Below are 144,179 nucleotides of genomic sequence, written 5' to 3' on the forward strand. Positions count from 1 at the left end.
ACATTATCTATTTAATGATTTATACATGTTTATGAATATATTAATATATTGATAACATAGCTGTACATGTATTACTTTAAGCCGTATGTATTACGGCTTTGTATAGTTGTGATATTATAATCTTGGGAACCAATAAAAAGAGGTATATGGATGATAGCATCAACAGTCAGTCCCATTCAAAGATGGGAGATCAAGACCATCTTTACCATGTAAAAGCAGATGTAGCCCTTCAGAAGTTGAAACGGTTCATTGTTAGGGCCAAAACAAGGCCAACTTGCCACAGTTATACAGTGAGTGTGTGATACGGGCTCCAGAGCTACTCGACTAAGGGCAGATGTTATGTGTCAGTGGTGTGCACGATGTAAAATCTGATAATTTTACCTTCCACTGCTTTGTCATGAGTAAACCAAGTAAATGATGTAAACAAATATACTTTCATCAGATATACCCATCTAAATCATAGACAAAAGGATCCATAAATACCTAGCGGTGAAAACCCCTGATTTATTCAAAACGTCATCATTTCACAGAATGTCATGGTGGGTTTCAGTATCAGTAACAACAGAGCATCAAATTTTACCACAAGAGAAAATGTGGTTCTGCTGGTTTGTGTACTCCCCTCTATAGATGACCCTAGGAGCTCTATTAGTAGAAGTCAAGGAGCTGTCGATTTAACATTATTTGTATTCTTTTGGTCTTTTATATTTAATGTGGTGGAGAGGCTTGGGGTGACGTTTTCAGACATACATTATGTTTCTCTGAAATAGGGACATAACAGTTTGATTTGGTCAACACATTTGTTTGTTTTTTTGCCTTCTGACATGTTGAGTGGACCGTATGGATTATTTTCATACTTGCAATAAGAGTGTGTAGTGAGCTAATGGCATAATGAAAGCAAAACGTTGACACTCATGCAAGAACAGCATTTATTAGTATCGACATTTCCTCATAGGATTCGGACTACCATTACCTTAACTGATGTTAATCAGAACAAAGCCAGTTATATTTACTGTTTCAGGTCGTCATTGATGTACAGAGGAGACGGTTTCCCCATCGGTCATTCAGATGTTCCAGCAATCTCTGCATATGATGGAGAACACCAGTTTCCAGAACGACCTTAAGACTTTCCTTCGTGACTATGACGATCGTCACGCCCTACAGGTTCTGCCCGCCATCTTGTGTCTTGCCGTTCTGATGTTGCTAGGCTTCTTGGGGAACTCGCTTGTCTGTTACGTGTACATTGCAAAGTTCAACCAAGCCCCACCAATAGATATATAATAGCCCTGGTAATTTGACCTCATCAACTGTGGCATATGCATACCTCATGAAATAGCTGACATGAGATATAGATACACATTAGCACGATACGGCTTGTGCAAGATCATGCGAGTAATCATGGCATTTGTATCGTATGCTTCCGGATCCATTCTCCTAGCTGTAGCAGTGGACAGGTACAGGAAAATTTGCCGACCTTTTCAAAGACAGGCAACATGGTTAGATGCTAAAGTCACAATCGCTGTGTGTTCAGTCATGTCTTTGATTGTCGCCTTACCGGTTGCTATTATCTACGGTGTAAGAACAGTGACCACAAACAACATCCACATCAATGGTTCAGATTGTTCGATATCAGACGACTACAGAGGGACGCCATATCCAAGCATCTATAATGGTGCTCAGTTCTTCATTTTCGTGGCTGCTACACTATGCCTTCTTGTCCTCTACAGCCTGATATGGAGGCAGGTTGCTAGACGTAGGACATTCTTCAACAAGAACAGAACCAGGCAGAACCCAGAGCAGCAGTTACACAAATCTATTGTGTCCTTTACTGTCCAGTCTCATGCTCCTGAAAACACGTGTGCAGCGTCAGAATCGAGCCCACCAACTGACGAACACCTTCGTCAAGGAGAGTCTGAAACAGATGAAGGAATGAGTTCCTCGAAAGGTACCTCAACCGCCTTGGACCCACCAGAAGATGTCCATGTTGCTAGCACGCTAAGTACACATTCATCGTCAGGAAACAACAAGAGGTCACACAAGACACTGTTTATGTTGTTTCTGATCACCCTTGTATTTGTACTGAGCTTTCTTCCTCATCTGTGTTTAATGGTGGCCCAAACAGCCTCTAAAGAAACGTTTGCAGGCATTCAAGGAGCTGGGGCAGTGCTGTACAGTTTGTTCCTGAGGTCGTATTTCATCAATGGTGTCGTCAATCCGATCATATACGGCTTTTGTAATCTGTATTTCCGACGGGAAGTTAGACTCCTGTGGAGAAAGGTTACATGTGATGCCACAGGTACGGTATCTGAGGGCTCGTCACGCTAAAGATCCGGGTTCCATTCAACTCATGGGTATACTGTGTGAAGCCCATTTCGGGGGTCTTCCGCAGTGATATTACTAGAATATTACTAAAAGCATCGTAAAAACATACCCACTCTTAGTATCCGAAGATGCGGAATATGTGATTGTCGCAGTACACTGATTGTACATTAGAAAAATATAGTTGTTACCGTTTCTTGAATATCTATCCAAACCAATATCATAACAGAACCTCATGGGTTATGGAGACCAATGGATCTGTTGCCGAGACTGCTGAAAAGGTCATTTGACCTCAGGATACACTATCTACTGGAGATGCTCCATGTTACAATACGTACTGCCAGTGAATCAGAATTTTCTCTCCTACAACCTGCATTTTTGATCTTGAAACTCTAACTGATGTACAAACTGCCTCAATCTCATTTGCAAACAAGCTTGTGACACATTTCAGCCTTTTGGTATGTTGTTGTAAGTCTAACTCTTACACATGCTGAATGCAAGCAAGTCAATTTCTTTTTCATGTGAGTGAAAAACTTTATATAATGGAACTTAATTAAGGACCCCCATGTTTTAGAACAGAGATATGAACAGAAAAGTGTCAGATTGTTCATGCTTCTAGGACTGTAATGCCTGATTGTTTGGTGGAAGATTGGATAATGACTACAGACAAACCTGCAAAATGTAGGCAATGTGTTAATATGTAGGTCCTGTACGTAAGAAATGTCAACGCAGTTAAACGTTGTTTTGTGGAAAAGCCGATCATAGAAAACAAACTATCCTGGGATGACACGTGATGAGATAGTGTCGGATCCCACGATCTGTATAGGACCCTTGAAGTCTACTGAGGTCTTTGACATCAGAATATCGTGTATCCGTCACGTGCCTGGAAGTCAGCCTCCACAACAGGTTGAATTATTACTCAGCACATGGTAATGCTCTCAAACGACCATCCGTAACATGAAGCTGGAACTTTCTTTCACCTGACGAGTGACTTCGTATCCAGATCCGAAGATTCCAGCGCCGTCGAGCACAACATCCTCCTAGACGTTGCCTTTGATGTTCATGAGTCAGAGTTGGACGTCTGATGATCCTTGGGGACCTCAAAGCAAGAACCTTGAGACAATTACGCACTGTCTTGGTTGATTTGTTTGTTTGCCATTTTACGCCGCACTCAGCAATATTCCAGCTTTATAGCTGCGGTCTGTAAATAATCGAATCTGGACCAGACAATCCAGTGATCAACAGTATTGGCATCGATCTACGTTATTGGGATACAATGACATGTGTGGACCAAGTCAGCGAACCTGACCACCAGATCCCGTTAGTCGCCTCTCACCACAAGCATGGTTTGCTGAAGACCAATTCTAACCCGGATCATCACTGGTCAGTCCCAATGAAAGTCTTCTCCTCGCCATATTTACATGTATGAATGGCACAGATAGCATATATAATTTTATACGCTCAGGCAGAGATACTACTTTTCATGATATCACATGAATGTGGGCTGCGTTTTGGCAACACTTTCAAACTGAAATCTCGTGTTTCATTATCTGAAATGTGCTACTACCAATGGTATCGTTGACACATCATCATCAACGACAGCTACATCACTATGATGAAATATATTAGGGAGTGTTTAATTTAGTTCCATGCGAATGTCGCCACTTTGGCGTTCAAAACAACTTCTATTCGTTCGCCACCCATTTTTACTAACCTGTTTTGAAGTAGGCGAATTTTTTTCCTAGACCTACAATGTTTTCCATTGAAAAATAAAAGGAAAGTATACGGAGTTAGTTCTTTTTAAAATTTGAAACTGCATGAATTTTAATATATTTGAGATACTTCTAGACATTCGTAATCCTTTTTAGAACACATAAACTACCCTGACCAAAATCTTCCCCTATTTTTGGAAAACATGCAACTAAAAGTGACAGATAATTTGCCACGTAAATTAAGTGCAGACGTATACGAACTCAAGACAAATTTGAAACTACTTGGCCCCACACGAAATCTATTTGTCACAGGTTTGCATATTTTGAATACTGTTGGTAAGAAGTTGATTTGTTTGATAGGTTCTAGTACATAATAGTGTTCCGTATATTTAGCTCTACTGTGTTGCCTTTTTTACTTGTAAATCTAGTTCTCTTAATAAAATTTGTTGATTTGCCACTGATCTTTTATGGTCCTTTACTTATTTCACAAGTACGTTCTATACGTACCGAATTCTAGGTTAGCATACTCCTTTCAACTTGGGATTCAAAAATTCATTCAACTAACAACAATATCGTTTTAGTGTGGCATTTGTATCGCTTTCTTTGTTGTTGGTAAGTTTTAACTTTCAACAGCATTTTAGTTGACATGCCGGCTTCATGTGAGACGTGTCACCCGCTGTAGCTTAGTGGACAGAGCGTCTTCCTGGAGAGGGCAAGGTCGGTGGTCCGATCCCCGACGTGTTCTCGCAATGACGTCAAAAGATGGTATTCTATGGAATCGTAGAAGGGACATTGCCGCGTTGTCGAATTGTCGCACTTTGGTTAATTTTGCCTCTTTTTGCTTGTTTTTGTAAGGACGGCAATGCGGCAACGCGACAAATGTCCTTTCTGGCATTCCATAGTATTCTGCTACCATGCCCGTCGCGGTGTAGATTGGGGGATAAGAAGGAACTGGTCAGCTCGAAGCTAGTACACTGTGTCTAAGTAGGGTATCCATTTTAAACTACGGCTGTGTCACACTACGCTTTAACAACATGGCTGCCCCATCACCCCAGCATGTGTAGCGGAATCGAGAACTAAGATCTGATTTAAACAAGATAGTTCTCTTGTGTTTCTCTGGCTCCAGGAAGCCAGTTTGTTTCATAATAAAGATTTCATTTTGCCTTATGCTTCGTGTATTGTATTTAATTAATCCTGGTTTAATCTAGCTAACCCCGGATGAAGATGAAATGTGGTTACCTCGGTTGATGAAGGTATGTCACGAAGAACATATCTCAGCACAGAAGTTTTCCACTGAAAATCAGTTAACAACGAACCATATGCCTCTTAAATTCACAATCTGATCTTAGCCAAGCGCTGGTGAATACATATATGTTCACTATTAAAGATGTTTCTTCTGTCTGTCTGTCTGTCTGTCTGTTTGTCTGTCCGTCCGTCTGTCTGTCTGTCTGTCTGTCTGTCTGTCTGTCTGTCTAATGTGTTAGTTTAAGTGAGTGTGTGTGAGTGATGGTGTTACTTTGTACCTGTTAGAGAGTATTTGTGTTTTGCGTGTTAGTTTGGTGTTAGTGTGTGTGTGTGAGAGAGAGAGAGAGTGAGAGAGAGATCGGGTGGGAGGGGCGGGGCTGTGATAAATTCACCCTCTGTTCAGCCCACTGAAGTGCAAGCTGTACATTTCAAGCATATCCATACAGTTTGAGGCATACAGTTTGAGTATGATTTTACGCCGCTTTTTGCAATATTCCAGCAATATTTTGGCGAGGGACACAAGAAATAGGATTCACACATTGTACCCATGTTGGGAATCGATCCCGGGTCTTCGGCGTGACAAGCGAACGCTTTAACCACTAGGCTACCCCACCGCCCCTGACAAGTTTCGAAGTCATGACTTACGACGAACTTTGACATGTATATGGTCGCGCGCAGCCACTGTCATAACAAACCTGCGTGTTCAGCATGCTAGCCCAGACTGTTCATTGTGGGGGAATATTCGATTTCCCGTTGACTTACACAATACTCATTTGCATGTTTTGTTCAAGGCCGCAACTTCTTCCGCTTGCCAACAGCTAGACATTTTCACGGCAGACCGATAACTCAAGGTGAGTAAAGAGGTATATTAATTCGTTTCCGTATAAAGTGATGCTCTCATGCATCACAAATGAGATATACGATATCCCACAATAAACCTTCCTTGACTCATCACCGACTTTTTGATCTGTCTACAAGTTATATAGCTCTGAAAAATATGACAGACACTTTGAGCCCAGGCTAAGTGGAAAAACTACTGAAATTTGACGTCAAGCTGGAGATTATTTTATGAGCAATAATCAACACATGATTACAGCGACAAAACCATTCCAGAATCGTGAGACATGAGTCCGACTGAGTGCAACTACGACAGTATAATAACCACTGATGGGTATAAGGAATTACATGGGATGTCATTTTCGTCACAGATTTGGAAATGTCCCTCACAAGTCTACCCCAAAACGTTTTGAAAAATAACTATAGCATTAATGTTTGTAACCCTGATTGGACCTACACATTGTGAAACATGGACACAACTTAAAACTGCAGCCGTTGTAACACTGAGCGACATAATGGGGATCATGGTTGACCAGAAACTTGAGGTCTAAACGATAGAATACATGCAGCGGTTTAGTGGACTCTTTTATTTCTACGTCAGGTGGGTAAATCTGTGAAACGGAATTCATAGTTACGTATTAGGAAACTGATCAGAAGAAGATGCCTACGTCTTGATTAAATGTCCTGTCGTCAAATTTCATTGGTATGTTATCTGTAAGGAAGTACATAGTATCAAACAAGGAAGTAAGGAAATTAATGTATTCATACAAGGTTTTCATTCAAAAGCATCTTGGATCTGGAATAAAGTTTATACCGCGTACACTCCTATTCCAGGCATTTCAGTATGAGGAACACTAATATTTAGAATACACTATTCATAAACCCCGATTCGTATACATGAGGAAGTCGATCAGCAGCGAAGGAAGCACATCCAGTGTCTTTTAATGAATACACTGGGTAAAGTCAAAAAAGAAAATGAAGACAGATTGTGACCACAGCTGTTAAGATGGACTGAACTGACACCCTGCAAAGTCATCAAACGGTAAATATGAAAACACATATTTCCACATTCAGCAAAAAGCCAGTAAACATAATACACGATTGTAATCTCGTAATTGTGAACTTTTCTCATTCAGCAATAAGCCAGTAAACATAATACATGATTGTAATCTCGTGAATGTGAACTTTCCCCATTCAGCAAAAAGGCAGTAAACATAATACATGTAAACTCATAAATGTGGACTTCCCCATTCAGCAATAAGCCAGTAAACATAATACATGTAATTTCTCGTAATTGTGAACTTTCCCCATTCAGCAATAAGCCAGTAGACATAATACATGATTGTAATCTCGTGAATGTGAACTTTTCCCATTCACCAATAAGCCAGTAAACATAATACATGTAATCTCGTAAATGTGAACTTTCCCATTCAGCAATAAGCCAGTAAACATAATACATGTAATTTCGTAATTGTGAACTTTCCCCATTCAGCAATAAGCCAGTAGACATAATACATGATTGTAATCTCGTGAATGTGAACTTTTCCCATTCACCAATAAGCCAGTAAACATAATACATGTAATCTCGTAAATGTGAACTTTCCCCATTCAGCAAAAAGGCAGTAAACATAATACATGACTGTAATCTCGTGAATGTGAACTTTCCCCATTCAGCAAAAAGGCAGTAAACATAATACATGTAAACTCATAAATGTGGACTTCCCCATTCAGCAATAAGTCAGTAAACATAATACATGTAATTTTTGTAATTGTGAACTTTTCTCATTCATCAATAAGCCAGTAAACATTATACATGATTGTAATCTCGTGAATGTGAACTTTCGCCATTCAGCAATAAGCCAGTAAACATAATACATGATTGTAATCTCGTGAATGTGAACTTTCCCCATTCAGCAATAAGTCAGTAAACATAATACAAGTAATTTCTTAATTGTGAACTTTCCCCATTTATCAATAAGCCTGTAAACATAATACATGTAATCTCGTAAATGTGAACGTTCCCCATTCAGCAATATGCCAGTAAACATAATACATGTAATTTCTTAAATGTGAACTTTCCCCATTCATCAATAAGCCAGTAAACATAATACATGTAATTTCTTAAATGTGAACTTTCCCCATTCATCAATAAGTCAGTAAACATAATACATGTAATCTCTTAAATGTGAACTTTCGCCATTCAGCAATAAGCCAATAAACATAATACATGTAATCTCTTAAATGTGAACTTTCCCCATTCATCAATAAGCCAGTAAACATAATACATGTAATTTCTTAAATGTGAACTTTCCCCATTCATCAATAAGCCAGTAAACATAATACATGTAATTTCTTAAATGTGAACTTTCCCCATTCATCAATAAACCAGTAAACATAATACATGTAATTTCTTAAATGTGAACTTTCCCCATTCATCAATAAGCCAATAAACATAATACATGTAATCTCTTAAATGTGAACTTTCCCCATTCAGCAATAACAGGGCAAACAGTAAGAAAAGACTGATTTTAGAGAAATAATACGTTTTAAAATGATATTTGCTTAACACAAAATAAAACAAAATACACCCCAAACATTTGTAAGGCTCCATTTAGAACAAGTATCAAGCCAATGAAATACCATGGCTACATCATTATGACAACTTTCAGCTGAGTACTTTTGAAAGTCAGCTGAAATTATTGCTATGCAAGTAGCTTTAATCAAACAACTTCATGTCCCCTGCTACTGAAAAATGAAGGAGAAAGCGTCCATATTTTCAGAAACACCAACCATTGTAATGTTTCAGTGGGGAATATCAAATGGTGTCATCATCATTTACTTTCTAAGATACATATAGGAGTGACCTCTTCAGCAAGCAGGCAGCACAATACACACTTCCTATGTGGGAGTCTATATTGTATTGAAATGCAGGAAGACAGCTGACCAGCAGTTCAACTGTGTTATTCAGCCTTTTCTTCATGGCAGCACCAACTGATCTATGTACTCTGTTCACTACACTGAATAGAACCAAGGAAGCCATCAATTCCCTAAATCAACAACAGATAAAGCTTTGTTCATGAAAAATGTAGGCCATATAATGTATATGACAACAGTTTGCATAGTAGATATACATGGACAGCTTTCTAACGACATTAACATCCGTTGATGCCAAAAGCATATTTATCTCGCATAGGGTATGATATAAATGTAGTAGGTATGTACTTCTCACACAGTGTTTATACCGAACACAAACCATCAAAACCTGATACTCATCTTCGATATAGCTTTCATTACACACAGTGCACACCCTTTTATCTACAGGAGTATTAACATATCTGCCTGTTTCTATTTTGAGTCCATGAGAACTGCAACGAAATTGCGCCATGGTCATGAGGAATTTTACAACTGTTAATTGTTTGAGATATAAGTCAGTTCCGAAGGTACCTTTAAAGAAAGTATAATTTCTAGTTTTAGAACTGCTGAAAAGGAATGCCAGTCTTGTTCAAACGAACATTTTAATCTTGCCATAAGTTCAGCGATAAAGGATTCTTTACTACTTTTTGTTTGCGACTCCCATACCTTGCCAAATCCAAGTCGAATCAATAAGTACATCAATTTGGAAACCCAATTATTTTTACCATTATTAGCTGCTTGTAAAAGCATGTTATAACACTTCTTTGGATATCTTACATTAGGCATAAAAAAATAACCTAATCCAAATTTTATGGGACGTTTAAATGCAAACATATACAAAGGGTACCTGCCACATTCACCCAGTACTGTGTAAGTTGGTGTCGATGTCTTCACTCAAAGGACGCGTTTACTCGCAAACATATGAATGGTTCCTATATTTGTTACGCTATTTAACCCCCACACCTCAGACCCATAGAGTAAAATAGGCATAATTTTAGTGTCAAATTTCCTGAAAAATAATTCAGACGGAATTGGTTTAAATCTATGTAATGTCCTTAATATACCTAACAGAAATTTTCTAGCCTGAGCAGTTGCACTTTTGGTATGTTTATCCCACGACAATGTTTTAGTAAAAGTAATAAACAAATATTTATAGAATGGCACGCACTCGAGACATTTCTCTCCAGAATGCAATTTTTCCCTTCTCGAGAGAATACCCCCATTCTTGAAAACAACCACTTTAGTCTTTTCCAAATTAACTGTTAACTGATAATTATTGCAATATGATTCAATAATGTCTATTATTTTCTGGAGACCAATGACTGTGTCAGATTTCAAAATGAAATCGTCGGCAAACAATAATATGAACAGTTCAATCATCTCTGGATGAAGCTGGATACCGGGTTTACATGTGGATTCAATTTCCTGTGCTAATAAATTAATAAAGATAGAGAACAGATAAGGGCTGAGGACGCAACCCTGTCGTACACCCAAACCACAGTCAAACATATCCGAATACATATTATTATACTCAACACATGGACGTACTCGATTGTATATAGCTTGTGCTCCGTTTAACATTTTTGGAGAAACCCCCTGTCCTTATCAACACCATCCATAATTTCGACCTATTGACTAGATCAAAAGCAGAATTAGGTATGAGAACCAGAATATAGAAGCCAAAATAATGACACTCCTGTATGCAACCAACCGTGGGGAACTACTCCCTCTGCTTGCCAGTTTCACTGCTGCTGATGAAGACCGACAGACTTGGTGGAAGCATTTCAAAATAAGGACTTTGTTGCAAAGGTGTCTCGCTTAAAGCTCAATACTGTCGTGATGGACTTTACTGTACAGACAACCAACAACAAGATACTGAAGGGTGCGGGAGGGAGAATTGGCTTGACACGTAGAGGTTCAGGTCTTGTACGATGATGTCTGGTTTGTCCCATGACTGCACATTACTCCACAAGGTTCCAAAGTGTTATATGTCATGCTGGCCTGACAGACACTAACAACACTTCCCAATACCATGCAGAAGGAAAAGCCGCGCAGAAGGTGATATACAGCTTTGAAATAGATGTCACGGATGTTTGATAGAGCCTACATTGGGCCGTTTAATCCATCCAGAACTGGAGAACTGGAAAACAGTCCCTTTGATTTAGAAAGGTATACTGTCATGCTCCTCACTGTTGCAATATGATGTCTATATAATTATGCAAACGAACATGTAGGGTTACATTGGAGTTCCAATTGCTTCTGGAGTCAACGTTTAGAGTTGTATAAGACATGTACACTGTATATAAACTGGTATAGTTTTGTTTTGGGTTTTTTTTACACATAAATACAACATTCACTCACACATTCATACTATAGATGAATTAACCAGAAATAAACTAACTTACATTGTCAATGTTTACTCCTGAAAAGATTTCAAATTTGTTCTATTTGCTATGGTATTCTTCAAACTTTGCTTTGGTATAAAATCTTTTTTTTCTATTTTACGGTAATATTTCAATTCTTTTTTAAATACGGGTAAATGTGGAATTCGATTTGAAAGTTTACATTTATAGATATGAAATTTAGCTAGTAAAATTATCAAGTCAAATTGAGCATCACTGTGGAAGGATTCTGAAATAACACATAATACTAGATCACAATGGAATAAATTTCTGGTAGCATGTGAACATTTGTTTGTTTTAAACAATATTTATTCATTATTTAATGAACGGATTGGTAAACAGGCTATAAGCCTATATATACACCTCTCCGAATACAATGCGATAAGAAACATTTTACATACATTCATCGTTACAGACAAGAGAACACACCATTTGAAGAGTAAAAGACTTAATGAAAAAGACAGTAGTAAAATTAATCAGTTAGGTAAAAATCGTTTTGTTAAGGTAAAATAGTCATGTACAGATTTTACAATATATGAGTAACTTCCACATAATACAGATTGAATATTATAACCATTTATGTAATAGAAACACTTCGATAGAATTGTAGTAAAATTTGGACAGATAAATAGAAAATGAATGGCATCTTCATAATGATGGCCACAAGAGCAAGTAGACGTATTTTGAAGAAAACGGTCAAATTTATGTGCATTTAAGTCACTAACTTGTTTCACTCCATCACAGAGGATGGTAAAAAAAGATTTTTTATTTTTCCTTACGACATAATGGTACTTGGGAGTATATTACTAGATCTAGATTCATATGTGGATACAGAGGATATATATATGAATTGGAATTAGATCTGATAAATACTTTGGAGTTTTATTATGGAACATGTTATGAAATACCCACATTTGGTGATTTTTGCGACGTTCCCTTAATGGTGAAAAAACCAGTTTCATGATAGATTTTGGAATGGCTGACTCCTCTAACAGATCCACATATCGTTCTTAAAGCATATAAGTGAAGTTTTTCTAACAATAACTCTTGAGTTTGTGTACAGTTGTTCCAAATATAATCACAATAGTCATAAAGTGGTAAAACAAATGAACTATACAGGGTTTGAGAGGTTTCCCTCTATAGGCAGTATTTCAGACTTCTTAAACAATTGATCATAGGACTAACTTTAGAAATAATATCATCTATATGTGTATTCCAGTGGCCATTGCTTTGTAAAGTCAGCCCTAGATGTTTATGAGTGTCAACAGACTTTATCGGTATGTCATTCATTATAAGATCTGGCACTGGTGTTACTGTTTTCTTTCTAGTAAAATGATAGATTCAGTTTTATTGGGATTAAAGTCTACTTTCCATGTCTGGGCCCATTTAGCTATTATTTCTAAATCATCATTTAACATATTGGAAGATAAAATAGGGTCATCTATTATCACACATAAGGATGTATCATCGGCAAATAATTTAATATTACACTGTATATCTTCAACAATATCATTGATATAAACCAAAAAGAGTAAAGGTCCGAGGACAGAACCCTGAGGGACGCCAGCTTCAATTGATTTAACATTTGATTTATACCCACTTATTACTGTAAACTGTTTTCTATTATTTAGATAATATATACAAAATGGAAAATCCTCATCCACTGATATCCAAAAAACATAATTTGGTTTGGTACTCCACATGAACATAGAATGATAAATTATATCATCATTGCTGCGAAGAGACATATTCATATATGAAGTATTAAAATTATGCTTCCAAATCTAACGTCATATATAAAAACTCTAAAAGAAATATTCTTTGTGGAAAATCATATATCAACAATTTAATAATAAAATAAATAATTTCAATCACAAATGGAGCCTTCTCTTCCCAGTACTTAATGATTCTCAACTGTATCGAGTTGTAGCTGACATTATCTAAACATTATCTATTTAATGATTTATACATGTATATGAATATATTAATATATAGATAACATAGCTGTACATAATGTAGCTGTATTACTTTAAGCCGTATGTATCACGGCTTTGTATAGTTGTGATATTATAATCTTGGGAACCAATAAAAAGAGGTTTGGATGATAGCATCAACAGTCAGTCCCATTCAAAGATGGCTGAAGATCAAGACCATCTTTAACATGTAAAAACAGATGTAGCTCTTCAGAAGTTGAAACGGTTCATTGTTAGGGCCAAAACAAAGCCAACTTGTCACAGTACTACAATGAGTGTATGATACGGGCTCCAGAGCTACTCGACTAAGGGCAGATGCTATGTGTCAGTGGTGTGCACGATGTAAAATCTGATAATTTTATCTTCCACTACTTTGTCATGAGTAAACCAAGTAAATGATGTAAACAAATATACTTTCATCAGATATACCCATCTAAATCATAGACAAAAGGGTCCATAAATACCTAGCGGTGAAAACCCCTGATTTATTCAAAACATCATCATTTCACAGAATGTCATGGTGGGTTTTCAGTGTCAGTAACAACAGAGCATCAAATTTTACCACAAGAGAAAATGTGGTTCTGCTGGTTTGTGTACTCCCTCTTTGATGACCCTAGGTGCTCCATTAGTAGAAGTCAAGGAGCTGGCGATTTAACATTATTTGTATTCTTTTGGTCTTTTGCATTTAACGTGGTGGAGGGGCTTGGGGTGACGTTTTCAGACATACATTATGTGTCTCTGAAATAGGGTCATAACAGTTTGATTTGGTCAACACATTTGTTTGTTTTTTTGCCTTCTGACATGTTGAGTGGACCGTATGGATTATTTTCATACTTGCAATAAGAGTGTGTAGTGGGAACATTTCTTTCTGAAATGCCTTCATTCGATTTGAAGAAAGGGTTGAGGGTTACCGTCCCAGTGGTAAGGTCTCCAGTATTTGGTTGGGTCCCCACGTAAATGCTGACTCTGAGCTAATGGCATAATGAAAGCAAAACGTTGACACTCATGCAAGAACAGCCTTTATTGGTATCAACATTTCCTCAGAGGATTCGGACTGCCATTACCTTAACTGATGTTAATCAGAACAAAGCCAGTTCTATTTACTGTTTCAGGTCGCCATTGATGTCCAGAGACGACGAACACTTTTCCCATCGGTCATTCAGACGTTCCAGCAATCTCTGCATATGATGGAGAACACCAGTTTCCAGAACGACCTTAAGACTTTCCTTCGTGAATACAACGATCGTTACGCCCTTCAGGTTCTGCCCGCCATCTTGTGTCTTGCTGTTCTGATGGTGCTAGGCTTCTTGGGGAACTCGTTTGTCTGTTACGTGTACATTGCAAAGTTCAAACCAAGCCCCACCAATAGATATATAATAGCCCTGGCAATATTTGACCTTATCAACTGTGGCATATGCATACCTCATGAAATAGCTGACATGAGATATAGCTACACATTAGCACGATACGGCTTGTGCAAGATCATGCGAGTAATCATGGCATTTGTATCGTATGCGTCTGGGTCCATTCTCCTAGCTGTAGCAGTGGACAGGTACAGGAAAATTTGCCGACCTTTTCAAAGACAGGCAACATGGTTAGATGCTAAAGTCACAATCGCTGTGTGTTCAGTCATGTCTTCGATTGTCGCCTTACCGGTTGCTATTTTCTACGGTGTAAGAACAGTGACCACAAACAACATCCACATCAACGGTTCAGATTGTTCGATATCAGACGACTACAGAGGGACGCCATATCCAAGCATCTATAATGGTGCTCAGTTCTTCATTTTCGTGGCTGCTACACTATGCCTTCTTGTCCTCTACAGCCTAATATGGAGGCAGGTTGCTAGACGTAGGACATTCTTCAACAAGAACAGAACCAGGCAGAACCCAGAGCAGCAGTTACACACATCTATCGTGTCCTTTACTGTCCAGTCTCATGCTCCTGAAAGCACGTGTGCAGCGTCAGAATCGAGCCCACCAACTGAACACCTTCGTCAAGGAGAGTCTGAAACAGATGAAGGAATGGGTTCCTCGAAAGGTACCTCTACCGGCTCGGACCCACCAGAAGATGTCCATGTTGCTAGCACGCTAAGTACACATTCATCGTCAGGAAATAACAAGAGGGTCACACAAGACACTGTTTATGTTGTTTCTGATCACCCTTGTATTTGTACTAAGCTTTCTTCCTCATCTGTGTTTAATGGCGTCCCAAACAGCCTCTAAGGAAACGTTTGCAGGCATTCAAGGAGCTGGGGCAGTGATGTACAGTTTGTTCCTGAGGTCGCATTTCATTAATAGTGTCGTCAATCCGATCATATACGGCTTTTGTAATCTGTATTTCCGACGGGGAAGTTAGACTCCTGTGGAGAAAATTTACATGTTATGCCACAGGTGCAATTTCTAGATCTTAGGCCTCATCACTTTGAACATCCGGGTTCGATTCCTATCATGGGTTTACTGTATGAAGCCCATTTCTGGGGTTTTCCGCTGTGAATTACTAGAATATTGCTAAAAGGGGCGTAAAACATACTCACTTACAGTATCCGGGGATGCAGAATATTTTTTTGTGTCGCAGTACACTGAATGTACATTAGAAAAATATAACTAGTTAGTGTTTCTTGAATATCTTTTCAAGCCAATATCATAACAGAATATCATGGGTATTGGAGACCAATGGATCTGTTGCCGAGACTGCTGAAAAGGTCAAGCAGCCGCACATACACATACACACGCATGCACGTCGTCATATGAGCGAGATATTATCAAGCACGACGTAAAACCCAATTTCACCTCACCTCACATGTACATATCTGGCTTCCGGCAAATCTAATCGTCACCTAATTAGCTGTACATCACTCTACTGTATTCACATCCCTTTATCCTCACTATTTGTGTCACTGGCGTTACCTTATCTCAAATATCATTGTTGTTTTAACTGCTTTTACACCAGTCCGCTGTGATTGATTGTATATACATGTATATATGTCATGGGTATATATCATCAATCCTATCCCGAAGTCATCATGTGCTGATAAATATGACCCTTTATCATCAAGAGGTATCTCCTTGACAAATTCAATCTATAAACTGTACTGTTCGGTGCTGAATACAAGACTGTACAAGTATACAGAAACCAGGGACTGTATAGCTGAGGAGCAGAACGGTTTCAGGAGGGGCAGGTCCACAGTAGAACATGTATCATCACTCACATCCATAGTGGAAACTCGGAAATCTTTAAAGAAATCGACGTTTTTAGCATTCATAGATTTTAGAAAGGCTTATGATAATATTGATAGGTCTATATTGTGGAGAAAACTGTCTTTGAATCTTTGGAAAGATGTATGAAGCTATTATCTCCCTTTACAAGAGTGTGAAGAGTTGTGTCAGAATAAATGGAAATATGACTGAATGGTTTAACGTCAAGTGTGGGCTTCAACAAGGATGCCTTCTCTCCCCTCTGCTATTCAACGTCTACGTCAATGATTTGATAACTACCATAAAGAGTTTCAATATGTGGAGTTTATTGACGAAACACTGACTGTGCCAGCTTATGCAGACGATCTGGTCCTGTTAGCTGAAGATGAAGCGGACCTAAAAGTACTTTTAGACATTTTACACAACTGGTGTGAGAACAATTTCATGACTGTAAACTCGCATAAATCAAAAGTTCTACACTGTAGACCTGTAAATATGCCAAGAACGACTTGTGTCTTTCAGTGTGGTCCTACGTCACTAGAGCTAACGGACAGTTACTGTTATTTAGGCCTATTGATAACAGAACACTTAGACTACGCAAGGATGGCCAAGCTTGTAGCTAGTTCGGCAGGTCGAGCGCTGGGTCTACTTATTTCTAAATTCAAGTCCATGGGCGGTATGCACTACACCACATACAGGAAACTCTTTGACGCCATGGTCTGGTCGATTGTTGACTACGGAGCAGCGATTTGGGGGGACTCAACAGACTATACAAAACAGAGCTATGAAATTCTATATGGAAGTGCGGAAATCTACCCCCAACGCTGCAGTGACAGGCGACATGGGATGGACACCTACACCAGTGAAACTCTGGGGCTCTCTCATGAGAATTAACACTAGACTTACTTGCTTAAACCCAGACAGACTAACTTATAAGATTTTTAACTGGACAAAACAGTAGCTTCAAGAAAAGAAAACAAACTGGATAAAGCGCTTACACCTACAACTGTCATCACTAGACTTGACTGATTTGACAGAAGTTGATAATGGATTACGGAGGAAGGAAATTGTGCACACAGTCCAGGAAGCAGTACACGAAAAATGTTTTAATGAATGGAAAAAGAAAATAGATTGTCCGACTGGTCGAGATGACAAGGGAGGTAATAAACTTCGACTATACAGAGCCTTTAAGATAGACTATGGAGCAGAGCATTATGCCACAGGTGTGTTTTAATTGTTTGAATGTTGTTGAAGATGAAATACAAGTACTTTTATTTTGTCCTTTATATCAGTCTATCACAAACTGTTTGCTGGATAAGTGCCAATTTCTAGACAGTAACTTTATAAATTTTATAGATGTGGAAAAGTGTTTGTTTATAATGTCTAGTCCTTTTTTAAGTACATTAACAGCCAAGACCTGCTTTGATGATTTAAAGGAACGAAGCCGCCAACTTTACCATTAGTCTGTTAACATATGTAAATTGTATTATATCATATATCATTATATTTATATTCTGTATAATTTTATGTGTAAATAGTCTCTCATAATCCTTTTAAGGATGGCTCATCTTATGTTTCTATTTTATATTGTTTTAATATCTGTAAATGAGGTGAGACTTATAATAAACAATCTGTCTGTCTTCCTGTAAATCTGGTATATATAATTTGTTTTCTACATCTGTCTTTAATCACCTGAAGAAGGGACAAGAAGCAGCCCAGAAACGTCGTGATATATACAATAAAGAAGATGTTGCCGTTATATACTCATCTTATATAATTTGTGTTATATTTGAGATATTTGACCTATTTCCAGACATTCGTTATCAGTTTATAAAACACATAAATTACCATGACCAAAATCTTCCCCTGTTTTTAGAAAATATGCAACTATTAGTGATAGATAATTTGACACGTAAATTAACTGCGGACTCATACGAATTCAAGACAAATTTGGAACTATACTTCGCCCGACACGAAATCTACCTGTCACGGGTTTGCGGGAAGTTGCGTATTTCGAGTACTGTTGGTAAAAACGTTGATTTGTGTAATAGGTTGCCTTTTCTGCTTGTAAATCTAGTTCTCTTAATAATATAATTTGTTGATTTGCCATTTATCTTGTATGGTCCTTTACCTTTTTCACTAGTAAGTTCTACACGTACCGAATTCTGGGTTGGCATTGTTATTTCAGCTTGGGATTCAAAAAATCATTCAACTAACAACAATATCGTTTTATTGTGGCATTTGTATCGCTTTCTTTGTTGTTGGCAAGTTTTAACTTTCAACAGCATTTTAGTTGACATGCCGGCTTCATGTGAGACGTGTCACCCGCTGTAGCTTAGTGGACAGAGCGTCTTCCTGGAGAGGGCAAGGTCGGTGGTCCGATCCCCGACGTGTTCTCGCAATGACGTCAAAAGATGGTATTCTATGGAATCGTAGAAGGGACATTGCCGCGTTGTCGAATTGTCGCACTTTGGTTAGTTTACCTCTTTTTGCTTGTTTTTGTAAGGACAATGCGGCAACGCGACAAATGTCCCTTCTGGTATTCCATAGCATTCTGCTACCATGCCCGTCGCGGTAGGGTATCCATATTAAACTACGGCTATGTTGTCATAGTAGGCTTGCACCATATAACCAGTGAGTGAATGAGTGAGTATAGTTTTACGCCGCTCCTAGCAAGAGAGAGAGAGGGGGAGAGAGAGAGAGAGAGAGAGAGAGAGAGAGAGAGAGAGAGAGAGAGAGAGAGAGAGAGAGAGAGAGAGAGAGAGAGAGAGAGAGAGAGAGAGAGATTCACACAGCATGGGAGCCCAGATTGTTTATTGCGGAGGATTATTAGATTTCCTGTTGATATATTGTGTTCAAGGCTACAACTTCTTCTGCTTGCTTTTAGATTCTACCGAGACAAAGAATCGTGACAAGGTGTATTGTCACTAACCACATTGTTATATTTATTTCCCCTTTAAACCGCCCTGGGCTTAGGCGTGAGTGAGTGAGTTAGTGAGCTTGGAAGTGTTTCAGCATTAATTACATCAGGTATCGAGGAAACCCCAAACTTGCGTATGCTTTTCTGTTGCCTTCCACTTGGAGAACCCACATCCAGGGATATTCTGGGATATAATCCATCTATCATAGAATCCTGGCACAGCTAAGGTACGCAATTCCTACTGCGATGTTTTGGTGCATCGGGTTAGTGGACCAGTCGCGCAGCTCATAGACATAACCCAACATCCATTAATTTCTCATTAATCTTATCAAAGGTGAATTCACATTACAAAATATCATCATTTTTGCCACATAATCCACTCCGATAGATAACTTATTCATGCATAAGTTCCTTGATTACAAATCTACAAAATCCAGATAAAATACAAAAACATAATATCACAGCAGAGGGTATACCAGTCGAATTGACGTATAGCTACAAAATGCCCCAACAAATTTGGTCAAATTGCCCTAGGGGATATTCAAAATGTTCCAATTTATTTAAAATGTTAAAATATGTAACATAAATGCATAGTGTTTGTTTTGTCAACTTTGATATTATATTCTTCATATAAAAGTTATAACATGCAAAATAATTGGCATTACAATGTTTTCTATTCAGGAAAATTCCTTTAACTCTTATGAGTTTAGTAATGGAATATTAATCAGAATATTACATCCTAATAACTTTTATATGAAGAATATAATATCAAAGTTGACAAAATAAACTATATGCATTTATGGCATATATTATAAGCATTTTAAATAAATTGGTACATTTGGAATACCCCATGGGACAATCTGACAAACATTCTTGGGCAACTCGACCAAATTTGCATTTTGTAGCTAGCCTCAGCACATACGCGATGTACATGGTGCAGTGAGTGAGTGAGTTTAGTTTAACGCCGCTTTTAGCAATATTCCAGCAATATCACGGTTTAAACATAATTTTATTCATAAAAAATGAATTGGGGTTGGTGAACAAGCTTTACAGCTTATATCAACACCGCTCCCATACAACATATATTACAAAATTAAGTGAAGCATGTGTCGTCATCGATAGTGACTATCATATAAATAATATGTGTGCACATTACATCAAATACAAGTCCCACTATCATACACCACGGCGGGGGGCACCAGAAATGGGCTGCATGGTGAAGAAATATGAATACAAGTTGACCCCCACCTAGTCCCCATCCCAACCCAACCAGTTGGAACCCCGACCTTGGTGGCATACATATAAACTAAACAAACCTTTAATATTCATGGACAGTGAAAGATGTAACTATTTCACCCTTTCATAAAATTGCATATAGACAGATTAAATACAACAGCTTGTCTTTGATCTTGTGAGGAGAATGTATACATACTAGTTTTTCTGTAATATAAATCTTCTAGATATCGTTGTCTATGACTAAAGTATTTAGGGCAAATATGGAGAACATGAAATTCATCATACAAATCGTTTACGAAAATGACAAACTCTTTTATCTAAATTCCCTAGGTTTGGACTAAGCCACAGCAAACCTGATCAACAAACCAATACCGAAATCAGGTTTCATTATAAACGCGTTCCTAATTTGTAACAACCGAACGCGTCATCGATCACGCGACGTCTACGCCGAGTACCTACTCGGCGCCTATACCATTCGTGATTTGGCAGCAGAGAATATGGCAAGCCTTTCCGCAAGCCTTCAGTATCCACTTGACATATTCTATGAGTGGGCGATGGACTGCTGTTTTCGCTACCAAAGGTGGACATACCCGATATTGAGTCTGTGACTTCGGTTCCTCGGCCTAGATTTTCGAAGCTCTCTTAGCGCTAAGATAGTCGTAAGTGCCATACATTAACATTAACTTACGACTATCTTAGCGCTAAGAGAGCTTTGAAAATCTAAGCCTAGACCCTCATTTGGACTGGTAACGTCAGTGTTATGGACATTATAAACACTATTTGTTCTTATCCTCCTATTAACGTTTACTTTTAATTTATTAAACTTTTGATTATAATATTTCAAATTTAGAAGGACTTTAAACAATGCGCAGTTTCTTTTTGTGGCCACTCTCCATCCAGACCTTGCACCGAAGTCCCTATAGTTTCAGTGCCTGCTCCTACATCTAGACAGTAGCTCGGCAATGACATGGTGTCAATAGCTCAACAGCAAACGCTAACCTGCGTTATTTCCGAGATTTCATATCTCTGATCACCAGATTTAGAAAACTGCGCAGTTTCGTAGTAATTAACCCATTGGCTGCCATATTAAAACAATGTATACAACCACTGTATTTTGCTGGGGATTTACACCCTGACGAGAGGCACACATGGCCAGTGGGCGAAAGCAAGAATACAAACTTGTTTAAAGACTGTAACCAGATGTTAAAGCAATCACACAGGCGATTTAAATGTGACAGCCAAGGGGTTAAGCACACAGGCGATACGGATGTGGTTGTCAAGTGTTAAGCCAAAATGACTGCGGGTTTGAACTGGGCTATTCGCTGCGTGTTTTGTTTTCTACTGCTCTTTGTTACAGAATCAGTCTGCAAAGATCACCGACAGGTAGGAACCGAAGCGTGTATGGCATTTCTTGTAAAAATACCAAATACCACAGAGTTACCATTTCATCAACACTGGTAGGTGTCGCTTTTAAAATAGAGATCCGGCTTGAACTCGACTTCGCCATAATACTTGTGATAGTCTACAAACCAGATCATCCGGCTCGCTATTGTAGACTATTAATTTATGTACGTCCATTCTCTCTGAGGGGGAAGAGTGAAAATACTTGTTTACCATGATAGGCATGTACTTGTCTACCCGTGACCCGTGAAGATCAGGGGTAGAACAGGTCGTCAGCAAACCATGCTTGCCACAAAAGGCGACTATGCTTGTCGTAAGAGGCGACTAACGGGATCGGGTGGTCAGGCTCGCTGACTTGGTTGACACATGTCATCGGTTCCCAATTGCGCAGATCGATGCTCATGCTGTTGATCACTGGATTGTCTGGTCCAGACTCGAATTTCTTACTCGTTTGTTTATGAATTACAACAAACACTGCCATCTTGTTCATACACAACGATCGATCGTAAGTAACTTACAGACGGTCATAAGCAACTTACGGAAGTAATTGTAACTTACAACTATTGTAACAATTGCTTTGAGGAACGGTTGAGTGATTGTAAGTTAAAGTTTCCATTGGATTGTAATGATTTACAACTATTGTAGTAATACAATCGCTTTGAGGAACGGGGCCCAGAGCTTAAATACGGGAAATCCCGGTATCCGGGGTAGGGATGACAGAGTACCAGATACACATGAACAACAGTCCCGATCAACCAGGAAATGTGAGATGTGACTTCCTTATTGGGTAATCCCAACAAGGTCGTAAAGAAGTAAATAAGACGGGTTATCGTGATTAGTCGTCTGGATTTACATATCTATCATATGTCATGAGTTAGTGAGGGTGGGAGGGAGGGGAGGTTTTGGTGTGTGTTTTTTTTTGTTGCAATATCATATACCAGCATTATCATGGTGTGGTCTTTTTCTTACTTCGTGACAGGCGTAATATAAACAGAATTACTCTACATTTATAGTTATTAATTACTTGAGTGAGTGAGTTTAGTTTTACGCCGCACTCAGTAATATTCTATTAATGACTTGTAAATGGGGATGTTTTGTTCCCCAGTCGCATTCTGTAGACTATATTCTGTGACGCTGAAAGTTATTACACTATCAAAAACGTTATCTGAAGGCTTGGTCGACAAACAGTAAACGCCCACAGGATCAATAAGAGAGTATAATTCTTGAAATTGTTTCGAACATTTGGCCAAACTGGAAATAGATCCAACTAACCCAGAAAAAGACTGTATGTTCTCAAATTTGCAAGCAAGACAATTGATTCCTTGAACTTTTATTTATTTTTCAAATAAACATTCGATTCCTCAAATGTCCCACAATATTTCAAATTTGATAACCATTTTCCAGTACGAACACCATTTCATCCAGGTCGTTGAATTGAGTGAGCGAGTGGAGTGAGTGAGAGAGAGAGAGTGAGTCAGTGAATGAGTTTAGTTTTACGCCGCACCCTGCAATATTCCAGCTATATGGCGGCGGTCTGAGCATCAATCTACTCTATTGGGATGCGATGACATGTGTCAACCAAGTCAGCGAGCATGATCATCCGATCCCGTTAGTCGCTTCTAACGACAAGCATGGGTTACTGAAGATCATTTCTAACCCGGATCTTCACGGGTTGAATTGTAGGAACGTGTTGCAAGATGTGGATTTGGCAGATTTCAATCACATGTACATTTCACAACTTGGATATGTCAAGGCTAATGATACTGCTACAAACCGGTCGTATAAACACACGTCCCTTCACCATAATTGACCATGACAACCGCCGTCAGTTGGTTTTGAATATCGACCAAAATATAGTGAACTGCTTCCTAACATAGGATCACATTTAAAATCATTATGGATGCCGTCCATGCGGGAATTTGTGTTGAAATGGAACAGAAACCTGTTGACTGTCTGTCCGAATGGGACCTAGTCATTGGTAAGATGCACAAACTGAAAGAAGACAAAACAGAACGGTCTGAACGGCAATAACTGGAGTTCCAGGCTTCATCCACTACCTGGTCTGACGTCACAGTTGTTAGTTATTCCCACTAACAAGTCCGAGAGTATGATAGCCATTATACATGTATATATGGAATCCTGAAAGGGACATGTTGCTATGTCGCATTGTCGCGCTTTGGTTAAGTTTGGCACATTTTACTTGTTTTTGTGAGGGTGACAATGCGACAATGCCCCTTCTATGCTTCCATATCTGTGTGAGCATCACCTACTATAACAGCATGTTTTAAAGAACATCGTGTCATGTCAAATACTGGAAAACACAAGGCCCGTACTATAACTGTAGAAGAAATGTGCCTATACCATGCGGCAGTACTATCAACGTTTGGTTTGTCTTTAATCTGAAGATATATCAACTCACCTTTTGTACTGGATTCAAAAGCTCCAAATTCCTGTCTCAAAGAATAAACTAACTTTAATGTACACATGGAAAACAAGTAGAATTATCCCCAAGTGGATTCTCAGAACGTTGTGCTTGACTTTTTTTACAATAACAGAAAAGAAACAGTTTCAAATCTGTCAAAAATGATTTTTCAACTTTATACCCCACTAATCTAATGACAAACGTTAGAAAAAACTTAACACCTCGATCCATGTTTTTTTGTTACAAAACGTGGTGACGATAGACATGTTTATATGTTTTTAGATGTTAGCCCAAATTGTCGAAAATGAAAACAAACGCTATCTGAAGCTTAACCAGTAAATAATCCTGAGCTTCCTCACTCAAAACATCTATGTAACATTTTGGGATAAGACATTTTGCAGTAGGCCTCCCATGGCACCACTCGTGCTCTGTCTTGTTAATCTGTTTCGCGAACACCTGGTGTTACCACTGACTTTCAGTGATCCGTTCATATAATTTTCACAGCTATTCTTCTCTTTACTGAAAAGGAATGTTTTCTGAGGATAGTCAAGACGTTCTGTATTTCATGCATATGGATCAGAATCTCTGCTCGGATTGGCAAAGTAGAGTAGCAGTGACCCCATACACGTTCACCCCAGCACAGTTTCACACCAGACTGTTTCACCGGGATTGTTTCACCCTATACAGTTTCACACCATTTATTGTGTGTTTCACCCCACCAAATAACTATTATTATTATCAACTATAAAACTGTTTCAATATTTTATAACCCCGACGCAGTGTTGTCGGTATTTTGCTACGGCGACGTAAAACCTAAACCATTCGCTCACTCTGGTTTTATTTTCTCAGGCAACACCCGCGGGACATGGTCAGTGTGTGATGTATGGCATGTGTGGGGTGAACCCAAACACTGGGAAGCCCGTTCCCTGTGCATACACCGGACCCTCCAAACCCCTCACTGACCCCACTGCAAGGCGTGTTTTGGAAGAATGGTGTCCGGACTTTTCTCATGGTCAGTATTCGTCTTGTATTTTAATTTGACGTGATGTGTCTTTGTTAATCTGTTTTTCACAACGTACCCCTTTTCCTAGTCGTTATTTGTCAAACAATCTTTCCTGTATTTCAGACACAAACACGTGCTGTGACGCTCATCAGCTGTCTTGGCTCCAGTCCATGCTGACAGTGCCGGATCAGATCCTGGTAACCTGTCCAGCATGCAACTACAACTTCAGGAACGTCTTCTGCAACATGGTGTGTAGTCCCAAACAGAGCGACTTTGTCGCCGTCACCAGTACTTCCTCCCAGTCGGTCACGGCCATAAAATACGACGTCACTACGACCTTCGTCGACGGCATGTACAAATCGTGCAAGGACGTCACTATGCCATCTTCCGGTGGTAATGCCCTTGGTCTTTTGTGTGGTTGGCCCGCAGATGAATGCTCCCCAAAAAGGCTGCTTTATTATCTCGGCAACGTACGAAATGGTCAATCAGCTTTCTCGATCAAGTTCGATGTAACTGACTCTCCAGACGCGTTGCCGGGCGGAGTAACTTTGTACCCTATGAACGCAACAACTATTCCATGTTCCTCCCCTGTGGGCAAAAGAAGCAGATGTTCCTGTCGTGACTGCGGGGCTGTTCCATGTCCCACCACAACCGTGGCCCCGATTCCAGCGTATCCCTGTACAAAGAGCCAAAAGGGTGGTATTCAAAAAGCGTAAGTTTCGTCGATAAAGATTAAATGCCATTATTAATAGAGCCTCGGGGAGACAGCAAGCGTGACAGGGAGAGGGGTAGAACAAGAGGGTACGGGGAGACGAGAACGAGAGAGGCGTAGGGCAAAATTGGGTAGGGAGAGAAAGGGTGAGAAGGGAAGGACAAGACTGGACGTTGAGAGGGGAAGGACAAGACTGGGCGGGGAGAGGGGAAGGACAAGACTGGGCGGGGAGAGGGGAAGGACAATACTGGACGGGGAGAGGGAAGGACAAGACTGGACGGGGAGAGGGAAGGACAAGACTGGACGGGGAGAGGAAGAAGACAAGACTGGGCAAGACCGGGGGAGGGAAGGACAAGACTGGACAGGGAGAGGGAAGGACAAGACTGGACAGGGGAGAGGGGAATGATAAGACTGGACGTTGTCCGTATGTCGTCATGTCTGTCATATCCATAGCTTATTGTCCATGTGTCGTCGTGTCTGTCATATCCATAGCTTATTGTCCATGTGTCGATATGTCTGTCATATCCATTGTTTATTGTACATGTGTCGTCATGTCTGTCATATCCATTGCTTATTGTCCATGTGTCGTCATGTCTGTCATATCAAGAGTGTATTGTCCGTAGGTCGTCGTGTCTGTCAATTCCATAGCTTACTGTCCATGTGTCGTCATGTCTGTCATATCCATAGCTTATTTTCCACTTCTCGTCATGTCTTTCATATCCATAGCTTATTGTCCACGTGTTGTCATGTTTGTCCATTATGATTGTCAAAGTTTGGTGTGTCATTCACGGTCCTGTTCATTTTACAGATACTCGATTTGCAGACTAAAATACAAACTTGGAGTTTCACCGTGGCCTCCATCAGTGTTACCCTGGACAACATATGTCTACATGACAACGTCACCAAACACTGTACTGTCCCTAGCGTCCTACAATACTTTCAAAACAGCAACCGAAACGTGGACAAGAAAGTGATGGACAGTTCTGGATTTTTCATTATGGCTGACTACCTGCATCACCTCCTCATATGCTTCAGGTTAATATCAGCTTGAACTGATTGAACTGATTGAACTGAATTGATTGAATGCTTGGTTTGGTAAGTTGCCGGGTGGGCGTCATAATGATTGTATATCATCCATTCATCAATCCATCCTTTCTTCCGTTCGTCCGTTCGTTCGGGCGCCTGCCCGTCCGTCCATCCATCCATCCATCCGTGGGTAGAATGTAATGGTATTAGTTCATGAAGAAAGATGCGTAACTTTACTATACTAAATCCAATTCACCCGTATCGTTCCAGGAACCCGCAGACAACCTTGGACCTTCCTCTGAACCTGTCATGTGTGTCGGACTATGGTGGAGTGGTCGAACCCTCGCAGATATTTTGTGGATATGACGGTAGGTGGAGAGTGACTATATCCTTCTTGTCTTTTAGAGACTATACACACGGTTTGACTGGTAACTAAAGGAATCAGATAAGTAGCTTGGTGGATTGAAAACCACACAGGAGCGTACATTTTATGCATATAGATTGAACATTATCCACAGAGTAATCTACAGTTTTTGTTGTTTTGTTTTGTTTGTAATGTTTTTTTCGCTTTGTTTTTGTTTTTTGTTGTTTTGATTTTTGGGGTTTTTTTTGTTTTTCTTTTTCTTTTTTTGTTTCTTTGTTGTTGTTTTTGTTGTTTTTGTTTTGTTTTTGTTTTGTTTTGTTTTGTTTTGTTTTTGTTTTGTTTGGGGTGGGGTGGGGTTGTTTTGTTGGGTTTTGGATTTTGGGTTTTTGGGTTGTTGTTTTTTTTTTGGGGGGTGTGTTCTTAAGTAGGTCTTGATTACCATTTCATTAAAATGTAATGTTCAGAATATACAGGGTTCACTATTCACAACCTTCCAGTCCTCATGTCACGACCTATTTCTATAGGTAAAATAGACGTCATGTGTCACGTTTACACAGCAACATTACAACATGAAGTAACGTAACTTTTATGCAAATGTGAGTTGTCTCAGCGAAATGTGTCGATGTCCACAGATGCGTCTGTACCCAAAATATACAGTTAAAGTCAACAATATTTATAATCGAGTTATGTATAATAAATAAACGTGAATAAAAACCTGGTCTCACTCTGTTCAACTAAGGCGTTTGAGGAAAACATTATTCCAACAAATTATGGAGTTGGAAGAAAGCCAAAAGACACGCGGGTCATTGGAGTTACCAAATTTCAAGTAGCACGTAACTGGCACAGATTAACCAAGGATAATAGTCAAACTGATACGGAACTCGAACCAATGACCCGGAAACTATATCTTTGCACAGCGAACTGCGAATTCAAGTACTACTATAAATAGATTGATACATTTTCCCTTATCAGCCAGTATTTCCTGATCTTTCAGGCAGCAACTATCAGAACTCCACCCAGCTGGTGATGACGTTCGTGATAAAGGACCCCCGGGCGTCTCCTGCTGCTACTGTGTGGGTGAACGGAATTCGAAGGTTCATCCAGACGTGGCAAAACGCCAACAAGGAAGTGAAGATCACCACCTTCTCTGAACCCCCTAATTAGGTAATGCTTGAACATCCTGCTGTCCTTCTTTACTTTAAGTCGCTGCGGAGGTGAGGGCGGGTGGGTATTTTTTGTTTGTTAAAAAACGCGACATTTTCCAATTTTATTCTATGATTTTCCTTTCGTTTAAGAATGTACTTTTCAAAATTTCGATTATTTTCTTGCTACTCGATTGTATTCTCGTTATTAAAGTTTATTTTAAAAACTCGAAATTTAGATTATTTTCTCTTCACATATAGTATGACCAGAAATTATTGAGAATTTTAGGAATATGTTTAATTGGATTTCTAGTATAAACAACCTTGACCAGCTATCAAGTGCTTGGTTTCATTTAAGAGAGACAGCTCCGTTAATCCTTTTTCATTAGTTTTTGTGAAGAGTTATCCCCCTTTGTTTACTTGCTTATAACAATTATTATAACAGTATATACAGTATATAAGTATACTGAGTCAAAAAAGAAACTTCACATTCTTTCTTCAGGGCACTATAAAAGAACAAGAGATGGTAAGATGGTTAAATTGTTATTATTTCATTGCTGAGATCTGTGTGATGTACTCGATACACTGACAGTGCCATAATCAGTTCCATTAGGCTACACCGCCGTTCCAAAACATGGGTATACAGAATGTCAAGTCACAAGAATAAAAATGCGAAATTTCTCAGTTCATTATCGTGTATGGCCGCCCCGCTCTTTCACCACTGCCAAACACCGTCTCCTCATCGACTGCCTGATGCTTGTGAACACGTGGTTGGGGATTCTGCGCCATTGCTCTTGCAAGGCAGCGCCAAGTTCCTGCAAATTCTGAGGTTGGTTCCTAAGACCACGAAGCCTTCTCCCAAGTGCATCCCAAACGTGCTCTATTGGATTAAGGTCAGGGGACCTCGATGGCCAGTCCATGACGTTGATTCCAGCGTTTTGAAGGAAATTTCGTGTCAACATCGCGGTATGCGGCCGAGCATTATCATGCTGGAACTGTAGACCGGGCCATGAGCCGCCATGAAAGGAACGAGTTCAGGGGTGAGCACCTGGTCGCGGTAAGCAGCAGCTGTGAGGTTTCCACGGATGACCAGAAGTCGGGAACGGTTGTTCCCACAGAAAGCACCCCACACTGTGCAACTTCCGCCAACGAATCTGTCGACTTCCTGTACACAACATTGTGCATACCGTTCACGACGTCGTCTCCAGACTCTATGCCTGCCGTCCGCGAATCTGAGGGTAAACCCGGATTCATCGCTAAAGACGACTCGATTCCAGTCTCTCTGGGTCCATCGGAGGTGACGTTGGGCCCACAGCAGACGTTGACGTTGATGACGTCGAGAATGGAGATTGGCAGCCCGCAACCGATTTCGAATGGTCTGTGAGGACAGTCGACCTCTAAACATCTCAGCCCTGGTTCGTGTAGCCGGCAGAAATGTGTCACGTAGGTGACATAGGACGATTTGACGGTCTTCTGCTCTTGACGTCACACGTGGACGACCCGACCTTGGGCAATCAGAAGTGGTGCCAGTTTGTTGTAGACGACCTCGCAAGTCATACACAGTACGACGGCTGCATCCCATTGCTCTTGCGACGTCAATAACTGATCTTCCCGCTTGCAACATGCCAACGGCACGTTCACGTTGCACATTTGACAATCGTGGCATTTCAAGTACCGTTAGAACTGTGGTTTAAAAGTGTTTTTTCCATTCTTGAGGCCAATGCAAACACGTGCATATGAAGAAAACTTCGATGCAAAGATCACGTGATCGACTGCACGTGCAAAACCTGATTTGGCACTTACGTCATTTGCACGACGAATGGATGGGTTTGAGTGGGCTTTACTAACGTTTTTGTAGAGTCGAAAGATAGGGATCCAATTTCGGATACATAGATGTATCATCAGAGAAAAATTATTCATTATTTTTCAAATTACATTTTGTGAAGTTTCTTTTTTGACTCAGTATATTATAACAAGGACATCAGATCAGCTAAAGTGATTTCAAGTAGAACAGGCATCCCTTTGTCCACTGTTTATCGTGTTTTGAAAAATATTGCAAATGGATATGGCATTGAGCACCAGGGAGGCGCAGGTAGGCCCAGAAAATTGACTGTCGGCGACAGGAGGCGGCTTAGTATTCTTGTTTCTAAACACAAACGAAGGAGTTTAGAAAACCTAAGGCTGGATATGATTGATAGTGGAACTGTGGCTGTCTGTAAGGAGACAATTAGAACTGAGCTGCATGCAATGGGTTGGCAGAAAAGTCGAGGAATTCCATCACCGATCATGAAACCTGAACAAAAGGAGCGAAAGTTGAACTGGTGCTTACAGCATAGAAATTTTAACTGGGACAATGTGATTTTCTCAGATGAAAGTTCTGTGTGGCTGTTTCCTAATACACTGAAATTCTGGACCAAACAAACTGAAAAACCTTTGTATCAGCGCCCAAAGTACAGTCCGAAATTTAACGTGTGGGGGTGGCATATCTGTGTTAGGGGCAACGCCCCCTCTGTGTATTTGAAGGGAATATGAACAGTGAGCGGTACACAGATATTCTCGAGGGACATTTACTTCCATCTGCTTACGTGTTCTATGGAAATCTTTGGATTTTCCAGCAGGACAACGACCCAAAACATCGTTCAAAGCATTCACAGGCCTGGTTTCGGACCCAAAATATGACATTATTAGATTGGCAAAACTATAGCCCTGACTTAAATCCAATAGAAAATGTTTGGGTGGTCCGATATTGGGACAGCATGGACCACGACTTCCTAACTTCTTTCATCAGTAGTATGCCCCGCCGCATTGAAGCCTGCGTTGCTGCCCATGGTGACTTGACAAAATACTAACTGTTCACCTGTCTTTGAATCTGGAGTTATGTTCTGCTAATATTCACATTTAATACGTGAGTAATGAGTGAAAAAATTAAAAATTACAATCTTTAAATTCTCAATAATTTCTGGTTGTATTGTATTTTATTGCAATTTAACTACTTTCTAGAACTCTCCTTGTTACCTCGATTATTTTGCCATTTGTCCAAGTATATAATAACATTTATATTTTAAAAATAGATTGAAATCTATTCAATAATGAAACAATAATGAAAGTAACGAGAAAAATACTCGAAGTTTGGATGAAAATATTGAATATTTGAAATGACTCGCAAGTTATGCTAATAAAACGACATCACTATGCTTTCATGGGTAAGCTTATTTTAGATAACGTTAAGCAAACCGGAACCTTTCTACCAGGATAAGAAATATGTGCATCATATCGATGTGGCCACAAGTCAGAAACATGCAGATTGCATCAAACACATTGAAACAGCATCCTTTTTCAGGATTTTAGAAGGAATCTCCACCCATAACACAATGACTAAAATGCACACAGTACAGAATGACACGCAGCTGCTAGGTTGTTCGGGAAACGCTAACTCCGTCTCCTGTTACCAACTGTTTAATAAAACAAGAATAGGTCAGCAACATATCATGCTTGTCTGACTGTGGACATTTCCATCTAGAATAGGTACTCAGTATATCATGCTTGACGTTCTGTGGACATTTGTATCTAGAAAAGGTCACCAGCATATCATTCTTGTCTCACTGTGGACATTTGTATCTAGAATAGGTCCTCGGTATATCATTCTTTTCTCACTGTGGACATTTGTATCTAGAACAGGTCACCGGTATATCTTGCTTGACTCAGTGCGGACATTTGTATCTAGAATAGGTCACCAGTATATCATGCTTGTCTCACTGTGGATATTTGTATCTAGAATAGGTCCTCAGTATATCATGCTTAACTCTTTGTAGACATTTGTATCTAGAATAGGTGAACAGCATATGATGTTTGACTCAGTGTAGACATTTGTAGCTAAAATAGGTCCTCAGTATATCAGTCTTGACTTTCTGTGGGCATTTGTATCTGGAATAGGCCAACAGTATATCATGCTTGTCTCACTGTGAATATTTGTATCTAGAATAGGTCCTCAGTATATCATGCTTAACTCTTTGTAGATATTTGTATCTAGAATAGGTGAACAGCATATGATGTTTGACTCAGTGTAGACATTTGTATCTAGAATAGGTCCTCAGTATATCAGTCTTGACTTTCTGGGGGCATTGGAATAGGCCAACAGTATATCATGCTTGTCCCCCGCCCGTCATTATCTTATGTGTATTTATTCTTTTATATTTCAGTGGAACAGAAAATGATCAGTGTGTATATATATTAGGAAAGTTGCCTCTTCTCAAATGACTGGATTTCAAAGGCAGTGATACTCCAGGTACTCTGTATTTTGCATCCATCTGTTTTTGGTCTGATTCAACATGCATTCCATATCTTCTTGTTAATACTTCTTAACTAAAACTACGGTGCCGTTTTATTCTATTCCCTTCTCATGTCGCTATATGGTTGTGTTCCTTCACTTTCACTGACCGGTGGATATTATATCACAGTCAGTGAGTATGGTCGGACGCACCTGTTAACAGCAATTCAGTGATCATTCAGACTTGATATTGGAGGAAAGCCCGGAGTGAGTTAGTGAGTGGGCGAGTGAGGTTTTACGCCGCTTTTAGCAATATTTCAGCAATATCACGGCGGGGGACACCAGAAATTGGCTTCACACGTTGTACCCATGTGGGGAATAGAGCCTGGGTCTTCAGCGTGAAGAGCAAACGCTTTGACCACTAGGCTATCCTATCCCTCCCCAAAGAAAATCCCTAAGTATTGCAGGTCTAAGACGAGTACAACTTTGGTGAAATCAGCCACGATTGTGGTGCTGACAACCCTTTAAACGTCATGATGGCAACTTTGGTATTCGAACCCACGATGATCTGTTTCTGTCATGAGAAAAGACGAATATGAAATTTCGTTTTGGGCACGTCCTGAAATTACAACTTGTGCACCCAATGTGCATTTTAGATGTACTAGTGGTCAAGCTATACATCAATTTTACTTGTCTTATAGCTAAAATACATGGAATTATCATGAAACGGCCCTCCCATTATCAGAAATTTGCGGGCCGCTGCAAATAATATTGGACCGCTCAACCTTAACGACGGGCCACTATCAGTTCTGTTGTCAAGTGACGTCATAGTGGGTGCGTGGGCTTACGGTTCATTCGACATTAATTGGCTTTCGACTGGCAGATATTCTGGGTCAAACAAGTCAAAGCAACCCGAATTCCCCCTTTAAATAGCGGTAATATTGGCTTTCTTGTTGGTGCTAACCTTAACAATTGCACTATTAAGGCTGTTGATGGACCAAAACAGAACACTGACATAGTTTGGCATGTTGTAGGCTATGGTATTGTCAAAGTCCAAGGTCGAATATCGTCACTTTCTGTTGTGACGTCACTTAAATTGTTCGATGACGTAATTGAATTCGGGCAGTCAACTCCGTCAGAAGTTGATTTGGGTAAGCTTACAGTCAAATTTCTTCATTGTTTCCTTTTTCTTTTCAACACAAATTCTATGTATTTTAGCAATAATAACGGTAATGCTGCTATTTTTGAGGGCATTATCATTTGCAGAAGCCCTCGGTCTTTTTCAACTGCCCTCCTTCGTCGGGCAGTTAATGGAAGATCTCGGGGCTTCTGCATATGATAATGCCCTCAAAAATAGCATTACCCTTATATTAACAACATGTCCGAACTCGTGGCTTCACATAGCGAAACATGACTGCAAACAGTAGTACCTATTATGTCGTTTCCCATTTATCAAACCATGACTGGGTTACTCAGTCTATTTCCAGACATATTACAGATAGCAGACTTGGGTCAGGTAACGACTGCAGCTGATTGTTCTCAGGACACAGATGAACGCAATGTCGGCTTAAGATACACTAAATATTCAGATATTAATGTATGATATGGCCTTCTGTCGAGTAGATGTTCTTCAGTTACTTTTATGCCGATTTGAATAATATTCCAGTGAATGCGGGATCCAAGTGGGATTCGAACTCGAAATTTCGAAACGCTTCAACCGCTTCCACCATGCAGTAAGCAGACCGTGGAGTTGATGGGGTAGTCTATGCTGGCTAGAACGTGTCGTTGTCCACTACATCGTTGATCCGAGGTGGTTTTCCGATAATGTTTCGCGGTCTTAGTATCCCTTCATCTTAAAATGGATGGAATATGAAAACTCAATTCCGCACAACCAAATCTTCTATGATGTGACATACAGTGAAATGTGGTTCATATGTAACACGTATGTGTGTGGCGGCTGGTAGTAGCATGGATAGAAATGACATCAACTGCCCTTGTTTTATCCTCTTAATTAAGTACCATATTTTAAAGTCTTTTTGGTATGCCGTGGCCAGAACATCGAACCCTTGCCCTTTCTGACCCCCGGGCAGTCAGATCTACTGGACAACGGGTGTGTTGTGAAATGAAAAGATGTACACTGTGCAACACCTGCTTGTGTTTGACTGAGAACTCATATATATAGTTACATGTCAACGTGATAAGGTGGTCAAGGGCAGAGAGATAAGATATGATCATTTAGGAACAATATTTTAATCATAAACTCGAACGACTTAACTGCGATTAGCGATTCGGAACGTTTGTGTGTATCAGGGAGCGGTAATCAACATTGTCGTTTGTGGGCATAACGTTTTGTAGGAAGTTACGATCACCTTTGCGCTACGATCGCTGCGTAAAATGGGGTCCTGATTAGGAGACGGGAACCGAATGTGAACACTCATCGTTGAAATCCTGTCCTATCATACGGTAGACTTCACCTTACTAGTCATATGTTGTAATGAGTTGGATACCACCTTACATTCACAATAACAACAGAGTACTACAATGTTGGCATAGGCATTGTATAAGCTTGAAATATAAACTTCTAATACAAAATGGCGTATATACGCACGCTCACACACACACAAAGACACACACGTGCACACACACACACACGTGCACAATGATTAAAGCGACAAACCATTCCAGCATCATCAGACATGAGACCGACTGACTACATGTCTTGTCTTCAATTTTCAGTAAGATGCTATCTGCGAGAAAGTACATCATATCACTTGTTTGCTTAAGTTTCGGGCGATATCTGAAATGTAATCACCGCGTTTAGTGTCAAATGCTCATAGGATTTGTGAATAACGTTTTCCACCGAATTTGTCAAAACCAGTTACAATATCAACTGCTATCAACTATAGTACTTTAGTTTGTAATATCGAGTCACATATCACACAAGGAAGTAGGGAAATGTATGTATTCAACCAAGGTTTTCATTCAAAAGCATCTTGGATCTGGAATAAAGTTTTATGCCACTTTCACTATAAGTCCAGGCATTTCAGTATGAGGAACGCCAAGACTAAGAATACAATATTTATAAATCCCGATTCCTTTGCATGAGGAAGTCGACCAACAGGGAAGGAAACACACCCAGTGTCTGTTATATAATGATATGATAGAAGTTCAAAACCCATTTCATTGTCAATACTTCTCCATTTTGAAGTACACTCTAATAGACTAGTAGTCATCCATCTGTAATGGTTGAACGTAGTTCAGGAAAATATCCTGCACCTTCTAATAAGTACGGAATACATTGGGGAAATGAAGAGAGAATGTGTGCCCAGATGTAACGATGGACTGAACTGACAACTGCAAAGACATCAAAAACGGTGAATATGAACTGTCCTCATTCAGCAATAACCCAGTAAACATAACTAATGTAATCTCGTAAATATGAACTTTCCTCATTCAGCAATAACCCAGTAAACATAACAAATGTAATCTCGTAAATATGAACTTTCCTCATTCAGCAATAACCCAGTAAACATAACTAATGTAATCTCGTAAATATGAACTTTCCTCATTCAGCAATAACCCAGTAAACATAACTAATGTAATCTCGTAAATATGAACTTTCCTCATTCAGCAATGAGCCAGTAAATATAACCTTGTAAATATGAACTTTCCTCATTCAGCAATGAGCCAGTAAATATATTCTTGTAAATATGAACTTTCCTCATTTAGCAATAAGCCAGTAAATATAATCTTGTAAACATGAACTTTACACATTCAGCAATGAGCCAGTAAATATAACCTTGTAAATATGAACTTTCCTCATTCAGCAATGAGCCAGTAAATATAATCTTGTAAACATAAACTTTCCATATTCAGCAATGAGAAAGTAAATATAACCTTGTAAACATGAACTTTCCTCATTCAGCAATAGGCTAGTAAATATAGGGGCGGTGGGGTAGTCTAGTGGTTAAAGCGTTGGCTCGTCACGCCGAAGACCCGGGTTCGAATCCCCACATGGGTACAACGTGTGAAGCCCATTTCTGGTGTCCCCCGCAGTGATGTTGCTGGAATATTGCTAAAAGCGGCGTAAAATGAGCCAGTAAAAATAATCTTGTAAATTTGAACTTTCCTCAATCACCAATGAGTAAGTATATATAACCTTGTAAATATGAACTTTCCTCATTCAGCAATAGGGCAGCTACTATGAAATTCTGTAAATATGAACTTTCCTTATTCTGCAATGAGTCAGTAAATATAATCTTGTGAATATGAACTTTCCTCATTCAGCAATGAGCCATTAAATATAACCTTTTAAACTTGAACTGTCCTCATTCAGCAATATGCAAGTAAACCAATTGCAAACCTTCTAAATATGAACTTCCTCATTCAGCAATAAGCAAGTAAATATAATCTTGTGAATATCAAGTTTCTTAATTTAGCAATGAGCCAATAAATATAATCTTGTGACTATGAACTTTCCTCAATCAACAATAAGCCAGTAAATATAATCTTGTAAATATGAACTTTCCTTATTCAGCAACAGGCCAGTAAATATAATGTCCTGAGTATGAACTTCCTCATTTAGCAATAAGCCAGTAAATATAATCTTGTAAACATGAACTTTCCTCATTCAGCTATAGGCCAGTAAATATATTCTTCTAAATATGAACTTTCCTCATTCAACAATGAGCCAGTAAATACAATCTTGCAAATATGAACTTTCCTCATTCAATAATTATCCAGTAAATATAATCTTGTCAATATGAACTTTCCTCTATCGGCAATGAGCCAGTAAATATAACCTTGTAAACAGGAACTTTCCTCTTTCAGCAATAGGGCAGCAACTATATAATTGTGTAAGTATTAACTTTCCGTATTCAGCAATGAACCAGTAAATACAACCTTGTGAACATGAACTTTCCTCATTCAGCAATGAGCCATTAAATATAATCTTTTAAACATGAACTTTCCTCATTCAGTAATAGGCCAGTAAATAAAATGTTCTAAATATGAACTTCCTCATGCAACAATAAGCCAGTAAATATAATCCTGTGAATATGAACTTTTGTAATTTAGCAATAGGCCAGCAAATATAATCTTGTAAATATGAACTTTCCTAATTCAGCAATAGGCCATCAAATATAATCTTGTAAACATGAACTTTCCTCATTTAGGAATAAGCCAGTAAATGCAATATTGTAAATATGATCTTTCCTCATTCAACAGTGAGTAAGTAAATGTCAACCTGTAAATATGATCTTTCCTCATTCAGCAATGAGCAATTAAGTATAATCTTGTAAATATGAACTTTCCTCATTCAGCAATGAGCCAGTAAATATAATCTTGCAAATATAATCTTTCCTCAATCAGCAATGAGTCAATAAATATAATCTTGTAAATATGAACTTTGCTCAATCAGCAATGAGCCGCCAGCAAATATAATCTTGTAAATATAAACTTTCCTCATTCAGCAATAGGCTAGTAAATATAATATTGTAAAGATGAACTTTCTTCAATCAGCAATATGCCAGTGAACATAATCTTGTAAATATGATCTTTCCTAATTCAGCAATAGGTAAATGAATATAATCTTGTGAATATGAAGTTTCCTCATTCAGCAATAGGCTAGTTAATATAATCTTGTAAATATGAACTTTCCTCAATCAGCAATAAGCCAGTAAACATAATCTTGTAAATATTATCTTTCCTCATTCAGCAATAGGCCAGTAAATATAATCTTCTAAATATGAACTTTCCTCAATCAGCAATGAGCGAGTAAATATAATCTTGTAAATATGAACTTTCCTCATTCAGCAATGAGCCAGGTGGTTATAAAACGGCAATTTAGTTCACCACTTTCTACAATGGCATTCAGTTTAGCATTCAATGGTTATAAGTTTAGAGTGAAATCAAGAAGAAATCATCGAGTTTTGAGTCGAGGGAGGAGAGAGACTGATGTGGAACCACTTCAGCTACAGTGAAGTGACGTTTCTTCAGTGACGACTTGCTGGCATACTTGCATTACTAAAACAGACTATAGCCTTAATCCACATTGTCCTAAGGATTAGTACGGTTCACTGATTTTAATCCCTAACAGAACACCTCGGTTGAGAGTTATCGTTCCAGTGGTAAGGCCCAGTATTTGGTTGGGTCCCCACGTAAATGCTGACTCTGAGTTAATGGCATAATGGTAAATGCTGACTCTGAGTTAATGGCATAATGGTAAATGCTGACTCTGAGTTAATGCCATAATGGTAAATGCTGACTCTGAGCTAATGGCATAATGGTAGATGCTGACTCTGAGCTAATGGCATAATGGTAGATGCTGAGTCTGAGCTAATGGCATAATGGTAAATGCTGACTCTGAGCTAATGGCATAATGGTAGATGCTGACTCTGAGCTAATGGCATAATGGTAAATGCTGACTCTGAGCTAATGGCATAATGGTAGATGCTGACTCTGAGCTAATGGCATAATGGTAAATGCTGACTCTGAGTTAATGCCATAGTGGTAAATGCTGACTCTGAGCTAATGGCATAATGGTAGATGCTGACTCTGAGATAATGCCATAATGGTAAATGCTGACTCTAAGCTAATGGCATAATGGTAAATGCTGACTCTGAGCTAATGGCATAATGAAAGCACGCTGACCACCATGCAAGAACAGTCAACATTTCTTACTAAGGATTCAGAGGGTCATGACCTAAATAGATGTTAATCAGAACAAAGCTAATTGTATTTACTGTTTCAGGTCATCATTGATGTCCAGAGGAGACGAACAGTTTTCCCATCGGTCATTCAGATGTTCCAGCAATCTCTGCACATGATGGAGAACGCCAGTTTCCAGAACGACCTTAAGACTTTCCATCGTGACTACGACGATCGTCACGCCCTCCAGGTTCTGCCCGTCATCTTGTGTCTTGCTGTTCTGATGGTGCTAGGCTTGTTGGGGAACTCGCTTGTCTGTTACGTGTACATTGCAAAGTTCAAACCAAGCCCCACCAATAGATATATAATAGCCCTGGCAATATTTGACCTTATCAACTGTGGCATATGCATACCTCATGAAATAGCTGACATGAGATATATATACACATTAGCACGATACGGCTTGTGCAAGGTCATGCTAGTAATCATGGAATTTGTATCGTATGCGTCTGGGTCCATTCTCCTAGCTGTAGCAGTGGACAGGTACAGGAGAATTTGCCGACCTTTTCAAAGACAGGCAACATGGTTAGATGCTAAAGTCACAATCGCTGTGTGTTCAGTCATGTCTTTGATTGTCGCCTTACCGGCTGCTATTATCTACGGTGTAAAGACAGTGACCACAAACAACATCCACATCAACGGTTCAGATTGTTCGATATCAGACGACTACAGAGGGACGCCATATCCAAGCATCTATAATGGTGCTCAGTTCTTCATTTTCGTGGCTGCTACACTATGCCTTCTTGTCCTCTACAGCCTAATATGGAGGCAGGCTGCTAGACGTAGGACATTCTTCAACAAGAACAGAACCAGGTAGAACCCAGAGCAGCAGTTACACACATCTATCGTGTCCTTTACTGTCCAGTCTCATGCTCCTGAAAACACGTGTGCAGCGTCAGAATCGAGCCCACCAACTGACGAACACCTTCGTCAAGGAGAGTCTGAAACAGATGAAGGAATGTGTTCCTCGAAAAGTACCTCTACTGCCTTGGAACCACCAGAAGATGTCCATGTTGCTAGCACGCTAAGTACACATTCATCGTCAAGAAACAACAAGAGGTCACACAAGACACTGTTTATGTTGTTTCTGATCACCCTTGTATTTGTACTGAGCTTTCTTCCTCATCTGTGTTTAATGGCGGCCACAACAGCCTCTAAGGAAACGTTTGCAGGCATTCAAGGAGCTGGGGCAGTGCTGTACAGTTTGTTCCTGAGGTCGTATTTCATCAATAGTGTCTCCAATCCGATCATATACGGCTTTGTAATCTGTATTTCAGACGGGAAGTTAGACTCCTGTGGAGAAAAGTTACATGTTATGCCACAGGTGCGGTATCTGAGGGCTCGTCACGCTAAAGATCCGGCTTCCATTCAACTCATGGGTATACTGTGTGAAGCCCATTTCGGGGGTCTTCCGCAGTGATATTACTAGAATATTACTAAAAGCATCGTAAAAACATACCCCCCTCTTAGTATCCGAAGATGCGGAATATGTGATTGTCGCAGTACACAGAATGTACATTAGAAAAATATAGTTGTTACCGTTTCTTGAATATCTTTTCAAACCAATATCATAACAGAACATCGTTGGTATTGGAGACCAATGGATCTGTTGCCGAGACTGTTGAAAAGGTCATTTGACCTCAGGATACACTATCTACTGGAGATGCTCCATATTACAATACGTGCTGCCAGTGAAACAGTTTGCTTTTCTCTCCTACAACCTGCATTTTTTATCTTGAAACTAACTGATGTGCAACTGAGAAGTGTCAGAACTTTCATACTTCTAGGACAATAATGCCTGATTGTTTGATGGAAGGTTGGATAATTGACTACAGACAAACCTGCAAAATGTAGGCAATGTGTTAATATGTAGGCCCTGTACGTAAGAAAAGTCAACGCAGTTGATTTTATGGAAAAGCCGATCATAGAAAACAAACTATCCTGGGATGACACGTGATGAGAAAGTGTCGGATCTCGCGGTCTGTATAGGCCCCTTGAAGTCTACTGAGGTCTTTGACATCAGAATATCGTGTATCCGCCACGTGCCTGGATGTCAGCCTCCACAACAGGGCAAATATTCCTCAGCACATGGTAATGCTCTCAAGCGACCATCCAATGACCTTGAATGACGTTCTAGCTGCATCTATACCCACTATCTGCGGTCTCATTCGAATGATTTGCTTGTTTGTTTGTTGTTTAACGTCGCACTCAGCAATATTCCAGCTATATAGCTGCAATCTGTAAATAATCGAGTCTGGACCAGAAAATCCAGTACTCAACAGCATAGGCATCAATCTATGCTATTGGGATACGATGTGTGAACCAAGTCAGCGAGCCTGACCACCAGATCCCTTTAGTCGCCTCTTACGACAAACATGGGTTGCTGAAGATCAATTATTCTAACCCGGATCATCACTGGTCAGTCCCAATGAAAGTCTTCTTCTGGCCATATTAACGTGTATGAATGACACAGAGGGCATATTTGATTTTATTCGCCCAGGCAGAGATATCAATGATATCAATGGGTAGCATGCTTGGTTTAAACATATTTATTCATTTAGTCATGATGGGATTAGTAAACAAGCATAAAAACATGCTTATATCAATGCCGCTCCCTAACAATGATACAATAGTATTAACAATAATGATAGTGACGTACACATGAGCTGGGTGCAAAACTTACTGTGAATCTACAAGGAACAATATTGACAATATAATGTGTTACAATTTGCAAACATACGTTGAAGGCAAATAAACTAGAAGCTGTTGTGATCTCAGTATAGCAGCAAGGCACGGCATGTACAATAAAACTAGGCTAGGTAAATTGCGAGAATCTCTGGGAAGATATGATATACTTATGTACCGGTTTTAGTAGTTCCAGATTTACCTGTTCTGATGAGCCCGAATGACCAAATAAGATTGATGGCAAGTTAAATCCTCTACTAGAGAAGTATGCATTTGATCTCATGTCGTTAAATATGGGACAGATGAGGAAGAAATGAAGCGCATCTTCGGTGTGATGCCCATAGTTACATTCAGGACTATCAGATATATATCTGGAAAACTTATCTCCATTTAGATCGCTACACCCAAGCCGAAGTCGGGAGTGGATTATCTGGCAAGATCTTGAACCATGGGAAAGATTAAAGTAGATTTCACTGGTGTTGTGTTCTTTTAGTTTGTTTTTGAATTCCCCAAGAGTATTGGCGTTTACGATATCTGGAGGGAGAGCGTTCGAGATGTTTACCGTGTCAGGGATAAATGAATTGGAGTACAAACTAGTTGGACAGAAGGTCCGAACAAACCCAAACATTCACACGAACGCACCACTTCAAAAGAGCTGGATAGCCGTGCGTGAACCACGTGCAGAATTGCGCAATAGCTTGCGACAGTGTACATTTGTCACTGAACTAGGCAGTTCGTTTTTGGTTTTCGATAGAGCAGCCACGCTGTCGGCGACTGTCTCTTTTTGTGCCAAATCAGGGCATAATAGAAAGAAGTCAAATAAGGACTTTCAATTGGACCATATGATGGTTTCGGTGGTCACATAAGGACCGTGTCGTGTTATGTCAAATTAGGACATATTGCTGTATATAGTGCCGTTGAAATATTTCGTTGGTTCATGTTTCTATAAGTAAACTTACAGTGAACTTTGAAAATTGTTGAGTTATTTTTAAGTCTTCCACTGCTGCGTAGCAAATGGTAGCAGAGCGTGGTTGTTGCGATACCATTCTTTGCTTTATCACACATAAGTGTGATTTCATTAGACATTGTGTTTTCAATGCTTAAGTTGCAGACATATCTCTACCTGAGTCTGATGGTATTTCAAACGTTGACAAACAGGATTATGAAACTAAAGTAAACAATCTTAAGCGGCAAAAAATGATAGTTAAGTCAGCTTTCACTAAGTCGAAAAATGCTTTGGAGAAGTTAATTGAACAAGAAGAGATTCCATCAAGAATGGAAGTTCGGGAAGCTATAGACAAATTAAGCAATTGCCAGCTTAAGGCTTTGGAAGTTATCGTGAACCTGTCAGAAATGTTGGAAACTGTTGGTGATAAACAAAAAATGTCTAAGGTCACTGAAGAAGGTGAACTGTTAGAAGAAATAGGTACTAAAGCTCAAGATGATGCACAAGATTATCTCAGGAATAGGACAAACAATACTACTTATCAAAAGTTAGTCACAGGTGAGTCAGGCATTCATGAACAAAACAATGAACCAGTTCACATGGTGAGGGACCACTCAGATAGTTATGATCATAGGGCACCTACACTTTCACATAGTTATGACATTGGTAAAGACATGTGGAAGCAGTTGAAACGAGTGTCCATACCTGTCTTTACTGGAGATGCCAAGTCATATGAAGCCTGGAAGGCTGCATTTATAGCATGTATAGACAAAGCACCTGCCACACCAGAATATAAATTGCTTCAGTTGCGCCAATATGTAAGTGATGATGCAATGAAGGTTATTCAAGACTTGGGTCATAGCGCTACAGCATATGGGGTAGCACTTGAAAGGTTGGAACGTAAATTTGGTGGCAAGAGACGTCATATTGCTCTCCAAATGGAAGAAATATCATCGTTCAGGCCAGTGCGACCTGGCAATGCAAAAGACTTTGAACAGTTTGCTGATATGTTGGATGTAGTTGTTGTAGACATGAGGGATTCTGACAGGTTTGAGGAGTTAGGTAATGGGTCTATGTATGTTCAACTCCTGAAGAAAATGACGGCATCCATGATTAGTCAGTACCAAAGATGGATTTTTGAAGCTCAACGACAGGAATCAGTTGAAGCGTTACGTGAATGGGTTTTCATGGAAGCAGAATTCCAGATTATTGCTTCGGAAACAATCCATGGGGTATCTGCTAAAGGAAAGACAACAATCCATAAATGTCCTAACAAGTTAGGGTCTTTCTTTGGCAATAAGCAGACTGAAAGAGACCACAGATGTCAGCTGTGTCATATGGACAACCATGACATTGTGACATGTAGAAAATTCAAAGCAATGACGGTTCAGAAGAGATGGGAAACTATCAAGCAGTTAAAGCTTTGCTTCCGTTGTTTTGGTTTCAATCACTTTGGAAAAACATGCAGACGCAATATCAAATGTGGTATTGACAACTGCCCTGCTTTGCATAATAAGTAACTCCATTCAAATAGAAATAACAGTATCCATGGCGTACCTTATGGCAACAAGGACAATAGACAGCAAGCACAGCAACTTGAGACAAGTAACAGTTATGAAGGTCAAGTTTCAAAGGTCACTACAATGTCGTCCACAAAACCTGATAAGTCTACACTTCTTTCACTTCGGACGGTACCTGTTGTTCTTAAAAACGGCCCAAACAGAATTGTTGTAAATGCATTGTTAGACGACGCAAGTACACAAACGTACATTAATGAAGATGTATCCTCACAATTGGGCTTAGTCGGTCAAGTACAAAATGTCTCTTTCAATGTTCTTAATGGACAAAGTAAGAAATTTCAGACCATGGCTGTTCACTTCGGTCTTGAAAGCATGGATGGGTCAGTTGATCGGACAATGTCTGCTTTAACTACCACTCGGGTCACCGGTCAAATGCAAGTTGTTGACTGGCAAAAGCATTCCAAGCGATGGTCGCATTTGCAGCATATTCAGTTCTCTAAGGTAAAAGCCCCTCACATTGTAGATTTACTGATAGGTATGGATTATCTTGAATTACATCGCTCTTATGAGGATGTTTCTGGTTCTGATGGGGAACCAATAGCGAGACTTACTCCCCTTGGGTGGACATGTGTGGGATGTGTTCCTGAACAATCAGGACTTCAGAGACTTTCAAGCACTTACTTTTCAAATGACAAGGAGATTGAACTTAACACTATGCTTCACAAGTTTTGGGAAGTAGAAGAGTTTCAGTCATCAGAACCCATCTTGACTAAGCAAGCTGAAGCGATTGTTTACATTGTGCAAAAATCTGTCACATATGACAATGGGCAATACGAGGTAGGCATACCTTGGAAAGCAGATTCAAAAAGTCTTCCTGACAATTACAACATGGCCTATAAACGTCTCTGTAATACAGAGAAAAAAGCTGTTGAAAGACGCAACCGTAGCTGAAGTTTATAATCAAACTATTTCAGACTACCTTGATAAGGGATATATTCGGATTGTCTCTGAAAATGAAGACACCTCTGCCAGTCAGTGGTTCTCACCACATTTTCCTGTGATACGACCAGACAGAAGTACAACCAAAGTCAGGGTTGTTTTTTGATGCTTCAGCCAAATGTCAGGGTACTTCGCTGAATGATATCATACACCAGGGTCCGAAACTTCAGGGCGACTTGTTTGAGATATTACTTAGATTCCGCAAACACCAAATAGCTTTGGTTTGTGACATTGCTGAAATGTATTTACAAATAGGAATTCCAGCCAAAGACTGTTCGTACTTTAGGTTCTTGTGGAGATCACTAAACCAATCCGAAATACCACAGATATATGAATTTCGGAGAATAGTCTTTGGCATGAATGCATCCCCTTTCCTGGCTCAATACATTTCTAGGGAAAATGCAAGGAGATTTGAGCATCTATTCCCAAAAGCTGCAGACACTGTTTGTAAATCCACTTACATGGATGATAGTATGGATTCTGTTCCAGAAGTGGATGATGGTATCGAATTGTACAAACAGCTTACTGCTTTGTGGGGAAAAGCTGGAATGCGATCCAGAAAATGGTTATCAAATTCTCCAGAGGTCCTCAAACACATACCTGTTGAAGATAGAGCATCTGAGGTCAACTTGGACAAGGATGAGTTACCATCAGCAAAAACATTAGGTCTTGTCTGGTTAGCTCAGAATGATGATTTCAGTTTTCGTAGTCCAATCATAGAAGAGGACTTGTCACTTACCAAGAGAGGCTTTCTCAGAGAGTTAGCCAAACTGTTTGATCCCCTTGGCTTTGTTGCTCCATTTCACATAAGAGCAAAGATCATCATGCAAAAACTGTGGTTGTCAGGCATTGACTGGGATGATGTGCTCGATCATGATGTGAAAAATGAAGCATCACAGTGGCTCACAGAGAGAAATCAGTTAGATGGATTACGATTTCCCAGATGTTTACAGGTGAAATCTGATATCAAAACAGCAAAAATGCATGTATTTGTTGATGCCTCTGAAGAAGCATATGGTGCAGTCTTATATTTTGTGAACACTTACCAAAACGGTGACAGTTCAAGTCATCTAGTAGCCGCTAAGAGTCGGGTTGCTCCTTTAAAGAGCGTGACCATTCCTCGGCTGGAGTTGATGGCAGCTGTTTTGGGAGTTCGGTTAATGTTGGCTGTTTCACGTGCCCTTGAAATCAGTACTTCCTGTTCAGTACTGTGGACTGATAGTCTAAATGTATTATGTTGGATCAAGAACCACAGTCGTTACTTTAAGTCATTTGTAGCCAACCGCGTTGCATTCATTCAGGAGCACACTGATACTTCTCAGTGGAAGCAAGTTCCTTCAGAGTTAAATGCAGCAGATATTCTCACCAGAGGAACATCAGTTCAAAAACTGTCCTCTGCATCTTGGATGCATGGACCAGAATTTCTGTTATGTGCTGAAAACAAATGGCCAGAACAAAAAGTGCATGTCAAAATATCACACAACTCTGAACTGAAAAACAAATCTGTATCGCTCGTGACAATCTCAGATTCAGTTTGGTTATTGGAACCTACTAGGTTTTCAGACTGGAAAAGGTATACACGCATTACTGCATGGGTGTACAGATTTCTCAGCAATGCCTCTGTTAAATCAGCTGAAAGAAAGAAGGGTTGCTTAACCACAGAAGAAATTGCTGATGCTGAAAAACGCATCATTTGTAATGCACAGATGCATTCTCTGAGGAATATTTGGCAATAGCAAATAGAAAACCCATTTCCAAAGGTAGCAAACTCATTAATCTTCATCCTGTTCTGGATGATGATGGTCTGCTTAGGTCTGATGGCAGACTCAAACATGCAGAGTATTTGCCGTTCCAAACAAAGTTCCCAATCATTTTGCCTAGAAAACACTGGGTGACTAAGTTGATTGTTAAAAAAACATCATGAGGACGGCAATCATGTTATTGGTACAAATCACATGCTTGCTGTCTTGTCATCTCGTTTTTGGATAATTGCTGGTCGTGAGGAGATCCGCGAATGGGAACGGGAATGTTCACATTGTCGCCGACAAAAGGCAAAACCAACAGCTCAAATAATGGCGCCACTGCCAAAGATGCGTTTGAGGTACTCGCTTAGAGCTTTTGAGCAGACAGGTGTTGACTATGCTGGGCCATTTCTTACGATTCAGGGACGTGGAAAGTCGAGGCAAAAACGCTATTTGTGCCTCTTCACTTGCTTAGCAACAAGAGCAGTACATTTGGAGATGTCGTATGCATTGGACAGTGACTCCTTTCTGAATGCGTTCTACAGGATGGCTAGTAGACGAGGGTTACCCAAAGAAATTCTTTCAGATAATGGCACAAATTTCATTGGCGCTGCAAATGAACTGAAACAGCTTGTTGCTCAACTGGATACAGACAAAGTTAAGTCATCATTGGCCAATAGAGGGGTGATCTGGAAGTTAAATCCTCCTCATGCTCCCAACTTCGGTGGAGTGTTTGAGTCAATGATTAAGGCTGCCAAGCGAGCTATATATGCCATTCTGGGATCTGGAGATATAACAGATGAGGAGCTGGTGACAGCGTTTGTTGGTGCTGAAGGTCTAATAAACTCCCGCCCTTTGACATATCAAAGTGCTCACCCACATGATGACGTGCCTTTGACACCAAACCATTTTTTACATGGTCAAAGTGGGGGGATATTTGCTCCGGATTCTGTGGATGTCACGGCTTACAGTCCGATGAAGAGGTGGAGAAGAGTACAGGAACTTGTGCGTCATGTCTGGAGGCGCTGGATGAAGGAGTGGTTGCCATCATTACAGACAAGAAGGAAATGGTTTTCACCCAACCGTGATCTACAAGTGGATGACGTGGTTACCATTATATCACCAGAGGCACCTCGAGGAAGTTGGAAGCTTGGGATCATCACAAGAACATATCCAGGAACAGATGGCCACGTGAGAGTTGTGGACATTAAAACAGACAAAGCCATAGTTACTAGACCAGTTACAAAAGTATGTCCTTTGGAATGGAGACATGGAACAAAGCAGACAACAGGATGGAACAGAACAGACAACAGGATGGAACAGAACAGACAACAGGATGGAACAGAACAGACAACAGGATGGAACAGAACAGACAACAGGATAGAAAACAGGGGATCGAAAAGAGAAGAGGACTGAATAGAGAAGAGGAACAGAAAGGACAATATTGTATGTATATTAGACATTTCATTGACATTCACAGGAACATGTGTGCGTTTCAAGGATTTGATTTCATGTGAAAATGTGTGATTTTTAATTTCAGAGAGGACTCATGGTGTTTCTTTTCAGAATGAGTGTGAACTTTGAACTGACATTTTTTTTATTTTTCAGGTTCAGAACATGTGAAATGTGAATATTTGTTGTTTGAATTACATTGTAATGAATGTTGTAGAATTATGATAGACACGAAGTTATCATAGTGGGGGGAATGGACAGAAGGTCCGAACAAACCCAAACATTCGCACGAACGCACCACTTCAAAAGAGCTGGATAGCCGTGCGTGAACCACGTGCAGAATTGCGCAATAGCTTGCGACAGTGTACATTTGTCACTGAACTAGGCAGTTCGTTTTTGTTTTTCGATAGAGCAGCCACGCTGTCGGCGACTGTCTCTTTTTGTGCCAAATCAGGGCATAATAGTAAGAAGTCAAATAAGGACTTTCAATTGGACCATATGATGGTTTCGGTGGTCACATAAGGACCGTGTCGTGTTATGTCAAATTAGGACATATTGCTATATATAGTGCCGTTGAAATATTTCGTTGGTTCATGTTTCTATAAGTAAACTTACAGTGAACTTTGAAAATTGTTGAGTTATTTTTAAGTCTTCCACTGCTGCGTAACACTAGTATTTCATTTAATATTTTGTAGGTCAGAATTATTTCTCAAATTATATCCACTTACAGACGATACTTTTTCTGGAACTAAACTAGACAAATAATCTGGAACTAGTTTGTTAACCATTTTATAATATGTATAATTTTTGACGGCGTCTTCTATTTTCAAGTGAAGAAATATTTGTCTCAGAATATAGTTTATTATGACTTGTGCCGCGAACAGCTCCGCAGATAGTTCTGATAGCGTCTAGATGTAATTTCTCTAGAAGAAGCGTCTGCTCTTTAGTGCAATTATCCCATTCATGACACGCGTAGTCGAATATTGGTAAAATAAATTATTTGTACATTGTTAGCAGCGTTTTCCTGTTGAATATTTAAAACTTCTTAGGCAGTTTATCATTGGACTGACGTTTTTATGACGTTTTCGATTTGACTATGCCACATACATTCTTGTTGAAGTACTATCCCAAAATTCCCAAATGTTTGTGAGATGTGACGTCATTTATGTTAGTGTTATCTAGGGGTGGGTATTGCAGAGAATTTTCATATTGCGATATATTGCGATGCGGAAGCGTATATTGCGATATTTATTGCAATATATTGCAAGGATTATTTTTTAACAAAAACTTCTTATAATCGAGTTAATGCTTGATTATAAAGCAAAAACACAACAAAATCACTATGATTGATTAACCTTTTATAGAAACTTTTAATCATGACAAAATAAAAATGTAAGTAACATTTGGCACTAATGAAACAGGGAAAAGAACAATTACAAAAACGGAAATATCCGAAGATTTCCGAGTGTTACGAAGTTTTTCGAATGCATGTCAAAATACTGGTCTTCTATCAGCGTATCGCAATACGTATCGTTTTCATGTCTGAACAGGTAAATACCGGTAAACCGGTTATATTGCGCAGCCCTAGTGCTATCCATCGATACGACTGGTTTGATATTCTGAAAGTGTTTTCGGGTTATTTGAATAGAGACCGTTTTATTTGGATTAAAATCAACTTGCCATTTTTTAGCCCAGTCTGATATTGCAGATAAATCATTATTCAGACATTGTGCTGCTACATTCGGATCGTTTATTACTACATAGAGCGAAGTGTCATCAGCAAACAGACGTATCACTGTCAATGTCATCGACAATATCGTTGATATAAACTAAAAATAATAGCGGTCCTAAGACGGAACCTTGTGGGACGACAGCTGTAACTGGTTTTAAATTGGAACTGAAGCCGTTGATTACGACACGCTGTCTTCTATCTTCGAGGTAACTTTTAAACCATAAAAGTAGTTTGCCACAAATACCGTAAGCTTTCAATTTCTGAATGATTCCTCTGTGCCATACTTTATAGAATGCTTTGCTTATGTCGCAAAAAACTTCTCTTATTCCCTTCCCTTTATGTAATTCTTTAGCAATATAATCATAAAGGTAAGTCAATTGGTAGGACGTGAATCTCCAGGGGTAAACCCGGACTGAAGATTTGTTAGTAAGTTATTGTCTCTGAGATAATTAAATAGATATTTGAAAACACATTTTTCAAATAGTTTGGTTAAACAACTAGTTAGTGCTACAGGTCTGTAGTTGTTACATTCGTTTATATTACCTAGCATACATAGCATGCTTCACATGGATGTGGGCTGCGTTTTGGCAACACTTTCAAACTGAAATCTCGTGTTTTATTATCTGAAATGTGCTACTAACAATGGTATCGTTGACACGTCATCATCAGCGCCAGCTACATCACTATGATGAAATATATACGGGAGTGTTTAATTAAGTTCCATGCGAATGTCGCCACTATGGTGTTCAAAACAATTTCAATTCGTTCTCCACCTTTTTTTCATACCTTTTTTGAAGTTGGCGAATTTCTTTCGTAGACCTACAATGTTTTCAACTGAAAAACAAAAGAAAGTATACAGAGTTGTTTGGTGTTTTAAAATTTAAAATTACATGAATTTGTGTTAGCATCTTGGCTACCAATGTTCACGATTGGCGAAAACGGAAAATATTAGAAGCCATCAACATAAGGAGATTAAACCCAGAGATTAACAGAGATCAAGGTGTATACCTCCCTAGTGCCTGAAACATCACAAAAGCCGCACCATACCCACCTCTATTGTCACTTAATCAGTTGTACATCACCCTGCTGTGTTCACATTTCCTTATCCCCATTGTTTGTGTCAACTGGCTTTACCTTATCTTAATTATCATTGTTTTTATAACTTCTTTTTGATCTTGCCTCAATGATTGAGGTATATACATGTACATCTCTGACCGCCTCCGTGGTGTAGTGGTTAGAGCGTCCGCCCGGAGAGCGGAAGGTCGCGGGTTCGATCCCCGACCGTGTCATACCAAAAGACGTTAAATTATGGTACTTGGTCCCTGCCTGGCGCTCGGCATTAATGGGTACAACAAGGACTGGTCGGCTCGGAGTCAGTATAATGTGTCTGAGTGGGGTATTCATGCTTCCCTGCGGCATGGTATCTCAGTGAGCTGGCACTATAAAACCAGCTTGTGTCTGGACTGGTACAAGCAGCCGCACATACACATACACACGCATGCACGTCGTCATATGAGCGAAATATTCTCAACCACCACGTAAAACCCAATTTCACCTCACCTCACATGTACATATCTGGCTTCCGGCAAATCTAATCGTCACCTAATTAGCTGTACATCACTCTACTGTATTCACATCCCTTTATCCTCACTATTTGTATTGGTGTCACTGGCGTTACCTTATCTCAAATATCATTGTTGTTTTAACTGCTTTTACACCGGTACGCTGTGATTGATTGTATATACATGTATATATGTCATGGATATATATCATCAATCCTATCATGTGCTGATAAATATGACCCTTTATCATCAAGAGGTATCTCCTTGACAAATTCAAGCTATAAACTGTACTGTTCGGTGCTGAATACAAGACTGTACAAGTATACAGAAACCAGGGACTGCATAGCTGAGGAGCAGAACGGTTTCAGGAGGGGCAGGTCCACAGTAGAACATATACTGAGTCAAAAAAAGAAACTTCACATTCTTTCTTCAGGGCACTATAAAAGAACAAGAGATGGTAAGATGGTTAAATTGTTATTATTTCATTGCTGAGATCTGTGTGATGTACTCGATACACTGACAGTGCCATAATCAGTTCCATTAGGCTACACCGCCGTTCCAAAACATGGGTATACAGAATGTCAAGTCACAAGAATAAAAATGCGAAATGTCTCAGTTCAATATCGTGTATGGCCGCCCCGCGCATTCACCACTGCCAAACACCGTCTCCTCATCGACTGCCTGATGCTTGTGAACACGTGGTTGGGGATTCTGCGCCATTGCTCTTGCAAGGCAGCGCCAAGTTCCTGCAAATTCTGAGGTTGGTTCCTAAGACCACGAAGCCTTCTCCCAAGTGCATTCCAAACGTGCTCTATTGGATTAAGGTCAGGGGACCTCGATGGCCAGTCCATGACGTTGATTCCAGCGTTTTTTAAGGAAATTTCGTGTCAACATCGCTGTATGCGGCCGAGCATTATCATGCTGGAACTGTAGACCTGGGCCATGAGTCGCCATGAAAGGAACGAGTTCAGGGGTGAGCACCTGGTCGCGGTAAGCAGCAGCTGTGAGGTTTCCACGGATGACCAGAAGTCGGGAACGGTTGTTCCCACAGAAAGCACCCCACGCCATGCAACTTCCGCCAACGAATCTGTCGACTTCCTGTACACAACATTGGGCATACCGTTCTCCAGACTCTATGCCTGCCGTCCGCGAATCTGAGGGTAAACCTGGATTCATCGCTAAAGACGACTCGATTCCAGTCTCTCTGGGTCCATCGGAGGTGACGTTGGGCCCACGGCAGACGTTGACGTTGATGAAACGGCGTCAATATTGGCCCACGATATGGACGTCGAGAATGGAGATTGGCAGCCCGCAACCGATTTCGAATGGTCTGTGAGGACAGTCGACCTCTAAACATCTCGAAAGATAGGGATCCCATTTCGGATACATAGATGTATCATCAGAGAAAAATTATTCATTATTTTCAAATTACATTTTGTGAAGTTTCTTTTTTGACTCAGTATATATCATCACTCACATCCACAGTGGAAACTCGGAAATCTTTAAAGAAATCGACGTTTTTAGCATTCATCGATTTTAGAAAGGCTTATGATAATATTGATAGGTCTATATTGTGGAGAAAACTGTCTGATCTTGGAATCTTTGGAAAGACGTATGAAGCTATTATCTCCCTTTACAAGAGTGTGAAGAGTTGTGTCAGAATAAATGGACATATGACTGAATGGTTTAACGTCAAGTGGGGGCTTAAACAAGGATGCCTTCTCTCCCCTCTGCTATTCAACGTCTACGTCAATGATTTGATAACTACCATAAAGAGTTTCAATATGTGAAGTTTATTGACGAAACACTGACTGTGCCAGCTTATGCAGACAATCTGGTCCTGTTAGCTGAAGATGAAGCGGAAAAGTACTTTTAGACATTTTACACAACTGGTGTGAGAACAATTTCATGACTGTAAACTCGGATAAATCAAAAGTTCTACACTGTAGACCTGTAAATATGCCAAGAACGACTTGTGTTTTTCAGTGTGGTCCTACGTCACTAGAGCTAACGGACAGTTACTGTTATTTAGGCCTATTGATAACAGAACACTTAGACTACGCAAGGATGGCCAAGCTTGTAGCTAGTTCGTCTGGTCGAGCGCTGGGTCTACTGATTTCTAAATTCAAGTCCATGGGCGGTATGCACTACACCACATACAGGAAACTCTTTGACGCCATGGTCTGGTCGACAGTTGACTACGGAGCAGCGATTTTGGGGACCTCAAACTCTACATACGTGTTATAGGGACTAATTCAGGACAGCCATCGTCCAAATATTTAAAAAGTCCAAAACTATGTACTCAAGACATGTGAGACTTTATTGTAATATATATATCACGCTAAGCTGTAGTTTTAATCACTATTGTACATCCTTATCACTACCGCATTGTAAATTGACTTGTCTGCCCATTAATTATTGTATAAGACATTTATAACCTTCATTGGTAATCCCCCTTGGCCGTGTCTGCCATCACATCAACTGGTCAAGGAAGTGCTATTGTCTTTCTGTCTGTCCATTGATGAGTCGTCGCCTGTCCATTGTTGTCAAAAACTGTATATATACTTAGTATGCTCACATCTAGACAGTGAAGGAGTACGAGTTCGGTATTCCGACTGTCTGTTGGGACGACCACGAGCAGGATAATGCCGCTCGTAGGAAACGCCCTGTGGTTGAGCAGGTACTCCGCTCACCTCGCTCATGTCTTGTGTATTTGTTTGTCATGTACTAAAGACGTTTGAACTCAACTATGCCTTCGTCTTCATCAACGCACACTTCATCTTAATTATGAGCTAATTCCCCAGTCGACGCGTAACCACGCGTTGACATACGCAACGACTATACAAAACAGAGCTATGAAATTCCATATGGGAGTGCGGAAATCTACCCCCAACGCTGCAGTGACAGGCGACATGGGATGGACACCTACACCAGTGAAACTCTGGGGCTCTCTCATGAGAATGTACACTAGACTTACTTGCTTAAACCCAGACAGACTAACTTATAAGATTTTTAACTGGACAAAACAGATGGCTTCAAGAAAAAAAAAACCTGGACAAAGCGCTTACACCTACAACTGTCATCACTAGACTTGACTGATTTGACAGAAGTTGATAATGGATTACGGAGGAAGGAAATTGTGCACACAGTCCAGGAAGCAGTACACGAAAAATGTTTTAATGAATGGAAAAAGAAAATAGATTGTCCGACTGGTCGAGATGACAAGGGAGGTAATAAACTTCGACTATACAGAGCCTTTAAGATAGACTATGGAGCAGAGCATTATGCTACAGAACACATACCACGAGGACACAGAAGAGCGTTAGCTATGTCCAAATGCAGAGTTGCCCCCTTACTAATAGAAACTGGACGTTTTAATAATATGCCTGTGGATGAGAGGATGTGTTTTAATTGTTTGACCGTGTTGAAGATGAACTACATGTACTTTTATTATGTCCTTTATATCAGTCTATCACAAAATGTTTGCTGGATAAGTGCCAATTTCTAGACAGTAACTTTATAAATTTTACAGATGTGGAAAAGTGTTTGTTTATAATGTCTAGTCCTTGTTTAAGTAAATTAACAGCCAAGACCTGCTTTGATGATTTAAAGGAACGACGCCGCCAACTTTACCATTAGCCTGTCAACATATGTAAATTTTATTATATGATATATCATTATATTTATATTCTGTATAATTTTATGTGTAAATAGTCTCTCATAATCCTTTTAAGGATGGCTCATCTTATGTTTCTATTTTATATTGTTTTAATATCTGTAAATGAGTTTAGACTTATAATAAACAATCTGTCTGTCTGTCTGTCTGGCTTCCTGTAAATCTGGTATATATAATTTGTTTTCTATATCGGTCGTTAATCACCTGAAGAAGGAACAAGAAGCAGCCCAGTTGCGTATTTCGAGTACTGTTGGTAAAAACGTTGATTTGTGTAATAGGTTGCCTCTTCTGCTTGTAAATCTAGTCCTCTTAATAAAAATAAAATTTGTTGATTTGCCATTGATCAATGTATATTGGGGGGGGGGTACGAAGGAAGAGAGAGAGAGAGAGAGAGAGAGAGACAGAGAGAGAGAGAGAGAGACAGAGAGAGAGTTAGTGAGTGAGTGAGTGAGTGAGTGAGTGAGTTAGTGAGTGAGTGAGTGAGTGAGTTAGTGAGTTAGTGAGTGAGTTAGTGAGTTAGTGAGCTTGGAAGTGTTTCATCATTAATTACATCAGGTATCGAGGCAACCCCAAACTGGCGTATGCTTTTCTGTTGCCTTCCACTTGGAGAACCCACACCCAGGGATAATCTGGGATATAATCCATCTATCATAGAATCCTGGCACAGGTAAGGTATGCAATTCCTACTGCGATGTTTTGGTGCATCGGGTTAGTGGACCACTCGCGCAGCTCATAGACATAACCCAACATCCATTAATTTCTCATTAATCACTGAGAGATTTCCCTGTACGCACCATTACAAAATATCATCATTTTTGCCACATAATCCACTCTGATAGATTACTTATTCATGCATAAGTTCCTTGATTTTACACACACACAAAAATAGCATTATAACTACGAAATAAAGAACGCAACCCTTCCCCTAAAAAGCGATTCAAGGGGATCTAGTTAACTCAGGTGGAATCTAGTTAACTCTTGCTGTCAGTAATGCAATAACCTCGCCTGATCCAGGTCACACAAATTTTACTCATCCAAAACACGTCGTCACATGCATGGATGGATTTGTGTGTTTAATTTGATTTAAAATGATATTCTAATATACGCGTGTTTACTGTGCACATACCCACGAGACGAGGACTTTTAGATGGCATAGGTTTCTCTATATGTCATATCAAGTAGAAAAGTCAAGAAAGATTATACAACAAAATTAGACACTCAAATAAACAATAATCATAGCACTAAACTATGGTGGCGTTTAGTTAAAAACTATATGAACAAAAAATCTAAAAGTACCTCCTTTCCTCCTATTACCCACAATAACGAAGTCTATCAAGAACCAGAATCAATAGCAAACGTTTTAAATAATTACTTTATTGACCAGGCAATAATCGCTGAATCTAATAAGGATCTTCCAAATATGACATTAAACAATAACAGTAAATATATGAGGAATTTATATCTTACAAAGCAGGATGTTGAAGATGTTCTATCCTCGTTAAACTTTACCAAAGCGAGTGGACCAGATGCTATTGGAAACCGCTTCCTACGTTTGGTATCGCCCTCCTTGTCACTAGCATTAACTAACCTCTTCAACAAGTCACTTCAAACATCAGTTTTCCCAGACATATGGAAAGAATCATCAGTCATACCAATCCACAAGAAAGGTAATATTATCGACTGTTCGAACTATAGACCCGTTGCCTTAACATCTTGTTTATCCAAGGTCTTTGAAAAATGTATATTTAAATATGTCTTTAACTTCATGAGAGATAACAATTGCCTCTCAAATTTACAATCTGGATTCATGCCAGGAGATTCAACAGCTTACCAACTCACGCATTTGTATAATTTTATTGCTAAAGCTATAGACAACGGAAAGAAGTAAGAGCTGTATTCTGCGATATAAGCAAGGCATTTGATAAAGTTTGGCACAAAGGGATTATCCATAAACTAAAATCATGTCGGATAGATGGGAACTTATTGAAATGGTTTGGAAGTTATTTGCAAAATAGAATGCAAAGAGTAGTTATCCAAGGTTACAAATCAGAATTAAAACCGATAATAGCCGGAGTGCACAGAGGATCAGTCCTTGGACCTCTTTTATTCTTAATATACATAAACGACATAGTTGATGGAATCGAAAGTAATATACATCACTCTATGTAATAATCGACGATCCCCATACGAGTGCATTTATTCTTAACTCAGATTTAGACAGAATATCTAAATGGGCGGAAACCTGGCAAGTAAAATTTAATCCAAACAAAACTGAAACTATCCATTTTTCACACAAAACGAAACCTTGTACGAAACCTCCCCTCTCGATGAATATGGTACCCCTATAAATGAAGTGCAGATTCATAAACACTTAGGCATTATTTTTCAGGAAAACCTCCTTTGGCATTCCCACATTAATGAAATGATAAGGAAAATTAGCCCTATGATTAATTGCCTTCGTAGTTTTAAATATAGACTATCACGCAAAACTCTCGAAACAATGTATAAATCCTTTATCTTACCTCTATTTGACTATTGCTGTCATCTCTGGGACAATTGTACAAACGAACAGTCCTTGTCACTAGAAAACCTTCACTTAGATGCCTTACGCACACTATGCGGTGCAGTTAGAGGTACGAGCCATGCGAAACTATATCATGAGACAAACCTGACTTCCTTATCGAAACGGAGAGAAACTTCTAAATTAACATTATTTTACAAAATGGTAAACCATATGGTTCCTGACTATCTTTGTGATCTTGCTCCAGGGAATGTTTCTGATAACAGTAACTACAATCTTAGGAATAATGAAAATTATCAGACTATAAGATGCAAATCTACTAATTATGCCAAATCGTTTTTGCCCGATACAATTAAACTGTGGAATGACCTACCTACAAATGCTACAAACGCTTCCTCTGTTGGACAGTTTAAGAATTCAATCACACCACAAGTTAATACCAACACAATGTTCGATCTAAATTTTGGTAGTCGATTTTGTCAAATAATACACTGCCGCCTTAGATTGGGATGCAGTGACTTAAACAGTGATAAGTATAATCGTTTCATTTCTGATAATGCTTCTTGTTCCTGCTCACAAGATTATGAGGATGTATTCCACTATTTTTTCATGTGTCCTAAATATAATACCATTCGATACGAATCGTATTTCTATGTGAAAGGTTTCTCCCTGCGGGATGTGCTAAATGGCAATAACTCAGTATCTCATCAGACGAATATGGATATTCTACGGTCAGTCCATCAATTCATTATTACATCAAAACGTTTTGATTCATAAAGTTTTGTAGCTTCTCTTATTTTTTATTTGTATCAACTGGCCACGAAACAAAACCAAGATAAATTGTTGATATCCATGATTGTTATTATTCAGAGATAACTTGTTATAACCACTATAAATATGTACAACATTATGCACAAATGTGAACCTTCACATGTATTATGGAGCAGCATTAATATAAGCCATTTAGGCTTGTTTTTGCCAATCCTTTTCTTTCTTCTTGAATGGAGAATAAAATATGTTTAAACCATACCTGCCCCAGGAGATATTCAAAATGTTCCAATCTATTTAAAATTTTAAAATATGTAACATAGATGCATAGTGTTTGTTTTGGTAACTTTGATATTATATTCTTCATATAAAAGTTATAACATGCAAAATAATTGTCATTACAGTGTTTTCTATTCAGGAATATTCCTATAACTCTTATGAGTTTAGTAATGGAATATTAATCAGAAATATTACATCCTAATAACTTGTATATGAAGAATATAATATCAAAGTTGACAAAACAAACTATATGCATTTATGGCATATATTTAAGCATTTTAAATAAATTGGGACATTTGGAATACCCCATGGGACAATCTGACAAACATTCTGGGGCATCTCCACCAAATTTGCATTTTGTAGCTACCCTCAGCACATACGCGATGTACATGGTGCAGTGAGTGAGTGAGTTTAGTTTTACGCCGCTTTTAGCAATATTCCAGCAATATCACGGTTTAAACATATTGTTTTTCATAAAAAATGAATTGGGGTTGGTGAACAAGCTTTACAGCTTATATCAACACCGCTCCCATACAACATATATTACAAAATTAAGTGAAGCATATGTCGTCATCGATAGTGACTATCATATAAATAATACATGTGTACATATTACATCAAATACAAGTACCACTATCATACACCACGCCGGGGGCACCAGAAATGGGCTACATGGTGCAGAGATATGAATACAAGTTGACCCCACCCTAGTCCCCATCCCAACCCAACCAGTTGTAACCCCGACCTTGGTGGCATACATATAAACTAAACAAACCCTTAATATTCATGGACAGTGAAAGATGTCACTATTTCACCCTTTCATAAAAATGCATATAGACAGATTAAATACAACAGCTTGTCTTTGATCTTGTGAGGAGAATGTATACATACTAGTTTTTCTGTAATATAAATCTTCCAGATATCGTTGTCTATGCGTAAAGTATTTAGGGCAAATGTGGAGAACATGAAATTCATCATCCAAATCGTTTACAAACTAACTTCCCTAGGTTTGGATTAAGCCATAGCAAACCTGATCAACAAACCGATACCGAAATCAGGTTTCATTATAAACGCGTTCCTATTTTGTAACAACCGAACGCGTCATCGATCACGCCTGTTGCGACCAGAACTGGGATACGACCAGAACTGGGATAACTAATATGGAGAATTATACGTCTTACTTTCAACTATGTATTTAATCGACAAACAATTATTAAGATCAAAATCAGCTGCACAGCTCGTGTCCTTTATTTTAATTACTGATTGCAAAAAATGCCAATGGCAGCGCTCCATAGTCGATGTCCGCGATTATAGCTAAATATAGGAGCGCAAAAAATGTAGAAACGTGAAACTGAAACAAAATAGAATTCATTTTCATGCGCTTTACTGTAATTACTCTACAAGCTTAAAACAAGTGAACGACCAATTAATGTTCCTGGTTGTGGATGCTGAATTTAGGTGTCAGGTGTTTTTCATTCATTTTTTATTCATATTGATTCATTCATTCCCAGAAATGGTTACTGCTCAACTTGAAATATTACTTTTTTGCAATATCTAATGATATTTTAAAATATAGCTAATTATTCCTTTTAACAATATATGTGTATGCCCACAAATAGAACCAGAAAATATATGATGTGAATGGTATTGGATTTTGATTTTATAGTTTAATAATTATGCTAATATGTGTAAAAATATAGTAAGTTGTATCTAAATATCGGCAAGCCTGGCCATTTTTGCACAGTGTTTATGTAATAATACAGTAAATAGTTTCTTTTAAAGTATGAACGGGGAATAAAAGAAAATTAAATAATGTCATAATTATTTATTTAATGATGTTACATGGAATTTTACTTGTTTTTGTGAGGGTGACAATGCGACAATGCCCCTTCTACGCTTCCATATCTGTGTGAGCATCACTTACTATAACAGCATGTTTTAAAGAACATCGTGTCATGTCAAATACTGGAAAACGCAAGGCCCGTACTATAACTGTAGAAGAAATGTGCCTAAACCAAGTGGATTCTCAGAACGTTGTGCTTGACTTTTTTTTACAATAAAGGAAAAGAAACAGTTTCAAATCTGTCAAAAATGATTTTTCAACTTTATACCCCACTAATCTAATGACAAACGTTAGAAAAAACTTAACACCTCGATCCATGTTTTTTTGGTTACAAAACGTGGTGACGATAGACATGTTTATATGTTTTTAGATGTTAGCCCAAATTGTCGAAAATGAAAACAAACGCTATCTGAAGCTTAACCAGTAAATAATCCTGAGCTTCCTCACTCATAACATCTATGTAACATTTTGGGATAAGACATTTTGCAGTAGGCATTCCCATGGCACCACTCGTGCTCTGTCTTGTTAATCTGTTTCGCGTGTCACCACTGACTTTCAGTGATCCGTTCATATAATTTCACAGCTATTCTTCTCTTTACTGAAAAGGAATGTTTTCTGAGGATAGTCAAGACGTTCTATATTTCATGGATATGGATCAGAATCTCTGCTCGGATTGGCAAAGTAGAGTAGCAGTGAACCCAAACACCGTTCACCCCAGCACAGTTTCACACCAGACTGTTTCACCGCGGTTGTTTCACCCTATACAGTTTCACACCATTTATAGGTTGTTTCACCCCACCAAATAACTATTATTATTATTATCAACTATAAAATTGTTTCAATATTTTATAACCCCGACGCAGTGTTGTCGGTATTTTGCTACGGCGACGTAAAACCTAAACCATTCGCTCACTCTGGTTTTATTTTCTCAGGCAACACCCGCGGGACATGGTCAGTGTGTGATGTATGGCATGTGTGGGGTGAACCCAAACACTGGGAAGCCCGTTCCCTGTGCATACACCGGACCCCCCAAACCCCTCACTGACCCCACTGCAAGGCGTGTTTTGGAAGAATGGTGTCCGGACTTTTCTCATGGTCAGTATTCGTCTTGTATTTTAATTTGACGTGATGTGTCTTTGTTAATCTGTTTTCACATCGTACCCCTTTTCCTAGTCGTTATTTGTCAAACAATCTTTCCTGTATTTCAGACACAAGCACGTGCTGTGACGCTCATCAGCTGTCTTGGCTCCAGTCCATGCTGACAGTGCCGGATCAGATCCTGGGAACCTGTCCAGCATGCAACTACAACTTCAGGAACGTCTTCTGCAACATGGTGTGTAGTCCCAAACAGAGCGACTTTGTCGCCGTCACCAGTACTTCCTCCCAGTCGGTCACGGCCATAAAATACGACGTCACTACGACCTTCGCCGACGGCATGTACAAATCGTGCAAGGACGTCACTATGCCATCTTCCGGTGGTAACGCCCTTGGTCTTTTGTGTGGTTGGCCCGCAGATGAATGCTCCCCAAAAAGGCTACTTTATTATCTCGGCAACGTACGAAATGGTCAATCAGCTTTCTCGATCAAGTTTGATGTAACTGACTCTCCAGACGCGTTGCCGAGCGGAGTAACCTTGTACCCTATGAACGCAACAACTATTCCATGTTCCTCCCCTGTGGGCAAAAGAAGCAGATGTTCCTGTCGTGACTGCGGGGCTGTTCCATGTCCCACCACAACCGTTGCCCCGAATCCCTGTACAAAGAGCCAAAAGGGTGGTATTCAAAAAGCGTAAGTTTCGTCGATAAAGATTAAATGCCATTATTAATAGAGCCTCGGGGAGACAGCAAGCTTGACATGGAGAGGGGTAGGAGAGGGTACGGGGAGACAGCAAGCGTGACAGGGAGAGGGGTAGAACAAGAGGGTACGGGGAGACGGGAACGAGAGAGACGTAGGGCAAAATTGGGTTGGGAGAAAGGCAGGGTAAGAGGGGACGGAAGATGGGTAGGGAATACGGGTAGGGGAAATAAGTAACTCAAGAGGGAATGAGGAAAGGGGAAGGACAAGACTGGACGTGGAGAGGGGAAGGATCAGATTGGACAGGGAGAGGGGAATTCAAGACTGGACGAGGAGAGGGGAAGGATATGGCTGGACTGGGAGAGGGGAAGGATAAGACTTGACGGGGAGAGGGGAAGGATAAAACTGGACGGGGAGAGGGGAAGGATAAGTCAGGACGGGGAGAGGGAAGGACAAGACTGGAAGGGGAGAGGGAAGGAGAAGACTGGACGGGAGAGGGAGAGGAAAGGACAAGACTGGACGGGGAGAGGGGAAGGACAAGACTGGACGGGGAGAGGGAAGGACAATACTGGACGGGGAGACAAGGGAAGGACAAGACTGGACGGGAGAGGGAAGGACAAGACTGGACGGGGGGAGGGAAGGGAAGGACAAGACTGGACGGGGAGAGGGGAAGGACAAGACTGGACGGGGGAGAGGGAAGGACAAGACTGGACGGGGAGAGGGAAGGACAAGACTGGACGGGGAGAGGGGAAGGACAAGACTGGACGGGGAGAGGGAAGGACAAGACTGGACGGGGAGAGGGGAAGGGGACTGGACGGGGAGAGGGGAAGGACTGGACGGGGAGAGAGGGAAGGACAAGACTGGACGGGGAGAGAGGGGAAGGACAAGACTGGACGGGGAGAGGGGAAGGACAAGACTGGACGGGGAGAGGGAAGGACAAGACTGGACGGGGAGAGGGGAAGGACAAGAAGGACGGGGAGAGGGAAGGACAAGACTGGACAGGGAGAGGGGAAGGACAAGACTGGACGGGGGAGTGGGGAAGGACAAGACTGGAAGGGCAGAGGGGAAGGGGAAGACTGGACGGGAGAGGGGAAGGACAAGACTGGACGGGGGAGAGGGGAAGGACAAGACTGGACGGGGGAAAGGACCGGGAAGGACAAGACTGGACGGGGAGAGGGGAAGGACAAGACTGTACTGGGAGAGGGGAAGGACAATACTGGACAGGGAGAGGGGAAGGACAAGACTGGACAGGGAGAGGGAAAGAACAAGACTGGACGGGGAGAGGGGAAGGACAAGACTGGACAGGGAGAGGGGAAGGACAAGACTGGACGGGGGGAGAGGGAAGGACAATACTGGAGAAGGAAGAGGGGAAGGATAAGACTGGACGGGGAGAGGGGAAGGATAAGACTGGACGGGGAGAGGGGAAGGACAAGACTGGACGGGGAGAGTGGAAGGACAAGACTGGACGGGGAGAGGGGAAGGACAAGACTGGACGGGGAGAGGGGGAATTACAAGACTGGACGGGAGAGAGGGAAGGACAAGACTGGACGGGAGAGGGAAGGACAAGACTGGACGGGGAAGGGACAAAGAGAGGGAAGGACAAGACTGGACGGGGAGAGGGGAAGGACAAGACTGGACGGGGAGAGGGAAGGACAAGACTGGAGGGGGGAGAGGGGAAGGACAAGACTGGACGGGGAGAGGGGAAGGACAAGATTGGACGTTGAGAGGGGAAGGACAAGACTGGACTGGGAGAGGGGAAGGAGAAGACTGGAAGGGGAGAGGGGAAGGACAAGACTGGACTGGGAGAGGGGAAGGACAAGACTGGTCGTGGAGAAGGGAAGGACAAGACTGGACGGGGAGAGGGGAAGGACAATACTGGACGGGGAGAGGGTAAGGACAATACTGGGAAGGGGGAGAGGGAGGGACAAGACTGGACGAGGAGAGGGGAAGGACAAGACTGGGCGGGGACAGGGGAAGGACAAGAGTGGACGGGGAGAGGGGAAGGACAAGACTGGACAGGGAGAGGGGAAGGACAATACTGGACAGGGAGAGAGGAAGGAAAAGTTTTTACGGGGAGAGGGGAAGGACAATACTGAACTGGGAGAGTGGAAGGACAAGACTGGACGGGGAGAGGGGAAGGACAAGACTGGACGTGGAGGGGGAAGGATAAGACTGGACGGGGAGAGGGAAAGTACAAGACTGGACGGGGGGAAGGACAAGACTGGACGGGGAGAGGGAAAGTACAAGACTGGACGGGGAGAGGGGAAGGATAAGACTTGACGGGGAGAGGGAAAGTACAAGACTGGACGTGGAGAGGGAAGGACAAGACTGGACGGGGAGAGGAGAAAGACAAGAGTGGATGGGAAAATAGGTAGGGCAAGGTTCGACAGGGAAAGTGGTAGGGCAAGAAGAGACGTGGAGATTACGAGGGGAAAGACAAGATTGGACGTGGAAAGGGGTAGGGCAAGAAGAGACGGAGAAACTACGAGAGGAAGGACAAGATTGGACGGGGAAAGGGTAGGGCAAGAAGAGACGGGAGGGGGAGAGGGAAAGGCAAGAGGGAAACGGAGAGGCATAGTAGAAGAGGGCATGGGTAGAGGGGTTAACAGGAAAGGGTGAGGTGGTGAACGAGGTTAGGGATCGGTAGAAACAAGACCGGGATAGCACATTGACGGCACATTGAAGGACAGAGAAAGGAGAGACAGAAATAGGGGGAGAAATAGAGAAAATGTATGGAAATGGAGACGGAAGGACAAGCCATATTCAGCCGCAAACACACCCCTACAGTGAAGTACCGTACGTCCTGCTCTTCTCGGAAGAATAATCATAGAGTTCATCCAACCAATCGCCATTCCATCCCATTATCGTAAACGTTCTGACGTTTTGCCCGTTATAACTGCAGCCCGGGGTATGCGAGTCTGCACCTGTTGATCCAGAGACTGGGCAACCACTCAAGGATAAAGCATTTCTACCCTCCCCCAAGTCTGCAGAGCATCATGTTCCAAGCAGTCTTCGAGAAAGCCTTCCTGCATCAGGTCAGTTGGATACTCCTAATCAGTTTTGTTGGGCCAAATGTGTAACGAGAGTTTCAAAGGTTCAAATTTAGTCAGGTGCTGTTTTTTTTAATGATAAATATCACTTGACTTTGAACAGACTTTTGATATGTCCACTGTTGATAGCACACGTGTCCTTCTGACTACAGCTGACTGTCCCATTGTCATTGTTTCCATAGGTGGTTGTCTGTCATATCCATAGCTTATTGTCCATGTGTCGTCATGTCTGTCATATCCATAGCTTATTGTCCATGTGTCGTCATGTCTGTCATATCCATAGCTTATTGTCCATGTGCCGTCATGTCTGTCATATCCATAGCTTATTGTCCATGTGTCGTCATGTCTGTCATATCCATTGCTTATTGTCCATGTGTCGTCATGTCTGTCATATCCATAGCTTATTGTCCATGTGTCGTCATGTCTGTCATGACCATAGCTTCTTGTCCATGTGTCGTCTTGTCTGTCATATCCATAGCTTATTGTCCATGTGTCGTCATGTCTGTCATATCCATAGCTTATTGTCCATGTGTCGTCATGTCTGTCATATCCATAGCTTATTGTCCATGTGTCGTCGTGTCTGTCATATCCATTGCTTATTGTCCATGTGTCGTCATGTCTGTCAAATCTATAGCTTATTGTCCGTGTGTCGTCATGTCTGTCATATCCATTGCTTATTGTCAATGTGTCGTCATGTCTGCCATATCAAGAGTGTATTGTCCTTGTGTCGTCGTGTCTGCCATGACCATAGCTTATTGTCCATGTGTCGTCATGTCTGTCATAGCTTCCATTGTCTGTATTGTCAGGTATGTCTGTCATATCCTTGTTGTCCATGTGTCGTCGTCTGTCAAATCTATAGCTTATTGTCCGTGTGTCGTCATGTCTGTCATATCCATTGCTTATTGTCCATGTGTCGTCATGTCTGTCATATCCATAGCTTATTGTCCATGTGTCGTCATGTCTGTCATGTATATAGCTTATTGTCCGTAATGTGTTGTTATGTCTGTCAAATCTATAGCTTATTCCATGTGTCGTCATGTCTGTCATATCAAGAGCTTATTGTCCATGTGTCGTCATGTCTGTCATATCCATAGCTTATTGTCCATGTGTCGTCATGTCTGTCATGTCCATAGCTTATTGTCCATGTGTCGTCATGTCTGTCATATCTATAGCTTATTGTCCATGTGTCGTCATGTCTGTCATATCAAGAGTGTATTGTCCTTGTGTCGTCGTGTCTGTCATATCCATTGCTTATTGCCCATGTGTCGTCATGTCTGTCATATCCATAGCTTATTGTCCATGTGTCGTCATGTCTGTCATATCCATAGCTAATTGTCCATGTGTCGTCATGTCTGTCATATCCATTGCTTATTGTCCATGTGTCATGTCTGTCATATCCATTGCTTATTGTCCATGTGTCATGTCTGTCATATCTATAGCTTATTATCCATGTGTCGTCATATCTGTCAAATCTATAGCTTATTGTCCATGTGTCGTCATGTCTGTCATATCCATAGCTTATTGTCCATGTGTCGTCATGTCTGTCAAATCTATAGCTTATTGTCCGTGTGTCGTCATGTCTGTCATATCAAAAGTGTATTGTCCTTGTGTCGTCATGTCTGTCATGACCATAGCTTATTGTCCATGTGTCGTCATGTCTGTCATATCCATAGCTTATTGTCCATGTGTTGATATGTCTGTCATATCTATAGCTTATTGTCCATGTGTCGTCATGTCTGTCAAATCTATAGCTTATTGTCCATGTGTCGTCATGTCTGTCATATCAAGAGTGTATTGTCCTTGTGTCGTCGTGTCTGTCATGACCATAGCTTATTGCCCATGTGTCGTCATGTCTGTCATATCCATAGCTTATTGTCTATGTGTCGATATGTCTGTCATATCCATAGGTTATTGTCCATGTGTCGTCATGTCTGTCAAATCTAAAGCTTATTGTCCGTGTGTCGTCATGTCTGTCATATCAAGAGTGTATTGTCCTTGTGTCGTCGTGTCTGTCATGACCATAGCTTATTGTCTATGTGTCGTCATGTCTGTCATATCCATAGCTTATTTTCCACTTCTCGTCATGTCTGTCATATCCATAGCTTATTGTCCACGTGTTGTCATGTTTGTCCATTATGATTGTCAAAGTTTGGTGTGTCATTCACGGTCCTGTTCATTTTACAGATACTCGATTTGCAGACTAAAATACAAACGTTGAGCTTCACCGTGGCCTCCATCAGTGTTACCCTGGACAACATATGTCTACATGACAACGTCACCAAACACTGTACTGTCCCTAGCGTCCTACAATACTTTCAAAACAGCAACCGAAACGTGGACAAGAAAGTGATGGACCCTTCAGGATTTTTCATTAAGCCTGACTACCTGGATCACCTCCTCCTGTGCTTCAGGTTAATGTCAGCTTGAACTGATTGAACTGATTGAACTGATTGAACGGAATTGATTGAATGCTTGGTTTGGTAAGTTGCCGGGTGGGCGTCATTATGATTGTATATCATCCATTCATCCATCCTTCCTTCCTTCCGTTCGTCCGTTCGTACGGGCGTCTGCCCGTACGTCCATCCATCTATCTATCCGTGGGTAGAATGTAATGGTATTAGTTCATGAAGAAAGATGCGTAACTTTACTATACTAAATCTAATTCACCCGTATCGTTCCAGGTACCCCCAGACAACCTGACCTTCCTCTGAACCTGTCCTGTGTGTCGGACTATGGTGGAGTGGTCGAACCCTCCCAGATATTTTGTGGATATGACGGTAGGTGGAGAGTGACTATATCCTTCTTGTCTTTTAGAGACTATACACACGGTTTGACTGGTAAGGAATCAGATAAGTAGCTTGGTAGATTGAAAACCACACAGGAGCGTCGATTTATGCATATAGATTGAACATTATCCACAGAGTAATCTACAGTTTTTGTTGTTTTGCTTTGTTTGTACTGTTTTTTCGCTTTGTTTTGTTTTTGTTGTTTTGATTTTTGAGGGTTTTTGTTTTTGTTTTTGTTTTGTTTTGTTTTTTTGGGGGTGGGGGTGGGGGTTGTTTTGTTGGGTTTTGGGTTTGTTTGTTTTTTTGGGGGTTGTTTTTGTTTTTGTTTGGGGTTTTTGGGGGTGTTCTTAGTAGGTCTTGATTACCATTTCATTAAAATGTAATGTTCAGAATATACAGGGTTCACTATTCACAACCTTCCAGTCCTCGTATCACGACCTATTTCTATAGGTAAAATATATGTCATGTCTCACGTTTACACAGCAACATTACAACATGAAGTAACGTAACTTTTATGCAAATGTGAGTTGTCTCAGCGAAATGTGTCGATGTCCACAGATGCGTCTGTACCCAAAATATACAGTTAAAGTCAACAATAATTAAAATCGAGTTATGTATAATAAATAAACGTGAATAAAAACCTGGTCTCACTCTGTTCAACTAAGGCGTTTGAGGAAAACATTATTCCAACAAATTATGGAGTTGGAAGAAAGCCAAAAGACACGCGGGTCATTGAAGTTACCAAATTTCAAGTAGCACGTAACTGGCACAGATTAACCAAGGATAATAGTCAAACTGATATGGAACTCGAACCAATGACCCTGGAACTAGAGCTTTGCACAGCGAACTGCGAATTCAAGTACTACTATAATTGAATTGATACATTTTCGATTATCAGCCAGTATTTCCTGATCTTTCAGGCAGCAACTATCAGAACTCCACCCAGCTGGTGATGACGTTCGTGATAAAGGACCCCCGGGCGTCTCCTGTTTCTACTGTGTGGGTGAACGGAATTCGAAGGTTCATCCAGACGTGGCAAAACGCCAACAAGGAAGTGAAGATCACCACCTTCTCTGAACCCCCTAATTAGGTAATGCTTGAACATCCTGCTGTCCTTCTTTACTTGAGGGCGGGTGGGTATTTTTTGTTTGTTAAAAAACGTAATATATTCCAATTTTATTCTTTGATTTTCCTTTCGTTTAAGAATGTACATTTCAAAATTTCGATTCTTTTCTTGCTACTCGACTGTATTCTCGTTATTAAAGTTTATTTTAAAAACTCGAAATTTAGATTATTTTCTCTTCACATATAGTATGACCAGAAATTATGGAGAATTTTAGGATTATGTTTAATTGGATTTCTAGTATGAACAACCTTGACCAGCTATCAAGTGCTTGGTTTCATTTAAGAGAGACAGCTCCGTTAATCCTTTTTCATTAGTTTTTGTGAAGAGTTATCCCCCTTTGTTCTCTTGCTTATAACAATTATTATAACAGTATATACAGTATATAAGTATTATAACAAGGACATCAGATCAGCTCAAGTGATTTCAAGTAGAACAGGCATCCCTTTGTCCACTGTTTATAGTTTTCTGAAAAATATTGCAAATGGATATGGCATTGAGCACCAGGGAGGCGCAGGTAGGCCCAGAAAATTGACTGTCGGTGACAGGAGGCGGCTTGGTATTCTTGTTTCTAAACACAAACGAAGGAGTTTAGAAAACTTAAGGCTGGATATGATTGATAGTGGAACAATTAGAACTGAGCTGCATGCAATGGGTTGGCAGAAAAGTCGAGGAATTCCATCACCGATCATGAAACCTGAACAAAAGCAGCGAAGGTTGAACTGGTGCTTACAGCATAGAAATTTTAACTTGGACAATGTGATTTTCTCAGATGAAAGTTCTGAGTGGCTGTTTCCTAATACACTGAAATTCTGGACCAAACAAACTGAAAAACCTTTGTATCAGCGCCCAAAGTACAATCCGAAATTTAACGTGTGGGGTGGCATATCTGTGTTAGGGGCAAAGCCCCTCTGTGTATTTGAAGGGAATATGAACAGTGAGCGGTACACAGATATTCTCGAGGGACATTTACTTCCATCTGCTCATGTGTTCTGTGGAAATATTTGGATTTTCCAGCAGGACAACGACCCAAAACATCGTTCAAAGCATTCACAGGCCTGGTTTCGGACCCAAAATATGACATTATTAGATTGTCCAAGCTATAGCCCTGACTTAAATCCAAAAGAAAATGTTTGGGTGGTCCGATATTGGGACAGCATGAACCACGACTTTCTAACTTCTTTGATCTGTAGTATGCCCCGCCGCATTGAAGCCTGCGTTGCTGCCCATGGTGACTTGACAAAATACTAACTGTTCACCTGTCTTTGAATCTGCAATTATGTTCTGCTAATATTCACATTTAATACGTGAGTAATGAGTGAAAAAAATTAAAAATTTACAATCTTTAAATTCTCAATAATTTCTGGTTGTATTGTATTTTTTTGCAATTTAACTACTTTCTAGAACTCTCCTTGTTACCTCGATTATTTTGTCATTTGTCCAAGTATATAATAACATTTATATTTTAAAAATAGATTGAAATCTATTCAATAATGAAACAATAATGAAAGTAACGAGAAAAATACTGGAAATTTGGATAAAATATTGAATATTTGAAATGACTCATGGGTAAAAGTTATAACCTAAAAACGACACCACTATGCTTTCATGGGTAAGCTTTATTTTAGATAACGTTAATCAAACTGAACCTTTCTACCAGGACAAGAAGTATGTGCATCATATCGATGTGGCCACAAGTCAGAAACATACAGATTGCATCAAACACATTGAAACAGCATCCTTTTCAGGATTTTAGAGGAATCTCACCCATAACACAATGACTAAAATGCACAGTATATAATAACATTTATATTTTAAAATAGAATGATCACGCAGTAACGAGAAAAATACTGGAAATTTGGTTGAATATTTGAAATGACTCCCAAGGCTCAAAAACACTAACTCCGTAACTCCTGTTAACAATGTGCATCATATCGTTTAATCAGAAACATACAACAATTGAAACATCAGGATTTTAGAAGGAATCTCCACCCATAACACAATGACTAAAATGAACAGAGACATTTTTATGACACGCAGCTGCTAGGTTGTTCGGGAAACGCTAACTCAAGGTCACAGGTCTCCCTGTTAACAACTGTTTAATAAAACAAGAATTCAGCAACATATCTAGAACAGGCATCTAGAACAAGGATAGGTCACCAGCATATGCTTGTCTCACTGTGGACATTTGTATCTAGAATGTCCTCAGTATATCATGCTTGTCTCACTGTGGACATCTTTGTATCTAGAATTTGTATCTAGGTCCTCAGTATATCATGCTTGTCTCACTGTGGACATTTGTATCTAGAACAGGTCACCAGTATATATCATGCTTGTCTCACTATGGACATTTGTATCTAGAACAGGTCACTGGTACATCATGCTTGACTTTCTGCGGACATTTGTATCTAGAATAGGTCACCAGTATATCATGCTTGTCTCACTGTGGACATTTGTATCTAGAACAGGTCACCAGTATATCATGCTTGTCTCACTGTGGACATTTGTATCTAGAATAGGTCACCAGTATATCATGCTTGTCTCACTATGGACATTTGTATCTAGAACAGGTCACTGGTACATCATGCTTGACTTTCTGTGGACATTTGTATCTCGAATAGGTGACCAGCATATCATGCTTGTCTCAGTGTGGACATTTGTATCTAGAATAGGTCCTGAGTATATCATGCTTGACTTTCTGTTGACATTTGTATTGAATAGGTCACCAGTATATCATGCTTGTCTGACTGTTTACATTTGTATCTAGAATAGGTCCTCAGAATATCATGCTTGTCTCACTGTGAACATTTGTATCTAGAATAGGTCACCAGTATATCATGCTTGTCTCACTGTGGACATTTGTATCTCGAATAGGTCACCAGCATATCATGCTTGATTTTCTGTGGACATTTGTATCTAGAATAGGTCCTCAGTATATCATGCTTGTATCACTGTGGACATTTGTATCTAGAATAGGTCCTCATCATATCATGTTTGTCTCACTGTGGACATTTGTATCTAGAATAGGTCACCGGTATAGTATATCATTTGTCTAGAATGTCCTGAGTATTCATGCTTGTCCCACTGGGGGCATTTGTATCTAGGAATAGGCTGAACTCAACATTTGTATCTAGAACAGGTGCTTGCATATCATGTTTGACTCAGTGCGTAGACATTTGTATCTTATAGGTCCTGTAGTTTGACTTCTGGGGGGGCATTTATATCTGAATTCAGTGGAACAGGAAAATGATCAGTGTGTATATATATTAGGAAAGTTGCCTCTTGTCAAATGACTGGATATCAAAGGCAGTGATACTCCAGGTACTCTGTATTTTGCATCCATCTGTTTTTGGTCTGATTAAACATGCATTCCATATCTACTTGTTATTACTTCTTAACTAAAACTACGGTGCCGTTTTATTCTATTCCCTTCTCATGTCGCTATATGGTTGTGTTCCTTCACTTTCACTGACCAGTGGATATTATATCACAGTCAGTGAGTATGGTTGGACGCACCTGTTAACAGCAATTCAGTGATCATTCAGACTAGATATTGGAGGAAAGCCCGCAGTGAGTTAGTGAGTGAGCGAGTGAGGTTTTACGCCGCTTTTAGCAATATTTCATCAATATCACGGCGGGGGACACCAGAAATGGGCTTCACACGTTGTACCCATGTGGGGAATAGAGCCTGGGTCTTCAGCGTGAAGAGCAAACGCTTTGACCACTAGGCTATCCTACCGCTCCCCACAGAAAATCCCTAAGTATTGCAGGTCTAAGACGAGTACAACTTTGGTGAAATCAGCCACGATTGTGGTGCTGACAACCCTTTAAACGTCATGATGGTAACTTTGGTATTCGAATCCACGATTATCTGTTTCTGGCATGAGAAAAGATGAATTTGAAATTTCGTTTTGGGCACGTCCTGAAATTACAACTATTGCACCTAATGTGCATTTTAGATGTACTAGTATTTAAGCTATACATCAATTTTACTTGTCTCAAGACCATGTCCGAACTCGTGGCTGACATAGCGAAACATGGCTGCAAACAGTAGTACCTATTATGTCGTTTCCCAGTTATCAAACCATGACTGGGTTACTCAGTCTATTTCCAGACATATTACAGATAGCAGACTTGGGTCAGGTAACCACTTCAGCTGATTGTTCTCAGGACACAGATGAACGCAATGTCGGCTTAAGATACACTAAATATTCAGATATTAATGTATGACATGGCCTTCTGTTGAGTAGATGTTCTTCAGTTACTTTTATGCCGATTTGAATAATATTCCAGTGAATGCGGGATCCAAGTGGGATTCGAACTCGAAATTTCGAAACGCTTCAACCGCTTCCACCATGCAGTAAGCAGACCATGGAGTTGATGGGGTAGTCTATGCTGGCTAGAACGTGTCGTTGTCCACTACATCGTTGATCCGAGGTGGTTTTCCGACAATGTTTCACGGTCTTGGTATCCCTTCATCTTAAAATGGATGGAATATGAAAACTCAATTCCACTCATCCAAATCTTCTATGATGTGACATACAGTGAAATGTGGTTCATATGTAACACGTATGTGTGTGGCGGCTGGTAGTAGCATGGATAGAAATGACATCCCAACAACTCTCACAAAACTGCCCTTGTTTTATCCTCTTAATTAAGTACCATATTTTAAAGTCTTTTGTTATGCCGTGGCCAGAACATCGAACCCTTGCCCTTTCTGACCCCCGGGCAGTCAGATCTACTGGACAACGGACGTGTTGTGAAATGAAAAGATGTACACTGTGCAACACCTGCTTGTGTTTGACTGACAACTCATATATATAGTTACATGTCAACGTGATAAGGTGGTCAAGGGCAGAGAGATAAGATATGATCATTTAGGAACAATATTTTAATCATAAACTCGAACGACTGAACTGCGATTAGCGATTCGGAACGTTTGTGTGTATCAGGGAGCGGTAATCAACATTGTCGTTTGTGGGAATAACGTTTTGTAGGAAGTTACGATCACCTTTGCGCTACGATCGCTGCGTAAAATGGGGCCCTGATTAGGAGAGGGAAACCGAATGTGAACACTCATCGTTGAAATCCTGTCCTATCACACGGTAGACTTCACCTTACTAGTCACATGTTGTAATGAGTTGGATACCACCTTACATTCACAATAACAACAGAGTACTACAATGTTGGCATAGGCATTGTATAAGCTTGAAATATAAACTTTTAATACAAAATGGCGTATATACGCACGCTCACACACACACAAAGACACACACGTGCACACACACACACGTGCACAATGATTAAAGCGACAAACCATTCCAGCATCATCAGACATGAGACCGACTGACTACATGTCTTGTCTTCAATTTTCAGTAAGATGCTATCTGCGAGAAAGTACATCATATCACTTGTTTGCTTAAGTTTCGGGCGATATCTGAAATGTAATCACCGCGTTTAGTGTCAAATGCTCATAGGATTTGTGAATAACGTTTTCCACCGAATTTGTCAAAATCAGTTACAATATCAACTGTTATCAACTACAGTACTTTAGTTTGTAATATCGAGTCACATATCACACAAGGAAGTAGGGAAATGTATGTATTCAACCAAGTTTTCATTCAAAAGCATCTTGGATCTGGAATAAAGTTTTATGCCGCTTTCACTATAATTCCAGGCATTTCAGTATGAGGAACGCCAAGACTAAGAATACAATATTTATAAATCCCGATTCCTTTGCATGAGGAAGTCGACCAACAGGGAAGGAAACATACCCAGTGTTTGGTATATAATGATATGATAGAAGTTCAAAACCCATTTCATTGTCAATACTTCTCCAGTTTGAAGTACGCTCTAATAGACTAGTAGTCAAACATCTGTAATGGTTGAACGTAGTTCAGGAAAATATCCTGCACCTTCTAATAAGTACGGAATACATTGGGGAAATGAAGAGAGAATGTGTGCCCAGATGTAACGATGGACTGAACTGACAACTGCAAAGACATCAAAAACGGTGAATATGAACTGTCCTCATTCAGCAATAAACCAGTAAACATAACTAATGTAATCTCGTAAACATGAACTTTCCTCATTCAGCAATAGGCTAGTAAATATAGGGGCGGCGGGGTAGTCTAGTGGTTAAAGCGTTGGCTCGTCACGCCGAAGACTCGGGTTCGAATCCCCACATGGGTACAACGTGTGAAGCCCATTTCTGGTGTCCCCCGCAGTGATGTTGCTGGAATATTGCTAAAAGCGGCGTAAAGCCAAACTCAGTCAGTCAGTCAGTAAATATAATCTTCTAAATATAAACTTCCTCAAATCAGCAATAAGCCAGTAAATATAATCTTGTAAATATGAACTTTCCTCATTCAGCAATAAGCCAGTAAATATAATCTCCTAAATATGATCTTCCTCACTTAGCAATAAGCCAGTAAATATAATCTTGTAAATATGAACTTTCCTCATTCAGCAATGAGCCAGTAAATATAATCTTGTGAATATGAACTTTCCTCAATCAGCAATGAGCCAGTAAATATAATCTTGTAAATATGAACTTTCCTCAATCAGCAATGAGCAAGTAAATATAACCTTGTAAATATGAACTTTCCTCATTCAGCAATGAGCCAGTAAATATAATCTTGTGAATATGAACTTTCCTCATTCAGCAATGAGCCATTAAATATAACCTTTTAAACATGAACTGTCCTCATTCAGCGATATGCAAGTAAACCAAATCTTCTAAATATGAACTTCCTCATTCAGCAATGACCAAATAAATATAATCTTGTGAATATCAAGTTTCTTAATTTAGCAATGAGCCAGTAAATATATTCTTGTAAATATGAACTTTCCTTATTCAGCAAGCAACAGGCCAGTAAATATAATGTTCTGAGTATGAACTTCCTCATTTAGCAATAAGCCAGTAAATATAATCTTGTAAATATGAACTTTCCTCATTCAGCAATAAGCCAGTAAATATAATCTTCTAAATATGAACTTCCTCACTTAGCAATGAGCCAGTAAATATAATCTTGTAAATATGAACTTTCCTCATTCAGCAATAAGCCAGTAAATATAATCTTGTAAATATGAACTTTCCTCATTCAGCAATGAGCCAGTAAATATAATCTTGTGAATATGAACTTTCCTCAATCGGCAATGAGCAAGTAAATATAACCTTGTAAACAGGAACTTTCCTCATTCAGCAATAGGGCAGCAACTATATAATTGTGTAAGTATTAACTTTCCGTATTCAGCAATAGGCCAGAAAATAAAATGTTCTAAATATGAACTTCCTCATGCAACAATAAGCCAGTAAATACGATCTTGTGCATATGAACTTTTCTAATTTAGCAATAGGCCAGCAAATATAATCTTGTAAATATGAACTTTCCTCATTCAGCAATAGGCCAGCAAATATAATCTTGTAAACATGAACTTTCCTCATTCAGCATTGAGCCAGTAAATATAATCTTCTAAATATAAACTTTCCTCATTTAGCAATAAGCCAGTAAATGCAATATTGTAAATATGATCTTTCCTCATTGAACAGTAGGCAAGTAAATGTAAACCTATAAATATGAACTTTCCTCATTCAGCAATGAGCCAGTAAATATAATCTTGCAAATATAATCTTTTCTCAATCAGCAATGAGCCAATAAATCTAATCTTGGAAATATGAACTTTGCTCAATCAGCAATGAGCCGCCAGCAAATATAATCTTGTAAATATAAACTTTCCTCATTTAGCAATAGGCTAGTAAATATAATATTGTAAAGATGAACTTTCTTCGGTCAGCGATATGCCAGTAAACATAATCTTGTAAATATGATCTTTTTTAATTCAGCAATAGGCAAGTAAATATAATCTTGTGAATATGAAGTTTCCTCATTCAGCAATAGGCTAGTTAATATAAACTTGTAAATATGAACTTTCCTCAATCAGCAATAAGCCAGTAAAGATAATCTTGTAAGTATCATCCTTCCTCATTCAGCAATAAGCCAGTAAATATCATCTTGTAAATATGATCTTTCCTCATTCTGCAATAGGCCAGCACATATAATCCTCTAAATATAAACTTCCTCTTTTAGCAATAAGCCAGTAACTGCAATATTGTAAATATGAACTTTCCTTATTTAGCAATAAGCCAGTAAATGCAATATTGTAAATATGATCTTTCCTCATTGAACAGTGAGCAAGTAAATGTAAACCTGTAAATATGAACTGTCCTCATTCAGCAATGAGCCATTAAGTATAATCTTGTAAATATGAACTTTCCTCATTCAGCAATGTGCCAGTAAATATAATCTTGCAAATATAATCTTTCCTCAATCAGCAATGAGCCAATAAATATAATCTTGGAAATATGAACTTTGTTCAATCAGCAATAAGACGCCAGCAAATATAATCTTGTAAATATAAACTTTCCTCATTTAGCAATAGGCTAGTAAACATAAAATTGTAAAGATGAACTTTCTTCAATCAGCGATATGCCAGTAAACATAATCTTGTAAATATGATCTTTCTTAATTCAGCAATAGGCAAGTAAATATAATCTTGTGAATATGAAGTTTCCTCATTCAGCAATAGGCTAGTAAATATAATCTTGTAAATATGAACTTTTCTCAATCAGCAATAAGCCAGTAAACATAATCTTGTAAATATTATCTTTCCTCATTCAGCAATAGGCCAGTAAATATAATCTTGTAAATATGAACTTTCCCTAAATCAGCAATGAGCGAGTAAATATAATCTTGTAAATGTGAACTTTCCTCATTCAGCAATAGGCCAGATAATATAATCTTATAAAGATGAACTTTCCTCATTCAGCAATGAGCCAGGTGGTTATAAAACGGCAATTTAGTTTACCACGTTCTACAATGGCACAGTTCCCAATTCCTGGGGTGGCCAGAGTTTAGCATTCAATGGTTATAAGTTTAGAGTGAAATCAAGAAGAAATCATCGAGTTTTGAGTCGAGGGAGGAGAGAGACTGATGTGGAACCACTTCAGCTACAGTGAAGTGATGTTTCTTCAGTGACGACTTGCTGGCATACTTGCATTACTAAAACAGACTATAACCTTAATCCACATTGTCCTAAGGATTAGTACGGTTCACTGATTTTAATCCCTAACAATGCAGGCAAATGGAGAACAACTCGGTTGAGAGTTATCGTTCCAGTGGTAACGCCCAGTATTTGGTTGGGTCCCCACGTAAATGCTGACTCTGAGTTAATGGCATAATGGTAAATGCTGACTCTGAGATAATGCCATAAAGGTAAATGCTGACTCTGAGCTAATGCCATAATGGTAGATGCTGACTCTGAGCTAATGCCATAATGGTAAATGCTGACTCTGAGCTAATGGCATAATGGTAGATTCTGACTCTGAGCTAATGGCATAATGGTAGATGCTGACTCTGAGCTAATGGCATAATGGTAGATGCTGACTCTGAGTTAATGCCATAATGGTAAATGCTGACTCTGAGCCAATGCCATAATGGTAAATGCTGACTCTGAGCTAATGTCATAATGGTAGATGCTGACTCTGAGCTAATGCCATAATGGTAAATGCTGACTCTGAGTTAATGCCATAGTGGTAAATGCTGACTCTGAGCTAATGGCATAATCGTAGATGCTGACTCTGAGCTAATGCCATAATGGTAAATGCTGACTCTGAACTAATGGCATAATGGTAAATGCTGACTCTGAGCTAATGGCATAATGGTAAATGCTGACTCTGAGCTAATGGCATAATGGTAAATGCTGACTGTGAGCTAATGGCATAATGAAAGCACGTTGACCACCATGCAAGAACAGTAAACATTTCTTACTAAGGATTCAGAGAGTCATGACCTAAATAGATGTTAATCAGAACAAAGCTAATTGTATTTACTGTTTCAGGTCGTCATTGATGTCCAGAGGAGACGAACGGTTTTCCCATCGGTCATTCAGATGTTCCAGCAGTCTCTGCACATGATGGAGAACACCAGTTTCCAGAACGACCTTAAGACTTTCCTTCGTGACTACGACGATCGTCACGCCCTACAGGTTCTGCCCGCCATCTTGTGTCTTGCTGTTCTGATGGTGCTAGGCTTGTTGGGGAACTCGCTTGTCTGTTACGTGTACATTGCAAAGTTCAAACCAAGCCCCACCAATAGATATATAATAGCCCTGGCAATATTTGACCTTATCAACTGTGGCATATGCATACCTCATGAAATAGCTGACTTGAGATATAGATACACATTAGCACGATACGGCTTGTACAAGATCAAGGGAGTAATCGTAACATTTGTATCTTATGTGTCTACATCCATTCTCCTAGCTGTAGCAGTGGACAGGTACAGGAGAATTTGCCGACCTTTTCAAAGACAGGCAACATGGTTAGATGCTAAAGTCACAATCGCTGTGTGCTCAGTCATGTCTTTGATTGTCGCCTTACCGGCTGCTATTATCTACGGTGTAAAGACAGTGACCACAAACAACATCCACATCAATGGTTCAGATTGTTCGATATCAGACGACTACAGTGGGACGCCATATCCAAGCATCTATAATGGTGCTCAGTTCTTCATTTTCGTGGCTGCTACACTATGCCTTCTTGTCCTCTACAGCCTAATATGGAGGCAGGTTGCTAGACGTAGGACATTCTTCAACAAGAACAGAACCAGGCAGAACCCAGAGCAGCAGTTACACAAATCTATTGTGTCCTTTACTGTCCAGTCTAATGCTCCTGAAAACACGTGTGCAGCGTCAGAATCGAGCCCACCAACTGACGAACACCTTCGTCAAGGAGAGTCTGAAACAGATGAAGGAATGTGTTCCTCGAAAAGTACCTCTACCGCCTTGGAACCACCAGAAGATGTCCATGTTGCTAGCACGCTAAGTACACATTCATCGTCAGGAAACAACAAGAGGTCACACAAGACACTGTTTATGTTGTTTCTGATCACCCTTGTATTTGTACTGAGCTTTCTTCCTTATCTATGTTTAATGGTGGCCAAAACAGCCTCTAAGGAAACGTTTGCAGGCATTCAAGGAGCTGGGGCAGTGCTGTACAGTTTGTTCCTGAGGTCGTATTTCATCAATGGTGTCGTCAATCCGATCATATACGGCTTTTGTAATCTGTATTTCCGACGGGAAGTTAGACTCCTGTGGAGAAAGGTTACATGTGATGCCACAGGTACGGTATCTGAGGGCTCGTCACGCTAAAGATCAGGGTTCCATTCAACTCATGGGTATACTGTGTGAAGCCCATTTCGGGGGTCTTCCGCAGTGATATTACTAGAATATTACTAAAAGCATCGTAAAAACATACTCACTCTAAGTATCCGAAGATGCGGAATATGTGATTGTCGCAGTACACTGATTGTACATTAGAAAAATATAGTTGTTACCGTTTCTTGAATATCTATCCAAACCAATATCATAACAGAACCTCATGGGTTATGGAGACCAATGGATCTGTTGCCGAGACTGCTGAAAAGGTCATTTGACCTCAGGATACACTATCTACTGGAGATGATCCATGTTACAATACGTGCTGCCAGTGAATCAGTTTTGCCAGTGAATCAGAATTTTCTCTCCTACAACCTGCATTTTTTATCTTGAAACTCTAACTGATGTACAAACTGCCTCAATCTCATTTGCAAACAAGCCTGGGACACATTTCAGCCTTTTGGTATGTTGTTGTAAGTCTAACTCTTACACATGCTGAATGCAAGCAAGTCAATTTCTTTTTCATGTGAGTGAAAAACTTTATATAATGGAACTTAATTAAGCACCCCCATGTTTTAGAACAGTGATATGAACAGAAAAGTGTCAGAATGTTCATGCTTCTAGAACAATAAAGCCTGATTGTTTGGTGGAAGATTGGATAATGACTACAGACAAACCTGCAAAATGTAGGCAATGTGTTAATCTGTAGGTCCTGTGCGTAAAAATGTCAACGCAGTTGATTTTGTGGAACAGCCGATCATAGAAAACAAACTATCCTGGGATGACACGTGATGAGATAGTGTCGGATCCCGCGATCTGTATAGGACCCTTGAAGTCTACTGAGGTCTTTGACATCAGTATATCGTGTATCCGCCACGTGCCTGGATGTCAGCCTCCACAACAGGTTGAATTATTACTCAGCACATGGTAATGCTCTCAAACGACCATCCGGAACATGAAGCAGGAACTTTCTTTCACCGGACGAGTGACTTCGTATCCAGATCCCAAGATTCCAGCGCCGTCGAGCACAACATCCTCCTAGACGTTGCCTTTGATGTTCATGAGTCAGAGTTGGACGTCTGATGATCCTTGGGGACCTCAAAGCAAGAACCTTGAGACAATTACGCACTGTCTTGGTTGATTTGTTTGTTTGTTGTTTTACGCCGCACTCAGCACTATTCCAGCTTTATAGCTGCGGTCTGTAAATAATGGAATCTGGACCAGACAATCCAGTGATCAACAGTATGGGCATCGATCTACGTTATTGGGGTACGATGACATGTGTGGACCAAGTCAGCGAACCTGACCACCAGATCCCGTTAGTCGCCTCTCACCACAAGCGTGGGTTGCTGAAGACCAATTCTAACACGAGATCATCACTGGTCAGTCCCAATGAAAGTCTTCTCCTCGCCATATTTACATGTATGAATGGCACAGATAGCATATTTAATTTTATACGCTCAGGCAGAGATACTGCTTTTCATGATATCACATGAATGTGGGCTGCGTTTTGGCAACACTTTCAAACTGAAATCTCGTGTTTCATTATTTGAAAGGTGCTACTAACAATAGTATCGTTGACACATCATCATCAGCGACAGCTACATCACTATGATGAAATATATTAGGGAGTGTTTAATTTAGTTCCATGCGAATGTCGCCACTGGCGTTCAAAACAACTTCTATTCGTTCGCCACCCATTTTTACTAACCTGTTTTGAAGTAGGCGAATTTTTTTCCTAGACCTACAATGTTTTCCATTGAAAAATAAAAGGAAAGTATACGGAGTTAGTTCTTTTTAAAATTTGAAACTGCATGAATTTTAATATATTTGAGATACTTCTAGACATTCGTAATCCTTTTTAAAACACATAAACTACCCTGACCAAAATCTTCCCCTATTTTTGGAAAACATGCAACTAACAGTGACAGATAATTTGCCACGTAAATTAAGTGCAGACGTATACGAACTCAAGACAAATTTGAAACTACTTGGCCCGACACGAAATCTATTTGTCACAGGTTTGCATATTTTGAATACTGTTGATAAGAAGTTGATTTGTTTGATAGGTTCTAGTACATAATAGTGTTCCGTATATTTAGCTCTACTGTGTTGCCTTTTTTACTTGTAAATCTAGTTCTCTTAATAAAATTTGTTGATTTGCCACTGATCTTTTATGGTCCTTTACTTATTTCACAAGTACGTTCTATACGTACCGAATTCTAGGTTAGCATACTCCTTTCAACTTGGGATTCAAAAATTCATTCAACTAAAAACAATATCGTTTTAGTGTGGCATTTGTATCGCTTTCTTTGTTGTTGGTAAGTTTTAACTTTCAACAGCATTTTAGTTGACATGCCGGCTTCATGTGAGACGTGTCACCCGCTGTAGCTTAGTGGACAGAGCGTCTTCCTGGAGATCGGAGGTCGGTGGTCCGATCCCCGACGTGTTCTCGCAATGACGTCAAAAGGTGGTATTCTATGGAATCGTAGAAGGGACATTGCCGCGTTGTCGAATTGTCGCACTTTGGTTAATTTTGCCTCTTTTTCGCTTGTTTTTGTAAGGACGGCAATGCGGCAACGCGAAACATGTCCTTTCTTGCATTCCATAGTATTCTGCTACCATGCCCGTCGCGGTGTAGATTGGGGGATAAGAAGGAACTGGTCAGCTCGAAGCTAGTACACTGTGTCTAAGTAGGGTATCCATTTTAAACTACGGCTGTGTCACACTACGCTTTAACAACATGGCTGCCCCATCACCCCAGCATGTGTAGCGGAATCGAGAACTAAGATCTGATTTAAACAAGATATTTCTCTTGTGTTTCTCTGGCTCCAGGAAGCCAGTTTGTTTCATAATGAAGATTCCATTTTGCCTTATGCTTCGTGTATTGTATTTAATCAATCCTGGTTTAATCTAGCTAACCCCGGATGAAGATGAAATGTGGTTACCTCGGTTGATGAAGGTATGTCACGAAGAACATATCTCAGCACAGAAGTTTTCCACTGAAAATCAGTTAACAACGAACCATATGCCTCTTAAATTCACAATCTCATCTTAGCCAAGCGCCGGTGAATACATATATGTTCACTATTAAAGATGTTTTCTGTCTGTCTGTCTGTCTGTCTGTCTGTTTGACTGTCCGTCCGTCTGTCTGTCTGTCTGTCTAATGTGTTAGTTTAAGTGAGTGTGTGTGAGTGATGGTGTTACTTTTTGTGTCTGTGAGAGAGTATTTGTGTTTTGCGTGTTAGTTTGGTGTTAGTGTGTGTGTGTGAGAGAGAGAGAGTGAGAGAGAGAGGGGGTGGGAGGGGCGGGGCTGCGATAAGTTCACGCTCTGTTCAGCCACTAAAGTGCAAGCTGTACATTTCAAGCATATCCATACAGGTTGAGGCATACAGTTTGAGTATGATTTTACGCCGCTTTTTGCAATATTCCAGCAATATTTTGGCTAGGGACACAAGAAATAGGATTCACACATTGTACCCATGTGGGGAATCGAACCCGGGTCTTCGGCGTGACAAGCGAACGCTTTAACCACTAGGCTACCCCACCGCCCCCGTCATGACTTACGACGAACTTTGACATGTATATGGTCGCGCGCAGCCACTGTCATAACAAACCTGCGTGTTCAGCATGCTAGCCCAGACTGTTCATTGTGGGGGAATATTCGATTTCCCGTTGACTTAAACATTACTCATTTGCATGTTTTGTTCAAGGCCGCAACTTCTTCCGCTTGCCAACAGCTAGACATTTTCACGGCAGACCGATAACTCAAGGTGAGTAAAGAGGTATATTAATTCGTTTCCATATAAAGTGATGCTCTCATGCATCACAAATGAGATATACGATATCCCACAATAAACCTTCCTTGACTCATCACCGACTTTTTGATCCGTCTACAAGTGATATTGCTCTGAAAAATATGACAGACACTTTGAGCCCAGGCTAAGTGGAAAAACTACTGAAATTTGACGTCAAGCTGGAGATTATTTTATGAGCAATAATCAACACATGATTACAGCGACAAAACCATTCCAGAATCGTGAGACATGAGTCCGACTGAGTACAACTACGACAGTATAATAACCACTGATGGGTATAAGGAATTACATGGGATGTCATTTTCGTCACAGATTTGGAAATGCCCCTCACAAGTCTACCCCAAAACGTTTTGAAAAATAACTATAGCATTAATGTTTGTAACCCTGATTGGACCTACACATTGTGAAACATGGACACAATTTAAGACTGCAGCCGTTGTAACACTGAGCGACATAATGGGAATCATGGTTGACCAGAAACTTGACCTCTAAACGATAGAATACATGCAGCGGTTCAGTGGACTCTTTTATTTCTACGTCAGGTGGGTAAATCTGTGAAACGGAATTCATAGTTACGCATTAAGAAACTGATCAGAAGAAGATGCCTACGTCTTGATGAAATGCCCTCTCGTCAAATTTCATTGGTATGTTATCTGTAAGGAAGTACATAGTATCAAACAAGGAAGTAAGGAAATTAATGTATTCATACAAGGTTTTCATGCAAAAGCATCTAGGATCTGGAATAAAGTTTATACCGCGTTCACTCCTATTCCAGGCATTTCAGTATGAGGAACACTAATATTTAGAATACACTATTCATAAACCCCGATTCGTATACATGAGGAAGTCGATCAGCAGCGAAGGAAGCACATCCAGTGTCTTTTAATGAATACACTGGGTAAAGTAAAAAAGAAAATGAAGACAGATTGTGACCACAGCTGTTAAGATGGACTGAACTGACACCCTGCAAAGTCATCAAACGGTAAAAATGAAAACACATATTTCCACATTCAGCAAAAAGCCAGTAAACATAATACACGTAACCTCATAAATGTGAACTTTTCTCATTCAGCAATAAGCCAGTAAACATAATACACGTAACCTCATAAATGTGAACTTTTCACATTCAGCAATAAGCCAGTAAACATAATACATGTAATCTCATAAATGTGAACTTTTCACATTCAGCAATAAGCCAGTAAACATAATACACGTAACCTCATAAATGTGAACTTTTCTCATTCAGCAATAAGCCAGTACACATAATACATAAAATCTCATAAATGTGAACTTTTCTCATTCAGCAATAAGCCAGTAAACATAATACATGATTGTAATCTCGTGAATGTGAACTTTCCCCATTCAGCAATAAGCCAGTAAACATAATACATGTAATCTCGTAAATGTGAACTTTCCCCATTCAGCAATAAGCCAGTAAACATAATACATGTAATTTCGTAATTGTGAACTTTTCTCATTCATCAATAAGCCAGTAAACATTATACATGATTGTAATCTCGTGAATGTGAACTTTCGCCATTCAGCAATAAGCCAGTAAACATAATACATGATTGTAATCTCGTGAATGTGAACTTTCCCCATTCAGCAATAAGTCAGTAAACATAATACAAGTAATTTCTTAATTGTGAACTTTCCCCATTTATCAATAAGCCTGTAAACATAATACATGTAATCTCGTAAATGTGAACGTTCCCCATTCAGCAATATGCCAGTAAACATAATACATGTAATCTCTTAAATGTAACTTTCCCCATTCATCAATAAGCCAATAAACATAATACATGTAATTTCTTAAATGTGAACTTTCCCCATTCATCAATACGTCAGTAAACATAATACATGTAATCTCTTAAATGTGAACTTTCCCCATTCATCAATAAGCCAGTAAACATAATACATGTAATCTCTTAAATGTGAACTTTCCCCATTCAGCAATAAGCCATTAAACATAATACATGTCATCTCTTAAATGTGAACTTTCCCCATTCAGCAATAAGCCAGTAGACATAATACATGTAATTTCTTAAATGTGAACTTTCCCCATTCATCAATAAGCCAGTAAACATAATACATGTAATTTCTTAAATGTGAACTTTCCCCTTTCAGCAATAAGCCAGTATACATAATACATGTCATCTCTTAAATGTGAACTTTCCCCATTCAGCAATAAGCCAGTAGACACTATACATGTAATCTCTTAAATGTGAACTTTCCCCATTCATCAATAAGCCAGTAAACATAATACATGTAATCTCTTAAATGTGAACTTTCCCCATTCATCAATAAGCCAGTAAACATAATACATAAAATGTCGTAAATGTGAACTTTCCCCATTCATCAATAAGCCAGTATACATAATACATGTAATCTCTTAAATGTGAACTTTCCCCATTCATCAATAAGCCTGTAAACATAATACATGTAATCTCGTAAATGTGAACTTTCCCCATTCAGCAATAAGCCAGTAAACATAATACATGTAATCTCATAAATGTGAACTTTCCCCATTCAGCAATAAGCCAGTAGACATAATACATGTAATTTCTTAAATGTGAACTTTCCCCATTCATCAATAAGCCAGTAAACATAATACATGTAATTTCTTAAATGTGAACTTTTCCTTTTTCATCAATAAGCCAGTATACATAATACATGTAATCTCTTAAATGTGAACTTTCCCCATTCAGCAATAAGCCAGTAAACATAATACATGTAATCTCTTAAATGTGAACTTTCCCCATTCACCAATAAGCCAGTAAACATAATACATGTAATCTCTTAAATGTGAACTTTCCCCATTCATCAATAAGCCAGTAAACATAATACATAAAATGTCGTAAATGTGAACTTTCCCCATTCATCAATAAGCCAGTATACATAATACATGTCATCTCTTAAATGTGAACTTTCCCCATTCATCAATAAGCCAGTATACATAATACATGTCATCTCTTAAATGTGAACTTTCCCCATTCAGCAATAAGCCAGTAGACATAATACATGTAATCTCTTAAATGTGAACTTTCCCCATTCATCAATAAGCCTGTAAACATAATACATGTAATTTCTTAAATGTGAACTTTCCCCATTCATCAATAAGCCAGTAAACATAATACATGATTGTAATCTCGTGAATGTGAACTTTCCCCATTCAGCAATAAGCCAGTAAACATAATACATGTAATTTCTTAAATGTGAACTTTCCCCATTTATCAATAAGCCAATAAACATAATACATGTCATCTCTTAAATGTGAACTTTCCCCATTTATCAATAAGCCAATAAACATAATACATGTCATCTCTTAAATGTGAACTTTCCCCATTCAGCAATAACAGGGCAAACAGTAAGAAAAGACTGATTTTAGAGAAATAATACGTTTTAAAATGATATTTGCTTAACACAAAATAAAACAAAATACACCCCAAACATCTGTAAGGCTCTATTTAGAACAAGTATCAATCCAATGAAATACCATGGCTACATCATTATGACAACTTTCAGCTGAGTACTTTTGAAAGTCAGCTGAAATTATTGCTATGCAAGTAGCTTTAATCAAACAACTTCATGTCCCCTGCTACTGAAAATGAAGGAAAAAGCGTCCATATTTTAAGAAACACCAAACCATTGTAATGTTTCAGTGGGGAATATCAAATGGTGTCATCATCAATTACTTTCTAAGATACATATAGGAGTGACCTCTTCAGCAAGCAGGCAACACAATACACACTTCCTATGTGGGGAGTCTATATTGTATTGAAATGCAGGAAGACATCTGACCAGCAGTTCAACTGTGTTATTCAACCTTATCTATAATGTATACTCTGCAAAAAAAGAAACGCACAGGTGAAAACTCAGGAATGTAAACACTTTATTTTGTTTCCAAATAAAACTTTAACTAATGATCGCACGAACGTAAAATTTCACATGGATGTTGTCAAGAGTCAGCTTTACAACATGCAGCTATCATTTGTCTCTGAAACCATTGCACCGGGCGTACAGATGGCGTGGAGGTCAGTACCTGTTGTGACCACCTCGAGCTTGCAACACAGCTTGGCACCTCCTGTCCATGGACATGATCAGTCTTTGAATCCGTGCTTGGGGGATCCTCCTCCATTCCTCCTGCAAGGCTTGAGACAGTTGTTGCAACGTTTGGGGTTGAGGCTGACGACGTCGAACGCGTTTCCCAAGCTGGTCCCACAAATGCTCTATTGGGTTCAAATCGGGGATTTTGAAGGCCAGGGAAGAACTGTGATGTTCTGATTCGTCAGGTAGTCCATCGTGATGCGAGCCACGTGCGGTCTGGCGTTGTCCTGTTGGAAAACGTGACGTTGAGGGTTGATGACAGGTAAAGATGACGTTGCAGAATTTCATCCCTGTAACGAATTGCAGTCAGGTTACCACGGACGTGCACCAAGTCACTTCTCCGTTGTAAGAAATGGCCCCCATACCATCACACTTCCCCTCCAAATCTGTCCGCTTCAACTACACAATTACGGGCGTAACGTTCGTTTCTCCGTCTATAGACCCTCGTCCTACCATCGTGTCTTTGAAGTTGGAAACGAGATTCGTCGCTGAACCAAATTCGCTGCCAATGTCTCCAATTCCATCTCTGGACGTTCCTGCACCATCGAACACGTGCCAGGCGATGATGAGGTCGTAGTGTGCATCCTACGTGAGGTCGTCGAGGGCGTATCCCGTGCTGTCTGAGGCGATTTCTGATGGTCTGGGCGGAGACGCGGCGAAGACCTGGGACGTTCTCTGCTGTTTGTGTTGCTGGGACGGCCCGGTTACGTAAATGGAACACCCGGATGTAGCGGTCCTGTGCAGCATTGGTTACCCGTGGTCTACCACTCCGAGGTCGGTCGCGGGTCGAGCCCAGTTGATTGTAGCGCCTCCATAAACGGGAAATTGTTGTGTGATGCACGTTGAAGTGTCTTGCAACTGATGACTGAGATTCGCCAGCTTCAAGACGTCCGATGGCGATGTTCCGGTCAGCTTCGCTAAGTCGTGGCATGTTGAATTCGTCAGTAAACTGGCGTTGAAAGTGAATTGAACACGTTAAACTGCCTTCCTCATATACCCTACACACTGGTGCATAGGTGAAGCAACTTTCACGTGCATATCGTTCGAAGTGTCATTTACACGTGAAAATTTCATGATATTTTCAAAACCATCATCAAACAACAATATTTCATGAAATGGTGTGTTTGAGCGATACTTAATGGATATGAACAAGTATACATTATGTTTGGTTAAAGTAACCGGGTTTTGTTTGCATAGAAATAAAATAAAGTTAATTTTAAATTTCATTATCACCTGTGCGTTTCTTTTTTGCAGAGTATATATACTGCTGAAAAGGAATGCCAGTCTTGTTCAAACGAACATTTTAATCTTGCCATAAGTTCCGCGATAAAGGATTCTTTACTACTTTTTGTTTGCGACTCCCATACCTTGCCAAATCCAAGTCCAAACAGTAAGTACATCAATTTGGAAACCCAATTATTTTTACCATTATTAGCTGCTTGTAAAAGCATGTTATAACACTTTTTTGAATATCTTACATTAGGCATATATAACAATCTAATCCAAAATTTTATGGAACGTTTAAATGCGAAAATATACAAAGGGTACCTGCCACATTCACCCAGTACTGTGTAAGTTGGTGTCGATGTCTTCACTCCAAGGACGCGTTTACTCGCAAACATATGAATGGTTTCTATACTTGTTACGCTATTTAACCCCACACCTCAGACCCATAGAGTAAAATAGGCATAATTTTAGTGTCAAATATCCTGAAAAATAATTCAGACGGAATTGGTTTAAATCTATGTAATGTCCTTAATATACCTAACAGAAATTTTCTAGCCTGAGCAGTTGCACTTTTGGTATGTTTATCCCACGACAATGTTTTAGTAAAAGTAATAAACAAATATTTATAGAATGGCACGCACTCGAGACATTTCTCTCCAGAATGCAATCTTTCCCTTCTCGAGAGAATACTCCATTCTTGAAAACAACCACTTTAGTCTTTTCCAAATTAACTGTTAACTGATAATTATTGCAATATGATTCAATAATGTCTATTATTTTCTGGAGACCAATGACTGTGTCAGATTTCAAAATGACATCGTCGGCAAACAATAATATGAACAGTTTAATCATCTCTGGATGAATCTGGATACCGGGTTTACATGTGGATTCAATTTCCTGTGCTAATAAATTAATAAAGATAGAGAACAGATAAGGGCTGAGGACGCAGCCCTGTCGTACACCCAAACCACAGTCAAACATATCCGAATACATATTATTATACTTAACACATGGACGTACTCGATTGTATAAAGCTTGTGCTCCGTTTAACATTTTTGGAGAAACCCCCTGTCTTTATCAACACCATCCATAATTTCGACCTATTCACTAGATCAAAAGCAGAATTAGGCATGAGAACCAGAATATAGAAGCCAAAATAATGACACTCCTGTATGCAACCAACCGTGGGAACTACTCCCTCTGCTTGCCAGTTTCACTGCTGCTGATGAAGACCGACAGAGTTGGTGGAAGCATTTCAAAATAAGGACTTTGTTGCAAAGGTGTCTCGCTTAAAGCTCAATACTGTCGTGATGGACTTTACTGTAGAGACAACCAACAACAAGATACTGAAGGGTGCGGGAGGGAGAATTGGCTTGACACGTAGAGGTTCAGGTCTTGTACGATGATGTCTGGTTTGTCCCATGACTGCACATTACTCCACAAGGTTCCAAAATGTTATATGTCATGCTGGCCTGACAGACACTAACAACACTTCCCAATACCATGCAGAAGGAAAAAACGCGCAGAAGGTGATATACAGCTTTGAAATAGATGTCACGGATGTTTGATAGAGCCTACATTGGGCCGTTTAATCCATCCAGAACTGGAGAACTGGAAAACAGTCCCTTTGATTTAGAAAGATATACTGTCATGCTCCTCACTGTTGCAATATGATGTCTACATAATTATGCAAACGAACATGTAGAGTTACATTGGAGTTCCAATTGCTTCTGAAGTCAACGTTTAGAGTTGTATAAGACATGTACACTGTATATAAACTGGTATAGTTTTGTTTGTTGTTGTTTTTTACACATAAATACAACATTCACACTCACACATTCATACTATAGATGAATTAACCAGAAATAAACTAACTTACATTGTCAATATTTACTCCTGAAAAAGATTTCAAATTTGTTCTATTTGCTATGGTATTCTTCAAACTTTGCTTTGGTATAAAAAAAAATTTTTCTATTTTTATGGTAATATTTCAATTCTTTTTTAAATACGGGTAAATATGGAATTCGATTTGTAAGTTTACATTTATAGATATGAAATTTAGCTAGTAAAATTATCAAGTCAAATTGAGCATCACTGTGGAAGGATTCTGAAATACCACATAATACTAGATCACAGGGGAATAAATTTCTGGTAGCATGTGAACATTTGTTTGTTTTAAACAATGTTTATTCATTATTTAATGAAGGGATTGGTAAACAGGTTATAAGCCTATATATACACCTCTCCGAATACAATGCGATAGGAAACATTTTACATTCATCGTTACAGACAAGAGAACACACCATTTGAAGAGTAAAAGACTTAATGAAAAAGACAGTAGTAAAATTAATCAATTAGGTAAAAATCGTTTTGTTAAGTTAAAATAGTCATGTACAGATTTACAATATTTTCATTGATTTCGTCAGAATATGAGTAACTTCCACATAATACAGATTGAATATTAAAACCATTTATGTAATAGAAACACTTCGATCGAATTGTAGGAAAATTTGGACAGATAAATAGAAAATGAATGACATCTTCATAATGATGGCCACAAGAGCAAGTAGACGTATTTTGAAGAAAACGGGCAATTTTATGTGCATTTAAGTCACTACAGCCAAGTCTTAACTTACAATGAATTATTTGGTTAAATCTAGTTCCAGTGTTGATGTTCCAGACATGATGTACATTGGATGAGACAGTTCGATCAAAGTGTTTGTTGAACATGGCAACGGAATCTATGTTTCTTATATCATTATCTAAACTGTTTCACTCCATCACAGAGGATGGTAAAAAAGATTTTTTATGTTTCCGTACGACATAATGGTACTTGGAGTATATTACTAGATCAAGATTCATATGTGGATACAGAATATATGTTTATTGGAATTAGATCTGATAAATACTTTGGAGTTTTATTATGGAACATGTTATGAACTACACACATTTGGTGATTTTTGCGACGTTCCCTTAATGGTGAAAAACCAGTTTCATGATAGATTTTGGAATGGCTGACTCCTCTAACAGATCCACATATCGTTCTTAAAGCATCTAAGTGAAGTTTTTCTAACAATAACTCTTGAGTTTGTGTACAGTTGTTCCAAATATAATCACAATAGTCAAAAAGTGGTAAAACAAATGAACTATACAGGGTTTGGAGGGTTTTCCTCTGAAGGCGGTATTTCAGACTTCTTAAACAATTGATCATAGGACTAACTTTAGAAATAATATCATCTATATGTATATTCCAGTGGCCATCACTTTGTAAAGTCAGCCCCAGATGTTTATGAGTGTCAACAGACTTTATCGGTATGTCATTCATTATAAGATCTGGCATTGATGTTACTGTTTTCTTTCTAGTAAAAATGATAGATTCAGTTTTATTGGGATTAAAGTCTACTTTCCATGTCTGGGCCCATTTAGCTATTATTTCTAAATCATCATTTAACATATTGGAAGATAAAATAGGGTCATCAATTATCACGTATAAGGATGTATCATCGGCAAATACTTTACTATTACACTATATATCTTCAACAATATCATTGATATAAACCAAAAAGAGTAAAGGTCCTAGGACTGAACCCTGAGGGACGCCAGCTTCAATTGATTTAACATTTGATTTATATCCACTTATAACTATTATTTAGAAACTGTTTTTATTATTTAGATAATTTGGTTTTATACATGAAATGAATGAAAAATCATATCATCATTGCTGCGAAGAGACATATTCATATATGAAGTATTAAAATTATGCTTCCAAATCTAACGTCATATATAAAAACTCTAAAACAAATATTCTCAACAAATAAAATAATGAAATAAATAATTTCAATCACAAATGGAGCCTTCTCTTCCCAGTACTTAATGATTCTCAACTGTATCGAGTTGTAGCTGACATTATCTAAACATTATCTATTTAATGATTTATGCATGTTTATGAATATATACTTTCATTAGATATATCCATCTAAATCAAGGACAAAAGGATCCATAAATACCTAGCGGTGAAAATCCCTGATTTATTCAAAACGTCATCATTTCACAGAATGTCATGGTGGGTTTTCAGTATCAGTAACAACAGAGCATCAAATTTTACCACAAGAGAAAATGTGGTTCTGCTGGTTTGTGTACGCCCCTCTATAGATGACCCTAGGTGCTCCATTAGTAGAAGTCAAGGAGCTGGCGATTTAACAGTTATATTCTTTTGGTCTTTTATATTTAACGTGGTGGAAGGGCTTGGGGTGACGTTTTTGGAAATACATTATGTTTCTCTGAAATATGGTCATAACAGTTTGATTTAGTCAACACATTTGTTTTGTTTTTTTGCCTTCTGACATGTTGAGTGGACCGTATGGATTATTTTCATACTTGCAATAAGAGTGTGTAGTGGGAACATTTCTTTCTGAAATGCCTTCATTCGATTTGAAGAAAGGGTTGAGGGTTACCGTCCCAGTGGTAAGGTCTCCAGTATTTGGTTGGGTCCCCACGTAAATGCTGACTCTGAGCTAATGGCATAATGAAAGCAAAACGTTGACACTCATGCAAGAACAGCCTTTATTGGTATCAACATTTCCTCAGAGGATTCGGACTGCCATTACCTTAACTGATGTTAATCAGAACAAAGCCAGTTCTATTTACTGTTTCAGGTCGCCATTGATGTCCAGAGAAGACGAACAGTTTTCCCATCGGTCATTCAGATGTTCCAGCAGTCTCTGCATATGATGGAGAACGCCAGTTTCCAGAACGACCTTAAGACTTTCCTTCGTGACTACGACCATCGTTACGCCCTCCAGGTTCTGCCTGCCACCTTGTATCTTGCTGTTCTGATGGTGCTAGGCTTCTTGGGGAACTCGCTCGTCTGTTACGTGTACATTGCAAAATTCAAACCAAGCCCCACCAATAGATATATAATAGCCCTGGCAATATTTGACCTTATCAACTGTGGCATATGCATACCTCATGAAATAGCTGACATGAGATATAGATTCACATTAGCACGATACGGCTTGTGCAAGGTCATGCGAGTAATCATAACATTTGTATCGAATGCGTCTGGGTCCATTCTCCTAGCTGTAGCAGTGGACAGGTACAGGAAAATTTGCCGACCTTTTCAAAGACAGGCAACATGGTTAGATGCTAAAGTCTCAATCGCTGTGTGTTCAGTCATGTCTTTGCTTGTCGCCTTTCCGGCTGCTATTATCTACGGTGTAAAGACAGTGACCACAAACAACATCCACATCAACGGTTCAGATTGTTCGATATCAGACGACTACAGAGGGACGCCATATCCAAGCATCTATAATGGTGCTCAGTTCTTCATTTTCGTGGCTGCTACACTATGCCTTCTTGTCCTCTACAGCCTAATATGGAGGCAGGTTGCTAGACGTAGGACATTCTTCAACAAGAACAGAACCAGGCAGAACCCAGAGCAGCAGTTACACAAATCTATTGTGTCCTTTACTGTCCAGTCTCATGCTCCTGAAAACACGTGTGCAGCGTCAGAATCGAGCCCACCAACTGACGAACACCTTCGTCAAGGAGAGTCTGAACACAGATGAAGGAATGAGGTTCCTCGAAAGAAGATACCATCTAGCCGGCTTGGAACCACCATCAAGAAACAACAGGAGGTCACACAAGACACTGTTTATGTTGTTTCTGATCACCCTTGTATTTGTACTGAGCTTTCTTCCTCATCTGTGTTTAATGGCGGCCAAACAGCCTCTAAGGAAACGTTTGCAGGCATTCAAGGAGCTGGGGCAGTGCTGTACAGTTTGTTCCTGAGGTCGTATTTCATCAATAGTGTCGTCAATCCGATCATATACGGCTTTTGTAATCTGTATTTCCGACGGGAAGTTAGACTCCTGTGGAGAAAAGTTACATGTTATGCCACAGGTGCATTTTTAGATCTTAGGCCTCATCACTTTGAACATCCGGGTTCGATTCCAATCATGGGTACACTGTGAATTACTAGAATACTTGCTATTGCTAAAAGGGCGTAAAACATACTCACTCAAAGTATCCGGGGATGCAGAATATTTTATGTGTCGCAGTACACTGAATGTACATTAGAAAAACATAGCTAGTTAGTGTTTCTTGAATATCTTTTCAAGCCAATATCATAACAGAATATCATGGGTATGGGAGACCAATGGATCTGTTGCCGAGACTGCTGAAAAGGTCAAGCAGCCGCACATACACATACACACGCATGCACGTCGTCATATGAGCGAGATATTATCAAGCACGACGTAAAACCAAATTTCACCTCACCTCACATGTACATATCTGGCTTCCGGCAAATCTAATCGTCACCTAATTAACATGTGTTAATAAAGGGATGTGAATACAGTAGAGTGATGTACAGCTAATTAGTGATGTACAGCCCCATCCGGGATTCGAACTCACACCCTCAGAGTCAGGCACCCAATCGCCAGCACACAAAGTCAGCCGCCTAACCCACTCAGCTACCGCGACTTCCACAAAATGGAAGTCGGACAACTGGTAGTCTAGAATGCGGGCTTTGTGTACCCCTCTGATAAGTGTTAATTGGCACGGCTCCCACGGCCGAAAGCTATGATTACACAATGCCATTTAGAAAGTGGTCAAATGTAACATGTATTATATTTGGGATTACACTTTCTTAGTAAAGTACAAATTCTTGTCGGACTTCCATTTTTGTGGAAGTCGCGGTAGCTGATTGGGTTAGGCCGCTGACTTTGTGTGCTGGCGATTGGGTACCTGACTCTGAGGGTGTGAGTTCGAATCCCGGATGGGGCTCAACTCAAAAAGTACTAGAATTTGTACTTTTACTAAGAAAGTGTTATCCCAATAGGGGGATAGGTCCACAGTAGAACATATATCATCACTCACATCCATAGTGGAAACTCGGAAATCTTTAAGGAAATCGACGTTTTTAGCATTCATAGATTTTAGAAAGGCTTATGATAATATTGATAGGTCTATATTGTGGAGAAAACTGTCTGATCTTGGAATCTTTGGGAGGCGTATGAAGCTGTTATCTCCCTTTACAAGAGTGTGAAGAGTTGTGTCAGAATAAATGGAAATATGACTGAATGGTTTAACGTCAAGTGTGGGCTTAAACAAGGATGCCTTCTCTCCCCTCTGCTATTCAACGTCTACGTCAATGATTTGATAACTACCATAAAGAGTTTCAATATTGGTGTGAAGTTCATTGACGAAACACTGACTGTGCCAGCTAATGCAGACAATCTGGTCCTGTTAGCTGAAGATGAAGCGGACCTAAAAGTACTTTTAGACATTTTACACAAATGGTGTGAGAACAATTTCATGACTGTAAACTCGGATAAATCAAAAGTTCTACACTGTAGACCTGTAAATATGCCAAGAACGACTTGTGTCTTTCAGTGTGGTCCTACGTCACTAGAGCTAACGGACAGTTACTGTTATTTAGGCCTATTGATAACAGAACACTTAGACTACGCAAGGATGGCCAAGGTTGTAGCTAGTTCGGCAGGTCAAGCGCTGGGTCTACTGATTTCTAAATTCAAGTCCATGGGCGGTATGCACTACACCACATACAGGAAACTCTTTGACGCCATGGTCTGGTCGACAGTTGACTACGGAGCAGCGATTTTGGGGACCTCAAACTCTACATACGCAACGATTATACAAAACAGAGCTATGAAATTATATATGGGAGTGCGGAAATCTACCCCAACGCTGCAGTGACAGGCGACATGGGATGGACACCTACACCAGTGAAACTCTGGGGCTCTCTCGTGAGAATGTACACTAGACTTACTTGCTTAAACCCAGACAGACTAACTTATAAGATGTTTAACTGGACAAAACAGATGGCTTCAAGAAAGAAAACAAACTGGATAAAGCGCTTAACTGTCATCACTAGACTTGACTGATTTGACAGAAGTTGATAATGGATTACGGAGGAAGGAAATTGTGCACACAGTCCAGGAAGCAGTACACGAAAAATGTTTTAATGAATGGAAAAAGAAAATAGATTGTCCGACTGGTCGAGATGACAAGGGAGGTAATAAACTCGACTATACAGAGCCTTTAAGATAGACTATGGAGCAGAGCATTATGCTACAGAACACATACCACGAGGACACAGAAGAGCGTTAGCTATTTTCAAATGCGGAGTTGCCCCTTACTAATAGAAACTGGACGTTTTAGTAATATGCCTGTGGATGAGAGGGTGTGTTTTAATTGTTTGGCCGTGTTGAAGATGAAATACATGTACTTTTATTTTGTCCTTTATATCAGTCTATCACAAAATGTTTGCTGGATAAGTGCCAATTTCTAGACAGTACCTTTATAAATTTTACAGATGTGGAAAAGTGTTTGTTTATAATGTCTAGTCCTTCTTTAAGTAAAATTAACAGCCAAGACCTGCTTTGATGATTTAAAGGAACGAAGCCGCCAACTTTACCATTAGTCTGTTAACATATGTAAATTTATTATATCATATATCATTATATTTATATTCTGTATAATTTTATGTGGAAAAAGGTTCTCATAATCCTTTTAAGGATGGCTCATCTTATGTTTCTATTTTATATTGTTTTAATATCTGTAAATGAGGTGAGACTTATAATAAACAATCTGTCTGTCTGTCTGTCTGGCTTCCTGTAAATCTGGTATATATAATTTGTTTTCTATATCTGTCTTTAATCACCTGAAGAAGGGACAAGAAGCAGCCAGAAACGTCGTGATATACAATAAAGAAGATGTTGCCGTTATATACTCATCTTATATAATTTGTTTTATATTTGAGATATTTGACCTATTTCCAGACATTCGAATCATTTTTAAAACACATAAATTACCATGACCAAAATCTTCCCCTGTTTTTTAGAAAATATGCAACTAATAGTGATAGATAATTTGACACGCAAAGTAACTGCAGACTCATACGAACTCTAGAAAATTTCGAAGTATACTTCGTCCGACACGAAATCTACCTGTCACGGGTTTCCGGGAAGTTGCGTATTTCGAGTACTGTTGGTAAAAACGTTGATTTGTGTAATAGGTTGCCTTTCCTGCTTGTAAATCTAGTTCTCTTAATAATAAAATTTGTTGATTTGCCATTGATCAATGTATTATATTGGGGGTAAGAGAGAGAGAGAGAGAGAGAGAGAGAGAGAGAGAGAGAGAGAGAGAGAGAGAGAGAGAGAGAGAGAGAGAGAGAGAGAGAGAGAGAGAGAGAGAGAGAGAGAGAGAGAGAGAGAGAGAGAGAGAGAGAGAGAGAGACTTCCACTTGGAGAACCCACATCCAGGGATATTCTGGGATATAACCCATCTATCATAGAATCCTGGCACAGGTAAGGTACACAATTCCTACTGCGATGTTTTGATGCATCGGGTTAGTGGACCACTCGCGCAGCTCATAGACATAACCCAACATCCATTAATTTGTCATTAATCTTATCAAAGGTGAATTCACTGAGAGATTTCCCTGCACGCATCATTACAAAATATCATCATTTGTGCCACATAATCCACCCTGATAGATTACTTATTCATGCATAAGTTCCTTGATTTTACACACACACAAAAATAACATTATAACTACGAAATAAAGAACGCAACCCTTCCCCTAAAAAGCGATTCAATGGGATCTAGTTAACTCAGGTTGAATCTAGTTAACGCTTGCTGTCAGTAATGCAATAACCTCGCCTGATCCAGGTCACACAAATTTTACTCATCCAAAACACGTCGTCACATGCATAGATGGATTTGTGTGTTTAATTTTGATTTGAAATGATATTCTAATATACGCGTGTTTACTGTACACATACTTACGAGACGAGGAATTTGAGATGGCATAGCTTTCTCTATATGTCATATCAAGTACCAACCACATAGCCCGTTTTCCATATATGCAATGGATCAAAGTACAAATCTACAAAATCAGATAAAATACAAAAACATAATATCACAGCAGAGGGTATACCAGTCGAATTGACCTATAGCTACACAATGCCCCAACAAATTTGGTCAAATTGCCCTAGGGGATATTCAAAATGTTCCAATCTATTTACAATGTTAAAATATGTAACATAAATGCATAGTGTTTGTTTTGGTAACTTTGATATTATATTCTTCATATAAAAGTTATAACATGCAAAATAATTGTCATTACAGTGTTTTCTATTCAGGAATATTCCTTTAACTCTTATGAGTTTAGTAATGGAATATTAATCAGAAAATAACATCCTAATAACTTTTATATGAAGAATATAATATCAAAGTTGACAAAACAAACTATATGCATTTATGGCATATATTTAAGCATTTTAAATAAATTGGGACATTTGGAATACCCCATTGGACAATCTGGCAAAACACCTTGGGCAACTCGACCAAATTTGCATTTTGTAGCTACCCTCAGCACATACGCGATGTACATGGTGCAGTGAGTGAGTGAGTTTAGTTTTACGCCGCTTTTAGCAATATTCCAGCAATATCGCGGTTTAAACATAATTTTATTCATAAAAAATGAATTGGGATTGGGGAACAAGCTTTACAGCTTATATCAACACCGCTCCCATACAACATATATTACAAAATTTAAGTGAAGCATGTGTCGTCATCGATAGTGACTATCATATAAATAATACATGTGTACATATTACATCAAATACAAGTACCACTATCATATACATGTATCACGGCGGGGGGCACCAGAAATGGGCAACATGGTGCAGAGATATAAATACAAGTTGACCCCCACTAGTCCCCATCCCAACCCAACCAGTTGGAACCCCGACCTTGGTGGCATACATATAAACTAAACAAACGCTTAATATTCATGGACAGTGAAAGATATAACTATTTCACCCTTTCATAAAAATACGTATAGACAGATTAAATTCAACAGCTTGTCTTTGGTTTTGTGAGGAGAATGTATACATGTGAGTTTTTCTGTAATATAAATCTTCCAGATATCGTTGTCTATGCGTAGAGTATTTAGGGCAAATATGGAGAACATGAAATTCATGATCCAAATCGTTTACGAAAATGACAAACTCTTTTATCTAACTTCCCTAGGTTTGGACTAAGCCATAGCAAACCTGATCAACAAACCGATACCGAAATCAGGTTTCATTATAAACGCGTTCCTAATTTGTAACAACCGAACGCGTCATCGATCACGCCATTAGCAACGAACACATACCGTCCGCCTGCACTCAACAGTTTCTGCGTGTTTACTGGCATTCCGTATCAAAGTCCTGCTCGACTTTTAAATCTACCCTCATGTGATCGTCCGATCATCTGCTTCCGGTTTATCATGTCAGTGTAGACTACGGTGTGGGCTGACTTGTTTGGAACTTGTTCAAGGAAAACTGCAGTTCATATCAACACAATGTATTCAAGACTGATCAAGATCATCACAATCGTAACATTTTTATCGACTTCCTCCATAAATGTAAGTATAAACTTTCATCGACTGAAACATTCAGATTAATGCAGTTTGTGTACCGATCTCATCTCGTCACGACAAATGATTCATGCATTCACAGTGTCACACACATATAGATCTAGCAGGTTGGGGAAACCTACTGATCTGCCTATGATAGGCCAAACGGGATATAATAGGCCGTTCCGCCTATTTTGCTATTGGCCGATTTGCCTATAAATGTGACATTTATCAAATAAATTTGAAGTGGTGCATTTCCGCATGAGGATATTAACATCATTCAAGTTTTGATGTCCTAAGGTTTTCATTCAAACCCTTTTTGAGCATTTTCATCACATAATATTAAAGGAGTTTGGAAATTGCTAATTAAATATAAGACTATAATATATTTGACAATTTTCACTGAAAATTAATGACATAAATATTCAGTTTTAGTTTTCAAAATGAAAATCTGTGCAAAATTGTGTTCTTAAATGAAACATCTTTTCCTGAACATTATATAAGTTTCCATTTTGTCCAAAAACTTATTTTTTTGCAAGCTGAGCAGGTCCATTATCTATTTATCTCTGTGATCTACTAAAACCATTTCGTGCGGAAATTGATAATTTGTGAAATGTTAATAATAATGATCAAATATAGCCTGATCGGCCTATAGCAAAATAGGCAGAATGGCCTATAAATATCCCGTTTGGCCTTTTATAGGCTGATCGGTAGGTTACCCCAACCTGTATAGAACAGTGTCATTGCTCCTATATTCTGCGCTTATTTCATGTCAGAGTGTCAGAAAAATATTGATATTGTATAATATTGTGAATGTACCCCAAACATATGCCGTGTTTCCATAAAATTTTGTAAACATACATCATGCTGTAAATCTCTTGTCTCCTTTTTTAACCCTACAGAGGTTTATTATGCTACACAAGATAATGACCCTCTCTTCTAACTATTTGGATTACCCTCCCAATGTTCTTGTACTTTTTATTTAGTACCCATCCCATATTCAGAACTTAATATTGTACTTATAAATGCCTGTTGTGAATTACTCCAAACGTGTTTCATGACCTTTCCCACAGACTGTCATATTTTTCCATGTGTCATACTACCTACTACTAGTGTTTGTTAGACCAGTGTAACAATGAAACGAACAGTACTTAGAATGGTGCGTTTGAGATGGAGTAGACATCATGGCCGCTGAAATCAAAGTCAATGGTCTCATGTGCTCTTCACAGATGAAAGCAAATTCAATTTATCTTTCCATCATGGTCGGCAGTGGATTTATCGCCTCAGTGGAGAGCGAATCACAGATGTGACTGAGGCCACACATAACTGATTCGGCTGAGGGTCAGTCATGGTTTGGGCAAGGAAAACTCTTGCTGGGCGTACTCCACTGCAGTTGGTCTACGGTAATCTTACCGAAAAGCGTTATCGGGATGAGATTCTGGCTCCTATAGCAGTACCATTCCTGCAAGCTATGCATGGCTTTTATTGTTGACCCTCTTTACTGCAAGACGATAACGCTAGGCCTCATAAGGCCGGGATTGTCGAGGAATTCCTGAGGCAGCAGGGTGTAGAGTGGATGGAGTGGTCACCATGCTCGCCACACCTCAACCCAATTGAACATACCTGGGATGAACTCTGTCGATGTGTGTACACATGTCACCCACCACCAGGGGATCTCCCAGGACTCTGCAGAGCTCTAGTAGAGGAATGGAATGCGATTCTGCAAGTTTTCTTTATGAACTTGATATGGAGCATAGAGCAAGGTGCACCTGTGTCTTGGATGTGTGTGGAGGGTACACAAGATATTGAATGACAGAGTACTCCATGTTTATTTTCATTTTGTGTGTGAGTGTGGGGTGTCTATACAACTGATGCTTACTGGTGCTGTTCGAACTTTTTGTCTGTATGTCACAATGTGTCATGTTTCTCAACACATTAAACATTATGATTCATGACACTCTTAGTTCTATTATTTCTGAGAAACTTTTTTTTTACATGTGATATATATCATTTGACCCATTATTAATGACGCTGAGTATGCATTATTCATGCACAACTTTCTTAAAGTCATTTCTGGTATGGGATATTTCTGAGATGACTATGCCCAGTCAAGCATTTGTACACATAGCAGGTACAAAACACTGCTCTTGATGTCTGTGATAGAGAGAAAATAATATAAGCGATGGTCCAAAAAGGTTTTCAACACTCAAATATTCAAAAAGGGCTCACCCATTTTGTTCTGGGAAGCTAAGGGGTGTCATAAATTTTGCACACATGCACTTGGGGCTGTGGGGGGGTGAGCTATTTTATAATTATGCTTAGAAATTATGGGAAGGGGAGGGGGCGTCATTGATTTTGTACATGACATGCAGGTGGGGTCACTTATTTTGTACATAAATGTTAGGGGGATCATTCACATTGTACATGTTTCTCCATAAAAATTATCATCACCCCCTCTAGTCATAAATTATGAACGGTCCCTAAGGAACTCAGAACACTCCACTCGAATGTATAGCTGTCATCTTCCTGAGGATGCCCAGTTTCTGCAAACTATTGTTTGCTGTGTCATGTCCCATCAGTGCAGTACTGTAAACCTCACATTACACAGGATGTACATTGTACTTGTATCATCATTAAATGTAGGATTAATCTAGGAAGGAAAGCTGAAGCATTGTGACGTTTGTTATTTTTATGTAAGCAGTTTAATGCCCAGCACTGTCAATGTCATATCTAACGCCACTAAAGGGACAGTCACTCAGATAAGTGACCCTGTCTCATTTAGTCATGGACGGTGGGATAGTCCAGTGCTTAGAGTGTTCGCTCGTCACATGGAAGACTCTGACTAGGTTCGATCCCCACATGGGTACAATGTGCGCAAACCCATTTCTGGTGTCCCCCACTGTGATATTGCTGGAATATAGCTAAAGGCGGCATATTAAAACTAAACTCACTCACTCACTCGCTATGCACTCACTCACTCATTTAGTCACAAAAATAAATTCTCATCTACATAAAATACAAAAAACAGCAAATAGGCAAATGTACACACAAAACAAAAACGCCTGAACATGTCCAACTATACTGCACACACTACCAACAACACAGAATGGTGCTCCAGAGTTCACTGTACATTAACACACACCTAACCCTAAAAACACTTCCAAGCTGACTGAATAACACCTTTACATTCATCTTAGCACTAGAATAGCTTTGAGGAACAGTCTGGAGTCAGTTTGGGATATAGGATGTCCATGTTTTAATTCAGTGGGCAAGCATTATAATCGTTCATTAGCTAATATAAGAGGCCACACATATATGAGCCTTCGTGTTGTTGAAGGATACACCGAGGCCATGATACAATATATCCCGATATCATGTATCCTAATGATATGAGCATGATGAGTGTGATACGATACATTCCCTTTTCTCAATAATATAGATGTGATAGTACTGATACAATTTGTATTTGTGTGTTCTAAATTACTAATTTGTTTTCAAATTTCAAATAGCAAAGATATTATTTTCTAAGGGAGAAACATAATATGAGCTTAGGGGCAATATGCAGATTCTGCTATTTACATCCAACCAGGAGGGGCGGTGGGGTAGCCTAGCGGTTAAAGTGTTGGCTTGTCACGCCAAAGATCCGGGTTCGAATCCCCACATGGGTACAATGTGTGAAGCCCATTTCTGGTGTCCCCCGCCTTGATGTTGCTGGAATATTGCTAAAAGCGGCGTGAAACCAAACTCAGTCAGTCAGTCCAACCAGGAAATGCTGGAGAAACTGCATAAACTGGCTAGCTATTCTCGAAACGTTCGTAGTATACAAACTTCTTAAGCCCATTCTTAACACATTGGCTATGATCAAAGTTAAGAATTCTTAGGGCTACGAACGTTTCGAGAATAAGGTCAGTTGCTGTTACCATTGACCTGTTTTTATATCACTATAACTTGTAATGAATCGTATATATATTGTGTTTCAGGAGTTGTAAATCTATGATTTATATTGTTAGCATCGTGATTAGGGGTGTCACGATACACCAATCTCACGATACGATACGTATCACGATTTTAAGGTCACGATACGATATGTATCGCGATACATAATTTTCGCGCCTTTTCATAGCATTACCTTACCGGCAACGTATGCGCTCGCTGATTGGTCCATCAAAATAGTGTAGCCAATCACAAAGCTGTTAGTTTCCAACCTATTTTTTTTTAAGTAAGGCTAGCTACATCTATTTATCGAAGCGATCTCGCATAATTTTACTATCAAGACTTTGAAGGAGATGGATATAGCATAAAAATTTGAATCGATAAAGTTTTAAATAAGAATCGATACACGCAAGCATGTATCGTGTATCGTATCGTCAGTAAAAATATATCGATGCATCGATACATTCGCGTATCGCGACACCCCTAATCGTGATACAGTTCTGTATTGCACCACTAATGCATGATGCAAGAGAAGTGCAGTGCACAATGTTACTGGCATTGGCAAACAAGGATAAGTTGGACCGGTGCAGAGAAAGCGTTTACGAGAAGTATGTGGTGCACGGCAATGAGCTAACCCATTTGGTTTGTGAAAGGTAGAGCAGATGTAGGCTAGTGCATGTGCATTGCATGACGATGAAATTGATTCCGCGCGAAGCTGCACACGCCTTGATCGCGGACAACCTGGGGCCCCTTCACTAACAATGACAAGCGCCAGTGGGCGGCACTCATACATGCTAATACAGGTCAATTGTCAGGTCGGTGCTCAACTTATCCTTGTTTGTAAGTCAATACCATGTTACGACATCATGATAAACATTCTTTAAGGAAGGTTGACATGAAGTGACTGATAACAGTACCTGTAGTTTCCTCTCTGATCATCATGATTATTATTGTTATCACTAATGACGCCATCAATTCATACGTCATGTGACAAGAACCACAGCCATTTGATTTGGTGACCATTTTTTATTCTCTATAAATGCTGATTAAAACCAAAATACAACCATATTGACAAAAGTTTGGACTGTGCACAGGAAAGACAGGGACACCAGCCAGTCAGTCTGAGACTAGTAACCATGGTAACAGTGTAGGGGACTATTTGGTAAGGCTGATATGGTATACCGAGCTATTAGTAGAACCACATTATTTTGCCTCCGGTTTGATATGCCGTAATGCAATCCAAAAATATGGTATTTTCGTTTTTCGTACCATCATTTCTATCTAGTCATAAAATGACAGTTTTGTTCATTCAAAATAACAAAGGTTGTTATTTTTTTCCATGTTATTAAACATTGTACGGTTTGGCTCTTGTCGTCAGTTTTCTGCATTATGATCATATCTCATATACCGTACCGAAATCGACCGAACCGAACCGAAGGCCTTGTACCGCAATAAGTACCGTACTGTTTCACCGCTACTACAGTAGTTGGTTTATTCCCATACCATCTGACATAACAACTAATTTTGTTTACATTGTATTTCCAAATAATTGACTATGATAAATGCAGACTTGTTTGATATGACAAATGGTATCGCCTCATACTTGTATCTTATTTGTTTCCTTATTTTAGAGATTATAGTAGATGTTAGCCTTTTTGTCTGTATTTGGATGAGTATTCGCTGATGTGGTGACTATAACATTTGCATATCTGAGTTAAAGTGTGCTAGACTTTGGACTCTTGACTAGTTACAGACTGGAAGTGAAACATTTCAGTGTGAATATTTGATTGCCCCAAAGCGTAAAGTCTACAGAGTTGTGTATGATAGAGTTGTATAATGATTTCAAAGTTAAATACATGTATGGTGAATCACCATAACCCAATTAAATTTGATTTGCTTTCATGAAAATTGCACCAATCCATATTAATAAAAAGAAACTGATATTACACTGAGTAGGGCAGATACCCATATTGTATGATACAGTGTTTCCGCTGGGTAATTTTTTTACCGGCCACAGTGTCCGGCGATCATTTCATTTTCCGGTCCTGTACGCAATCTGGCGGTCACAATTTATATAAGAGTTATGCAATGATACTTTAATTCAATGAAGATAATATAACCATACCTTTTAGAGTTTTCTGTTTTTATTTCGGAAAATGACTCTTGCTTTTTCGATGTTCTTTTCTCCTGCGTGCATGTTTAATGTCATGAGAGTATTCAACCGATCCTGTGACAGTCGATTGCGTCGGGGATTGTGAACCAGATTTTGGAGGCTGAACCCCCTCTCTGCAGCCACGCTGCTCACTGGGATTGTCATGGCAATCTTTGCCAACACAGCAAAGTCTGGGTAAATGTCACCATATTCCATAATAATGGCACGACAGTTTGTTTCCAGTGAAGCGTGCCGAGACCACGGACAGTTGTTTTGTAATGGCTGAAGTCTTTCCTAGCACGGTCGCCATTGACAACGCCTGTGACATCATTTTCCTCTCGTCCAATCACAGGGCTGAACTGAGTTATCAACACGCCAAGGGAATCCCGGCGTATGCGACAATGTCGCCTTGTGATTCAGGAAAAGCGAATGGGGTTCAGAACCTTATCAAGGCATGTCAAAACATGTAAACTCTCTTCTGGAAATCTAGCTTGTAGATTACTGCATAGTTCTTCAATAAATCCTTTTCTCATGTTTTGAAATGCAACGAATAGAACCAGCATCTGCGCATTTGAGTTTCACGCCCTGAAATATCCTTTCTGGAGATTTTCTGTGAAATACTTTCACTTTCGCCTGGAGTTGTTATCAACTCCATCAGTGAAGTGCAAGTCGATTTACTATTGGCATAACCATGCCAATGTTGAGATTTTCTTTCTGAAATATCTTTATAAACTTGTCCATGTAGTACAAGACATCCGAGAGCATGTAAGTGGTGGCAATGAACGAATACGTTTGGATCTTCTTCTGAATATTAACAGCTGCACTGTTATTTCTGTTGGCGGCCTCCTCTTCAATTTCCATAACAAGGGCTGGCCAATTGTTTTTTGCACTTTTGACGGCGTTTCCCACAGACAACCATCTGACACTGCATGGTTGTTTTAAACTTGAAAAGTCTGAATCCTCCAAAACTTGCGATAATTTTGCGAATCGGTTATACCGAAGTTGCTGAATATTCGTACAGTTTATAAATGTCATTCAGTGTCCGGCCGATATTCTGCTACTGTTTTAGATACTTTTGCAGCGCCTGCAGACGCCAGTGCCACCCTATGTGCAATACAATGCACGTGGATCATGTAAGGGGAACCCCCTTCATTCATTCTAAGACCAACACCGCTCTCTTCCCGCCATAACGGCTGCAACCGCCTGAACCCAGTCCAATAACCTTTTCAAGAGGAATATTCCATTCTGCAAGTACTTCGTGCACTTAATTTGTCACGATTCTGCTGTACCACTGTGAACGGAGTAGTTTCCAATAAATAGTGTTTCTGGCAACCCATTTTGCGCCTTTCAAAATTTTCACAAATATTATAAGTTTTTTTTCAACTGTCACATTTACAGTCTCATCAATGATGATTCCCACGAACTCACTTTTAGAAATTTTGTCTTTCATTTCATTCATCGTACTTTTTAGCAATGCATCTTCCATTTCTCCAATGCTATCGGAATGTGTGTAGACATCACCAGTCAAACTTGAACAGCCATTTTTTTTCAGTAACTCGATCAATCCAGAAAATTTAACAGTCGCCAAATTTTCTTGTGCCATGTATAATAATACAGTTCTCATCATAGCTGTTAACTTTGCATCAGATTTCTCAGTTGCAGCGTTCAGATGCGTAGTCATTGCATTTTGATGAAAACTTGTTGTTACAGCATGATGATGGGAAGCACTGTCGCGGTGTTCTCTTAATGCAGACTTTTTCAAATTTATACATCCTTTGGTGAATCCATTCACTTTTGCTGCATGTTCGCATATTTTACAGAACATTAAAACACTTCCACTGTCATCCTCGTAACGAAGCCATTTGAACTCTGTCAGCCACTCAGATTTAAATTTGCGTATTTTAGCTTTAGAGTTCCCACTTGAACAGAGGCTTTCCCCTTTATTGAGTCGCTTACTGGTTTCTACATCTGTTCTCAGTTCATTTTGATCGCTCTTCCGATTCACAAACCTTTCTTTTACCAATCGAAGAAAGTGGAAAGCATCGCCTGCTTTTACTTGCCATTTTCACGCTTTGACAGTCACCATGTGCTTTTAACAATCTGATAATGATCGTACATTTCGCGACAATTCGTAAGCCTACATATTATTATACGGGGACGAGATACAAAGAACACACAAATTATTCAGAATGACTGACAAAAACATTGACCAATCACATTTCGTACATTACATCACGTGATTTGGTTTGTTTACGAGACGAAATCGTAAGTTCTCGAAACTATATTTAGATAGAAGTTATTCTTGAACGACTTCTCGTTGACATTGATATACATGGCATGACTTGTATTATGCATTTTATGATTTTATGTTTACCGGACACGAAGACCGGCAGCATTTGAATTTATCGGTCCTGGGCCATTTTTACCAGCAAAAAGCCGGCATATGCCGGAGAACGGAAACGCTGTGATATATTGGGAACTTAAGTGTCTGACAGTGAGTGACACTAATTGTACATGTCAATCCTATTTTCTACATTATAAGTCCCTGAACATATATGTTATGGTTCTGATAACAGCAATCTCAAAATTAGGTTGCATAGTCAGGGATTCTATTTTCTTTTTTTTATACAATTTATAGCTTTACATTATGCAGTTTTGTCATTGAATAACACAGGAAAACATCTGTTGTGAATGAAGGTCTGTGTAGATTTTAATTTAAACCATAAAGATGATCAGAAAAATGTCATAGGTGTTCTTTACCCAATATACTGGTTCTCAGTAAGACATATTACAATATATATTGTTTGAAAGGTATATTGCAGTAAACCGGTAATACCTTGTAGTCTTAACACTGAGCTTAATTAATTGGAGCTGTTTTAGTTTTTGTGGCCATATGTTTTCACATATATCTTTAATACATTATCCTACAGGAGTGAAATGTATTCACAGGGACTCTTGTTTCAGTATAGCATGATTGTTTGCAACAGTTGGATACTCACATTGTTTATCTCATTCATGATCTTCATGTGGCTATTACCAGTTGTGCCAAGCACCGTGAAGCATCTGGCAATAAGATAATTGATTTTGTGTTTATTGTGCACATTTATCAACCTTATTGCTCGTTGTGTTTGAACATTTTCAAATTGACTAATTGTGTATTGCTGTTTCTATAGTCCTATATTTCCTGTGGATCGTGTAGAATGTTGTAATAGTGATACATACAAACCAGTGATATTGGATGAACAGCTTTAGTATATCGTCATGGCCATAGTCACAGTTGACATCGCAATAGCACAGATATGATATATCCTGCATGGTTAAACACTATTGTCACACTTAGAAATATTAGGAATACAAGTTTGTATTGATAGTTTAGTAAATCTACGAATGTTGTTTTGGACCAGTGAAGTTGAGACAGGACCACTAGTTATTGTAAACTCACTGGTCCTGTGGTCTAGTGGGACATTTTGAGAGGTTTCTATCCCTGAAGTCATGTTTAATTGTCTAATACCCTATCACTGCTCAGTGTAATGTGTAGTGGGGTCGCTGTGATTACTTTCTGTCATAATAGTGAGGTCACTATATATACATGATATGTGTAATATGTAGTGGGGTTGCTGTGATTACTTTCTGTCATAATAGTCAGGTCACTATATACATGATATGTGTAATATGTAGTGGGGTTGCTGTGATTACTTTCTGTCATAATAGTGAGGTCACTATATACATGACATGTGTAATTTGTAGTGGGGTCGCTGTGATTACTTTCTGTCATAATAGTGAGGTCACTATATATACATGATATGTGTAATATGTAGTGGGGTTGCTGTGATTACTTTCTGTCATAATAGTGAGGTCACTATATACATGACATGTGTAATTTGTAGTGGGGTCGCTGTGATTACTTTCTGTCATAATAGTGAGGTCACTATATATACATGACATGTGTAATATGTAGTGGGGTCGCTGTGATTACTTTGTCATAATAGTGAGGTCACTATATATACATGATATGTGTAATATGTAGTGGGTCGCCACATGATTACTTTCTGTCATAATAGTGAGGTCACTTTATACATGATATGTGTAATATGTAGTGGGTTGCTGTGGTTACTCTGTCATAATAGTGAGGTCACTATATACATGACATGTGTAATTTGTAGTGGGTTGCTGTGGTTACTTTCTGTCATAATAGTGAGGTCACTATATACATGACATGTAATATGTAGTGGGGTTGCTGTGATTACTTTCTGTCATAATAGTGAGGTCACTATATACATGACATGTGTAATTTGTAGTGGGTCGCTGTGATTACTTTCTGTCATAATAGTGAGGTCACTATATATACATGACATGTGTAATATGTAGTGGGGTCGCTGTGATTACTTTCTGTCATAATAGTGAGGTCACTATATATACATGATATGTGTAATATGTAGTGGGTCCGCTGTGATTACTTTCTGTCATAATAGTGAGGTCACTATATATACATGACATGTGTAATATGTAGGCTGGTCGCTGTGATTACTTTCTGTGATAATAGTGAGGTCACTTTATACATGATATGTGTAATTTGTAGGATGGTCACTGTGATTACTTCGTCATAATAGTGAGGTCACTATATATACATGATATGTGTAATATGTAGGCTGGTCACTGTGATTACTTTCTGTCATAATAGTGAGGTCACTTTATACATGATATGTGTAATTTGTAGGCGGGTCACTGTGATTACTTTCTGTCATAATAGTGAGGTCACTATATATACATGACATGTGTATATGTAGGTGGTCACATGATTACTCTCTGTCATAATAGTGAGTTCACCATATATACATGACATGTGTAATATGTAGCAGTGGTCGCCAGATTACTTTCTGTCATAATATAGTGAGGTCACTATACATGATATGTGTAATATGTATGGTGGGTCGCTGTGATTACTTCTGTCATAATAGGGAGGTCACTATATATACATGACATGTAATATGTAGTGGGGTCGTTGTGATTACTTTCTGTCATAATAGTGAGGTCACTATATATATCGTGTAATATGTAGGCGTGGTCGCTGTGATTACTTTCTGTCATAATAGTGAGGTCACTATATATACATGACATGTGTAATATGTAGTGGGTCGCTAGGATTACTTTCTGTCATAATAGTGAGGTCACTATATACATGACATGTGTAATATGTAGTGGGTCGCCTGTGATTACTTTCTGTCATAATAGTGAGGTCACTTTATACATGACATGTAATATGTATGCGGTCGCTGTGATTACTTTCTGTCATAATAGTGAGGTCACTTTATACATGACATGTGTAATTTGTAGTGGGTCAGCTGTGATTACTTTCTGTCATAATAGTGAGGTAAGCTATATACATGACATGTGTAATTTGTAGTGGGTCGCCTGTGATTACTTTCTGTCATAATAGTGAGGTCACTATATACATGACATGTGTAATATGTAAGTGGTCGCTGTGATTACTTTCTGTCATAATAGTGAGTTCACTATATACATGACATGTGTAATATGTAGTGGGTCGCTTGTGATTACTTCCTGTCATAATAGTGAGGTCACTATATATACATGATATGTGTAATATGTAGGCGGGTCGCTGTGATTACTTTCTGTCGTAATAGTGAGGTCACTTTATACATGATATGTGTAATTTGTAGGCGGGTCACTGTGATTACTTTCTGTCATAATAGTGAGGTCACTATATATACATGACATGTGTAATATGTAGGCGGGTCGCTGTGATTACTTTCTGTCATAATAGTGAGGTCACTATATACATGACATGTGTAATATGTAGGCGGGTCGCTGTGATTACTTTCTGTCATAATAGTGAGGTCACTTTATACATGACATGTGTAATATGTAGGCGGGTCAGCTGTGATTACTTTCTGTCATAATAGTGAGGCCACTTTATACATGACATGTGTAATATGTAGGCGGGTCGCTGTGATTACTTTCTGTCATAATAGTGAGGTCACTTTATACATGACGTGTAATTTGTAGTGGGGTCGCTGTGATTACTTTCTGTCATAATAGTGAGGTCGCTATATACATGACATGTGTAATTTGTAGTGGGGTCGCTGTGATTACTTTCTGTCATAATAGTGAGGTCACTATATACATGACATGTGTAATATGTAGGTGGTCGCTGTGATTACTTTCTGTCATAATAGTGAGTTCACTATATACATGACATGTGTAATATGTAGTGGTAGTTCAGCTGTGATTACTCTCTGTCATAATAGTGAGGTCACTTTATATACATGATATGTGTAATATGTAGTGGTCAGCTGTGATCACTTTCTGTCGTAATAGTGAGGTCACTTTATACATGATATGTGTAATTTGTAGGCTGGTCACTGTGATTACTTTCTGTCATAATAGTGAGGTCACTATATATACATGACATGTGTAATATGTAGTGGGGTCGTTGTGATTACTTTCTGTCATAATAGTGAGGTCACTATATACATGACATGTGTAATATGTAGGCGGGTCGCTGTGATTACTTTCTGTCATAATAGTGAGGTCACTTTATACATGACATGTGTAATATGTAGGCGGGTCGCTGTGATTACTTTCTGTCATAATAGTGAGGTCACTTTATACATGACGTGTAATTTGTAGTGGGGTCGCTGTGATTACTTTCTGTCATAATAGTGAGGTCGCTATATACATGACATGTGTAATTTGTAGGTATGGGTTGCTGTGATTACTTTCTGTCATAATAGTGAGGTCACTATATACATGACATGTGTAATATGTAGTGGTCGCTGTGATCACTTTCTGTCATAATAGTGAGTTCACTATATACATGACATGTGTAATATGTAAGTGAGGTCACTGTGATTACTTTCTGTCATAATAGTGAGGTCACTATATATACATGATATGTGTAATATGTATGGTCCCTGTGATTACTTTCTGTCGTAATAGTGAGGTCACTTTATACATGATATGTGTAATATGTAGGTGGGTCACTGTGATTACTTTCTGTCATAATAGTGGAGTCACTATATACATGACATGTGTGATATGTAGTGGTCGCTGTGATTACTTTCTGTCATAATAGTGAGATTAAGCTATATACATGACATGTGTAATTTGAAGTGGGGTCGCTGTGATTACTTTCTGTCATAATAGTGAGGTCACTATATACATGACATGTGTAATTTGAAGTGGGAATTAAGCTGTGATTACTTTCTGTCATAATAGTGAAGTCACTATATACATGACATGTGTGATATGTAGAAGTGCTGGTCAGCTGTGATTACTTTCTGTCATAATAGTGAGGTAAGCTATATACATGACATGTGTAATTTGAAGTGGGGTCAGCTGTGATTACTTTCTGTCATAATAGTGAAGTCACTATATACATGACATGTGTGATATGTATGGTAAGCTGTGATTACTTTCTGTCATAATAGTGAGGTTAAGCTATATACATGACATGTGTAATTTGAAATGGGATTCGCTGTGATTACTTTTCTGTCATAATAATGGTGAGGTCACTATATACATGATATGTGTAATATGTAATAAGTGGTCATTGTGATTACTGTGATTACTTTCTGTCATAATAGTGAGTTCACTATATACATGACATGTGTAATATGATAGGTAATATGGTGGTCACTGTGATTACTTTCTGTCATAATAATGAGGTCACTATATATACATGATATGTGTAATATGTAGGATTGGCTGTGATTACTTTCTGTCGTAATAGTGAGGTCACTTTATACATGATATGTGTAATATGTAGGTAATGGTCACTGTGATTACTTTCTGTCATAATAGTGAAGTCACTATATACATGACATGTGATATGTAGGCTGGTCAGCTGTGATTACTTTCTGTCATAATAGTGAGGTCACTATATATACATGATATGTGTAATATGTAGGCGGGTCACTGTGATTACTTTCTGTCATAATAGTGAGGTCACTATATATACATGATATGTGTAATATGTGGTATGGTCAGCTGTGATTACTTTCTGTCATAATAGTGAGTTCACTATATATATATGTACATGTGTAATATAGTACGACATGTGATATGTAGGCTGGTCGCTGTGATTACTTTCTGTCATAATAGTGAGGTCACTATATATACATGACATGTGTAATTTGTAGTGGGTAAGTGGCTGTGATTACTTTCTGTCATAATAGTGAGGTCACTATATACATGACATGTCACTATATACATGATATGTATGGTCGCTGTGATTACTTTCTGTCATAATAGTGAGGTCACTTTATACATGAAATGTGTAATTTGTAGTAGGGGTCAGCTGTGATTACTTTCTGTCATAATAGTGAGGTCACTATATATACATGACATGTGTAATTTGTAGTGGGGTCGCTGTGATTACTTTCTGTCATAATAGTGAGAGGTCACTATATACATGACTTGTGTAATATGTAGGTGGGTCGCTGTGATTACTTTCTGTCATAATAGTGAGGTCACTATATACATGACATGTGTATGTAATATGTAAGGCGGGTCAGCTGTGATAACTTTCTGTCATAATAGTGAGGTCACTTTATACATGATATGTGTAATTTGTAGGCTGGTCACTGTGATTACTTTCTGTCATAACAGTAAGATCACAATATATGTGTCATGGTAGTGAGGTCGCAGTTATTACTCTTCATCTCATAATAGGGAGGTCACAATATGTATCATGGTAGTGAGGTCATTGTGTATGTATTTGAGAGGGAGGTCTTGCTCATATTTTCGGTTATGCATTATAATGAGGTCATAATCTGATTTGTTTCTTGATAGCATTGTCACAGTAAGATAACTGATAAAATGGTCAGGTCACAGTGGGATGCATATCACAATGATGATAATAGGTCACGATGCGACAGATATCATTATACTGAGGGCATTCTATGTATCACAATAATGGGTCACAATATGGTGTGTATCATGGACCTATGCATTGTCACAGTTTTGTTTCGGGATGTGATGGTGTCATCACCTCCGTCAATCATATCTCTAACTAAGCACAGTATTTCTCTGAATGATAAGCATAAGAAGAGTGATGGATGGATGGCTATATTTAGTGTCTTGTCATTCAAACTGATCTCAAGATGAAACTTTGGGATGATAGGAGGGAATGAGTTGACGTCATCCTGATGAAGGAGGATGACGTCAGGGCTGAAAAACCAACAGCTTTATGGGCAGTTTCTCAGTTGCAGTGGATTTATTGTGTGGGTATAATGATAAACATTTTCCTGGTTGGTCACTCACAATAGTCAGCCATACATTGCTGAAGTGATTTATAAATAAGTTTTACTGGGGTAGCTACAGTATGAACAATAACCAGTGCTCTGTTCCAATGGCCCTACATGGGTACAATGTGTGAAGCTCCATTTCTGGTGTCCCCGCCATGATATTGCTGGAACGTTGCTAAAAGCGGCATAAAACTAAACTTACTCACTCACTCCAATGGCTGCTTTCTTTTCTTTTGAGCTAGTGAAATTATGATCCAGGTAACCTGACTTGGTAAAATAACTTTCCATGTAGTAAAGTATAGTAAATTAACCTAAAAAATAAAACCAATATCCTAAAAATATAAGATGGTAATTAGAGTTTAAATCGTACTAGAAACAGGTGCCTTTCACTCCGGTGGTGCCAGAACAGTGTGAGTATCTCATGTTGCCTCTGGCCATTGCTCTGCCAAATAAATTGATATTCTCTAGTGTTGAAATTTGAAATAAGTTTCTTTCTTCGCTATTCAAACAGAATCCTCCCCAATTCAGCCATGTGAAAAACAGTCTGCTTAAACATGTAGTTGGATAGAAAACAATAATCTAGCCAGCCTTGCATACTAGTGATGTTCAAAATTATATCATAACCTGTGCTATGCGTAGCGCTGGCAGAACTTGCCTTTGGTATGTTTAGTCAAACGTTCGGCTCCATTAAATAAGCGCCAGTTCCACCCTCTAACACCCCTGCTGCCACTCACCCCACCCTCACTTTTGAAAAGTCTTGATTACTGTTTTAGTATTTCTAAAATGTTGATGGCTAAAAATCAGCATTTCACCTAACCATGCTATATTTCATTAATCCTGTTAATCGGTTGTTAATGTTTGACCTGCTAGTGACCACTGGTTAAACGATGTAGATAGAAACAGCAGATTTCATGTGGATAACTGTATGATATGGAAATTGAATCATGGATTCAGAAAGGCTGTCAGCATTGTCACATGTAAGCCCTGTTAAGAGTATTCATTGTCCAGTGGTCCAAAGTCTAGGATACATAGAGTGTTGCTTTCCCAGCCTCCCTGTGTCACCACTGGGCGTGTGAGGAGAATAGCCATGTGATTCTCCTCGTGAATACATGATCAAGACCAGGAAATACTTGAAACTATTGCTTTCACAAATACCTAATATTTAAACTCTACTCTACTTTATGATAGTGTAGGTTGTATATTCGTGAAGAATCAATGTTTTGTTATGCATGTTAAGATAAGTGAAAAACACCAACGTTTGGACTTGAAAATACATATGTAGAATGTTATAATATGTATGACATTTACATGTTACATGAATACATGGTGTCTATATAAATAGTATTTGTAGTAAGATAGCGTTCTGTATTTTTCCATTTTGTTTTTGTTTCTTGTTTGTTGTTTAATGCCGCACTCAGCAATTTTTCATTTATATGGCGGTGGTCTGTAAATAATCAAGTCTGGACCAGACAATTCAGTGATCAACAGCATGAGCATCGATCTACGTAATTTGGACATGAATACATGTGTCGACCAAGTCAGCAAGTCTGACCACCCAGTCCTGTTAGTTGCCTCTTCAGACAAGGTGAGGTGAGGTGAAATTGGGTTTAACGTCGTGCTGGAGAATATGCGTGCATGCGTGTGTATGTGTATGTGCGGCTGCTTGTACTAGCCCAGACTTAAGCTGGTTTTATAGTGCTAGCCCACTGAGATACCATGCCGCAGTGAAGCACGAATACCCCACTCAGACACCGAGCCGACCAGTCCAGTTTTTAACGTGTTTTGGTATGACGCGGTCGGGGATCGAACCCACGACCTACCGCTCTCCGGGCAGACGCTCTAACCACTACACCACGGAGGCGGTCTCTTAAGACAAGCATGGGTAGCTGAAGACCAATTCAGACCCGAAGACCCGAATCGCTTCCTGTATTGTTCTGACAAGGCAGCAAAATCATGAATATGCTGCAATTAGAGAGCAACCATTTGGTTTCTTTAGAAGATTTTGGTTTGGGACCACCTTTCATCCTTTAGTGTTTAAGAGCTGAATTATCAGAAGCTCAAGTAGCATGATTAGTAGTTTTGTATAATAATAATAATAAATATGATTATAATAATGATGATAATAACAGTATTCATTGGATAATTCATGTAGTCTACACGGAAAAATGCGCAGTATAATATTTCCTGCTATGTGAGAGATATGTAATTTTAAACAGAAAAAGCGGTTTTATTTATTTTCTCTTAAAAGTGACCTTGGTCTCGACTATTATTAGTATTATTATGATTATTTAGCCACAGATGCACAAGCATACACATGCTCATTGCGACTTTGTCATAACAACAAAATCATATCTTATCTCATGCAGATTTAAAATCATCCAAATTCCCAGCACTGCATCAGACAAAACTGTGTTTAGTATCATACTGGACCTTGAAATTTAGTGTATGAAATTGAGTGCTGTCTATCATATTGAAACTAACTTGAAAAATGGTTACAGACAATAAGGAAGTTATTATTCATAATGACTTTCATGTGTTCAGGTTCCTTCTACTTCTATATGCAAGTCAGTCTTAACCGACTTGTAAATAGAGGATATTATATCAGTGCCCTTGTCATACTATGTTTACGACACAAGTGCCTAAATGTTGGTATTTCCCGAGCGAGAGCAAGGGATATACCGTTATTTAGGCACGAGTGTTGTAAACATAGTATGATATGGGCACGAATATAATATTCTGTTTATTACCGAAGTCGTCAAATTGAGGAAAATACCCCAAATCTACTTTCAAACATAGGCTGTCTACCCACCGCGGCATGTAGAACGCAACGTCACAGAAGAAACGTGACGTCATAGCATTGTTAATGACGTCACGTCACCATGACAAAGTGATATTTTGCCCTAGAGCATCGTATGAAAAATATGAACCCCGATATGTTCGCCCTCGTAGGTAATAATTGTCTGTATTGTGACAGTAACATTTAAAGGATGCTCAGAGACAGCTTGCAGACTGGAATGTTTTCAATCTGTTTCAGTGTTTTACACAGAAATGTGCATCCAATAAGCACAGCAGGGTTTGATTTAAGAGATGGTAGCCTACTTGCACCTGGTGCAACCTAAGATAAAACCTGGTTGCACCAGCGAAACTCCCATTGCTCTGCTTTTGTTGAAATATGTAATGAAAGAAATATGCTATTGAATTATTTAGATGTTTTATTTAAAAGTTTACCCACTCAAAAATTGACTTGCACCTGGTGAAAGTTAGACTAATAGTAATAATTAGGTTGCACATTGTAATATTGGACTGCACCAGTGCAAGTAACAATTAAGCACTAAATCGAGCCCCTGCACAGACATATAGAATGGACATGTTTAAAAAATATACTGACTCCAAGGGGATACAGTGATAATTATTGTACCAAATTCTTTACAGAAAGTACAAAGTGCATAAATTATGGTCATTATTTACTGGTACAGTGCAGTACACTGCATCGTTACATTACTTTACAACAAGTGAAGATCTGTTGAATTGAAGTGAATTGATCTTCAGTAACCTTCAGCTTTAAATGTAAATCTGTGATAAACTAGTTAGTTTACTGTCCTTTGCAAAAAGTAAGTATATCTATATTAACTAAGTTAATAAATTTGTTAATGAACAAATTTACAACTTTCGTTGTCGCGATATGACTGAAATACTGCCGATGTGACTATAAATTTTAACTCACTCACTCACTCACTCACTCACTCACTCACTCACTCACTCACCTCCTCACTCACTCACTCACTCACTCACTCACTCACTCACTCACTCACTCACTCTGGTCAAGGTAAAGCCCTGTTACTGAACTGTCCTTGTGTTTTGGCAGGTATTTGCAGAGGAAGGTCATTGTATTTGGTAGTGCGACACATGTGGAACCGATACTGAAGCGGGAAAGATCATCAACTGTGCCTACAATGGCACTGCCCAGCCCCTGAGAGAAGGAAGACTAAGAAGCGGTGAAGATATACAGGGACTACTGTCCGGACCTCTACTGACATGACTAGTGAGTGTATTCATCTTCAGGCTAGGAGGTTCCTTGTGTTTGATCATGTTAGCATGGTAAGAGTGTAAGCTGTATGATCGGAATGGTATGGATAAACTTAAATGCCGGGGCCTTAAGTCATGTCTCAGAAATGAGTTATGTTAAGGTATTTTAATGATATATTGCTGGACAATTGGGAATCTGGAGAATGAAGATATTTACAGTATCAGGGTGTTATGTGTCAGAGAAATATCCATTCTGTAGACCACTGTAGACACTAAATTTATAGTAATGACTTTGGAAAAGTATGTTATGTTGTGGAGACCCATTGTTTGTTATTTAACGACACACACAGCAATACTCCAGCTATATGGTGGCAGTCTGTAAAAAAATAAGTCTCTACCAGACAATCCAGTGATCAACAGCATGAGCATCAATCTTGGAATCGAAACAAACTTTACAGTAGGGTACATTACATTTTAAGTATTTTTCAGAACTCTTTCATTTAAATAGAAAATCTTAAAATTAATAATTGGGTGTCCTTTGGCCTTCCAGTTTTGTAGGGACGCTTGTCATGCTGAAGACCGGGCTTGATTGGACATGGGTACAATGTGTGAAGTCTATTTCGGTGTCTCCCCACTGTGATATTGCTGGAATATTGCAAAAGCAGTGTAAAACCATACTCACTCACTCCAGTTTTGTAAGTCAAAGGAAAACCCTGTAATTTGTGACAGGGGCCACCAGTATGGTAGGATACACTGACCTTAACACAAACATCTGGTATCATCACCATATTATAGTGATTCATAAGCACATGTTATCACACAGTTGGAATCTTATAATTGAATCTGGTATGGCAGAGATTTCCTGTGGCTATGGAAATGGTTTGCTTGTTTCTATTAACCTTTAGCAGGTTGCTGTTGGAAAGTCAGGAGTAATCTTCTGAATAGCTTATGGTACAAATGATACCTTTGAACAGATTTCCATCTTAGATGAGAAGAGTATCATGTCTTGTTTTTATGTAGGTGTGTTTGAAATTGGTTTAGCATTGGCAGATGTCTTTAAGTGTTGACAATTTTTCCAGATGGCAGTGCCCTATGACCTGTTGCTCTGCTGAGCAGCTGAAAATCCTTCAGTCCAACATGGATGTCCCTAAGCAGGTGCTTTCACGATGCCCTTCCTGCTTCCACAACTTTGTCAATTTGTACTGCTACTTCACATGTGCCCCAGACCATAGCAGGTTTTAGCATCAATACAACTGAAACCACCAAAATGCTGCTGCCAAAGGAACAGTTGCCGTGAAGTCTGTGGACTGCCTGGTGTCTCCATCATTTGCCAATGGCATGTTCAACTCGTGTAGAGCGTGCAGATGCCCAGTGCTAATGAAGCGAGCCTTGGGTATCCTGTGTGGTAAAACTGCTGATCAGTGCACACCTCAGAACTGGCTGGACTTCATGGGTGGCACAGGCAATGGACAGACACCTTTCCAGATAAACTTCCATCTTGGAAACTCCAGCAAGGTCTTCCCGGAACTGGAACCACTTACAGCAAAAATCATCCCCTGTTCTCAGGCTCTGACTAACGACTCCAATCCCTGCAGTTGCCAGGACTGTGCGGACATGTGTACGCCCCAGATCCCACCACCTCCACCACCAAAGCCCTGGAAGATCCTTCACATCGATGGCTACTGCTTTGTCATGGGAGCCATCTTCATCTTCTTCATAGCCTTCTTTGGAGTGTATGCGATTTGCTACAACATCATTGTGCAGGACTCGCTCTCCCTGGATGAGATTGATGAGGAAGATGAAGACGGGAACCGAATCTACAGGATTGATGACCAGGGCAAGAAGAAGAGGAGGAAGAATTCCTTCTCCTCCATCAGGAAGGATCAGCTAGGATTCACTGAGAAGCTTGGAGCTAAGATGGAGATGATGTTTGAGAAAGGTTTCAGTCGTTGGGGAACTATGTGTGCCAGACACCCATACATCGTTTTTGGCGTCAGTGCTGTCATCATTGCCATCTTGCTTGGTGGTATAGCGCTGTTCCAGGTCACCACGTCGCCCGTCAAACTGTGGTCAGCTCCAGATAGCCGTGCTCGACAGGAAAAGGAATACTTTGACAACCATTTTGTGTGAGTTGTTAATAATTCTTCTCTTAAACCTGAAACACTTTTGGGAACTTGATAATGAAAGGTTTCAGGCATTCCACTGCATGTCATTGTACTTCATTGTGGGACGTTGCCAGTAATATCAAGCACTGGCCAGGAGTATCTGGTTCAGACTTGATTATGAAAATTTGCAAATTCATAATAACTGCTATTGTTATGTTATTCGAAAACTAAACAAACAATAGAGCTGGGAATCATTGAAACTCTCATGGTGACACCTATGCGAGGCCATGTCACTCAATATGCATGTCACTGACCAAGATATGGAGGAGTGAGTGAGTTTAGTTTTACACCACGCTCAGCATTGCTGCAATATTCCAGCCATATGGCGGCGGTCTGTAAATAATTGAGTCTGGACCAGACAATCCAGTGGTCGACAGCATGAGCATCAACTTATGCAATTGGGATACGACATATGTCAACCAAGTCAGCGAGCCTGACCACCCGATCCCGTTTGTCGCCTCTTACGACAAGCATGGGTTACTGAAGATCAATTCTAACCTGGACGTTCACGGGTTGCTAGGTTTTGAAGTTTGAGTTGAAAATCCATATTTGCATGAAGCTACATGACCAGTAAGTTGACAAACAGACACGAGTATGATATGGAGTCTTATCATTGATGTGTCACAAGCATGAAAAAAGTATGGTAACCATGGTATTCTTTTTCAGAAGAAGTCCTCCTTGGGGTACATATAAGCATTAAAATGTCCATTTTAAAATACCTCGACAGTTGTAACAATAATTCAATAAAATATTTTACCAAACAAAAACTTCGTTTTGTTTTAGTGAGACCACCCTATAGGGCCCCTCACAGGGCCCCCTACAGCCAAGAGCAGGTAACTCTGGCTGCTTACCTCGTACCTCACTTTTCATGCTGTCGTTGACTAGAACGGTCGTGCATGTTCCAGAGAAAGACTTCGCCTGATACTACAATAGAGAAAATGAGTGAGAAAGAGTCAAATACTGTATGTATGGTTCCTTCTTTCTGAATCTTACGTATGACTTTTTCATTCATGATTTGTTGTAACTTTGCGGCGTGTTAGCAGTCTCCAGCCAGCGTGCTGGGCTGACCTGTCAGTCTCAGGCCTGTGGTCACAGAAGCGAGGCTCAACTGCACATCAATGTGCTAGAATTGAGAACAGTCAGGTTAGTGTTCGAGCGACTTCAGGGGCGGGTTCGAGGAGCCGTGTGGTTAGATCTAGAGATGGTGGCGATGACCTTTATCCTGAAGCAGGGCCGGTGCGGTTTCCCGTCCCTCCTGCAGGAAGCATGGCAGTTTCTGCTCTGGTGCGACCAGTTCGACATCACGGGTGATGCCTGTTTATCTCCCGAGGCGGACAACGTTCAGCAGGCAGCTCTCTCAGCGTATCCTGGCCCGCACTAGTGGATGCTCAATCCGGAGATATTAGGGATTATCTCCCAGTTGTTGAGTCGTTCCAGGTGGATCTGTTTCCTTCTGGAAGTCCAGACCAGATTCCAGTGTTTTTCTCTCGGATACGGATCCAAGAGCCATCGCCTCGGGCGCTTTCCCGTTCGATTGGACGGGCAGGGTTCTGTAAGGCGTTCCGCCAGTACCCTGATTCTCAAAGTCCTCTACGCAGCTTGCCACCCAACCAGCTCGACTTCTTGTGCTCCTTGCACCTCTTTGGTCGGCTCAAAGCTGGTTTCGGTACTACTCAGCTTTCTGGCTCAGCCTCGTACTAAAACACTTTCGACCGGACCTACTATCCCAGAACTGAGTGCCACACCCGAATCTCAGGATTCAGTGGGTGGCCTGGCCACTGTCCGGAATCTCCTCCAAGCGAGCGGAATTCCTGCACCAGTTGCAGACACAATTCTGGCTCCTCGGAGAGATTCGACAAACATTTAAGATGAGGATAGATGGGCCTGTTATACGCGCTAGTGTGTCAGCAGAGGGATTCTCGATCCCTTTTCTTCAACTGTAGTTGAAGTACTGGAGTTCTTACAGTCTCGGTTAGAGGCCGGCTTAGCCGCGTCTACTATCCGGGGCTACTCCAAGGGAATCTCTGCCTTCCATGTACCTGCCGACGGTGCTCTCTTGGGTCAGCACCCTCTTGTGCAGCGCTTTTTAGCAGGCGTGGACAGAATCCGTCCGACTGTCCGGCGGATTAGTCCCCCGTCCCTCTTTCACTCCCGCTGTTAAGTTGGAAGGCTGCCTTTCTTGTGGCGCTAACATCTGGCCGGCTGGTAGGCGATATCCATGCGATGTCTGAGGTTCCTGCTCTGACTGCCTTTCACAAATACAGAGTCAGTATTTGGTTGCCAGACTCTTACCGTCCTAAGATCGCAGGCGCCTTTCACATAACGGCGCCTATTGAACTGCCAGCTTTCACTCAGCCTCCATCGTCCGGTACCTCTCTTCGGCGTGCTCACGTCTTAGATGTCCGTAACACTCTCAAGGCTTATATCAAACGAACAGCTGCTATCAGGAAAGATAAGCAGCTGTTCTGCTGTTATGGCAGTGGTAAGGCTGGTCTTCCGGCGAACAAGCAGACCATATCTATGTGGCTTGTCTAAATGGTTAACTCTCCCTGATGGGTTAAAGGCTCATTCGGTTAGGGCAGTGGCGACATCTAAGGCATATGCCGCGGCACTGCCCATTGAGGAAGATCTGCTCAGCGGCTATTTGGAGCCGACCGAGTACGTTCATCCGCCATTATCAACTGGACAAACACTCACGGGAATGTGCTCAGTTTGGCCAGACAGTTCTCACCAGTGGGCAGTGTCGTGACTCTCTAGCCAAATGAGCTTTCGAAGTCACGATTGTTTTTATTTCCTGGTGTCGGTTTTATAAAATTCCACAATTAAGTGTATTTTCTCCCCTCTCTCGGCCCGGCTGTGCCTTCGATTGAACTAGGGGAATGTTAGCCAGACAGAATACCTTCACGACTTCGCCATCGTTGGGGAGTCTGTATTATGCTTATATGTTCCCCAAGGAGGACTTCTTCTGAAATAGAATTGTACAAACCTGTAGAGGTTATGAATTCTTTAAAGCAAAGTCCTCCTTGGGGAGTCTGACACCACCTCCCTCATTCTGTCTGACACGCTCAGCATGAAGCGTGAGGTTTGAGAGGTAAGCAGCCAGAGTTACCTGCTCTTGGCTGTAGGGCCCCTATTGAGGGGCCCTATAGAGGTGGTCTCATTAAACAAAATGAGTTTTTGTTTGGTAAAATATTTTATTGAAATATTGTTACAACTGTCATAGGTATGTTAAAATGGACATTTTAATGCTTATATGTACCCCAGGGAGGACTTTACTTCAAAGAATTCATAACCTCTACAGGTTTGTACAAATTTATAGCCAGGTTTTAGTATACACACAATGCACCATACATGGTATGTGAAGGTATGTTCCAGTGTGAAAATGAATGAAAACAGACCGAATTAATGCGCATAGCGACTAGTAAGAAAACAGACTTGTTTCCTGCTCAGTAATTCAAAGAGTTGGAGTCTGGGGGTAGCCTTAATACTCCTGATTAGTGATGCAAGAGTACAACATGTAAAAAGTGTGTAGTGTAGAGCCAGTAGTGGAGAGCCACTAGTGATATAGCTGAAAAAGCTGTAATTCAACTTGGTGATTCAGTAAACCTTTTGACAGATATTGAAAGGGCTGTTGTTATGATAAATGACAAGGAAAACTCTTACAATAATGGGGAATGTAGGTATTGGTTGAGTTTGGTTACCATGGTTACACTAAAGCAACAGCTGGGTCCCATTTTATACAGATCCCTTCACAGATATCTGTGTTTAATAGTATGAACTACAGCTTCAGTAATATTTCAAATTGTCTGAGTGTTGAAAATGGCTTTGTGAACCAAATCTCATTAAAATCACATTCTGATGTAATACCTCTGAACATATAGGTCAAAGCACACTGTAGGAGGTTGCATAAAGTGAACTTTCTATTCAGCCAACCTGAATTAAGGATTCTACATTTTTGGTACAGGTGATCTGCTGCAGTGCATTCCCATACAATGAACTAAACGAACTAAAAGGACAATCTATAAAATATTAAGCAAAGCTGAAGTCTTTGATTGTACATGCAGATATTATTTTCTACATTTTGATGAAAGTAATACTGTATGTACATGTAATCAGTTGCCGCCATTATGTAGTCATGGAGAGATAGCATGAGAAAAAAATTCTGTGGTCTACCATTTTGTCAATCAATTTAAAGGGATCCATCATTGTAGATTTCAGGTTAAACAACACAAGTAACCATGGTGACAGCAACACTTTTCAAAATGTTTTACCCAATATACCATGTATATGAAAAATATTATAACACAGGTGTTTTGAAAAGCATTTTGCTGTATGCCAGTATGCCTATTGTCCATGTCTGTGTCAGGCCATTCTACGAGTTGAGCAGATGATCATCACCGGACTGGCAACCATTCCAAGGTAAGCCCACAAGCTCCGCCTCCATCCACAGAGTATGAATACTTCCCAGCTATCTTTGATAAAGAGTTCCTGCATCAGGTAAGAGAAATCAGTAAAATTGAAGCAAAATAATTTGATACATCTGTTAGCAGGGTTAGTGATGTCATCAACATGGTATTATTAGAATAAAATGATACATGATATATGCTTATTGATGTGATAATGAAATGGTTTTGCTGTGTCAAACAGTTCTGTACCACAGGGCAAAGTATTGTCTAATCTATGTCTGTCTTTAGTTTGGCCATGCCATTGAACAGGAGATCTTCAGGAATGATTAAGCAGCATATTTTTGAGGAGGTGGAGTACTGCATTTTCCTTTGGCGATCTAAATCCTCATTCAGATTCAAAATGGCAGTTTCATTTTGGAACCTATAGAGTCCAAGATATTTAAATGCTTGAAGTGTGTGATCTGTGTGTTCCAGGTTCTGAGACTGCAGAACACACTGGAGCATCTGACAACAAAGCTTCGGCAGCGACACCGTGAGTCTGCAGGATATTTGCTTCCAGCCCATGGCCAGTATACTAACTGTACCATTCAGAGTATCTTCCAGTACTACCAAGACTCGCATGAAATGCTGGACAAGTCAGTAAGCGACAGCTCGGGTTTCTTTGTGGAAGGATTACCTGGACCACTTCCTCTACTGTGTCAGGTGAAGATCTCTGATCCTTAGTACCTTGTCATACAATGTTCATTGACCATGAGTACATACAATATAACCAAGATTGCTTGAGATGTCTGAAGTCTTGGAGGGGTGGTGTGGTAGCCCTAGTGGTTAAGGCATTTGCTTGTCAGCTGAAGACCTGGGTTTGATTCCCCACATGGGCACTATGTGTGAAGCCCATTTCTGGGGTCCCGCCGTGATATTGCTGGAATATTGCTAAAAGCGATGTAAAACTAAACTCACTTACTCACTCACTCACTCACTCCAATGGCTGCTTTCTTTTCTTTTGAGCTTGCAAAATTATAATATCAGGTAACCTGACTAGGTAAAAAAACTTTCCATCTAGTAAAGTATAGTAAATTAACCTAAAAATAAGACCAATGTCTAAATACTTTGTTAGCAGCATGGCATCTTGCCACAACCGCACAAACACACCCTCCCTCCCTCCCTCCCTCCCTCTCACCCCACTCACTCACTCCACCCCAAGTCTGGGGAAAAATTTCTAAGTCATACCAGAGTTGTGACTTTGAAGGAAGCTACTTCAATTGAGATATATGGTTTAGGGATCTTCCATGAACCCTGTATGCGTGCCACACTGCAATGTGATTCTTCTGTAGCCTGGAGTTCTTTTTGTCACCAGAGCCCCTGCATGCAGCTGAATGACACCACCAAGCTCCACACCTCATGCCTAGGAGCGGACGGGGCACCCACCTTCCCCTGGGTGGCTTTCGGAGGAGGTATGATGGTAGGTACAGGAGTGGACTGACTGACTGACTGAGTTTGGTTTCGCGCCGCTTTTAGCAATATTCCAGCAATATCGCGGCGGGGGACACCAGAAATGGGCTTCACTCATTGTACCCATGTGGGGATTGAACCGGGTCTTGGTGATGCAATTAGCGCTTTAACCACTAGACTACCCCACCTTTCATTACAGGGTGGAGGTTACAGGAATACTACTGTTGTAATACTGATGTCAACTGATGGGGCTTAGTTTGAAGGGATTTACCCTGACTTGCCCAGAGGCCAATGTTGACCTTAATACAGAAGATACATTTTTTTTCCAAACTTGAATTTTAAAAATTTCAAAGTACTTTTATCACAGTCATATTGCACTTATGATTATTTTGAGTTGATGCATTTCATAACTAAATAGAAAACAAAAGGCATTTATGTTTTGTTTGACAGTTTTGCATTTAATGAAGTATTGAAATGTTTTTATTTAAAAATACTGACATTTAAAAAACACATTTAAACAAAGTTATGGTGATTTCTCCCAGTTTGTCTGCAAAATAGCATGGAGTCCTGGTAAAATACTGTAATGGTCATGTAATACATGATAAAGCTGGTGTTTCCACCTTTATTCTAGTGAAGTAGTAACCTTTGCTTCTGTCAACAGGTGAGAACTACCATAATGCTACTGCACTGGTTATATCATTCCTGGTCAACAACCATGTAAGCATGAGGCAGACAAGCGCTATGGCAGAAGCGTGGGAATCAGAGTATCTCAAATTCATGAAGAGTTACTCAACCCCAACATGTCTATTGCCTTCTCCTCGGAGGTAAGCATGACATCACTGTAAGGGGCGTTACAATGTTTTGTGAGGAGGCTCTTCCCAATATGTGCATTCCTTCACAGCGAGGAGGTAAAAGCATTGACATCACTGTAAGGGGCGTTACAATATTTTGTTTTCCTTCTCCTTGGAGCTAAAGCGTGACATTAATGTCAGGAAAATTATAATAGATCAGTGATCTGTGAGGGAAGGTTTTGCCCAGTATCTCCATTGTCGTCTCAGGAGTATGTTTGATGTCTTTTAGCATTGTTAGGAACATGTGAAGGAACATTTTGACAGCTCAGTGTAATGAGATGAAGAAATATCCATTAAGCTGTCCTTGTTTTGTTTCAGTGTTAAACAGGTGAAGTGTCAAAGAAATGTGTTATTGAAGCGTTGGCTGTATCCATAACTGTATATGTATTTCATTGTTCAATTTAGCTCTCATTCTATTCTTTCCCCAGCGTTCAATCCAGGATGAGATCAACCGAGAGAGTAGTTCTGACGTCATTACAATCCTCCTAAGCTACCTCATCATGTTTGCCTATATCTCCCTGACCCTTGGCAAGATCAACACCTGTGCCAGATTCTTTGTAAGTCACTCCAGTTTCAAAATTGATATTCTATTTGAGTCCTGTTTATCATTTTTTCTTCATACAGTTTGCTCTGACATAAAATTTTCATCATTATCATGAATTGTATTTGAAAAAGGTTATCTCAAAATTCGAACACTTGACCATTTGGTCTTGTGGACCAGAGTTAACTCTGCAGAGTTACTTCCCTTAGCCTATTTAGGATGGTCATGGAAGCGATCACCTGTATTTGAAGTTTTCACTAAAGTGGTTAAAGTCTGTGACCTAGCACATGTCTGTTTTCATCCACATGTAGAGAGATGGTGTCAAATAACTGAACTGCTGTCTAGCGTGAAATCAAACTATTTCACTTCATTTAACTTGTCGGCTGTTCTTTGATCTGAATAAGCAGTAGTTAAGTTTCTTGAAATGCACAAACGATTTCTATATCTGGACTAAGCTACATTGTAATGATTTTACTCCATGGTGTGGTGTACCTTTGTTGTATTTCATCTTGGGTGGCGGAAGAGCCAAGTAGTTAACGTCTTTGCTTGTCATGCCGATAGATCGGTTCCATTCCACCCTTGTGTCCAGTGTATGAACCAATTCTGGTGTCCTTGGGTCCCGATCCTTAAAACATTTGTAGCGCTCGACATTAAGTAAGCCTATGATAAACTATAGAGTTACGACGAGGTGCGTAACTTTACAAACACTACTGTGGATCAGGACCCTGGATGATACATGGCAGGGGTTCTGTTACAACTGACTGACTCACTGTTACTGAAATACAAGTCCTCTGTCTCTTCCTCAGGTTGACTCCAAAATAGCGATGGGTCTGGCGGCGTGCTGATTGTGCTTCTGTCTGTGGGGTGTTCATTAGGGAAGCTTCTTCAGCTTTCATTAGGCCAGCCAGCAACACTCATCATCATCGAGGTTGTGCGTTCCTTGTGCTTGCTGTGGGGTGTGGACAACATCTTTATTCTAGTACAGGCATATCAGGTAACTTTGGATAAAGCCAGCTTTACCTAGATCATAGGGCGTTAGTATCTGTACTTCAAATATTGTCTTGTGTAGAAGAGTATGCAGTAAAGAACTCCTGATCTCAACCTGGAACACAATTCATTTCTCAATCACATTACAGATTCTGTCATTACTCTGACTGCAGAATGTCCATATCAGTCACACTGAATAACTGCTAGTCCTCTTATAAAAATCATTTTAGTCTTGTGTCTTGGTGCACATTATCTTATGTTGTTTCCACATTGTCTGGGGTTATTCCAGCGTGATGTCGCGGCTAAGCGTCAGAGGACCTGGAGCAGCAGATTGGCCGCATTTTGGGCAGAGTGGGTCCTAGCATGATGCTCAGTCAGTCAGTTGACCTACCATGTATCATCCAGGGTCCTGATCCACAAAGTGTTTGTAAAGGATTCACAGCCTGTGGCCAACTCTATAGAACCTCATAGGCTTCGGTAGCCGTGGCGCTACAAATGTTTTAAAGTTCCGAGGGACCCAAGGACACCAGAATTAGTTCATACACTGGACACAAAGGGGTGGAATGGAACCCGATCTATCGGCACTGACAAGCAAAGGCGTTAACTACTTGGCTCTTCGCCGCAGATGAAATACAACAAAGGTACACCACACCTGGTAAAATCTGGCAGTCGGGCAGAAATGGTTTGTGCCGACTCGAAGGCACTGCTATTCAGAATCGAAACGGCGATGTGGTGAATGATTTCGCGGCTTGAACGACATTGCCGTATCGGATGAACGTAGCAGGTCTGGGCACCCCAACCGCTTTTTAGTGAAACTTCAGATACAGGTGATCCGAAGCACTATGACCATCTAAATGAGCTGAAGTGGCTTCTGCGGAGTTAACTTTCTGATATGATCGAAGTCAATTGTTTGGACTTTTCGAAATGCAATTCGTGATGGCGATGAGGCACATGTCGAGCAAACTGTATGAAGAAAATGATCAGAGCGAGAATATCGGTACGAGCTGGTGACACAGGCGAGTATTCGAGAATGAGCAGGCATCGATATTGCTGCTGTCAGGCTACTGCTGCTACCGTCTGAGAGCCAGGAAGGCTAAATGGACTGATAATCACATGCGGTGCTGCGGCCAGCGTTTCAATGCGACTTCACCTGTTTTGAGGCAAACGAGGACGGCAATGTTCGTACGCTGGCTTTATTTCGCTCACTACAACTTTGGTGACACTCTGGGGCATTTGTCGAAGACGAGCAGCCTGCGTCTCGCTGGGCTGACGTCGCGGCAGGAAAACAAAGGCTATGGCGTCCCCTTTACGTGATGTCGCGCACCTCGTGACCAATGCTGAGGAAGGCTTCGCAAAACATTGGCGTCCTTTACATTAAATAGCTTTCGGAGAAACGTGGGCTGTATTGTTGAGGACCCCGGAGTAATAACTCATGGTGGGGCTGCTCTGTTCTGGCGGCTACTGGCAATGATTTGATTACGACCGGTGGCGATGCGTAACGTGGCGGATTCTCACCTGTTGAAACAGTTCGCCAGGAGATAAAGGTGAGCATAACTCATTGTATGACCATTGATCCAGCACGAACAAACTGGAAAATCTGCTAAATGTGTTTTTAAATGTCATTGACAAATGAAAACGTTTCGATACTTTCATTAAATGCTGAAACTTCAAACCAACATCAAATACCTTTTGTTTACTACTGTTGATTACGTAGTAAATCGGCTCAAAATGTCATGGTCTGACTATGACACGAATAAAGAAACGCTTTTGGTAAAATTCGAGTTGGAAAATGTCTTCTGTATTGGTCGAATGATGACTTCTGAAGTCGGTGAAATCCCGAGCTAAACCCCGTCAGTCAGTATGCAACGGTATTATTCGCAACGGCCTCCGCACTGTGCGGCGGTGAATGTTAAAGACCCGACAAATCGCCAGACCACAATCGGTGAAGCGCGATACCCATGCTGGAATGTTTAACTGAAGCGGTAAACTAAACTCCTCGTCGTGCACCTACTGCATCGTACCTCGTACCAGAAGATGGTGCGTAAGTTCTAGTGGTGTTATTGATGATCGGCGATAACATCTGTTGTTAAAGGCTCGAGCTGAAGCGTTCACGTTACCCATTATTTGTGAATCTATCGGTGAGAATGGCTGCTGAAGTCTGGTATGACAGAAATTTTTCCCGGGTAATGGTAGTGTGAATTGATGGCGTCGACATTGATATACGGGTTGATTTTATGCTGCAGATGGGCTTTTACCGGAACGCTATTATATTTTGCAATAGCCGATTGATGATGAGCCGGTTGGATTTTTATTAAACTTTGTAATGATCCAGCTTGTGGGCTACGCCAATTGCCCGGCGATCAAACGAATTATTTCAGCTAACAATGTAACAGGCGCAAACTTTCGAACATCAATGCTGACGCTGTTAATGTACTCGTATTATGAACGAACGCCAGATCGAGATGTTCGCGTACTCCTGAAACCGAGCATTGGATTTTGACTTGTAACGCTATTGGAATTATAGATATTTAATGAGCAAACTGTCACTACCGGGCTTCAACGATTGCCGGCAGATGCTCCGGTGTTCTGCGGATATGCTGGAGTTGCGATCACGCTCAACGGCTTTAATATCTTGGATCTATAGTTATGCGTTTAATCTGAACTGGAGTAAGCCAAACGTACTCAGCTAATAACCTGGTATTAAACATGCCGAACTACCGGCTCACTTTTACCCGCAGTATTCACAGAGCTTGTTGACTGAAATTTCATTTCATCGATATCGTAACGTCATTTTATTCTAATATCCACCGTGTTGATGACATCATAACTGGCAACAGTGTAATTGTTTGCTTCAACTTGTTTCTCTTACCTGATGCGGGGCCGGTAACTGGGAATATTCATGCTTTCGTGGACGCCGGTCGGTGAATGTCGGCTTTTCCGGTAGATGACACGGTACGAACATCGACGATAGTTTCGCTGCTGGCATACGGCAAATGCTTTTCAAACACCTGTCGATCCTCAATATTTTTTCATATACATGTTGTATTGGTGAAGACTGTTACGATATGTCATAATGATTTTTGTGTTGTTTAACTGAAATCTGATGATGGATCCTGATTGACCAAAATGGAACCACAATTTTCAAATATACTAGACATAATAATGAGCGACACCTGCATCTTTGCATACGGTATTGCTAAATCGAATATTGAAAATATCTGCGTGTACAATCGAAGACTAACAACTATTTACATGAATTGATCGCTTTGGTATCACCTGGCGCAAAATAATGAGATCTGATTCATTTGAGTAAAGTTCGCTTACTGACCTCTACGGTGTTAACATTCATAATGTTCGAAGTGGAGATGTGAATTTTAATACGATTTCGCAAGCCATTTTCTTGCTCGGCTGATTTGGTATTACTGAGGCTTTGTGGTCCTTTTGATAAACTGTCTTATTGAGGGGATCTATTATAATGGACGGTATTTTGCTGGCTGCATCGACGGCAAACAACCAATACCGCTGGTTTTCACCGATATCATTTATCGGCAGCTGGCTTTCGCTATCTCCGAAAAGATTTATAGTCATGAAGTTGAATACGGCTTTTTCAACTATCGCAATTTCTCCACGCGCATCGTTGACATAACGTCATAATCGAGATGAACTGCCCCAGATTAATAACGATTACTGAGCGAGGCTGAAGTCACTGAACACTGTACTGGTATCGTTATGTACGCCTGATCTACTTTCGTTCATTTCACTGCTGGAACACCTTTCATACGTAACCATCGACCATTATCGTGCGCTCTACGGCTATAGGCTGAACCTAACCGGAACGAATTCTTTGGTAAAGTCCCTGAAGACACCTTCAAAGTCATCGTTTTATTATACTATGACGGTTATTGTGTTCAATGAAATATATTTTACCAAACAAAACTCATTTTTGATAATGGACCGCATATGGAACTCGCGGGGCTTTACAACCGGAACTGATCTGGCTTATCCTTCCGTTTCGTAACTGGTGTCAGGCTGAAATGAAGATATCATTGGGGTTTGGCTGAAATGCAATTTATTGATTCTATTTCAGAAGAGTCTCACAGGGAACATATGAAGCTTTGCTGAACTTTCCCCAGCGTGAAGACGATACTGTCTGATAACATTCGGATTCAATGAGAACACGGCGAAGATACGCTTGATGATTATAAGACGCCGAAGAAACAAAAACAGTGACTAATGACTAAAACTGGGGATCGCGGCACTTCGGTAATTATATGACCAGGCTTGAATGATTGTCCGGTTAATGGCGGATGTTTCCATTCAAATAATGATCTGCAATGAACGGTCTTGGCGACTTAGATGGCCGCTAACGGAAAGCGAATACTGTCGGGGAGAATTAACCGCTGAACTGAAGCAACGAATCAATGGAACAACTTTGTTTTGCTTCCAACCATAACAACTGGAGACGACTGGCAAATAAACTTTCTGATAACGACTTTATTGTTGATATAAACAGCAGTCGATGCGGGACATCTGGAGCGATGACGATAAATGGAGCTGAATAACTGACGATTCAATAGGCGTTCGTATTGAAAACTATAACGTCTTTAGGCGACGGAAGTCTGGAAACAAATGCTGACTCTATGACTATTGAACGTGCTTTGGAGACCTCGAACGTCGTAGTTAACAAGCCTGCCCGATGTCCGCCAAGGCGACTCAACCGTGATGAAAGGTAATCGGCCGGGACAATAAAGTTCTCGCCTTACAAAGAATTGAAAATACAGCTGCTCAGAACTCCGACCACTTCAACTTTACGGTTGAAGAAAGGGGATAGAGGAATTTCGGTACATCAATCTCATCAGCGAGCACTGATAGAATCTTCTCGGGGAACCAGAAGATGATGCGCAGCTGATGCGAAGATTCGGCTGCGGAAGAGATTCGGCGATGTGAATCTGAGACCGTTGTGTACTGGGCTCGTCGGCCAGCATGAGGAGCTGAGCAAGCTGATGTACGGAAACCGGCGGGCCGACCAGGAAGGAGCGCGGGTGACAATGCGGAAGACGCTGGTCGGCGCTGGCGGGCATGCAAAGCACGTCAATCGGCAGGGCGGAGGCGATGGCTCTTTAGTCGACGTCTGGAAGAGCGACGGCATTGTAATATCTCGATTGGGCGTCGTGGTGGATTGGCCGGTAAACGAGTCGCCATTTATGTCGGCTGATAAGCGAAACTGCTGCCTTTCAGGGGCCGGTCTAACTTTCAGCCGCCAGGCGACCACCGACCATCCGGTAGCGTGATGTGCCGGTTAGCTCTGTGATACAGACTTGCGCTTGTTGAACTAGCACGAACTGCGCGACAATAAAGTCATCACCGGAGCCGAAGGAACCAGCAGCCGACCGACAACTTCTGCTTCGACCTGATGGCTGTGTCGAGGCAAAGTCTTTCTGGAATTTGCGACTGGATTGGTCAGCGACGGCATGAGAAAGGGTGATGCGGCAGGTTACCAACTAACGACAGCAGAAGGCACATTGATGATCTAAACGAAACGGTTTTAGACTGGTAAAATATTTTGAAGTATTGTTACGGCTATTAGTAGTATTGCAAAATGGTTTGTTACAATATTTATATGTGCCCAGGAAGACTTTCTCGCAACCTTGCCATGGTTACACCATTAACGTATTGCATCAGTGATGAACTCCATGGCATACTGGGTGTCGCCGACACTGATGCCTAAATACGAAATAACGGATTTCAACACTTCAAACAACGACTTCCGACATTCGGAACGTAACAACCTTTGTGTGGAAGCGAACAAGCGAATCGTGACGCAGTCGTCATGCAATCCCCAACTGCGGTGACTTCATCCAGCTGTCGTCCAGACAACGTATACGGCAGTGGCGCAGAAGCAAACTTTCACTCACTCGCTTTCCGTACAATGGCGATTCATTGACAGCCGTGATGACATGGCTTCGTCTGTAATTTCAATGATTCCCGGCTCTACGTTTGATTTCGATAACAATAGCGGACCCGCGGCTAATTTGCAGAGACGCGAGCACCAGATGACCGGTGCTTATTACGTCTAATATAACGATGATGCGGTCGGAGTCAAGCTATCGAAGTTCCCAAGTGTTTGAGAGAATTGACTTCGCACAAATGGTTGTCAAAATTCGCTTTCACCATTGCGACTATCTGAGCTGACCACTGACTGACGTGACGTTTGGCATACCACGACGTGATAACGGCACTGGCGTAAGCGTTAACATGTGTCTGGCATAGTTCTGGCGACTGACGCTGCTCGAGCTTGTCATCTCCATCTTGCTCCAAACTTCTTCGGTGAATCTGGCTGATCATTCACGATGAATTCTTCCTCCTTCGCTGACTCAATCTGGAGTGGGTTCACGTCTTCTCATCCAATCATCCGGCGGTCACCAATGATGTTAACTATCGCGCCGCTCAAACTGCGAAGACTCCCCATGTTGAAAGCGACCGTAGATGTGAAGGATCTTCGGGGCTTTGACGAAGGATTCGAAGGCGTATGTCGCTTCGTTGAATATCAAACTGGAACGAGGATGATTTCGGTAACAGTTCAGATGAAGTTATGCGGAAGGTGTCTGTCCTTTGACATACCCGTAGAACATATCTTACCGCAGGCGCAGGCTGGACCGTGCTGAACTGCGGACTGCCGGTTGAGCTGTGCCATTGGCAAATGATATGAACGTCCACAGCGCTTCGCGACGACTGTTCGCTTTGTTTTTGTTTCGGTGCTGACCCGATTCAATGAAACTAACATATCAATAATGGCCGGTACTGGAATTGAACTGAAGTTATTGAGCGGAACGCATAACTTAGGACATCCATCGTACGGACTGAAAGGATTTTCGGCAACCGGCGAAGCAGCTGTTCAGGGGCTGCCATCTGAATCGACGCGAACGTCTGCCAATGCTAAATGACTGCACCTGTAAAATGATGCTCTTCTTCGTCTGGAATGATGTTCAGGTATCATTTATTGCCAAGCTTGACCGAAGATTGCTGGCGCAACGGCTTACTATGGAACGAAAACAAACGGAAACCGTGCTGCATACCAGGTGGATTCAACGATATTGATAACGTGATAATGAATCGCACTGTAATATGTTGATGATGTTTATTGAGTCGGTGTGATCTACTGATGACTGTCACCGGGGTTTCACGACTGAAACTGGTGTTGTTGTCGGTTTTACTGCAATAACAATATGAGGATTTGCCAGTAAACTTTGCCATCCCATCGGCACCGATTATTCGGCGTATCACCGCTTGATGCCCGGATTTTCGATGACCAATGCTTAAAGGCAATGATGCTACTGTTGCTTCAAAGTTGTTCCAGATTCAGGCCGATAACTATTGCTGATCGATCACTGGATTGACTCTGTTATTTTTACGGACTGCCGCCACCAACAATTCATTGCTTTATTGGACCAATGACTGGAAACGATGGTCCACAACGTAACTGCTCAGTATAGGCCCGGGTGATCTTACGGTCGATCACGGATTTCTCTGACAACACTTTGATGCTAACATTCTTCGTTCTCCGGATTATCGGCAATATATCGTGGAAATAACGGCATCATACCATTCTCATACGGCTTATCTTTACCGTAACTTGTGATCGAACACTCAGCTGAATGGTACTCGCGGATAAATGTAGATGGGACGGTAATCTATCTTTCGCGGCTTTCTTTGTCTTCCGGGGCTGAACGTGAACGGTGTCGATCTTTCGTTCAGCAATAGGTCCACGTATTGATGACAAATAAACGCTATATGACTAACCAAACTCCGGATAACGAGATAACACGCCGACCCGGAATTGACGGTGGTGATGATGATTGGTAAGAGACTACTGGTCATTGATATTTCGATCATAACCGTGTTTAGCGAAGTTATGAAGTGAATTGTATTTATTAACCAGTTAATGTAATTAATAAAGGGACAGTAAGCACAGTTTATCACAGATTTACATTTAAGCTGAGGTTGCTGAAGATCGGTCGCTTCGGTCAACAGTTGAAAGTATCTTGACACGATGCCGATAATGACCATGGTGCTTTGTACTTTCATCGAATTTGACGTATCGCTGTCGTCCCCGGAGTCGATATTTTTAGGCATGTCCATTCTATTGATGCGAAGGCTTCCGACTTTGAATAACTGACGACCTTTCGGTGCGGTTAATATTTTGTGTGCGACTGAACCGATACTGCCAGTGCAATTCAGGCGGTCGTTAAATAAAACGTCTAAATATTCGATAAATAACGTTACGCTGTTTCGGCTGAAAACACGGAACATCGGGGAGACGACGGGTTTTACCACTGGTGAACTACCGTCTGGAATCGGAAGCCGCAACGATGCTGACGAACAAACTTTATTAAGGCAGATTAACTTTCCGGTCTTACTGTCTCCTGAACATCCTTCTTGCTGTCACAATGACTTACGATACCTTCAACCGGTTCGCTATTTTTCATCGTTAGAAACGCAAAATATCGCTTTTGTCATCGGTGATGATCGTAAATGCTTTATGACATCGTTTTCAATATGATTCGTTATGGGCGACGCGATAGGCGGCTTACGGGTTATTTCCTCGGACTTCTGTAATAAACGAATATTGCGTTAGCCCGTAACACTGTGTTTTGCGACATCGTGCCTGATAATCGATTATAAACTGCTCGCTCGAATACCAACATTTAGATAAACCAGACCTCAGCGGTTTGAGATATGATATATTATCATAATTTTCGGAATCGTGCTTTACGCTATAGCTGAACGCATGAAGTCGTTATGGATATTAACTTTCATGACCGATCTGTAACCATTTTCAGGTTAGTTGTATGATGAACGGCATTCGGGTCAATGATACTAAACTTTGATTTTTGTTATCTGATGCATTAACTGAATTTATTGATTTTAAATCTCCATTTAATAGTTATGATTTGTTATGAACAAAATGCTTCAATGGCTGATAACTGACAAATCTGTCGGCTTCAAGCTATCATAATACTAATGGTTGAGACCAGATCATAAAGGCATATGGTTAAGACAAGATACGATCTTCGATACCGGTAGATGCGTGCCATGCAAACTGTCATGCTGCGAAAGCTTTCTGATAATTCAGCTTTCTTAAACTTGCCAGGAATCAAAGATTTAAAGCCAAATCTTCTAAAAAGAAAACCAAATGGTTGCTCTCTATTGCGGCATGTTCATTGTTACGCTGGCAGGAATAACTGAGTCTGAATGGCTTCAGCCACGTAGCGATGGCTGAGGGTACGCCGTGGTGTAGTCAGTTACTGCGGTGGACTGGGGTTCGTCCCCGACATATGGGCGCGTTACTTCAGACTGTGCGACTTCGTGTCTGAATGAAGACTGACCAGATAACTTCGCTTAACGACATGGTATCTCGATGAGCCCCAGCATACCGGCTTGAAATCTGGAGCTGTGGCATACTCTGCTTTCCGCATGCGCTATTCTCCAGCGCGTTTGTTCACTTCACCTCACCTGCCTTGTCGTGAAGCGGCTTAACAGAACGAATGATCGAACTTTGTGGCATTTACATATATATTCATGTCCCCATTAAACAGATGGAAGCTATTTCTGCCGATCATGGTGGGCTGTTCGGGCACACGCCATAAACGAAAATTGTAGTCTTGCGTGCCGGCACAAACAGAAAACAAAGGCAAATGAGCCTGGTATGCTGAAGTACTGTTACTATGGAGCACCGGCTTCGTAACGGCGTATGAAATGTACGTAACGGCATTCTGCATGTATTTTCGAGAATCCCAAACGTTAACGTCTTGGCATGCGCCAACTGCATTGATTCTTCACCGAGCTGCTACGCTATCGCAGGGGTAAGCTCAACCAGGCTTGTTTATTGGCAATAGTTCAAGTATTTCCTGATTAACTGATCATCTTGTTCACGGTAGCGACGTCACGCCCGGTGTTTTGAAGGCTTTAATAACGGCATCTGGACACATGAATATAACACGGCACGTATTGACGATAACGACATTTCACAATCACGTGATTCCAGCCTGCATGTCATGATTATCCCGTAATGCTGCTGTTTCACCATCTTTGACCGGTGGTCATAGTAACGACGTTAACGGATTAATGAAATAACTGGTGCAACATTTTGGCTCTTTAAAACAGTGTCCGAGGGTGAGGTGATAAACGAGTATTGAAAGTGAACTGGCCCCATTGGGCGGCAGCTAAACATACCAAGGCAGTTCTACCGAAATGCGCTGCTGAGCCTCGGCAATGGGCTGGCTGGGCGGCTGTTTTTATCAGCTTTAATGTTAAACTTTGATTTCAATTTCGCTTTGCTGAAAGAATGCTCAATTTGGCGGTATGGCCGGGCAGACAACGCCGCCCGGAGAAGTGAACTGCATTTCTGAGCGTTAAACTCCCCAGTACCATCTTATCGACACAGAAGTTTTTTTAGGTTAATTGCTTACGTGGAGATTATTGAATAGCGGCTGCGAAAAGAAAACGGCCATTGGTGATTATTTTATGCGCTTTAACATTACTGGCGGTACCAGTGTGCCCGTAATGAGGCCGATGAGCTGAAAATGGTTACATTGTTCGTGCAATGACTTTACCCGGTTATCAAATCACTTCGGCAATGTATGACTGATTAACAGGAAAATGTTGGCCGTGCTGCGCAATAATCCGCTGCGGCCGAAGGCTTCCGGTTATGACGTCATCATCGCTTCATCGGGATGACAAATATTCTATCATCCCCGAGATAAATCTTGAATCGGTTTGAATGACAGACTTAAATATATTATCATCAATGCTACTGCCCATAACGTGAGGAAGCTAACGTCCAACTGGACCAGAAGACTATGGGTGACGGTGATGAACATACTCGAGCACTGAAAACTGGGCAATGCATGGGTCATGATGCGCATGACCAGACCCATTGACCCGTGATTGCATGCGTATAATCGCGAACCTATTATCGTCATTGGCCGATATTGCATCCCGCGTATTACGAACTGGGGCCCATCCCGCTTGCGGCAATGAACAAATCGAACCAACGACTTCATTGCTAATGCATGACGAAAATGACGAAGACATAGCAAGCGACACTTCGCCATGAACTTCTATTCCCATGAGATGAAGCGATATTTCACCTACCAGCGATACGCTGTTAATGATCTTTACTGTATGACGAAGTAATCGCAGCGACTTACGTATCATCGCGTGACGCCGCTGTTATGACAGAGATTAATAAAGGCACCATATGCCTCGCTATTATGACGAAGCAGCGACCCACTACATACGGTCATAACGGTGACACTCGCTGTTATGAACGGAAATGTCGCAGCGACCAACGCATGTCGCTCATATGACCTCGCTGTTATGATATGTCACAGCATTCTACAGAAGACGCATTTCATAAAGGCGAACTCTGTCCTGGAAATCACAGCGTTTCCGCCTTCCATATTACGCATCAGTAAACGATGACCTCGCTATGACGAAATGCACTTCCGGTACATGTCATCAGCGCTTTCTTCAAAGGCAGACTTTTCTTCAATATGACCGGAGAGTATCGCGGCGACCATATATTTCCACGCGTCATGTATAGTGAGCTCGCTTTATTTATGACGAAATGAACCACGCGCCATATGCACGTATCGTAGTTTTCATATCATCTTTATGTCGTGACCTCACTTCTATGAACAGAAGTATCTTGGCGACCGCCATGTCGTAATATAGTGACTTCACTATTATGACGATGATACGATGACCATATGCACGCTTATCATCAACGTAAAGAAATTGAACTTCATATTAACGACGAATGCATATCGTATAATTGACATTAACCGTGATCAAATTGACGCCACCACCCTTGCATATGTATATGATGAACTTTCACTGACTATGACAATCATCGTATGAAGTGAACTTGCTCGCTGAAATGACCTCAAATACTGGTATGAACTTATATGACGAAATATCGCATGTCGCTATTATATATTGACTTTCGCTATTATGCCGAAGTAATCTGCGGCGACCTTTCAAATACGTAATGGCGCTGGCGATTGCTCGCTATTATGACGGCTGGCGACCATCGTAATATATTGACTTCGCTATTATGAACGAAATGGCGACCAAAGTACGTATTCATGTACTCAATTGACCTAAAGCCATCGAAATTACGCATCGATAAACAATATGGCGTTACTCACTGATATGACAGCACAGCGACCATCTTGATAAATGAACTCATATTACGGTAATCGTACGTAGACTTACCCATTATTACGCTTAATAAACGTAGTGATCACTAATGCGACAATATT

General features: G+C 40.1%; 3 protein-coding genes and 2 long non-coding RNA genes across 6 annotated transcripts in view; 4 read left to right on the forward strand and 1 right to left on the reverse strand.

Annotated features, from left to right (window-relative positions):
- Nucleotides 1-21,990: 21,990 nt before the first annotated feature.
- Nucleotides 21,991-82,724, forward strand: LOC124288486 (NPC intracellular cholesterol transporter 1-like). 2 transcript variants are annotated; one of them, XM_046725007.1, is made up of 8 exons: nucleotides 21,991-22,134; nucleotides 25,424-25,586; nucleotides 25,701-26,289; nucleotides 66,218-66,350; nucleotides 68,550-68,776; nucleotides 69,047-69,142; nucleotides 70,072-70,241; nucleotides 80,175-80,362. In XM_046725007.1, exons 1-6 carry the CDS (start codon nucleotides 22,045-22,047, stop codon nucleotides 69,063-69,065), a joined length of 1,221 nt encoding a protein of 406 aa, XP_046580963.1. In that variant the 5' UTR covers nucleotides 21,991-22,044; the 3' UTR covers nucleotides 69,066-69,142; nucleotides 70,072-70,241; nucleotides 80,175-80,362. The 2 variants fall into 2 exon arrangements, with proteins under 2 accessions (XP_046580963.1, XP_046580962.1); XM_046725006.1 differs by lacking the exons at nucleotides 21,991-22,134; nucleotides 25,424-25,586; nucleotides 25,701-26,289; nucleotides 66,218-66,350; nucleotides 68,550-68,776 and having other exon boundaries at nucleotides 69,063-69,142; nucleotides 80,175-82,724.
- On the reverse strand, nucleotides 32,840-51,434 carry LOC124288491. Its single transcript, XR_006901466.1, has 3 exons — nucleotides 51,425-51,434; nucleotides 40,943-40,950; nucleotides 32,840-32,910 (listed from the first exon to the last, which is right to left on the reverse strand). It is a non-coding gene; the product is annotated as an uncharacterized LOC124288491 (long non-coding RNA).
- Nucleotides 82,725-91,802: 9,078 nt separating the features above from the next.
- LOC124288473 lies at nucleotides 91,803-96,816 on the forward strand. Its single transcript, XM_046724992.1, is given in 4 exon segments — nucleotides 91,803-91,883; nucleotides 95,299-95,780; nucleotides 96,121-96,410; nucleotides 96,413-96,816. Coding segments are annotated over 4 exon segments (1,056 nt in total). The 3' UTR covers nucleotides 96,616-96,816.
- A 5,068-nt stretch (nucleotides 96,817-101,884) lies between these two features.
- Nucleotides 101,885-144,179, forward strand: part of LOC124288488 (NPC intracellular cholesterol transporter 1-like) — a 125,178-nt gene continuing 82,883 nt past the window's right edge. Inside the window, 1 exon segment of the mRNA XM_046725009.1 lies at nucleotides 101,885-102,083. Within this exon segment, the coding sequence (XP_046580965.1) occupies nucleotides 102,021-102,083 (63 nt within the window). The 5' untranslated portion in view covers nucleotides 101,885-102,020.
- Nucleotides 130,265-131,687, forward strand: LOC124288489. The gene is made up of 3 exons (XR_006901464.1): nucleotides 130,265-130,298; nucleotides 130,754-130,882; nucleotides 131,673-131,687. It is a non-coding gene; the product is annotated as an uncharacterized LOC124288489 (long non-coding RNA).

Source organism: Haliotis rubra, unplaced genomic scaffold, assembly GCF_003918875.1.
Source record: "Haliotis rubra isolate DU_JTF1 unplaced genomic scaffold, ASM391887v1 Scf419, whole genome shotgun sequence".
Taxonomy (NCBI): Eukaryota; Metazoa; Mollusca; class Gastropoda; order Lepetellida; family Haliotidae; genus Haliotis; species Haliotis rubra.

What these genes read in the sequence shown, in the direction of transcription:
- LOC124288486 (XM_046725006.1), top strand. Translation starts at nt 80,226, where the DNA reads ATGTTCCAGCAGTCTCTGCACATGATGGAGAACACCAGTTTCCAGAAC.